The sequence below is a fragment of the Perca flavescens genome, chromosome 4 (assembly GCF_004354835.1).
Source record: "Perca flavescens isolate YP-PL-M2 chromosome 4, PFLA_1.0, whole genome shotgun sequence".
Lineage (NCBI taxonomy): Eukaryota > Metazoa > Chordata > Actinopteri > Perciformes > Percidae > Perca > Perca flavescens.
Window position 1 is genome coordinate 11,432,145 of NC_041334.1, and position 137,279 is coordinate 11,569,423.

General features: G+C 40.0%; 1 protein-coding gene across 1 annotated transcript; it reads left to right on the forward strand.

Moving 5' to 3' along the window:
• The first annotated feature begins 28,360 nt into the window (after positions 1-28,360).
• Positions 28,361-121,522, forward strand: grip2b (glutamate receptor interacting protein 2b). Its single transcript, XM_028575012.1, has 24 exons — positions 28,361-28,543; positions 49,476-49,612; positions 51,039-51,184; positions 55,119-55,205; positions 56,346-56,421; positions 67,071-67,216; positions 67,627-67,774; positions 69,668-69,837; positions 79,541-79,693; positions 80,961-81,113; positions 81,216-81,402; positions 92,089-92,234; positions 96,651-96,731; positions 99,682-99,745; positions 100,586-100,731; positions 104,961-105,105; positions 110,192-110,331; positions 111,224-111,418; positions 114,042-114,198; positions 116,594-116,708; positions 116,960-117,173; positions 117,729-117,937; positions 119,232-119,378; positions 120,767-121,522. Exons 1-24 carry the CDS (start codon positions 28,361-28,363, stop codon positions 120,932-120,934), a joined length of 3,513 nt encoding a protein of 1,170 aa, XP_028430813.1. The 3' UTR covers positions 120,935-121,522.
• Positions 121,523-137,279: the final 15,757 nt, after the last annotated feature.

Genomic DNA, 137,279 nt, shown 5'->3' on the forward strand with positions numbered 1-137,279 from the left:
TCACGGTACTTACCCATAATCCTCGGAGTGTGGATTCATTTGCACTTGAAACCAACAGAACGAGGGAGATAGAGGGAAGTAGGAAAAAGGAGAGCAAGAAAGAGGAGAGGAAAGGAGACAGAGATAAGATTAGAAAAACTCTGACCATGTGCAACATAAAATGTGATCTCAAATATCTGTGTGTGTGTGTGTCTGGAGGAGCAAGCTGACATGACTCATTTTCCTGACTGCTTATTTTGCCTCTGCTCCTTCCACCTCTGCCTCATTCTCTTTTCATTCCCTCTCTCCATCTTTTCTTTTTGCTCTTTCGGAGCCTTAAGGAAATCTCTCACAGGGATGCCCAAATACACACTCAGTAATGCAGTACACGGATGCACGCACATTCAAAAACACTTGGCTAACCCACTAACGCACACATACTGCATGTGCACACTCACACCTCCCACTTAATCACACGCAGGCACATAGATTCATGCATAAAACAGTCATTGAAATGGTAGCTGGGATGCACACACACACACACACACACACACACACACACACACACACACACACACTATATTCACTCCCACGCACAAACGAATGCACAAGCTAATCTCTCTCAGCACACAGGCTTTAAGAGTTTTTTTTTTCTGTCTCAATAGACCAGCAGTGACTTTCCATCCACCTCTGGCAAATTTACTTTCTGTGTGTGTGAGAGAGAGAGAGAAAATGTGTGTGTAAGCACGTCAGATATGCATGTATTTACTATGTGTGTGTGTGATGTGAATCTGTGTTAAGTTTGATGATTTTAGTCAGTGGGACACATAAAGAACCTAAAGCAACTACCTTACTGAGCAGAGACAAAAGGATGGAGAGAGTAAGAGATGGAAAAGAAAAGAAATACAAGAAGGATGAGATTGCTGGAGGAGAAAAAAAAAGAGAGTGAGCGAGGATTTTAGAAGTGGAGAGTGAGAAACTGTTGGTATGAAGGAGAGAAGGTTAATTTGTGAACAACGATGCAGCCAGAACAATAAGTTCCTGTGTGCAGTGAATGTTGGTTATATGTATACAGTACATGCATTTATATGTTGTTGGTGTGGGGCAAAAACCTTGTATGTCCAAAACCGTTGTTGTTCAGGAAATTGAAAAAAATGCTAATTTAAAAACTTTTTATTGATCTATTTTTCTCAGACAGTCAGACAAATACACCTCGTCAGTATTCAAATGTTCGTAAAACCGACAGACAGACGTAAAGAGTGCAAACCAGAAGCATTGATTTATGGAGACAAATTAAAATGGGGAAATATGGAGATTAAAGGTTTCTGCCTGGCAGCAACAGTATGATAGATCTCCATTCATGTGTGCAGATTAGATTAGTAGATTAGTTTGTGTGTGTGTGTGTGTGTGTGTGTGTGTGTGTGTGTTAAAGAGAGATAGACTACCGTTCTGTCTTTGTTCCATCTATTGCTTCCTTCCAGTAGTTGCTCTGTGTTCAGTGGAAAACAGACATTGAGTTCTTCTTGGCTCGCTTTCACTTTTATTTGTACGTTTTGGTTCTCCTTCAGTATTTTTAATTGTGTTTCTGTGGGTTTGTCCTGAGTTTGGTTCCAGTACAGGACTTTTATTTCTTGTCATTTTCCTCCTTGAACTCTTTAATAAAGGAAATATTGCCAAAAAGTCCTCTTCAAAACAGTGACTCACACCAATTTTGAAAGCCGTGAGAGCCTCTGAGCACTTGTCCAGCCAAACAACAACTAGTCCAAGAAAAGAACAAAATTGGGTTTGTTATCTCTGTGACTTCAGGCTTGCCTGACAGCCTGTGCACAGCAAAACTTCACTGTGCAGTTTCATATGATTTTCTTTTGCATACAAACACAGAAATAGTTGGAACCCAAATATATATTTAGAATTCCTTGGCAGATCATATTAGAGTTTACTGTTCAGCTTGTAGACATGGTGGTTTTCTGCCAGAGTCTACAACTGTTACCCTGGTGTATTATGTACTGTATGGTCGATATCAAAAGTGCATCTTCTGATTGTCTCCTTGAATATTTGTGCCAAAGATTTTACAAAAACGGAACATAACAACTCATGTCTTTCAAAATGAAAAAGCTCATCTGTGATTTGTCATGTTTCATTGAGACTCAAATACTCAGTGTTTGCTTATGTGACAAGATATTCATCACAGAGTAGTTCTGACTTCAAAATAATGAAAAAAAACGACGAGAGATGAGAGAGTTCATCTTGTTTTTTTGTGTAGTTGATGCTTCAAATGTGGCAGATTAAAGTGTGTCTAAACACACTGATGTATTTCCAGCAGCCTGATTCGCCAACTGTTCATTGGGTCTTTCTCACCTCCCTTAAACTGCATCCCCGGCTCCTCCACTTGCCTTCCTTCCTCACGTCTTAGTCAGTCCCACTGAGGAATGACACGTACTTTCCTCTGTGCGTCAGATAAGCATCCCTGTTTACACGTACATGGTTATTTTTACAAACTGAGACATTTCCCTTCGTTTGTACCCTTCGTTTACACGCAAACGGAGAATTTGCCTCTGAAACAGAGTCTTTCTAAAAAGTCCGGCCAGAGTGGAGATTTTAGAAATCTTCGTTTGCACGTTTGCATGGAAACTGAGACAAACGGAGGTTTAGGCAGCCGAGAGAGAGAAAGAGGAAGTGATTCGTTGCGGCGTTGCTATTTTTGGGATTCTGATTGGCTAACGTGGGCTTGAGCTTCCTCTTTACACTGCCACCTACAGGTTTGGCATTATATTTATATTTATATATATATATATATATATATATATATATATATATATATATATATATATATGGGTACATGTAAACAAACACTTTTCTGAAAACTGACAGCAGTGCACAATGTTATTTTTGAAAACGGAGAGGTTGAAATGTCTGTTTATGAAAATAGCCGGCCACGTGTAAACGTAGCCTTGGACAAATTTGTCCGCTGTATGGGCGGAGTTAGCAACGGCTTTCAGATGCACGGCTTCCAGGAAGGCTGCTCTCGTACGTCCTCGCTCATAGCTCATCAGAGATCCATCCTCAATCTTGTCCAACCTCAAAGACCATCACAGGCTCCTGTTTCCTTCCAAAATACACTTAAAACCTCTGAAAAGATACACATGTGCTGCTGCTTTACACAGATGGATGTAAGGTTGTAGCCAATTGCATTTAAAAATGTATACTGTACCATTGTATCGTCTCAGACATACCAGGAAAAACATTCTGAGGAATAATCACCTTCCAGCGTTTAAAATAAAGTTGGTGGTGTTCAGTTTGAGATGCAGCATGGACTATAATTAGTTCTTTTATGAGCCAATGAACTAAAGATGAAGAAAAACGTTGCATGTATTTTTAGTTATCAACCTCAGATCTTGATACCCTCCTTCACTGTGTACTGTCTGCAAGAAGCCATGACAAGAAGTAGCTTCTCTGTTTTCTGTGTTTTTCGACTCACATCTTCCGGCACTGATAGCTGGATGAAAGTTTTGGCATCACAGTAGCTGGCGGTTGTTTACACCATGCTGTAGAATGGCTAAATAAATGATAACGATGAACTAAATCTAGATGTGATGTCAATCATTGGTCGATTATTGGTGGTTGGATGTTCTGAAACCCCACAGTATAAGCAGAGCAGGGAAGGGAAAAGGTTTTTTTTGTACTGTAAAATCATCTTGGTGATGAGAATTATTTGTGGAAAACATGCTGACTTTGTATCTGAGTATTAGTATATGTGTAAGTGAATTCAGAGGGTTTCTGAGTCACTTCACTGTAGTCAGATAGTTCTTGGATACAGCATGCATCAGTTTCTGTCTTATAGTACGTAGGCTATTGGCATGTATTTCTACCTGACACATTTGACATTAAAGCATGCCTTACAGTATTTTCACATTATGAAAATTGGACTGCACACTTAAAGGTCCCATATTATGCTCAATTTTAGTTCCATACTTGTATTTTGGGTTTCTACTAGAACATATTTACATGCTTTAATGTTAAAAAAAACAAAAAAAAACTGTATTCACCCTTAGTCTGAAACGATCAATTTTAGCGTCTGTCTCTTTAAAGGTGCCCTGCCACACGTATTTCATTACTTTGTGGTAATGTCTGAAGTTCTACCATGGACTCTGTAACATTTTTTGTGGAAAAAATGCCTTGGTTACCTTGTTTCAAGTCATTCTAGCGTGGTATAGAAAGGCTACAGGAAAACTCAGCTCGATTTCTGCCAGTTCTCATTAATATTCAACAAGCTAAGCTGTTTGAATCTGAACAGCTAGCCAATGAGAGCCTGGCTGTCAGAATCCTTTACCCAGCCCAACTGGGCGAGCTAATGAATAGTAATGAGCTCAGGCAATATGATGTCAGACTGACCAGCTTTTGTAATTGGCCTGATTTCTCTGCTTATTTTTTTCAGTGGCTAGAGCTGACAGAGGAGGTAGCAGTTCATTTTCACATTCACAACATAACACAAACACATACGGACCTAACATATTTCAAAAAATGCAAGTAAAAAACGGTTTTGTATGGCAGGGCACCTTTAAGGCCCAATCAACAAAAAAACACAGTCTGCTCTAATTGGTCAGCATCTGCGCTCTCAGAGTCTCTGCACCGTCATTGCAGGCGGGGAATGACTGTAACGGCACTTTCTACCTATGTATATAGTATAGTTGTGGCATCACAACTCTACTGTTCTCGCTGAGGTGTAGCAACTCCAACTAAACGGTGAGCTAAACTCTCTCTATTCATGAACATGAAGAAATCCTGAGTTCTTCTTATGCAGATTTATTTTCTTCACATTGTGCTGAATCCATACACATGAGATGAGTGATGAGAGACGAGAGAGTGAATCTAGGAAACAAACAGCAAAATACTATAATTAGCTAAGCCACCTAGCTTACATGAACATTACTTTTACAGCAAAAAATCAATATGCTTCGAAGTTAACAAGGATTATATACATACAAGCGATGCTTCTGCTGGGGAGTCAACGGACATGATGCATTTTCTCTGGCGCAATGACTGTCTGCATTTCTAATGCGTTTTCTAACGTGGTGAATTCTAACGTGGTGAATTCTAACCTGATGTCCTACTTCCGGTTTTAGCGCAGTAAACAAACGTCAAAATAAGAGTCTGCATGAACTACTTCCTGTTTTAGCTCAGTAAACAAATGTCAAAATAAGAGCATGAAACTGAAAGTATGCCAAGTTAAATGCATAAAAATTCAACTTAAATGCCTGAAGGGCAAAACAACAACATACAGAGGTCCTGACGTTTAAAGGCACAGTTTCTGAATACGGGCTATGTGCATTTCTCAGTGGATTAAACGTTAGGATACTGTACTTTCACAGTTTTTATGTAGCACCTTGACCTGCATTATAATAATAAATACACGAAAATCTCACTTTTTACAATATGAGACCTTTAACTACTCAAAAGCGGAAAAGCTGTTTGCACGGTTGCGTGAGTTGCTGGCAGCGACTGATTTGTAGCTAGACGAGACTGAGCAATGTGACTCAGAACCTCTGCTGATGTAAAGATGTGGGGTTGAGCTGTTTCGGATGAATCTAGGTCAGGCAGCGCAGGGTGAGCAACCTTCATGATGTATTGACCATGAGGGAGAGAGAGAGAGAGAGAGTAATAACTAGGGTTATTCATGTCTCTGCCCCCTCACCCAGCCAGCAGACAGATTAGTGTGTGTGTGTGTGTGTGTGTGTGTGTGTGTGTGTGTGTGTGTGTGACTGTTTGTGTAAGCACGTCAGATATGCATGTATTTACTATGTGTGTGTGTGATGTGAATCTGTGTTAAGTTTGATGATTTTAGACAGTGGGACACAAAGAACCTAAAGCAACTACCTTACTGAGCCGAGACAAAGGGATGGAGAGAGTAAGAGATGGAAAAGAAAAGAAATACAAGGAGGATGAGATTGCTGGAGGAGAAAAAAAAAGGAGAGTGAGCAAGGATTTTAGAAGTGGAGAGTGAGAAACTGTTGGTATGAAGGAGAGGTTAATTTGTGAACAATGATGCAGCCAAAACAATAAGTTCCTATGTGCAGTGAATGTTGTATATATGTATATATCATAGGCTACTGAACAGCAAGATGGCGCCTGTGTTTGGTTTGGCCGCTGCTGCATCACATCTGTGTCAACATTCCGTGTCTGTACTCGTCTTATTTGTTGTCATATTAGCCCTATCGTCTAACGATTGCATCTCTGCTACTCGGACTTAAGATCGACGATCGTTATTGGACATCAGAGTGTCTATGGAAGGACTCTTTGAAAGCTGGGAAAGTTTCCGACAAACTTTTCCGCCCCCCCCCTCGTGTGTCCTCCCTCCTCACCTGAGTACCGGCTCCTGTTTACATCCAGGAGCCCTGGTAATCCCAAGAATAGACCGCGGAGACGGGGCTGCAGAGCTGGAGCTCAGGTCAAGAACAGGCGAACTTTCTGGACGGGGGTTCTCTGGCCTTGTTGCGGAGAACGGTCCCGGTGGTTGTGGCAGGTTTCCCCCCAGGAAGCTGGTGGAATTAGGCCTACTCCCCAGCCGCAGTACCCACGGATGTTTCTGCCCGTTGGACGGGTGCCTCCTCTGTCCCAGCGATGTGCTGGTGGGAACGTGGACCTGCCCAGACTGCCGATACAGATTGTTCCTGTGCTGTCTGACCAGAGACTGACCGCTCGCCGCAGCTGGAGATCACGTGACCGCGTCGGCTGTTTACGTTACAATCAGCTGTTGAGGATGCCGGTCTGCCATCATCATTACGGCTTGCCTTGCTCAATGCTCGTTCCATTTCTAATAAAACTTTGATTCTCAACGAGCTAGTGAGAATATGGATTTTATGTTCCTTACAGAAACGTGGCAAAAGGAAAATGAGTTTGTTCATTTAACTGAGCTCTGTCCTGTTGGCTGCTCTGTTACTGGGACGCCCTGCATGGCACGCCATGGAGGTGGGCTTGCTGCTATGCATCGTGACAGATTCATATGTAGAGCCATAAACTCTGAAAGTTTTTCCTCTTTTGAATCACAAATGCTCAAAGTAGGTTCTTTTAACACTTTTTATAGTGTGTTGATCTATCGCAGGGGTGGCCAACCAGTTTAGCATAAAGAGCCACAAAAAAACACGCACCATAGCAAAAAGCCACACAACACATGCACGTCCACATTACAACAGCAACAGTGACTCAGTGGGAAACCTGACAGTCTTTGTTATCCACAATCCTTTTTAGGTCTGGTTGTACATTGTGGAACAATGCTTCATTTGTCACTAGAGGGGCTTTCAAACAATCAACAGTAAAAGGGTTAATGAGGAAGGTGATCTGTGGCTGCTTTTTTTCCTCAGGTTGCAGAATCTGTCCATTAAAAAAACTCTGCTGCATTATTTTTTATTATTTTTATTGGCAAATGCATTATTCAAATAAATATATATATATATATATATATATATATATATATTTTTTTTTTTTTTTACTTATCTGAAATGTTTCAAAAGTAAAAAAAAAAAAAAAAAAGATCCACCAATAACACAGCCCCCAGCCACACAGTAAGAGCCTCAAAGGAGCAGGCAAAGAGCCACATACGGCTCAAGAGCCACAGGTTCGCCACCCCTGATCTATTGCCCTCCCGGCCCGGCAAACGTCTTTCTTACTGATTTTAATGACTTCCTATCGTCTATCATCAAACTGCAAAAGGTCTTAATTATTGGAGACTTTAACCTGCATATTGATGATTCTACATGTAACACAGCTGCTGATCTCCTTTCTATCACAGACTCTTTTAATTGTACTCAACACGTTACTGGACCTACACACATTAAGGGTCACACCCTGGACCTTGTCTTCTCTCTTGGTCTAGATATAGCAAATGCACGTGTGGAAGATGTTCTTGTGAGTGATCATAGTTTTTTTGAGTTTAACTTTCCTCTTGATCCTCCATCCCTGAGAATTAGGGCCCAAAGGCGGATTATGAATCATGATGCTGCTGAGAAGTTCTCTGCCTTGTTCGACCCATGTTCTCTGATGGGATTCAGTGATGCAGATGTTTTTATCCAGTCTTTTAATACTCAGTGTTTAACAATTTTAGATAAAATAGCACCAGTTAAATCAAGCATTATCCCTCATAAAAAATCCTGTCCTTGGATTGATGAAACAATTCAAAGTTTTAGAAGAAATTGTAGAAAAGTTGAACGTCTCTGGAAAACTACTAAACTTGTGGTTCATAGGATTCACCTTAAGGAACTAAGGGTTACTTTAAACGAGATGCTGAGAAAGGCCAGAACTTGTTTCTTTTCTCAGCTTATATCCTCAAATAAGCACAACCCCAGAATTTTATTTGACACCATTAATGCTTTAGTGTCTCCTTCTGGCCCACAAGCAAGTGTGTCTTCTAAATCGGACTGTGATGAATTCCTCTACTTCTTTGTGAATAAGATTAGAGATGTTAGGACCAACATCTTACCATCACTTCCTCAGAACTCTGCATGTGACTTGTCTCCCGCTCATTTTTGGTCCACTTTTAAACCTGTGACAGTGCATGACATCAATGACATCATTTCTCTGCTACAGACTTTGAAACCCTCATCTTGTCCTATGGATATTGCCCCTACTGTGCTATTTGTACAAGATTTGACTCCATTGGGCCCTGCATTGTTGAGATGCTAAATACTTCACTTTTAACTGGTGTCGTTCCTAGTTTTTCTAAACATACTGTTGTTAAGCCTGTACTTAAAAAGCCCACGTTGGATCCACGTCAACCTAAGAACTACAGGCCAATATCAAAACTACCTTTCATGTCAAAAATTTTAGAAAAAGTTGTAGCAGAGGAACTCACCCTTTTCTTAGAGAAGCACGAGCTGTTTGATAAATTCCAGTCTGGTTTCCGTAAAAGGCATTCTACGGAAACTGCACTTCTAAAAATCTCTAGTGATATTATGATGTCAGCTGATTCAAAGGATTTTACAGTTTTGGTCCTATTGGATCTTTCTTCTGCGTTTGACACTATCGATCATACCATTTTGATAAATAGACTTCGTGATCTGGTTGGGATGTCTGGATGTTTTAAAATGGTTCTCATCCTACCTTTCTGGTAGACGTTTTAGTGTTCATGTTAATCAGATATTGTCTGAAACTGCAGAGTTGTTGTGTGGGGTACCTCAGGGGTCTGTCTTGGGACCTATTCTTTTCCTCTTGTATATATTTCCTTTAGGACAGATAATTAGTCAATTTAGTGACATATCGTACCATCTCTATGCGGATGATATCCAACTTTACTGTTCTTTTAAGGAAACTGAGTTCTCCAAACTGTCATCTTTAATAAACTGTCTAGTATCAAACAGTGGTTACGTGACAACTTTCTGCTTTTGAACTCAGAAAAAACAGAAACTCTAATTATTGCCCCTGAAAGTCGTATCCCTGAGATAAAGCATCATATTGGGGACTTAGGCTTGTCTGTCCAGCCGAGTCTCAGGAGCGTAGGTGTGGTTTTTGACTCAGCTATGTCGTTGGATCGCCACTCTAAATTATTAGTTAGGAACTGTTTCTTCCAACTGAGAAATATCTCTAAGTTAAGACCACTTATCACTAAGGATGAATTAGAGATGATCATTCATGCTTTCATTTCTTCACGCTTAGATTACTGTAACAGTCTTTTTACTTGTCTGAGTAAGAATCAGCTTTATCGTCTCCAGACTGTTCAGAACTCTGCTGCAAGGCTTTTAATGCACATTAACAAAAGAGCACACATCACGCCTGTTTTAGCAGCACTTCACTGGTTACCAGTCCAGTATAGAATTCAATTTAAAATTCTGGTCATTACTTTCAGAGCCTTGCACGGTCAAGTTCCTTACTACATCTCTGATTTGATACAGCTACATACCCCCACCCGTAGTCTGAGATCATTAGGTCAGATGCTATTAGTGGTTCCCCGCACTAATTTTAAAACTAGAGGGGATCAGTCATTCCAAGCAGTGGCTCCTAGGCTGTGGAATGACTTGCCTCTCTCGCTACGTTGTGTGGATTCTGTCGAATCTTTTAAAAAGCAGCTGAAGACTCTGCTGTTCAAGCAGGCTTTTACTTAGTCAATGGGTTTTTTATGGTTGTTTGTTACATTTTCTATTTGTCTTTCAATGTGCTCGTATTGTGACTTCTTGTGTTGAATTGCATTTCATTGTGAAGCACTTTGTGATTTTTATCTGTGAAAGGTGCTATACAAATAAATTTTACTTACTTACTTACTTACTATACAGTACATGCATTTATATGTTGTTGGTGTGGGGCAAAAACCTTGTATGTCCAAAACCGTTGTTGTTCAGGAAATTGAAAAAAATGCTAATTTAAAAACTTTTTATTGATCTATTTTTCTCAGACAGAGTCAGACAAATACACCTTGTCAGTGTTCAAATGTTCGTAAAACCAACAGACAGATGTAAAGCGTGCAAACCAAAAGCATTGATTTATGGAGACAAATTAAAATGGGGAAATATGGAGATTAAAGGTTTCTGCCTGGCAGCGACGGTATGATAGATCTCCATTTATCTTTTAAACAGTTGTTTTAAAGTACTTGTTTCTAACAGGTATTTTGCAACCCTGTCTACTAAAAATCGTGTTCATTTCAAATTAATTTTCATTGCCACATACATGGCAAGGAAAATGAATTGTAGGAAACATTACAGCCCGAGGAATCGTTTATAATGAACCTGCAAAGTGTTGCTAAAAATATCTCTGTGTGGCAACTAAAGCACGATTCACATTGTTATGGTTCTGTTTATGTAACTCAAAGGAGGTGGTTAAGATTTGGGAAAGTTTGAGGTCTTGAATAAGATTTTAAAACACTTAATTTTTAGTAGCCTAAATCAGAGGTTTTGAAGCTTGACGTCTTCTCTGAATTTAAGAAATACCTTATCCTGGAGATGAAAGTGGCACATCATAAATGAAATCAAATATATATTTTGGTGGCTTGTATTGTAAGGTATTTAGTCAATGGAGCGTGTGATGTGTTTGAAGCTGCTGTGGATAAAAGTGTGAGCAAAATGTATATTCAAATGTGGAGAGAAGCTGGAGGAGTGGGATGTCTTGAAGCAGTCTATCCTCTTGCTCTCTCCCTTTCTCTCTCTCTCTCTCTTGCTCTCTCTATCTAATCTCCACACACTCTTTTCATATCTGTACACACAATATATCTTACTCTGATGCTTTCAACACTCGCTCCCTTCTTTTGTGTCCTTTTTCTCTCAATCTATCTCTGTCTCCAGCTTATACTTCTTACCCTCCTCTCTCTCCCTTTCTTTAAATACATTTCAATAAATACACGTTTAGGGTTAGGTATAATTTTTTTTTTTTTCGATACCGGTGCTAAGCAGTATCGGTTCAGGCACTGTGCCTTAAGCGTTTACCAGTAAATTGCCGTTAAACGACAAAAACAACCACCAGATGGGAAAAGGGTATTTTACAATAACCTTGAATGCACCACAAGGCTTAGGCTACCAGTTTTAAGTCTGTGTTGTTTTTCCAACAGCGGCAGACTGTTAAGTCCCGGTGTTGGAATCCATCTTCTCCAATCTTCTTCTGTTGTCTGTAACGTCCGTATCGGAGCATCAGAGAGAAGTGCGGGCATTTCAGTGGCATCGAAATGAGGCACCGAAATCCGCGTTGCTATTCGGTCCGGTAGATACCAGTCGTTTAGGCACCGGTGCCGTATTGGCACCGGGTTTTCTGTATCCAACCCTATACAGTTCTCTATTGGCATGACCTTTCTGTAATTAAGTGCAGTCTTTGTTACTGAATTGGTGAACTCTTTTTTTACAATAATACGTTTGCTCTTGTTTATGGAATGTCATTGTTTTCAGATTTTTCTAGTCACAATAATTTTACTTTTTTCCCCAATTGCTTCCAGTAAAAACTTTCAAGGCAATCTGCTACCTTCAACCTTTTGGCAGAGCGTTTAGTTTGCTGCCCAGCGTTGCACAATGGATTTATCAACTCTTAATGGACAGGACAATGTCAAGATGGGCAACGATATAGAAAACTTCCTGACAGGATGTTGGAGGAACCAATCAGCTTGCTTGACACACATGTTCGCACTGAGCATTGTTGATTTGGGAGGTGTTGTGAATAACTGTAGGTTACTTATAGCACCCTTCTCTGCATAGGTTTGCATAGATGTTAATGTGTAGCCGTCAGGCCCCCAGGAAGTGTGCCAGGCATTGAAGCAATTTAAACAGCGTTGGAACAGTTGGAACTCCTGGGCTGCCACGTGATGCCCTCTGGCCCAAAGACGCGTCTGTAAATCAGTGGATAGATTTTTTTGGCCGTCACAACCTCCGTGAAATGATTTGTTTCACTATCCGAATTTAATCCATTCGGTCCGATAACACTTCTAGAAGTCTAGAACAGCTGCATGATTAAATCATTTAATCCTCATTAAAGTTAGCGGAGCGCTAAAGCAGAAGTAGCCGGCTCGGCCAGTGGAGGTATATTGCGTCTGTTCTATGGGCCGCACGGTGAGGAAGTAGCACCTATCAACCGCGTAATTTCTGGCTCCCTGATGGCTCCCTGATGGCTTCCTGCGCCACTGAGCAACTCTCATAGGAATGAAGGGGGCTCTGTCTCATACGCTGTATCCAACTCTTAATCTACATCCATGGTATCCCTTCAGAAGCAGGCTTTGCTTCCCAACACTGTGGAAGTATAGCAATAGTGTAGTCTCGCTTTGCCAGACCTTCCTTCACAGCGCTGCGGAGGAGGATCTGGCTATTCCACACAACATTCCGGGATGGGAGAAAAACGTCCTCTGGTTTATTGGCAACTCTCTAAACTAGCCTCGGGAAGGAACTTGTTTTGATGGAACATGTTTATGTTCAAACGTTGTTTTAGTCGTGCAACAGAAAACTCAGATTGGACAGATAGTCTAGCTAGCTGTCTGGATTTACCCTGCAGAGATCTGAGGAGCAGTTAAATAGGGCTGCTCCCTCTTAGTCGATTAGACGACTAATCGGTCGTTTTGGTCTTAGTCAATTTCGATTTCTTTACCCAATTAGTCATGTTTGATGCTTTTTTCATGCTGAATGACTTATTTCCAAGAAACCTACGAGCAGATCTCTGGTAAACACAAGAATTAAAGTGGTGCTTTTGCATGACTCTTCGCGGAGAAACTCAGATTTACAGATCTGTCGATTAAATCAACGAATCGATTAGTCGATATAATTGAACGAGTGTTAGTCGACTAAGAATTTCTTCAATCGAGCACAGCCCTACAGTTAACCATAGTCCTCATAAATCCACCGGAGTTTAGAATGCCAACACAAAGAAAGCGAAGGTAACGGACATCCGGTCGAAATGAGGGACATCCGGCGGATCTTCTGGCGGCGTCTGAACAATCCCGGAAACGAAACGTTATATCGATATAGACCAGCAACAGGGAGACAAACAGGAACAGAGGTGTAAAACAGTGCTGCCATTTAAATGTTTGAAATAAACATGGATAACCAGGCCCTAACAACTCTCTTCCTCTGCTTTCAAAAATACACACACACAAAACACACGTTCTCTCTCTCGTCCATATCCTTTTATTTCTTTGCCTGTCACTTTCCACATAAACTCTCGGCATCAATTAATTTTCCTTTCAATTTTTTTTTGATTCTCCCCTCACACACTCTTACACACTTTCTCTCTCCTAAGCTCATCCTACTCTCTCTCTCTCTCTCTCTCTCTCTCTCTCTCTCTCTCTCGGGGGTTGAGCGGTCGTAACGTAAGCGCCAGTCATCTCTTATCATCGCCACTGTGTTCCCTGAGCGCTCAGCAGTCCGCATCTCTTCCTGTCTCTCCTCGTCCCTCTGTCTCCCTCTTCTCTCTGAGTGTCACTGCTCTCTCTTTCTCCTCTGTGGATGTTACGCTGATAAGGAAAGCTTGATGTCTGCGGTCATGTTTTGCGGTTTGAAGAGGGACGTTGGGGCAAACACTGTTGGTGAGTGCGGAACCCATGAGGGGAAATTCCTTCACTGATTAGATTCTAGATTGAGTCATTTATTGCTGTTAAGCTCCCACTGTAGTAGTCATTCAAACATTGCATGCAGGTCCAGTGGCATGGGTGTGCTGCTGATGAAGTTTAGGTTTAGTAGGTGCTGTTCCTTCCTTCGTTCAGCTTCCGTTTTGTATTTGTTCATTATGTCTTTTGCTTTTCCTCCCCTTCCCCAGAAGTGTCAGTGGATTTCCAAAATAACATTTCTTTATACAGGTAGAGAGGTTCTTTCTTGGAAAAGACTTGGATTTAAGCTTATGCTTATGTGTGAAATCAGTCTTACTGTGGATGGAAAACTGCGGGATGCTCTTTAATAGTGGAAGTCATCATACTGATGTTCTTACATTTGCTGTGATTGAGAGCAACATTTGTGGGAAGTTCTTAGCTAGGGATCATGAAGGGTGGTGTTACTAAAAAGGAGGACATTTCTTAATCGTGATGCTGTTATCTTTCTTTATACCAGCATGAGAAACATGTTGGAGAAAACCCAAGCAGCCAATCACACGTTTTGTGGATTTACGCACATAGCCTTTTTAGTTAGGCTAAGTGTTTTACAATGACGCACTCCTGATGCACTATTACAACATGAATCCATGTCTTTTCATGTCTACACAGAGAGGGAGTTATGGGTAAAATGTGGTTGCGGTGCACATGCACAACTCCGAAATCTCAAACGACTTCTCAAGTGATTCCACCAGTTTTACCGGCGGATAAACGCGGACATCCGTGTACTCCTGTTATTCATCTGCATGTATGGCAGGACAGAAAACTAACCAGCTAACGCTAGCGTTAGCTAGCTAGCTTGGTTACATTTTTCAAAACTAATATACAGTAGTCTTGCAATGTGTGACCCTGCAAGATCCCCAGTCTTTACACACTATGACAGTCTTAGACGTTAGATGTGAGATGGTGTCAGACTTTAGTCTTTTCAATGTCTGTTCAGAGTCTTCTAGTGTATTGTAGGTGTTAGTTGATGCAATTCCAGTCAAGAAGTGGAAAGGGATTTGTTATTTATTCATAAAAGTCATACTCAAAACCCATCCAGGTAAAGAAAAGAAAACAGCCGTGTAAACTTATCCTAACGAGTGCATGTTGACTTACATGCAGCTCGGATGTTTCCATCTTAAAGGGGACATATCATGAATAAGTCCCTTTTTCAGTGTTTGTGTACATACATTTGGGTATCTGGAGTGCCAACCAACCCAAAATCTGTGAAATCATACAACCCAGTCAGATATTTTTGGGCTGCCTGGATCCGAAAACATGGGATTCAACAAGTCATTCAGATTTCCCCTTAGGATATACCGCAGAGGGTGAATACAGGAATATTCAGACGAAAATAACGTTTTTTGAACATTAAAGCATGTGAATGTTCGAGTAGAAACCAAAAATGCAAGTTTGAACCTAAACAATACGGTAGCATGATACGTCCCCTTTAAGCTATTTGCACCCGAGATGCCTTGTGGTTGTTGTGTGATTTATTTATTTTTTTCTCAGGGTAAAATCAACTACAATTCTGTGTTCAAATGCAAAGGAAATTCATGACATACATTGCGTTTTCATTTCTGTTGATCTGTTTGGATTGCTGCATGGCAAGACTTTAGTTTGGGCCCTGTTGAACTTCCATATATGAAATGCCTCCAGTTACCTCCACTGCTTATGCATTGGAATAAAGAAGAACACTTTATTTATTCCACTTCACATTATATTTATTTTAGTATTCGTAGTAATGAAGTTGACATGGGCTCCATCTTTCATTAGCATACTTGGCACTGCCAAGTGCTTTAGCTGTAATAATGATTTGCTTGTTGTTTCATTGTGTATTTGATTTACAATATCTTTGTAGTTTTTTCAGCTTACTTTCCAAAAAAATGCTTTATTTCTTTATTGCAATGTTCTTCCATTGCACATTTTTATACTTCTTATACAATTGAAATGAATAGCTAACAGATATTGGCTTCAAAAGAGGGTATTGGGATTAGGTTGGGGGACGAGTTCTTCATTGTAAATCTTGGGCAAGATTGAGATAATATTTTCTTTTACAGATTCTATCTTTGGGGTAGATCCTATTCCATTTGTGTATGTGAGCTCTGATTGTGAAGGTTGATTTTTCCATGTCTAAAGTTTGTTCTATAATTGATAGCCATGCATTTAGTTGTGGTGGATTTGGCTTTTTCCATATGCATCACACACAATATGTTAAAAAAGATGCATGTCCACTGATTGTATCTTTCCAATTAGAAAAAATATGGTTTAGGATTTTCTCAAACTCTTCCAAGAGGTTGAAAAGACCCTAAAGGCTGACTTTCCAAAACCTCAAAATATTTTTTTCCAGCTCTGTTAGCACAAACAAAGCTCATCCCCACTGGTCAATGTCGTCTTGAACTAGTCTGCTCACCTCGATGGTCCAGACTCCAAACTAGCAAATACAACAGCAGCCCACAGCTGGTTTTATTCTTTTCCTTTATAACTTACTGTACTAGTAGAGTAAGAGAGATGCACCGGGGGTATTAATAATGTGAGCGCCATCCTATTTCATGCACCAATGAGCATAGTGGGAGCTATATTCTCTTTAATGGCCTCAGAGACTAACTAAGCCGATAGCTGTGCTGGAAATGTGCTAAAAACTCAGGAAGCTGCTTTTCTTTCTTTGAGTTTTATGGAGATAGAGACGCTATAGAGGTCTCATATTTCACTGTATGCTTTGTTAAACTACTGCTTGGCTACATCCTCAAGAGGGATTAATTGGAAAAGTCAAGCAGTTAGAAGGAAAGGTTTGGAGAACAGCAGGTCAAGACACATTTTAGATGATTTCGTCAAAAAATTAAGAAAGGTCCAAGGCACTTGTCCTCCAAAAAGTTAAAAAGCCTTTATTTATATATCATATTGAAATTGTTAGTACATTAAAAATAGAGCTGGTAGCAACCCACGTGCTGCTATGCGTAAAATAAATAATAGAGGCAACTAAGTGTTTAATCAACTAATCATTTCAGCTGGACTTGAAGGCCGTTATATTGTTGGGTAGTTTCATTTATAATAAAACATTGTATTATATAAACTACTTAATTTGTAAAGTAACTAGTAACTAAAGCTGTCAGATGAATGTAGTAGTACAATATTTCACTCTGAAATGTAGCGGAGTAGAAGTAGAAAGTGGCCTGAAAGGAAAAGACTCAAGTGAAGTACAAGTACAGCGCTTGAGTAAATGTACTTAGATACATTCCACCACTGATTATAATGAGAGTGACGTGTACTGAGAAATACACATTTCTCTGTGTCTTTCAATTGCTCTCCAGTTCCTCCCTCTGTCATTTACATGTTGAGGCATTAAGAACGTTCTTACTCCAAGCGGCTTACAAGCAGCGCGCAGGTACATCATATCATGGCAGAGCATAGGCCTACGGCAGCTGACGGGGACCAAACCATCTGACTTATTAATGATGGGGCCGTCTCTCGCACCGCAAAACCCACTTATTTCTCATTTTCATCTCTTCACCTGTCTGCTTTGGCCGGCCCCTCCAATGAACATGTCAGCAGAGTTAACGTGGCATCCAAGTGTTGGCAGAATGAAACTTTATCTTCAAAGGAGTTTTTGATGTGTGTATTTCTTTCTACCCACCACCTGCCAAGCTGTTTTCTCCTCATGCCTGCTTCTCTTCAGCTGTGAGATCTTTCCTTTTAAAGAAACAACAACTTTGTTTGTCTTGTTTTTTAGTGACATATCGTGTGTCTACGGTAGTTGAAAAGCAAAAGGTATGCACCAAACACAAGACCCTTTTTTTTTTTATTGGATGGCAACTACCAGGCAGGCTATGTCAGTGTGCAGTCAGTTTTTTTTTTTTTTTTTTTTTTTTCAGGCTTTTGGTTTCGGTGTGCTTTTACAGCAAACTTAGCTAAAGCTTTTTTAGAGTTTGTGGTGATTGTGGATAGCAGAACCTTTCACCAAGACGTCATCTCCACGACTCGCACATTACCCTAACCGGCCGTTGAACCGGCTTTTGTAGCTCGTTGAGGTGTCAACGTTTGCTGTATGTATGTATGTACATTTTTGAGGCCGTGTACAGACAAAAAAACAGATCTCCCCAGTGGACAGTAAAGATTAAGGGCCCTATCTTGCACTCAGCGCAATCGCCTTTGTACACCGACGCATGTATCATTCCTATTTTGCACCTGACGCACAGACTTTTCTCTCCACAGACGCACGTCGGTAAATTAGGGAATGTATTTGCGCTCCCGGGGGCGGTTCAGCGAAAAGAGGAGGCGTGTTCAGGCGCAAACGTTCCCTGGTGCTATTTTGCAGTTTCAGAAAACAATTCTGTCACAGACCAGGAAAAACCTGGTCTAAAGTCAGTGGCGCGTTATTCAGATGCTATTTTAGGGGCGCATGTTGGAAAATAAAAGCCTCACGAAAAACATCCCCTTCTATTAAGTGGGATCAACACAGGGTGGTGCAAAAAATAAATTCAACCAAACAATAACCAAAGTGTGAGGGGAAACTGTGATGGCGCGGCGGAGGCTGTGTGCGACGCAGGGCTTATGGTGCGTTCTTTTTGTCTTGTAATCGCGACTAGTAGCTCGAGTGTGACGTCACATCCATGTCGGAAAACGAGTAACCGCGGGTTGTTGCGTTCTTTTTGTCACACAATACTACGAGTCGGAGAAAAGATGGATTTTTGTAACATTTCTAGTAACATTTAGGATTCTATTCACCCAGTTATTGACATATTACACAAATATATTTCACAGTTTGATACATGAAAATTACGTTTTGATTAACGTTAGGCTACTGCTCTGCTTTCTGCTCAAGACTCGGCTTAAAGCCATTGTTGTCATATAGCAACCGAGCGTCTCTCGCCAATTTTAGCTGCACAAGCTACAAAATAACTAATTAGGCGGTATTTAACTCTTAATAAGACTGTAGCGACATGCCTATAGGTAGCAGTATACAGCGCTATGTGTACCACTTCTTCATATGGTTACAACAAAGACAAAAGTGCTTAAAATTGTAGAAAACCACAATGTTTACTACGTGTGATGCACGACGTAGCCAACTTTGAAAGTGAACTCGGGGTCCTCTGAGTTCAGACGACTTGACGAGTCGTATATACGACCTCGGTGGCGTTCTTTCTGCAACTTCCGGTTCGTAACTCCGGAAAACAACTCGTAAATCTTGACTTCGGTGGACAAAAAGAACGCACCATAATGCTCCAGCAGGAGTGTCCTGGCCGCTGCGGTCATGTTGCGTGCGCTATGGTGCGCTGTGCTGACTTCATGCCCAATGTCCCGCTGTCTGGCTGATGGGAGAAAGGGCTCACCGCACGCGTCGGCGAAATGCCTCTCCTCTATCTTCAACAGTTAAAGCATGCGACCGAAGTTCCCACTGTGGGTCAAACTTACATGCTGTGACCCCCCCCACCCCCCGAGGAGCGGCGGGCGCGTTTAATCGCGTATCCAACGTTTAGTTGCCGTTGAAAGGGCTTTGCGTTAACTTGTTTTTAATCGCGCTCATTTTGACAGCCCTAGTAGTTACACCAACATTATGAAATGCTATACAGGGCTCTTTTTAAGACATTAATTTGCTTTATAAATCAGGTATAAATATCGTCGCTGTCGGGCAGGAACCCTGTCTCCAAATTTCCTCATGTTAATTTTTTTCATAAATTAAATGCTATTGGTCAGCCTTTAAGTCTGTCTCCGGGTTTAACTAATACTTAAACAGTGATGAGGCAATTTCATCCGACTTTGGCAAAGGTAAACTCCGCAATATACTGTTTTCACGTTAGCATTTTTTTGAATTTAATTTCCTGAAAACCAATGGTTTGGGACATACAAGGTTTTCGCCCGACAGCGATGGTATGCTGAATTGAGCTGGAACTCTTGTGTCACGCCAAAATGGAGACTTAAGTGTCCACTGAAGACGATGCCTCCGTTTTCCTCCTCCGATGTGTGAGCACTTTGAGTCATCGGTGTTTGAAAGTTTTACACGTATAAAGTTTAGGGCTTTGAGAGAAACGAGGAAAAGAGAGGAAGCGGAAGAAGAGGGAGAGAAAAAAACAGGCGATCATTAGAGCTAAAGCGCTGGTGACACCCATGTTTACCCCTCCCTCCTCTGTGCCCTTGCCCACCCCCCGACCACATCCATACAGGCTGCAATTAACCACAACAGAGAAGCCATTAACCGGCCTAATTACTGCTTGTTCCTTCCACAGCCGCTCTATATGTGTGGGTGAGAAATACTTTTGTGTATGTTTGTGTGTGCGTGTGTTGGTGGAAAAGGATACAATTTGTGCATGGGGTGACAGAGTTTGTTTGCATAATTGTGTGTGTGTGTGTGTGTGCATGTGTGTGTGTTTGTGTGTGTGTGTGCATGCCTGTGCTGTACATGTATAAAATGTGTGCTCAGCGGGTTTGGGGTGGGGGATGAGGGGGCTGATACGGCTCATTTTTGTGGTATTGTTTCTTTTCTCTCATCTCTCTATCTCTTATGGCCCCCCGTATATGCGTGTGTGTGTGTGTTTGTGTTTGTGTGTGTGTGTTTGTTAACCACAGTCGCAGTGTGTGCCAGCGTTGTCGCGAACAATAGCTAATTACACATCTTCACTGCCTTTAGCATCATAATGACCGCAATCAGACTTTGGCATTCAGTAACTGTGTGTGTGTGTGTGTGTGTGTGTGTGTGTGTGTGTGTGTGTGTCATCATGCACATTGTTTAATGATTCTGAGCGTTTTCTGATCCGCCACTGTTTTTAAAGACAAGCAAAAAATGTAAGTTTTAGGGTGTTAACACATGCATTGTAAATGATATATTATTATTGTCAGCAAAGTAGATAACAGCTCGAAAATGCTATTTCTGGGAGTTACTAATACTTCTGGTTTGGAAATGTCATGGATAATTGTGATATTATAAATCCTTGTCATCCCGTGGAAAGACCAAAACCAACAATGTCTCTAAATATTTTAAACTGGGTCACAAATATATATCTTTATGTTTTGAAAAAAAGGCTTAGTCATATCCTTAATAAGCTGGGCACTCTAGTTTTTAGCAAACTTATTGCTCTAACAGAAATAAATAGTGCACTTATTTTGTTTGGGACTATTATCAGTCACACAATAAGCTAGTAATTAATTTCAGTAACAGGACTGTGTAAATGTAAATGGCCTGCATTTATATTTTGCTTTTCTAGTCTTAACAACTCCTGAAGGCTCTTTTACATAGTACAGGACCATTCACACACACATTCACACACTGGTGGATCAGATAAACATTCACACACATTTACACACACATGGCGCAGCAGATGGTGCAGCATCGGGAGCAATTCGGGGTTCAGTGTGTTGCCCAAGGGGATCGAACCCCGACCTTCCGATTGGTAGACAACTGCTCTAAGAGCCCCGGTGTGTGTGGGATTGAGTCAGTGTGTGTGTGTTTGTGTGTGTTCATGGTAATGAAGGAACATGTTGGTCACTGATGTGTTTTAAATAGTTTTTGAACAACAGTGGAGCGCTATGGCACAGAGGAATGTCATTGATCTGTTGACGTTAGTCTCTGTGATCTGTCTATTGGATCCACAAGAAACAATGGCAAATTTTTGGGGGGGGCTTTTCCCTTTGTTTAGACAGTGGATGGACATGAAAGGGGGAGAGAGATGGGGGATGACATGCAGCAAAGGGCAGCAGGTCGGATTTGAACCCGTACCGCTGCAGGACTCAGCCAACATGGGGTGAACACTCTTACTGGGTGAGCTAGAGGCCGCCCCAAAACAATGGTAAATTTATTTACTTGACAATTTACTCGACTCAACATCACTGTCGGAAATTGTTGTGTTTTAGATCCAGTTCGAATGTGAGTCGATGCAAAATGAGCACAAAAAGTTAGCCATGTCATGCAAAAACTTTGGTGAAAGTAGTGCTGGATAATACGCATAATTTGATGCCTTTTCTGAGAAAATAGTGTTTGGATTTAGAATAAGAGGGTTTTTCACGCATGTTGTGCTGCCAATCTTTCTGTATCGCAGCTGTGAATGAACAGGTGCATCGGCCTTTATCTGAACTCTTCAGCAGCGCGCTGGTTCATTTGTATCGGGACGCCTACCTGGATGCTTGCTGAATAGTTGGTTGATTATAATGGTGTGTCGGCTTAAATGCCTCATTCAAAAAAAAACGAAATAGGCTGAGGGCATTACTCTGTTCGATTCAACTCCTTTCAATAGCATCTTGCGTTTTCTTTCATGTACCCAGATTACACATGGCTGAGAATTGGTACTTTTATTTTTTTCAACAGCAGCCTGCTTCACTTTTAATACAGACGTTGGCACCTGGCAGCTGCCCAATACAAACACGGCACACTCCTGTAGTTTCAGCTCGGTCAAGTGTATTATCCATATTAACTCAGACAACAAAACATCATAAATAGGCAGCATTGTTATGTTAATATGTACTATTGTGCACAGTGCAGTACCTCCTGGACATTCATTTTGTTGCAGCCTTGCAAACACATTGTTGTAGATTTTCATTAAGTGTTTTCTGTTTTCACAATATAACTAATTTAAATTTCTTGGGTCATATTAAAGCTAGTCAAAATTGTAGTTCGCCGACAGATAGGCTTGTCACAATTATTAAATCACTGTCTAATCGCAATTTGTTTTACATAATTGCTATTTCTTTGTTAAACCAGAATGACTGTTGGTGGTCATTGCCAGTTTTATGTTCATTTAAGAAAGAAATTCAATGTTTTATGATAATGAAGAGGCGTGGTACTTGTGTTATTACATTATCTGGGTCACATAGTGATATAACAAGAAGATGTATTCTGGGATTCATTCAAAACTTTAATTTGTTTGCAAAAGTAATAAATGAATAAATATTTTTAAATTGGCATGAAAGAGACAATTATGTTGTTCAATCACAATTATTTCTGAGACAATTAATTGTACGGCAAAATCTGGAATTGTTACAGCTCTACTCACAGATGAAACACACTTTGAAATTCTCAGACGGTCGTGGCCTTATTTTTTTTATCAGTTTACACTAAAATTCATTTTATGATTTGTAGCAGCTCCACTCCAAAAAATAGTAAGAAAAGTACACAAAAAGTTAGACAACAACTACAAAAGATAAAGAGATTCATGATATCCCTTGATCCAGATCTTAATTGGCAGTACACTGACTTTGGTTTAGCAACAGGATAGACTGATGTATAAAAGAGTTCTTAAGCCTGTTTTCTCTAAATAAAGGGTCTCTAAATTGCCTGTTAGAAGACAAAAGTTGGTATTCAGAGTTTAAAACATACATGGAGTCAGAGGAGATGCTGTAAGCTTCAGGCTGAGCATGCTCTTCTTGTGGGTTGTTTTAAAATCCCTACACTTTCCTAGGATATGGGAATAAAATATTGGAATTCTTATTTTTAGTAGTTCCCCTTTAAATAGCTTTACAACCATAACAGCTTAGATACCCTAAAAAACTGTGACACACATTCTAACTGTGGTCTTAAAGATTTATTTTACCACATTTCATAAAACTGGGCTGTCTAACAAACAATCTCATATGTAACAGAACAGTTAAACAGTAAGATGAAATATGTTTCTGGAAACATTTTAGGTGAGAAATTTGAGTTTTTTCAGCCTTCTGTTTTTGTAATTCCGGGAACAATATGGCACTCACTTCTTGTTCACAAACTATTGTATTTCAGCCAAATGTTTCTGAAAATATTTTAGGCAAGAAATAGGCAATACAGTAACAAAATCTTGGTTCATATTTAATCAGCACTGTCTAGTTTTACAGTTTCATCTGAGTTCAAACTGAGTTCGAGAAACGGAGAGAGGGCCGGCTGTCTTTCTCAATCTGCTTCTATTCCTTTATTTGGATCCCCATTAGCTGCTAACAGTCAGAGCATGTCCATAAAAATACCAAACATACAATTTTACATACAATTAACACAAGACATACAGTGCAAGTAAAAGAATATCACCATGCGTCATGATTTGTAAATAAGTGTCAAAAGGAATTCCGACAATTATAGTCCATCATAGTTAGATTAGTCTCGCATTGCCAGACCTTCCTCCACAGCTCTGCGGAGGAGGGTCTGGCTAGTCCACACAGCATTCTGGGAAGGGAGAAAAACATGCTCTGGTTTAATGGCATTTCTCTCTATGTTCACTGTACCGTGGATGGCACACTATGTTGCTGTGGCGTCGCTGTAACGTTGCTGTAACCTCCACTCATAAACGTTTTTATAACTTTAAAGCATTAAATCCTACAAATATACAGCCATGCGACACAACAATTGAAAGCTTAGCCTCTCATGATTCAATTACACCCACACACATAAGATGATTTATAGCAGTTATACTACTGTTATAAAGTTAAACCAATCACAATCGTCTTGGGAGGCACTAAGCGCCGAGCGGAGCAACGGTGCCTCTGAAAAATAGCCTCAGAAAAGGAACTTGTTTATGTGGAACTACGTTCAAAAGTTGTTTTAGTTAAAACTCAGATTGGACAGATAGTCTAGCTAGCTGTCTGGATTTACCCTGCATAGACCATTGTCCTCATAAATCTTAGTTTAGAATGCCAACACAAAGAAAGCAGAAGGTGACGGACATTCCGGCAGAACAAGAGCAATCCCGGACGTTGAATGTCGTGGATATTAGACTATAGTAAGATTAAATAATGTTTACTTATTGTTGAAATGTTTTTTAAGTAGTCTTTTTAAACTGGCTTTACTGGGTACCTCTACTATGATAGCTGGCAAGCTAGTCCATTCTATGCTCGTTGTGTCTGTATGCAGAAGTACAGTCTGTAGTTCCAGCAACAGGCCCGAGGGCCAGCTGAATGTACTGCTGGCCAGTGAGTAGGGAGATCTGGGCACTGGTGAGATGAAAGAGAGAGAATGAGAGAAGTTTACCGTAGTTCATTTACACATACTACCAACATTATTATGATACAAAGTTGGTTGAATATTGACTGGTTGAAAAGTATAACCACAGGATAATATGAGAAAGAAACTGAGAGATTGAAAATATCTTCAAACAAACATGTTACACAGACTCGGTTCGTCTAAAGCCTCAGGGCGCCTCAGTCGAAGAAAACAAACAACCATCGGAGGTTTCGACACCTTGAAAGCATTTTGCACACCAGGATTCCTGGTCTTTTTAACCTTTCTGTTGCATTCACTAAATGGTAACATCTGTTGCATTATGAGCATGACAGTTTTAACAGACTGACAGTTTTTATAAGTGGCTAATATAATATTTTGAAAGTTTTTTTTGGTCATGTCGCACCACTTATTTTAATTACAAAACACATTATGTAGAATGTTAATATTGTTTTTACATTTCAGATGCAGAATATTTTCTTTTTCAACAGTTGAGTTTCTCTATCGACTCAATTTTTTTTGACAAAGTTAAACAATTTTAAGCAGGTTGGGGATATTAATGTGCGGTTTTGCTGAACTTTGTCATGAATTTCAGCAGATTTTTGTTTTTTAAGACCATGAAGGTGGCTCCAAATGGGTGGTATGCAAATGCTATATTGCTTTTTTTAAAGACTGCATTTACATTGTCAGTGGGTCTTACTGTCATTTTAGTATGATAATTAGAGAGCATAATAGGCTGGGAAGACAGTATTGTGTGAATTTAGACAAAAGTAAAAGTTTTTCTTTTTGAGTTGTATGTCTACTGCAATTACATGGGAAAATTGACTGCATTTACATACTGTGAATTTCTTTTTAAGTTTATGTGTATGGTCATTTTCAGCCTTTATTTGGATAGGGCAGATGAAGACATTAAAGGGGAGAGAGAGTGGGAATAACATGCAGCAAAGGGCCGCAGGTCGGAGTCGAACCCAGGCCCACTGCGTCGAGGAGTAAACCTCTATATATGGGCGCCGCTCTACCAACTGAACTATCCGGGTGCCTGTGAATATTTGTTTTTTTTAATCGAGAATTGTTTTTGAATCGAATCTTGAGCCTAAAAATCTATATTGAATCAAACCGTGACATTTTCTGAATCGTGCACCCCTATTCTTTTGTTTCAGCACCACTGTTCAATTTTGTATCAATACATCAGTTTTAGAAAACATTCTGACCCCAATCACTTTGCACTTTAATTATTACAGTTAATTCTCAGGATGTTGTGCTTTCTGTGCTGTCATGTGTGTCCTTCTTTTGTCTTTTGTGCTTTTGTGTCCTTGTGTCTCAGGACGCTGTCCTGATCTTTTATGTTGATTTTATTTTACTGTATTTAACTTGAGAATGTTTTTATGTTATATATTGTCTGTGTTGTGAAGCAATGGATGTGGCACTGTGTCCAAGACAAATTTTCCCTCGGGGACAATAAAGTGTATTCTATTCTATTTTAATCTCCAAACCTCAGCCATAAAATTAATTTCAGGCACCCTTACTCTGTATGGGTGGGAATCACAAGACGCCCCACCACCAAACTATATTATCACAATACAATATTATCACAATATATTATCACGATGCGATATTATCACGGTACGATATTATCGCGATGCAATATTATCACGATACAATATTATCACAATACTTATGTCACGGTACAATATTATCACAATGCAATATTATCAAAATACTTATGTCACGGTACGATATTATCACAATACGTTATTATCACGATACAATATTATCATGGTAGGATATTATCACGATACTTATGTCACAGTACGATATTATCCCCATAAGATATTATCACCATGCGGTATTATCCCGATACTTATGTCACAGTATGATATTATTGTGATTTTTAACGTATTGCGATACTCTGCGATATATATTGCAATTGATTACCTTTTTTCCAACTTCAAATTATATCCCCATCTAAAATTATACATTTCTGTTTGTCCATCTCAGTTCATCTTTCCATGTCACAGACTGAAAAAGCAGTTTTTTTGCATTATCATGTGCAATTTATATAAAAATGTATCGTTACTTGCCGTCTGTTTATAGATACAGTATTGCCAAGGAAAATATTGAGATACTATGCTGAAGCGATTTGTCCCTCACCCCTTTTTACTCTGAAGAGTCTACTACTGCTACAATGACTACTGTACATTGCAGTCATTACACACTGCTCGTCCTATTTCATCTTCCCATAAACACAAACGCAGACACATACACACACACCCACGCACACAAATACAAATCTAATGGTTTTACTTAGTCTTGTGTGTGTGTGTGTGTGTGTGTGTGTGTGTGTCACATTCAACCTAGTGAGGTGAAACTTTAATCATAACGCAGGTCCGACCAGCACATCTACATGCCTGCCGCGTACAGGGAAATAACTTTAGAGTTCTGTATGTGTGTTTGCATTTCTGTTCATGTGTGTATGCCTGTATGTGAACTGTTACTGTTATGTCTCTATATGACAATACTTATTCGTGAGAATTTGAATGTGCTGTAAACTTGTAAAATACCCTACATGCTGTTTGGGTGCGCTTGTAGGCAACATGAATGAATTGGGTTACGTGTCTGCTTCTACATTTGCTCTGCATATTATATGCGACACTTTCTGTGCATGCAATGAGTCTGTGTGCTCATCTGAAAAATAATCACTACCTAGTAGAGTCGGCAGTCCTCATGGATAATGTATGTATGTTCACCACAGCTGTGACTACAGGAGCGCCCTCTGGATTAGCTATACAAGTGTGTGTTTGTGAGGATGAGAGAGACAGATAAAGAGAAACATAGATTGTGTGTTTGTGTAATTATGTGATATCGCCAGAGTATCTGTCAGAGCGTGCTCATATGTGTCTTTTGTGTTTTGTCCGTGTGAAATGTGTGTGTGTGTGTGTGTGTGTGTGTGTGTGTGTGTCTCGCTCTCTCTCTCTATGTGTCTCTGTCTCTTTCTCTATCTATCTCTCTTTCTGTGTCTGTCTGTGTCTGTCTGGCCCATTGCCTGTCTAGTATGTATCCGTTGTTCTTGAGGCAAAATTTGAAATAACCTGATGCATTTGTATGTCAGTGTTTCCGCGGCGCGTGTGTGTGTGTGTATGTGTCATCACACACACACACACACACACACACACACACACACACACACACCTGTGTGTCGTGGTAGCTAGACATGGAGTTGAAGATGATACATTGGTTGCAGCTAGCTAGCTGTTTCCCCCTTGCTTCCATTGGTTGTGCTAAGCTAAGCTAAACGTCACGAGCGACAGTGATAGTGAACGTGCAGATGTACGTCCCAGATGTATTCACACCAAATGTGACCCTGATGACTCCCGCGTGACTGCTACTGTATGTAACTCAGAGTAAGCATTGATGTGGCACATCTGAAGACACCCAGACATTTAAGTTAAAACACTGGCCACTTCAACCTTACATGTTCCCGGATGATTGACATTTGCAGAAACATTTTGCTGGGCAGTTTGGGCAATGAGAACGTGAAACTGCTGGAGGATTGTGAGGCGGCAGTGAGGACGTTTGTGTACTACAGCAAACGCATCTCTTTCAACCTCGGCTGTCGTCAGTACAGCCTCATCCTTGGCAGCCTGCACCGAGGACAAAGAGATTGTGTGTGTGATTACACTGTTTACGTAGTGTGTGTGTGTGTGTGTGTGTGTGTGTGTGTGTGTGTGTGTGTGTGTGTGTGTGTAAAGGTTTTGTGAAAGCTTGAGGGAATCCTGAAAGATACAACAGAGCAGTGTCTGTTAGTATTCCCTTCATGCATGCGTGCACACACAGGCAGATACACTCACATGAATGTACACACTCACACACTCACAGGCCTAGCAGGTGTTTCTGTATAAAGCTGGATGTTTTTAATCTGAGCGGTGGAAGGTTTCACTTACGACCCTGTAAAACAAGCAGAAGATAGCAGTTTGTACTTCAGCTTCTATAGGTGTGTGCAATTTGTCAATAGATACATTTAAGTTCTGTAACAAATATATCAGGTATGGGACATTTTAACGTACTGCCTGCTGAACTACCGCTGCATGGCTCCGTTTCCTACGGGGAGGAATTATTATGGCTGTGTGTTCTTCTTGGTAACAAATAAACATGCCATCCCCCAGCAGTGGTCTTCACTGGTCCAGAATTGTGAACCTAAGCTGAAATAAATCTGAGGTGAAGACAGACCAGAACCTAAACTGAACTAAAGTCGATGGGCTCTTGAAAACCTTTTTCCTATTTAGCATTTGCTTTACTCCAATATTACAGCAGCGTTACAGTTATCTAATGGCATCTTCTTTTGTCTCAGTTCCTCTTACTGTAATGGGAAACCTCCTTACGCCGATTTTGGGTCTTTCATACTACTCGCTACCGTGCTGCCGCGGTCGGACACCGAGAGACACTCACCAAGTGTCGGGATTTGACGAGTTGGGGAGTGAAAACGGGTTGTTAAAACCGGCAGTTAAAAGTCACCAGCAAGCAAATGTTAATATTCCTGGAATTATATGCACATTATGGTCTGAAAACAAAAAAACCTTCAGCTACGCGTCTTCGACTACAATTTCAATGACAACAAAAGCATTACTGCTGTGGCTGAATGATAAATCTGAATCTTTGAAAAAATGTTGTACAAAAATGAGTCAGGTCTTTATGATGACGCCCATCCTTTACTCTGTCACCCTGTCTTGCATGTGCTTAAGTAATTACCGTCTCTGTTTGAAAAGATGCTCACGCTGTAAGCATTATGCCAGCACTTCTAACGCGGGAGGGGAGGGAAGGGGGGGGGGAGAGATCGGGCCTGACGCCTCCTCTATAACTCAACCTGTTCAGTAAGCTGACAGCGCCAGCACTCATTAGCCTAATCACCTTCAAATTATTCACCGGGAGACGCTAATTTATCAGGCAGAGTTGGACAACAGAGAGAGAAAAGGCAGACGGAAAAAAAAAGGCCATAAAGAGAAAATGTGTTAAGAGTGAAGCTGATCTGAATATCCATTCAAAAAGAACAGATCATGTGCTCTGCTTCCACAAGCCTGTTGTGACAAACATATTTGCAGTGCGCTGCCACCACAGCCACCAGAACTATGGCACAGGAAATGTTTGGGTTTGGAAGGACAAGAGCTGAGGGATTCATACCGCTGGGGGGGGAGAAAGTTGTGACTAAAACAGTTTGTCTTACATCCAGTCACAGAAACCGAGATGGCCAAGTTGCCTAAAGCGTTCTTTATGTCTTACTGTGTGTGTGCAAGTTACTGTTTATATAACCGTGCGTGTAGGACTTACTTTAGTCGATTTAGTGTGTTTTGTTGCCTGTGCACATGCAGGTGTACATTTGGTGCCGAAATCCTTTTGGGTATGCATCAGTCTGTGCCGCCAGAGGCTGTGCGTGCGTGCGTGCGTGTTAGTTTGTGTGCATGTGTTCCTGTTTGTGTGTGTGTGTGTGTTGATGAGCAGCCTCTGGGGCCCATTATGCCTGTGACAGCCCCACAGCACGGAAGCAGCCAGCCAGATAACTTATGAAAGCAGTTTAAAGCAAAATTGAATTCACAACTTATAAATTATTAAAGTCATTACACCTCTGCGAAGATCGCTAAACTCCGAAACACAACAACAATGGCCTCCTTGCCACTGTTACTTCTGGGAAGAGAACTGATTTCTGAGCATTACCGGTGGGGAAGTGCTGCATATTTCAGATGTGTTAGATGGCAGGGAAATGTGTCACATATGGGCTCGTCTGAGAGAAAAAACTTTATATATACGGAGGCTGTTGGAAGGCTGGAAACTACTTGTTGTATGGTAGGAAACTACTCTACTTAGTGATGTTGTTGGACTGTTGCATGTAATTACATCGTCTGCATGTGAGAAATAATTCAAAAGGTATTCATAAAGAATATATTATTATAGAATATATATATATATATATAAACTTCTGCACAACAATTTGTATGATATCCTACAAAACGGCAACCCCCGGCCAGTCGGATGACATGTCCACTTTTCTGATAAGTTTGGTTTGGTTTGGAGTTATTTCATGCTATAAAAACAGAGCGAAACGTCACGATTGACAACTGTGAATGACTCGTGATTGGTCGGGCGGGCAGGGCTTTAAATGAACTTTTTTTGATCACCAGCCAACAAGCCAATCAGATTTCCCACTAGCCACGTTTGTGTACGTAATTTCAGCTCCTCTGGTTTGTTTTCTGCCGTCAAGTTGGTATTCCGTGTTTCAGCGTAGCTCGTAAATCGATACCACACACGCTAGGCACGTAGCCAACGGTCGTATGACACGTCACAACATAGGTGTTCATGGGAAATGCAGGATTAGTTTTACAAGCAGTATGCTGCCAGATACAGATTAGGTTTCCAAGCCAAGCACACACAAAACCGCCCAAATTACTTGGAAATGGAAATCAGACCAATCTGGAAACACTGACTTGTTGTATTGGTTCAAACGGGCTCCACCGCCCGATCACTACTGCACTGACTCTGGCTCCAATATTACAAGATGGAGCCGCCCGTATCCAGAATATTTTGGCTTCACACACACACACACACACATACACACATACACGCACACACACACACACACACACACATGTTCAGCTACCCTGCCTGTGTTTGGATTGAGGCAGGAAACCCGTAGTCACAGGTTAATTTAGCAAGTGATTTAGGATTTAAGTATAGAAAAATGAAAATCACTAGCTTGGTGAAAGTATCACAAAATATTACCTATATGCAGGAGCTTACGTCAATAGCTAAAAAACACAAACTAATTACTGCAGTTTTTTTGACAAAATTGAAATTGAGACTTGAAGGCAGTCTTGCGAAACAGAGTGGAAATGTAATTTAAAGAAGAATTAAAAGCACAACTAAGGAGATAAAGGATTTTGCAGGACACATTTTTGGATTTGAAAGTCCTTTCCAACTGCTTAACTCTGTTGATGGTAGTAAGCTGGTTTAAAATGCTGCTTCAGGTGCTGGAAAGCATTAGAAATACATATTTATTCTGCAAGTTTAGCAGAGCCATTTCTCTTTAAGCTGCAGCGTAATTGTCCCCTGATTATATTGCAACTAAATGACACTTCTGGAGTAGGGTTTGACAGTAGTTGAAAATTGGCTTATTATATGAATTGTTAAACTTCTCCCACCCCTGTGACGAAGCAGCGGTTGTAAAGTAGGACACATCCTCTCCCCTCAGAGCCACAACAACAACAGCGTCACAGCTGCTGTCAAACTGACTTATAGAGTCTGGGTTAGCAAAATACTTAATGTCCTATGTGTTTCATAGATGAGACCTTAGAGTATGTCATTTGCAATCCAAAAGTGCTCAAATTAAATACTCATAACTCCTTCATAACTAAAACTATGAACGCTTAAACACATTGTAAGAAAGATGTTCAAAGATTACAGTGATTCTTCACTCAAAATCTATTGTGTATCAGCCTGCACTTCTGGAGAAAAGGAAAGCCAAAGCAGCAGTTTAGAGCTACAGTACAGTACAATTCTCATTGTATCTGTGATTTCGGACGAAAACGTATGCACAATGCATATGATTTCTTAGAAAACTACGGCGACCACCGGTGTGATGAAAGGACTTAAGACGGTTAAGTTTAGTGATCTTTTCAGTTAAATTTAGCCGAGGAAAATGTTACGGTGAGCCTGGTACAGACCACTGTGAGGTCCCTGTCGTTTCAGGAGCCGTTGCATTTAAGTTTAGGCACCAAAACGCACCCTAGGGATACTTTGGAGTACTGCAGGGGGTCATTTTTATTTTTTTATTTCAAAATATCAGTCATGCATGATTCCTAAAATAATTTTACTATGGTAATGAATGGATTTTGTGATGGATTCTGAACATTTGAAACATTTCTAAGCATTAAAAATGTTTCAGTTACAAGGTTCTTGTTTAGCCTAGTAAATCAGACACTGCCGGTGCAGCGCTGCATGGTACCTCTTTGTATAAGCTTTTCATTTCAACCAAAAATGCTTCATGCTGGGGTGCTTGGCTGAATTTTTTTTTTCAAAAGATGTACATTATTGAAAAAGGTTTGAGAACCACAGCTGAAGATGGTGCCGACTGTTGGTGTTTTTTGCCAGTGGGTGGTAGTAGCCCCTTCCACACAGACTTTTAAAGGCGGGAATCTTGTGCCGTCATTTCGCCTCCCCGAGTTGGTCCGTTTTTGTAGCCGCCAGCACAGGTAGCAATGGAGCCGAATCGACGTCTGTGCAAAAGGGACAGCATGCAGGGCGGGACTACACACAGACACAGACTAGATGTAGTGGAGGATAAGCCCCACTATGTAGGGGTGTTATTAGTATAGTTCTGCTCTGAACGACTGGGAGAGTACAAGATCTGGGTCTGTACGTCCCAGCGCAATTGGCCCCAGTACCTAATTCAGTAAGTATGTTGTTACCTATCTGGCTGATCTCCCTAATCAACGTGGAGCAATGAAAGTATGGTAGGATGGGCTTCAGGACTTATATCTCTAACACGGTGAGCACCTGAAGTGTGATGTGCTCCTAAACCAAACTTAAGGTCTGCACAATCTCCCCCCCCCTGTATCCTATACCTGGCTAGATAGGTGGGATGCCCCTACTCCAGAGCAATGTAAAACAAATATAATTTACAATTTACAATAACAACTTGGTAGATATCGCAACAAATTATTTATTGATTAACCTTTTTAACTGTCGTGATCAAATTCGACCAGTTTCAACTCTGCTATTGCAGAAATTACTACCCAAAAAAAATAAAATTACATGAAACCAAATAAGGTTCAATGTGACAATGTGTAAGGCGGTCGCTCTTCAACTCACGAAAACTCCCCTTTAGAGCTTAACTGGCCGCTGAGTAAGATTTGACAACGCTCCTTTCCCGGCTCTAACCTTTCGCCACCAGGGCCACACGGAAGGCGGCTGACATCAAACGACTCCGTTGCTACTGCTAATAGCTTCGCCGACCTTTATTCAGCTGAGGCAGTGTGTCCTAGTTGACGCGAACCAATTCGGCCCTTACTTAAGGCTTAGTAGGCCTAACCCCAACTTGTTGTCGGTCCCTCACACGATAGTTTGGTTCTTTTTTATTCCGTTCAAGCGAGAATGGGGATCTCCAGTAAACTTTGGCGTACCTTTCTTTTCGCTCTCCACTTCACACACCCTTGCTTCCTGTTTTTTACCCCACCCCCCTCACACCGGATAGGCTATCTTGACCTTAACGCTCTACTCCTGATAGGTTGATACACCGGTCACAAGTGATGTGGGGCATTAACTATCTGAACCATTACATAGACGCCGATGCTGTTGTGTTAAGCCCAGTTCAGACCAAAAGATTTGCGAATTGAAACTTGCAACTACTTGCAGTCTGCAGCATTCTAAAACCTGCCACTTCACACCAATGAGACGAGACGTGTGTATCATCTCAATAGCAACGACTCTTGGCATTTCTTTAAACCAATCATAATCGTAATTGTAATGCACAAATTGTGTAATTTGTGCGAAACGTAGGCTATTGGGGTTGTGCAATATGTCAGTACATTGTGTAATTTGAGCAATATGTAGGCTATTGGGGTTGGGCAATATGTTAGCTGTGCAATATCGTACTGTGTGTGGGGCTGTGCCACACTTATTGTGGAGAATACAGCTGACGGGGTTGTTCAGTGGGAAGTGCCAATGAAAGGAGTAGTTAATGTGCTTACTATATGTATATGGAAGTATGTTTGTGTTGCATGAGAGTATGTGTTGAGAGATACTTGTTTTTTGTGTTTTCTTTCTGTATTTTGGGTTGTTTTTTTTTGTATTTGATGTTGTCTTTTCTGTATTGTGTGTTGTCTTTGTAACGCTGCAGAATGGACAGAGTCCAAAACAAATTTCCCTTCGGGGACAATAACGTATATCTTATCTTATCCTAACTTATCTGAATCCCCAGCCTCTGTTTTTCTTCCTTTGGATGTTCCTCTGAGCCTCTCCATAATGACCTTGTTTGATTAATTTATTATTGATGTGCTGGTTGGTTGGTTGGTTGGTTGATTGATTGATTGATTGATTGATTGATTGATTGATTGATGAATGCGAAGTACCTTTTGCAGTTAATTCAGCAGTTTAAAAGTTTAGTTTTAAACACCTGTGGAGATTCAAGGAGAACTGAATTTATAACCTATCAAATATTAAAATTCTCACACGTCTCTGCCACAAAGTCTCTGCCAGAGACCATTAAACAGAACATCTGTTTCCCCCTGTGACATTTAACAATGATGGCGTCGGTTTCACTGACTAACCTCATCAACACTTTGCAAATGGCCTGACTGTGTGTGATTGCACCGATGGTGTGTTTTCCAATGTGTCAAACTATATCTACGAGAACTAGTTACCTGGAAAATCTATCTTACGTGTAATGTTCTTACAAGGTTGAGTACAAAGTGGAAGCAAAATGTGCACTTATGATAGTGCTAAGTAGATTATGGGGACGTTTACAAGAACGAACATAGCACGTTTGTGGAATTCTTGTAAATGTTAAACTTGTCGGGGAGGAAACATCCCTGACATAGCATTTAGAGAGCATGGTGCAGCTCTTTAGGCAGGGAGACTGCATCTGTCCAATGGGAAAGGAAACTTGGATCGTGGATCTCTTATAAAAAAATGTAAAATAATTAACAGTTGTATAATTGCAGTCACATCTCTACATTGTCTACATTGCCAGCTTTTGTCTGACTCAGTGGTGCACTTTGTCAGCCTCACGGGTGCTCATGCGATACACTTTGCTAACATGCCAGACAAGTGCAAATTCCGTGGCACTGTATGACACTTTTCGGGCTAACCAAAGTCGTTTGGGTCCATCCTCTGGGGATTTATGTATTGGCAACCCATAATTTACCATCTATTGAAGGCTTGTGGGATACACTAATTTATATTGGCATGAAATGGAGAGAACAGACTCATTTTCATCTAGTATCTTAAGGAACAAAATCCACAAAAAGCCAGCATACGCTTTACTTTGCACGGCAGCTGGATTTTCGCCATATCACAACATCACGCAAGAATCACGGGATCACGGGAACACGAAAATCCATCTTGTCAGGCATCAAGTAATGCATGTGTGTCCAAACAGCAGCGACTTGGACCAATTAGCTGAATCAAAAAAGAATTGAAGTATTTTGATACATCTAGCTTCATTGTGTGTCCCTGTTCTCTCTAGATGACGGACCATATGGAAAAACTAAGGATATCTCTGGACCAGAACAGACCATGGCCTCGAGAAGACACAGTATACCAGGTACATGCAACCTCTATCTATCTATCTATATATCTCTGTCTGTCTGTCTGTCTGTCGTATATATCTTTCTATCTTATCTATCCATCTATCTATCTATGTCTGTCTGTCTGTCTGTTGTATCTATCTAGCTATCTATCTTGTCTATCTTATCCATCTTATCTGTCTTATTTATTTGTCTGTCTGTCGTATCTAACTTTCTATCTATCTATCTATCTATCTATCTATATATATATCCGTTTATCTTATCTATCTTGTCTATGTTATTCATCTTATCTGTGTTATTTATTTGTCTGTCTATCTATCTTGTCTATTTTATCCATCTTATCTGTCTTATTTATTTGTCTTTCTATCTATCTATCTATCTATCTATCTATCTACCTATCTATCTTATCCATCTTATCTGTCTTAATTATCTATCTTATATTATCTATCTATATATCTAGTTTGTCTGTCGTATCTATCTTTCTAGATTTTCTATCTATCTATCTATCTATCTATCTATGTATCTATGTCTGTCTGTCTTATCTATCTAGCTTGTCTATCTTATCCATCTTATCCGTCTTATTTATTTGTCTCTGTCGTATCTATCTTTCTATCTATTGATCGATCTATCTAATTTGTCTGTCTGTTGTATCTATCTTTCTATCTATCCATCTATTCTGTCTGTCTGTCTGTCTGTCGTATCTATATTTCTATCTATCGATCGATCTATCTAGTTTATCTGTCTGTCGTATCTATCTTTCTATCTTATCTATCCATGTATCTATCTATTTATCTATCCATCTATTCTGTCTGTCTGTCTGTCTGTCGTATCTATATTTCTATCTCTCTATCTATCTTATCTATCTATCTATCTTGTCTGTCTTATTTGTCTATCTATCTATCTATCTATCTATCAATCTATGTCTGTCTGTCTGTCTGTATGACTTCTATATCTATCTATCTTGTCTATCTTATCCATTGTATCTGTCTTATTTATTTGTCTATCTATCTGTCTATCTATCTATCTATCTATCTATCTATCTATCTATCTATCTATCTATCTATCTTATCCATGTTATCTGTCTTATTTATGTGTCCATCTATCTATCTATCTATCTATCTTATCCATCTTATCTGTCTTATTTATGTGTCCATCTATCTATCTATCTATCTATCTATCTATCTATGTCTGTCTGTCTGTCTGTCTGTCTTCTCTATCTATCTATCTTGTCTATCTTATCCATCTTATCTGTCTTATTTGTCTGTCTGTCTGTCTGTCTGTCTGTCTGTCTGTCTATCCATCCATCTATCATCTATCATCATAAGGAACTATTATCATAATTTGTCTAAGACAAATGCCTAAAGCAGATTTTTGCTAGGACAGCAAGCAGCTTCCTGTGTTCCAAACTGGATGCTTTTGACTCTAATTCACTAGCAGATTTTGATGTACTTTGTGTTTGAATGGCAGGGTGAGCTGGTGATTGAAGAAACAGTATGCATTTACTGTAACAACAAGGTCCCAGGTGGTTAAAGGTGGATAAAACCTGTTTACTCTGAAAGTGTCCCTGAGTGCGAACTGTCCTACAAAACTTGAATTTTTGTAAAGGAACCCCCATTTATTCTCCTTTCTGAAAACAATGTATCAAACAGTAAATGGTATCTGTACCAGTAAGAGCAAAATAAAACTCTAACCACTGAAACCATAAGATTGCCATACACTCTCATCCAGTACAACCGTCTTCCTCGTCCCAACTGATGTGACATTGGTTTGATGTCCTCCTACATTGAGTCAAACCCCAACATCACATTAAGGAGGACATTATATTACATCAAAAAAAATTAAGGAATTCAAATTTTTCCATAATGATTCTTTTATGCCAACTATGTCAAGCACACAAGCAGAAGCATGGCTGAAAGTGAGCTAAAACTGCAATCTCAAAAACTTGTGAATCTACTTGCAAAAAAATGTAATGATAATGATGTAATATATATTTAAGACATTAAAGAATTGTGTAAAATATTTTAGATATAAGCATAGTGTTCCATGATAAAATTGTCTTCTTTTTTGAAATTACACTTTGGTTTCATTTGCTTCATTGTTTGTTACAATTCATTTGTAACATTAATTTCTTCCATTCATCAAATTACCCATGTTAGTTAATCTCCTGCATCAGTTGCTGCTTTCTCATCACCTCGACCAAATCCCTCTTTTTACTGTCCCATCCTATCCGTCTGACTCGGTCTATTTCTTCTATTTTCTATTTATTTGATGCTTTTCCTTCTCTCCTTTTTTTTTTATTTTCATGCCGTAATGAGTTACATAACTCAGCTCCATGCTCGGTTCCAGCGTCACCTTGCTTCAGGTATACATTTACAAGTATTTGTCTCATTCACCTTCCATAGCCACATTGTCCATCTGTTTCCTTGTTATTATTTGAGTACAACCTGTGTGTGTGTGTGTGTGTGTGTGTGTGTGTGTGTGTGTGTGTGTGTGTGTGTGTGTGTAGTAGAGATGGATAATATTTGCAATTTTTTCCATTTGCCTAATCATTATAAGATGTAAAATAGCTTTCCTCAGTTCTCTGTTTAGATGATAGAATTCATTTCCTGAGTTTCTCTGTGGGTGTACAAACTGTGTGTGTGTGTGTGTGTGTGTGTGTGTGTGTGTGTGTGTGTGTGTACTTGTGTGTGGGTTTGTGAGAATATGTGTGTTGTAATATCCACCAGAGGTAACTGCGGTGTGAAGCACCTCACTGATCTCAGTGTCGCCTCAGGGATTTACCTTATCTAGCCATCTATCACACCAAAGCTTCATCTCACCTGTGTGTGTGTGTGCGCGCGTGCGTGTGTGTGTGCGCGTGTTTGTGTGTGCGCGCGTGCGTGTGTGCATTTGTGTGAAATGGAAGATATTGAGACAGCTATTTATCTGCAGGACTCACTCAATGGCTCCTGCGCCTGTTTGTGCATGTGTAGATGATGATGACATAAATACAGACAACTTTTCTATCAGCACAGCTCAAAGGTTATATTGTACCTATTACATTACTACCTTTCTCATTTTACCTACCAATGTTCTCCTGTCTGCTTTGGACTTAAACACACATGTTTCACTCATAAACCCAGACATTTTTAAACTTGCTGTGTGCTAATACCATTACATATGTATCTACACACTGCACACTAGCTATTGCTATATTCTATTACTTATATGATATTGCACCGATGGTGGCTTATGTGAATGGGTGAAAGAGAGGCTAATTATTAAGCACTTTGTCCGGTAAGGTAGAAAGGTGCTATATAAATGCAGTAAATTTTACCATTTACCATTGGATGAGTGCCCGGCAACCTTTCAAACAACAATACTGGAAACCAAGCAATCGTCCCGTTCTAACAGGCACACGCTCTACACGGGCAATACACTACTTAACATAATAAGTACTGTAAACCTTATCTTTAAAGCAGCTATGACCAATATTTAACAATAACAATGTTGACCTTTATATTGTTGGTTAGTTAAATTTATAATAAAACATCAGATTTTATTAAACTACATGTGTTTTGTGTGCAAAAATCTTAATTTGTAAAGTAACTAAAGCTGTCAGATGAATGTAGTGGAGTAAAAAGTACAATATTTCTCTCTGAAATGTAGCGGAGTAGAAGTAGAAAGTGGCATGAACGGAAAAGACTCAAGTAAAGTACCTCACATTTGTACTTAAGTAGAGTTCTTGAATAAATGTACTTATAACATTCCACCACTGGAACCTACAGAGAATTACCCCCTGTATTTGCAGCTCCCCTCGGCTTTACCGAGCTTTAGTTTCAGCTCGTTGTTTAGCTGTCTTTCCCGTAAATGTCTGTTCTGATTCACACTCATCGCATAATTGCCCTTTTAGGCTGCACAAAGCAGCTGTTTTCTCAGTGAAAAAGCTCTAAAGACCGCTGTTCACAACCTGTTCGGCACCAAACAGCAGGCAGACGCAGTTTGAGACTAGCTGGTAAACATAGTGGAGCATTTAGCAGCTAAAGAGCCAGATAATTCCCTCAGGACCAAAGACAGGGCTAAAATAGTGTGAATACTAGACTTAACATCCATCGGGTGGCCAGAAACATGACTCCAATTGAAAGCTAATGTGGCTGTGTTACTGCTGGATGTGTTAATAAGCATCTGCTGGATGTGTTAATAAGCAACTGCTGGCTCACCATATCAACTTAAAACGTGATAATTTGTCAATGCTATAAGTCAATGCATTATAGTATATAAAAGAAAAAGCTCTCATGGTCTCTCTTACACTAAATGTCTATATCAGTCTGCTATCATATGCAGAAGGAGCACTGTCGACAAAAGTAAGAAAAGATGCATTTCCATTGTGTATTATTGCTAGCAGTTGGGTGTTCAGTGCCTCCCTCAAAGGCCGGTTGATGATTTGGACCCAACCGGATTATGTTTTACATGTAATCGTGCGCACAGTCGAGGAGAAACTAGTCTTTCTTCTTGAACTTTTTCACTTTAAAGCAGCAGAAGAGTCAAGGTGAAGTGAACTCTGCAGCTCTGCAGAATCATTCCCAAGTCAGCCCATTAAGTTGTTTACCTCACGAAGCCTTGACTCAGTCAGAGAATAGCTGAGCAGCTGCAATTATCCGTGGTTAGAAAAGAGGTTACATGTATTTTTTTTATATTTCAATGCTTTTGTGTTTATACAGTAGTTTAAGTGTTTGGGGAATATAACACTGCATAGTTTACTGTCCTCCTGTTGGAATAAGTCGGAGTGGTCCACCGTTCCTTGATCCTCGTTTCCACAGTCCACAGAGAGAATCCCCTCCAGTGGGTTCGGGGGAGAGTTGTAGTTTTACACAGGCTGTTTCAAAGTTTTTCAATAGTCTTGGTTTCAATCGGGAGTCTTGAAAGCTTGTATTATTAATGGTGTTAGGGAAGAACCCGGGAGCAGCTTGTGAAGAAGGTTCGGGACTCTTTCATGACTTACACAGAAGCATTTAATGAATTCTCGATCAAGGAGATATATTTTTAAGCAGTACATTTTAACCACAATGTAGTTTGGTGTAGTGCCATCTCAAATTCTGAACTTTCTGTCCTCCTGAAGGTTTATTTAAACTCTGGCTGTACCAGTGTTCGGAATTCGTAGGGTACACATTCAATTATTGGCAAATTATAAAAATATGTTTTATCAATATTAATGAAGTTATGAATATGTGTATTCATAACTCTACCAAAATGACAAGTCTTGTCTCCAGAGGTCAGTTTAATCTGAGGCCTTTTTGGTTACAAATCAGATTTAACACAACTGCTGGTTCCAACACCAGTAAGAGCAAAATAAAACTCTAACCACTAAAACCATCAGATTTTAGTGGTGTAGTGCCATCCCAAATTCTGAACTTTCTGTCCTCATGAAGGTTTATTTAAACTCAGGCTGTACATATGTGATTTAGAGAATACCAAATAAGGTCATTCTTCACTCATTTATTCCTTGGTGAAGATGCTATTGGATCATTTACAACAACTATGCTTACCTTGTAACAAGTCACATACATTGTAGGTACCCCAGATCGCATGCAGCATTCAACTGTGACTGTCCAGTGTTTCTATGTGTGCATCACTACTGCAGTTTCTGTGCGTATGAATGTTAGGTGTGTGCGTGTGAATGTAATGCTGTGTTCCATTTACTTTCGAAGTCGGAGCTGACAATGACGTCACACTTGAGTTGCCTGCGTTCCAGTACAAGCTGAAATTAAAGTGCCCATATTATGAAAAAAATCACTTTTTATGGGATTTGGGGTGTTATTTTGTGTCTCTGGTGCTTCCAACATACATGCTGTTTGGAGTGAGATACGGGTTTCTAAATGTGTCCTGCCTTCAGTCTCCGGGTGAGCTGCAAAATCTGCACGGCTTTCTACGTCACTAGCCAAAACGTGGGGCCTAGGGAGCTAACCGTTAGCATGCTAGCTCGTTCTCATTGGCAAAACACTGCTACAACACACACAAATTCACCCTAATCTACAAAATAAATTGTATAGAACTACTTACATGTCCTGTTCTGCAGGTATTCCACGCAAAGTTGGAAGTGCGCCCTCGTTTGGAAGAAGTCTCCCGGCTAATCCTGTCTTGTACAGGCCGAAGTTGGAGAAAACAGCTATAGCTAGCTCATGTAATCCTTACCTAGCTACTGCGCATGTGCGTCTGACAACAAAGATCTTACAGAAGTTGAGAGGTCTCACTCTGTAGCTAAAACAGAGACCTGACACAGGGTGAAAATAGGCTGTGCAGTACAACAAAAATATATATATTTTTTTCATTGAACCATGTAAACCTATTTTGATACAATCTCAAATTGCAATTATGAACCTGAAAATGAGCATAACATGGCCACTTTAAGGAAAAACTCAGCTGCGGGACAACTCATTTCACATACGAGGAAAAAAGGTTCGGGGAGACTCTGATGACTTACACAGAAGCATTTAATGAATTCTCAATTGAGGAGACAATTAAGGTAGACAGATTTACGGTTTAACCACGATGTGTCATCATGCAGTGTTGTCCCCAACTCTCTGACGTTCCTGTCTTCCTGAAGGTGTATTTAAACTCATGCTGGAGGCGTTACGTTTTAGCTGAACCTTCAATGTAAAGAAAGATATTGCAGGCGCCTAAAACACAGATGCTAAAGCCTAGTTCCTGAGCACAGTCAGAATGTGTTATGTGTTTACTTCCTCCATGACCTTGGCAGGACGAGGCAGCACTGTTTTACCATACTGCTGTTATGTCTACCGTTTTCTTTGGAGACACAGAGTTGAAATACTACTCTGCCTGGAAAGGTAGCATGAGTTTGTAAGCTGGAAATTCCACCGCAGGAATAACTGTGGGGTTTGCTCAAGGGGGTAAGCGAGCATCTGGCAAGCGTAGCTCCTATGGCGCCATTTTGATGCTAACAAGCAGTCAACCCCTGTTAGTATCCCATTGACTGCCATTCATTTTGACGTCCCTTAGACAGCGAATAACTTTACATCTGAAGCGTTTAAAGACTCTATTTTTCCATTGTTTATTTCTAAAGAAAAATGACAATGTATAAAAGGCTCCATTACCTTGTATCTCACGTTATGGCTCCGTAGTAGACGTTTTTGTAAAAATAATAAAAACAAATCATTTGTTATGAACGATTGTGTCATAACCACGTGACTTACTGTCGCACAGTAGAGGAATTACCGTATAGTACAGGAGAAGCTCGCAGGCAGTTTCGACTTACATTAGCTGTTTAAGTTTAATTACTAATGTTAACTAGCATGTTAGTTAGCAACAATTAGCCTGTGCCTATGTTATCTCCTTACATATACCTACGCTCTCCGTCTCTGTAAGATTGGGAATGATTAAGATTTCTCTTGGCACAGCTACCAGAAGACTTCCAACTTTCAGACAGGTTGCTCACGTCACACTTACGTCGTCTCTGTTGGAGGCTGCGCAGTAACGCTCGGCGCTCACCGGAAAAGTGCTTCTAATATCCTTAACTGGTCTCCGTCCAGAGCAATGGGATCTGTTGGTCCATTCTATATATACTGTCTTTGCATGTTTGGGTTTGAACATCAAACCAATTTAAACAATAGTCAAGGACAACACAAGTAAACACAAAAGCCATTTGTTGAAGGTGTTTATCATTAAAGCAGTTGAAACCATCATGGCCATTGAAAAAGACTGTAAACCTAATTTCCCTTGGCAACAACTGCAAAACACCGCAGAAACATGTCCCCTGGAGGAAGATATCTTTAACATTGACATTGAGGGTTTTCGAGCATGAACGGCCTTTTTAGGTCATACCACAACATCTCAATGATTCAGGTCAAACTTTGCTAGGCCCCTTCATTTTGTTTTTTCCAGCCATTCGGTGGTGGACTTGCTGGTGTGTTTAGGGTCACTGTTTTATACTATACGAACAGATGGTCGGACATTCTCCTTCAGGATCTCCAAAGCAGAATTCATAGTTCCTTTTTCGGCAAGTCTTCCAGGTCCTGAAGCAGCAAAACAGCCCCAGACCATCAAAACCACCATATTTTACAGTTGGTATAATGTTCTTTTTATGAAATGCAGTGTTCCGTACGCCAGATATACTTGGACACACACCTTCCAAAGAGACTTTTGTCTCCATTCGGTCCACAGAATGTTGTCCCAAAAGTCTTGGGGATCATCAAGATGTGTTCTGGAGAAATTGAGACGAGCTTTGATGTTCTTTTTGCTCAGCAGTGGTTTTCTCCTTGGAACTCTGCCATGCAGGCCATTTTTGCCCAGTCTTTTCCTGATGGTGGAGGCATGAACGCTGACCTTAAAGGCAAAGGCCTGCAGTTCTTTGGACGTTGTTGTGGGGTCTTTTGTGACCTCTTGGATGAGTCGTCGCTGCGCTCTTGGGTGATTTTGGGCGGCCGGCCACTCCTGGGAAACCACTGTTCCATGTCTTCGCCATTTGTGGATAATGGCTCTCACTGTGGAGCTGGATTCCCCTTTGGAAATGGATTACTTTCTTTCTCAATTGTTCCTGATAGTAAACTGTGTCAAGCAGCTCCTATTGCTGTATAGGCCTGGGTGCTAGGCTAGATGAGGCCTCATCTTTGAATTTCCAGGTGATTTGATTGTGAACAGGTGTGGCAATAATCAGGCCTGGGTGTGGCTAGAGAAATTGAACTCAGGTGTGGACAACCACAGTTATAGTATGTTTTAACAAGGGGGGCAATCACTTTTTCACACAGGGCCATGATGGTTTGGATTTTTTTTCTCCTTTAATAATAAACACCTTCATTTACAAATTGCATTTTGTGTTTACTTGTGTTGTCCTTGACTTTTGTTTAAATTGGTTTGATGTTCCGAAACACTTAAGTGTGACACACATGCAAAGGAACAGGAAATGAGGAAGGGGGCAAACACTTTTTCACACCACTGTATATACTGTCTATGGGTTTGCTCTACCCAGTTTAGCCATTGTTAGCAATAGCAGTTGATAACGCATTAGACTGTATTTCTGGCATACAAACACCGCAGAAACATGTCCCCAGATATAACATGACATGACTGTAGCTGTGTTGGAAACTGCTCCCTCGTCCACTCACTCACTGTTTTATACTATATAGGGAACGACCAAACAAGAGTTCGGACACTCGCTGAAAACACATCGTTGCGTGACTTGCGCCAGGAGATGCGCCCATTGTTTGTGTGGTGGCGGCATGTAAACAAACCGAAACAAAAATACTTCCAATACATCCCTGAAACAAAGCGAGCACCCAGGAGGATAGTAAAATGCTGTATATATATCTCGCATGTTAGATTTCCACTGTTTAGAAATGAAAGTCCGCTCCATTTTTCCTTTTCAGTTTTCAGTGGGGCTCCTGCTTTTTCTTCTCCTCCGGGCAAACACGGCCGTGTTGCAGTGTGGTATAGGGTAGTAAAATGTAGGGTACATTGTATGTACACTCAAATTAGCAGTGTGGGTCTTTTATAATGGACTATATAGTGAATGATATTAACCGCAGATAATTCAAATACCACTGCAAAATAGCGAACACACTATATAGCTTGTTATGGTTTCAGCACTTTGCCTTGTGTTTTGCGCTATTTCTGTTGCTTCCTTGTAGTTTCTGTATGTTGTATGTATGTTTTTGTTGGTTATTCTGTATTGTGTAGGTCTTGGTTAATTCCTGTGTTCTCTGTTCTCCCTTGTGTTGTGTCAAGTTGATGCGTTTAGTTGATTTCATGTTTTCTGTCTGTTTTTCTGGTTTCCTGTTTTATTTTGATAGTCTGGTTTTCTGTCTTGTCTTGTCCAGTTTACTTCCTGTGTTTTCCCTCCTTTGTTGATTGTCCTGCCCCACCCTGATGGGTTTCACCTGTTGTCTCAACTGTCCCTGATTTACTCATCACCTCATATATTTAGCCACTGTGTTCCCTTTGTCTCTTGTTAGATTGTCTTGTGTTCTTCCCTTCGACTTGTGTTTTGCTCCCTCGTGTCTTGTGTTCCTGCCAGTATTTTTACCCGTCGGTTTATGCGTTACTTTGTGAGTTTTCCAGTCTGTGTACTGCCGTTTTTTGTTATATTAAATTCCTGAGTTCAAACCGTCTTCTGCCTGCCTACCTCCACCTGCATTTGGGTCCTCTACCTTCCACTCATCACAACATAGTGCACTATTTCCATGATAGGGAACGATTTCGAACACAGCTTGTGTGTAAAACTGGTTCATTGAGACACAACTCGGAAATTCTGACTTGCAAATTGTAATGGAATGCACCATGAGTATTTGTTGTGTGTTAGCTTGGTGGGATGGCTGCGATGGAGGCAGCACTGTCTTATCACGCAGCTGCTACGTATCCCGTCATCTATTGAGACAAAGAGTTGAACTACTACTCTGTCTGAGACAGGTTAATACTTATTGCTGTTATGTTGGACACTGACCTGAATGAGACCTGGGGTACCAATGCCTCAACTTACACAGCATGAGTTTGTAAGCTGGGAATTCCACCACAAATGGTGTCAAAGGAAAGTGTGTCAGATATGTATTTCTTTGTAAGTGTTGCAAGGTCTCTAAAACGTGACACTGTGTAACTGGTTACAGTAATAAGACACCTGCATGTATATAACAATGAAAGTCAATTATTATGACACCTGTTATGAACAATAATACTTCGTCTTATTTACATTTCCACTAACCTGATTGCAGTCGGTCTGAGGAGCCCATGTTTTTGACTGCAATCCAGTCATTTAATTTTCATTTAATTTAATTTTCATTTTATTGTTTCTTTTTACAGGGACAATGCACAATTAAGAGTAATTGCACCAGAGTTAGCTAATAGCTAGTTTACTGTCCCTGGGCATTCTTTTTGTATTGTATTGTTTTGCATGTCAGTAATGGCCATTCAGAATATTCAATCCACACAAAACTAAATTTGAGACTTCCTTTGTCTACCTTACATTAATTTTGGGGGTTGGTGTGAACAGTGGCGTTTTTTGGCACGGGCGGGGTGGCATTTTTCGTGACTCATGGGGGGCATCATCATGATTTTGCACCAAGGAAAGCCAGAAAGGTCAGGTTTTAGTTTGTGTTTTCTGTTCTTATATCTGATTGTATATATATTGTATGTATGTGTATATATATATATATATATATATATATATATATATATATATGTATATATATATATATATGTATATACTGTGTATATTATTATAACAACATAAGGGAAAATAAGAGAAAATTTCTCAATTACACAAATTCTTCATTAGTTCATTTGAAAAGTACACTTAAGAAAATGCAGTTATTTAACTATTGCAATTACAACAGATTGTGCACTTTTTAAGGTGCACAATCTCTACCTCCAACATTGCCAAAAGACAATGAACACAATTCTGCAAAAAATATGACAGTATAAGTTAGCTGAACTTAAATAAATATATATATATAGATATAGAAGGGGGTCTTGCCCTGGGTGTAATTCAATGTAGAACTGCCCCTGAGTGTGAATTCAATCTGAATTAACCGATTGAAATTGAATCTAAATGGACAGTCAGGTTTTTGTAAGTTAGGTTTTTAATGGGATTTAGTGTAATGTTGTCTACAGTAAATGCCTATAAAGATTTGTTAATGTTGTATTGGTTTGCAACAGTGAAACACAAAAGATGTAAATACAATAGGGTTGCAGGAAGCGGTCAGTAAATTAAGGCACATTCTGTTCTTAAAAGTACGTCACTTTTTATAATAATGGACATTAGTTACATTCAAGCCAATGCCAAATGAGTTGCTACAAAGCTAAATGCCAAATGATTTGCTACAAAGCTAATTAAGACTATCAGCTCCACACAACTCTCTCTGAATTTCTCAGTATGGCAATGTTCACTAATTGGTGTAGTCTGGAAACTTTTGCACGCAGATGACAATTGACGATGACCTCTTCTGAAATGTCCATGTTTTTTTAATCCTCCGTAGCTACAAGTAACTGCGTGGAGGAGGGGTGGGGGTGCTGCGCGATCACAGAAGGCTTGCTTCAACGACAGTGTTGTATTTTCTCAGAATTCCTCCAGGGTGGCGACAGAAACAACACACTATAGCTTTATTGTTACGATTCAGCACTGTTGTTACTCTCTGCTCCTCACCACGGGGCTTCTCAGGTGCTGCGAGCAAATCACTCCGCCCAAGTGGCAGTGCTTCGCCTTCTGAGAATATAGTTCCCAGACAGTATGTATACGGTTAGAAGATGGTGTGTCTCATGTGACCTTGTTATTTGTACATGCTGTGACTATACAAATCACAACATGTAAATAGGAACATGTTGGTGTTATTTTGTCACTTATTGGGAGCAGCAGGCTACATGGAGCCGGTCACCTCCAGGATCTGGGCTAAGCTAGGCTAGCGGTGGGTGCGTCAGACAGTTATGACACGCAAGGAGATGAGAAGGGTATGTATGGACTTATCTAACATCTGGGCGTTACGGTGAATAAGCTCAAGTCCCAATAAGTCGGTGTGTTCCTTTAAACATTAATATGAAAAAAACAATAAATACAGAAAAAGAAAAATATACATAGAAAATAATTGTTGCGTAACAAAAAAGAGGCTGAATGGGTTGAGTGCAGAATTTCCAAAGACTGTGAACACAAACCAAACCAAATGAGAAATAAAACAATGTAGCAATTTATACCCGGGGTCGCACCGAGTTTACTGAACCATAGGCGTGAAAGCGCCCGAAGGACCTCGCGGGAAAAAACAAATCTCTGAACTACGATCAATAACCTGCCGTCTATAAATTTGAACCTGTATTGTTTTGTCTTTTCAAAACAAGTCATTAAAAAACAGTTTTAAAACACCTAGTTTACTCTCAAGACAGTTTGCTGGTACTGATGACGTGCTTTCACCTTTCAAGGCCTTTCCCTCCCTGCCAGGGACTTTTCAAGTGCAATGAAGGCCGAGGCTTTGTTAGTTCTCATTAACTGATGCTTATCTTATCTTGACATTTACACTTCAGTCATTTCAGCTGACTCTCCTCTATTGAGCTGACAGGGGATCAGTGTCTCACTCAAGGACACACAGCAGCAGACATCTTTTGATTCATCTTTCTTGTAACTCGGCTTGCCTTTAATCCAGGAATCAGAATGGACAGAGGGCAGCCACTAACCACTTTCCATCTCTCTGCTGTATTTGTGTGTATGTCTGTGTGCACATCCGTGTGTGTGTGTGTTTGGTTACATCCTTCTCTTTCCCTATTGTGTGTGTGTTTATGTGTGTGTGTGTGTTTGTGTGTGTATTTGTCTTTTATGTGTATGTGTGTTTTTGGTTAGAAGCTCTGCGGGGGGGTGACCATGGTGGAGCTGGTGAAGAAAGAAGGCAGCACACTGGGCCTCACCATCTCAGGAGGAACCGACAAGGATGGGAAGCCGCGGGTATCGAACCTACGGCCTGGAGGACTGGCGGCCAGGTGGGTGCAACACCAGTAACAAAGAACAACGCATTCGCTCATATGAGATTTTGTACGAAACGTTAAGCACAATTAGTACGATGTCCTACAAAATGACGGCGACCGCCGGCTGGTCCTGTGACAGTTACGTTTAGCAGTCTTTACGGTTACATTTAGCCGAGAAAACGTTACTGGGAGCTGGTACTGTTCAACGCAATGTGCTGGCAGTTTCTACGGCCGTGGCTGTTGAGTTTAGCCCACAAAACTTGACTGTGAGCCGGCCCCCGGGCACCGAGCACCGAGAGGTGACGTTGCTTGCAGTTTATCCGACAACAGGTAGACGTTAGGTTTAGGCAACAAAATGAGTAGTTAAGTTCTGAAAAAAAGATTGTGGTTTAAATTAAAACACCGGCCCCCTTATGTAGTACTCCAGCGACATGAACACCCGTTTCCTGGGTAGAAGTCTTGTGTTTTCCCCTTGACTTCTTCCAGGAAGCAAACGCCGCTCCCCCGCTTGAAAGCCCTGTGTTTTAGGACATAACTTAACTGTATATGTGTATGGCCTTAGTGACTACCTCTCCTAAAGGCCAGATAGCCTATCATCAGTGGGGATATATATTTGCTAATAATATGTTGGATTCATGTTAGGACTTTTTCATTTTGAAAAAAACTTTTGAAAATTAACAATAATTTGGAGGCCCCCCTGCTTTGATTCTGAGGACCCCCTAGGGGTCCCGGACCCCCGTTGAAGATCCCTGATTTAAACAATCACACATTATTTCTCGAGCGACGCTACCATGCCAGCGGCCACCGAGACTTTGCTCCGTCTGTCTCTAACTTTAGCGGGCGCTGGTTTAACCAAGGAAACGCGAGTGACCGCAGTCTATTTCTGTGAGAGAAACACTGCAAGCTGCTTTAGTTTGCTGCTCTGCCACACCACAGATTGCAAAACACACCTGACTTCAGGAGACACTTGGCTCAGACTTGCTACACATACAGTAGTTGGTGCAGTTTCAGGTCGGATCACGTTCTCACCACAAACAAACAAGCTCCAGAGTTTGTTTGAAAGCGTATTGAGACCAACTCATCAAGGAGGATTGTTTAGTCTGCTTTTTGGGCGCATCCGAGTGCCATTGCTGCATTCTCACCTGCCCAAATGAACCGCACCAAGGGGGAAAACCAACTCTAGTGCGATTTTACCGAACTTGTGAAAACTCGTGTGAAAGCGCCCCTAAACAGCAGCGGTCAATACAGCAACAAAAACATGGGATCCATATGAAGTACAGTGCATTACTTTCTGTAGCTATATGTACGAATGGTTCATTAAGACTTTCAGACTTTCTTGATAATCTGTAATAAAACAACTCACATAATGCTCAGGAGTGAAAACTACACATTTTCTAAACAATGTACCATTTAAATCCAGTATGATTTCCCTCTTGTGCAGGAGTGACCAGCTAAATGTCGGTGACTACATCAAGTCAGTAAACGGTATCAACCTGACCAAACTGCGGCATGAGGAGATCATCAGCTTACTGAAGAACGTAGGAGAGAGAGTTCTGCTGGAGGTGGAGTATGAACTGCCCCCTACAGGTATGTGCATATTAGTTTGGCTCCATACACATACATTCACATGGCTTTTATGGTCATAAAGTAATAGCTTTAGTGACGTTGAGTTTGACGTTAGCATAGTGTGAGAAACGCAACCATACCTGCAAACAGCAAGGTCGATATTACATTTCTGGAATTAGAGAAATGTTAAAGGTGCTGTACTCGAAATTCAGAGCATTTATATAGCAGCATGTCAAGATATATGGAGTAATAGCATCATTAGCAGAGAATTAATTCACACTCCCTCTGTGTGTGCTCTAATCTGAGCTTTTCTGTACTTTGTTTTAATAGCCGGTCTGGCCATGTGTGCATGGTATTGCATGTGGCCGTGAAAAACGTATTGTCACACATACATACGTTCCAGGATAGGAGAAAAAAAGCTTGGGGTTGTTTGCATTTCTTTAAACCAATCACAATGGTTTTGGGCAGCGCTAAGCTCCAGACACAGTGACACAGCTCTGCAAAATAGTCTCGGGAAGGAACTTGTTTTGTTGGAACATGTGTACGTGCAAAAGTTGTTTTAGTCGTGCAAAAGAAACGCCACATACAATATTAAATTAAGTTAACTGTTCACACAATACAGTAACGTGAGCTATTTAAATTAGCTGATACATAGTAAAACCTCATTTGCTCTCACCATTGTACCGCTGTGTGTATTTTGTCCACAGCAATCCCACCAATCGGTCCCAAAATGTCTCAGTTAGAGAATAAAATGCCGTAAACATATTCTTTGTAAATCTTTACAATTATTCCCCTAAAGAACCAAGCAGGCCTGCCTTGTTGCACAATTCAAATTTTCTTCAAAATTTGCCATTTGTTGTTTCCTGAAGAGAACAGAGTTAGATATCGGCAACACACAGAGGGTGGAAGGCGAGAGGGAGGAGGGGTGGGGTGGAAGGTGAGGGACATCCTGCGGAACATCCCCAGAACATCCCACGGAGCGTCTGCCGGTGCGGTGTCGTTGATCCAGACTAGGGTAGTTTAGGCTGAGGCAACTAAATCACTTGGTTGAGGTTAGAGAGAGTTGGTGGTTACAGCGTTGAACGTCGGCACTTAATGCAAATAGTGAGATTCAGAATTGTCCACTGTGAATTAGAGATGCTCCGATACTGCCTAAAACGCTGGTATCGGGAAGTACTGGAGTTAATGCACCGATCCGATACCACGTAATAAAGCCCTAAAGAAAATCTATGTTAAAATAGATTATTTATGTTCTTTTTCTGTTATAACTGACTGTCAAAGTGGACAATAAAAGAAAGTTCTGTGGCGTTCATGGTTTGTGTTTGTTCATGTTTCACAAAGATAGAAATAATATCACATCCATACAGGGATAGTAGTATACAGTTGTTAAAACATAATAAAATATATGACACACTGGTATCGGATCGGTACTCGGTATCGGGCAATACACAAGTTCAGGTATCGGAATCGGTATCGGGAAGCAAAAAATGGTATCGGGCCATCTCTACTGTGAATGTGTTTCCTATGATACTGAGCTGGAAAAGCACAGCCTCCTCATTCATTTCAATGAGACCACTCTTGGTACAGCATGGGTCCTTGTTCATATAGGGCAAAAGAAAAACAGGGTTGTCAGATGCAAGACAATTGTAAGGATAAAATGATTTGTCGCTTTGACTTTCCAGTCAAAGTATGATAAGTCTTTAAACTCTTGGATCTATTGCTCAAACTATCTCACTGTATCCCTGGTACCTGCAGCAACACACCCACACCAACACCACTTACCTTAGTTAAAGCTGTGCCATTTTCTGCCTGAATGCATGTTAAATCAAAGAGTACACACACACACACACACATATGTGTGTGTGTGTGTGTACTCTTGTGTACTGTATATAAGTATACTTTTTGATATATGTATATATACTCTTGAAATCAGGCAGACAATGGCACAGCTTTAACTACAGTATATATATATATATATATATATATATATATATATATATATACACATACATACAGTGCAGGCCAAAAGTTTGTACACACCTTCTCATTCAATGAGTTTCTTTTATTTTCATGACTATTTACATTGTAGATTCTCACTGATGGCATCAAAACTATGAATGAACACATGTGGAATTATGTACTTAACAAAAAAATGTGAAGTAACTGACACATGTTATATTCTAGTTTCTTCAAAGTAGCCACCCTTTGCTCTGATTACTGCTTTGCACACTCTTAGCATTCTCTTGATGAGCTTCAAGAGGTAGTCACCTGAAATGGTTTTCCAACAGTCTTGAAGGAGTTCCCAGAGATGCTTAGCACTTGTTGGCCCTTTTGCCTTCACTCTGCGGTCCAGCTCACCCCAAACCATCTTGATTGCGTTCAGGTCCGGTAACTGTGGAGGCCAGGTCATCTGGCGCAGCACTCCATCACTCTTCTTCTTGGTCAAATAGCCCTTACACAGCCTGGAGGTGTGTTTGGGGTCATTGTCCTGTTGAAAAATAAATGATGGTCCAACTAAATGCAAACCGGATGGGATGGCATGTCGCTGCAGGATGCTGTGGTAGCCATGCTGGTTCAGTATGCCTTCAATTTTGAATAAATCCCCAACAGGGTCACCAGCAAAGCACCCCCACACCATCACACCTCCTCCTCCATGCTTCACGGTGGGAACCAGGCACGTAGAATCCATCCGTTCACCTTTTCTGCGTCGCACAAAGACACAGCGGTTGGAACCAAAGATCTCAAAGTAGGACTCATCAGACCAAAGCACAGATTTCCACTGGTCTAATGTCCATTCCTTGTGTTTCTTGGCCCAAACAAATCTCTTCTGCTTGTTGCCTCTCCTTAGCAGTGGTTTCCTAGCAGCTATTTGACCATGAAGGCCTGATTTGGGCAGTCTCCTCTTAACAGTTGTTCTAGAGATGTGTCTGCTGCTAGAACTCTGTGTGGCATTCATCTGGTCTCGAATCTGAGCTGCTGTTAACTTGTGATTTCTGAGGCTGGTGACTCGGATGAACTTATCCTCAGCAGCAGAGGTGACTCTTGGTCTTCCTTTCCTGGGGCGGTCCTCATGTGAGCCAGTTTCGTTGTAGCACTTTATGGTTTTTTGTTTTTTAAGTAATGATGGCCACTCGTTTCTCTTTACTTAGCTGATTGGTTCTTGCCATAATATGAATTCTAACAGTTGTCCAATAGGGCTGTCGGCTGTGTATCAACCTGACTTCTGCAAACACAACTGATGGTCCCAACCCCATTAATAAGGGAAAAAAATTCAAGGCACACCTGTGAAGTGAAAACTATTCAGGGGACTACCTCATGAAGCTCATTGAGAGAACACCAAGGGTTTGCAGTGCTATCAAAAAGGCAAAGGGTGGCTACTTTGAAGAATCTAAAATATAAGACATGTTTTCAGTTATTTCACACTTTTTTGTTAAGTACATCATTCCATATGTGTTCATTCATAGTTTTTATGCCTTCAGTGAGAATCTACAATGTAAATAGTCATGAAAATATAGAAAACTCATTGAATGAGAAGGTGTGTCCAAACTTTTGGCCTGTACTATATATATATATATATATATATATATATATATATATATATATATATATATATATATCAGTAAAGGAGATCCTAGGCATTCAGGAGCAATTTAAAGTAAAAACATTTGTTGTAGTGTTGTAATAGTATGGCATTATCTCATTATTTTAGTCCTCCTTTTTATTTGGTGTATTAGATGTTTATGCTCTATTAGCATGATGTAAAATGTATTGTAAGCGGAAAAAACTTGTACAAATCCTTATTATGGAGCAGAAATAGTTAACAGCTGCAGCATAAATTCTTTCACTAAAATGAATAAATTACCTCTCTCTCTCTCTCTCTCTCTGCCTCTCTCTCTCTCTCTCGCTCTCTCTCTCTCGCTCTCTCTCTCTCGCTCTCTCTCCCTCCCTCTCAAAGCACCAGACAGCACCTCAGGGGTTATATCAAAGACAATCGACATCTGTTTGCACAAAGAGGGGAACAGCTTTGGTTTCGTCATGAGAGGTAACCATCAGTAAAAGATTGTGTGTTTAGGGAATTATATGATTGACATTGGCAACATGATGGAATGCTGTTACTCAATGAAAAGACGTCCCTGCCTTATTGCAACATGTATTTCATTAGAAAAAGAAAAGAAAATGAGGCTGGAAAAGTTGATGTCGCTCGGCTAACATGGCACACCTAAACGACCAATGGTTAACCGGAAGGCTACGGTGGTTTATCTGTTTTTTTTTTTCCCCATTAAAGCTGCAGTAGGTGCAAAGCAAACAAATTAGAGTGAGACCTCTTCCTGCAGCTCTCCCCTCTCTGTCTGCATGTGTAGAGCAGCCAATAGAAACGCTCTCTATCTCTAAAATGACCTGTGATTGGCCAAAGTCTCCCGTTATTTTAGGAAACAAAAAATAAAGTTGAAGCAGTTAACATTAGTAAAAGATCACCTTCATGGTTAAGTTGTTCTGAAATTTAACGTCTAAATCTGACTCACTGGCCTCAGATGTCAGGGTTTTCTTAAAGGAGAGTTTTCAGAACAATCCCATTCAGTTGGAAACAGTGTTACAGTACAATGGATACAGTGACATCATTTTGACCAACATACAAAAGGAAAAAAATGACTTACTGTATAATCTAGAAAATAGCGTTCTGCAAAATTGAATCAATTTCAGTATTCTATACGTCAAATCGTATATATTCACAACATTCTTTACTTAAGTGACTCCATTTGTTAAACAACAAAAGTAATAAAATTTTTTGAAACTGTAGAGGTTTTTTCCCCAGAATCCTCTGACTTCTCTGTTTAGTCTTTGTATCTTTATTTATGTATCTATATTTTTATGTAATGTATTGTTTGTGTTTTTATTTTATTCATTTTGTATCTTTTTTTTATTCATAATATATGTCTGTAACAAATAGTCTCGATTTAGTCTTGAAGTGCTGTTGTTGTTTAGCTGATGCTTTGCACGATGCCTTTTGTCAATAAAAATAAATAACTAAAGAAATAAACTCCTTACTGTGATAGATTATATGAGGCGAGTTTCTGTAGTTGTTTTACTGAAGGGAAATAAAGAAAGAGAGTGGAGGTTTCTAGACGTATGAGTCCAGTGTTTATTGGGATTGGCTTTAACCTTCAGTATACTCTTCTTGCAGGCGGTATCCACGAGGACTGGCACAAGTCCCGCCCCCTAGTGGTCACCTACGTCAGGCCGGGAGGTCCTGCAGACAGGTAGCACTGACTGCACACCCATGCAACCATAAACCCACATATGCTGATAAGATGCCAGATCGGATCCGTTGGACGTGTCGACTTTGAAGGACGTGCCTCGTGGCCCCCCTTATTCTGCCTCTGATTGGCTCCCCGTGGTATTCTTACCCTAAAGCCGCCTACACATGATAAGCGTTTTGCTCTGTGCGCAACACTAGGTAGGGCGCAGAGCGAAGCACAGGTATTCGTCATCATGGGTGGCAAGGAAGCTATTGCTAGGCAACGACAGCTGACAGCTGTTATCTCGTTGGTTGCGCTTTTGAAAGGTCAGCGGCAACTGGGTCAAAGTTGAAATAATTTGAACTCTGAGCGCAGCGCAAAGAGGCAAATCTGGGCGGTGAGCGGCGCCAGGGGTAGCGCAGCGCATAGTCGGGCGCCAACGCTCTCCCAGTAGGATATCAATGGAACAGCCAGCGCAAAGCGGTTTTGCCGCCTATCATGTGTAGGCGGTTTAACCCTAACCAATCCCCACTGCCCATGCCTAAACCTAACTACGTTCACCAGTGTAGCAGATCCGATTTCAGAGGCAGGATCTAACATATTGTACATGCAGCCTCATGTGCATAAATGTAAAATCTCACACAAAGCCACATGCATACTCCAGAATAGAAAAAAACACACACACACACACACACACACACACACACACACACACAGTTGTAGTGAGACATAGCCGAGCAAACACACGTACTGTACACATACGCAGTAAGGGCCAGAGAGAGGCGGGGTCAAGTATGTGTTTTTCGTGGGGTGAAAAAAAAGTGATGTCTAAACAAACTTTATCGTTCTTAATGGTCAGGTACACACAGTACAATGTAGTGACATTTTATTTCTGCAGTTTGAACCGTCCTAAGTATAAGGAGCAGTGGACAGCTCATAGCATCCAGGGGGAGCAACTTGGGGTTCAGTTTCTTGCTCAGGGTCACTTTGACATGTGACCAGAGGAGCCTGGGATCAAACCGCCAACTGTGGGGTTATGGGGCGACCACTCTACCTCCGAGCTACACGCCAGGAAACACAAAAGCCAGACGAGCGCTAAACTCTATTGAGTTTCAACTAACAGAGGAACAGCCAGTTCCAATTTCAATTTCACAGTTTTGTTTTCATTTGCACAGTAAGGACACATGTTTCCCTGTACAATGAAATTCTTCCTTTGCTGTCCACAGAATGCCAAGCAATGTAAAATCTACAATTTATACTACAAATATAATATAAATTATACTAATATATAATAAATACTAAGAAAATACAAGATTTTTAAAAAGCGGCATGTGAAAAATAAAGCAACAATAATAATAATACTAAACAGTGCAAATGTAAACAGTGCAAGTTATGCATGTGCAAACTAGTCAGGAGTCTGGGAGATTTGCCAGTGCCTTCATGCAAATAAAGCCAAAGGATATTGGTGACATTTCCTTTAACCGTCAGTGGTATGTTGACAGTTGTGTGTTACTCATAGCTGCAGCAGCATGAATCACCTCATATCCCTGTAAAGTTGTCATCATGTGTCTTCATGTTTAAGTAATAATCCATGACAATTTCATATAAATGTCAGCTTTGTGACTGTTAAACTGATGTAACGCAGCAGTGATTCAACCTTCTGTAGCTCTAGTGCATGAATTCCTAAACATTTTCAAAAACGATGCCTTTTACATTTCTATTTGTGTAGATAAGCCTGCAGTGATATTAACAGACAGAGAACAGACAGAGAAAAGAGTGACTGAAATTCGGACCACATTTTCTCAGACGATGACACCCTTAAAATACCATCAATTTAGCTCCAATGCTGGAACACAAGTGGTGGACACACATTTTCCAAAGCAGGGCTGGGAGAATCTATACAATAGCTATACTATCTAACAAATTGTTATATTTACTGCTATTATATTTTAATACGTCAGTACGATGCTTTCCACTTCATGTTTGCTGATTTGTTTGTCCTAATTAACTGCTCTGGCCAGTTAAAGGTCCCATGATGTGCTGTCCCCTAATACTGTATCTGAAGTCTCTTTCCCGAAATTCAGCCTTGGTGCAGAATTACAGACACTAAAGCCAGTGCCACAATGAGCTTTCCATAGGATGTGCCATTTCTGTGTCTGGAGCTTTAAATGCTAATGAGGAGGAGAGAGGGGGAGCAAGGTGGCGGGTGGGGGTGTGGCCTTGACCAACTTTGCTCGTTTGAAAGCCATGATGTCTCTCTTTCTCATGGGTGGGCCAAATTCTCTGGGCGGGCAAAGCAGAGAAAGGGGAGGTAACCTTGCTCTTTATGACCTCATAGGGAGCACGATTCCAGATCGGCCCATCTGAGCTTTCATTTTCTCAAAGGCAGAGCAGGATACCCAGGGCTCGGTTTACACCTGTTGCCATTTATAGTCACTGGGGAGGCCATATAACCTGACTCCGCCAGATGGATTGCTTCATATTTGCTCGGCATATCCATCTGGGAATTTCCGTTGGAGAACTTTTGGGAAGGGGCGAAAATACTGGTTAGCGGATTGGATGAACCATCTGTCTATCACCTATGTTGGTGATAGACGGGCCAAATCAACCAATCAGATCCACGAAGCGTATGAAAAATACAACCACAAGCCAGGCTACCCCTGCTGCTGCATGCAAAGCATAGCTCGTTAGCTCAGCAAGCAAGCAACATGTCGGTAAAAGATATTTGCCGTTTGTGTAACGAGAATTTAGGAATAAAAGACACCATTTCAGGTTCCCGGACCGCTGTCTGAAAATACTGGTTAGCTGATTGGATAAACCATCTGTCAATCACCACCTAACTCACCTCAAAACCAACGCTGATTGGCCCGGTCGTTTGCGAGCGGCTCCAAATTTTCTCTATCTCAAGATGCCAGACTGATCTGCGAGTGGAAAACTGGAGCTCGCGAGATCAGGACGGTCTCACAAGGCTAGGGGCCATAGGCAGGCTGGGGAAACGCATATTAATGTTAAAAATACCTCATAAAGTGAAATTTTCATGCCATGGGACCTTTAAAAGAAATGTTATTGTTAATTTTCAGGTGTGAGTATTGTGCTGAATTGGGGCTAACAGCCAATAAAGTAAATGCATAGTAGTTTTTACTTACTTACTACAGAATCACTTTTGCTAAGGTACACAAAAATATATTACCTTATAATTACCTATATACCTTAAAGCCCATTCATTGCGGAGTAAAGAAAATGTTCGCCCATAAGCTACAAAAAAATAGGCAAACTTTCTCCTTAGTTACCAGCTAATGCTTGTGGTTGCTAGCTAGCTTGGTTGGCAGAACGTAAAGTTTAAGATGAAAACATGGACAAAGTGGTCCCCTAATACTGTATCTGAAGTCTCTTTTATATAGACCTTAGTGGTCCCCTAATACTGTATCTGAAGTCTCTTTTGTAGACCTTAGTGGTCCCCTAATACTGTATCTGAAGTCTCTTTTATATAGACCTTAGTGGTCCCCTAATACTGTATCTGAAGTCTCTTTTATATAGGCCTTAGTGGTCCCCTAATACTGTATCTGAAGTCTCTTTTATATAGACCTTAGTGGTCCCCTAATACTGTGTCTGAAGTCTCTTTCACCTTTCTCCAAGGTGGAGGGTGGAGGTGTGGCCTTGACCAACTGCCACTTTGCTCATTTGTAGGGAGGTAACCTTGCTCCTTATGACCTCATAAGGAGAAGATTCCAGATCGGCCCATCTGAGCTTTCATTTTCTCAAAGGCAGAGCAGGATACCCAGGGCTCAGTTTACAGCTATCACCATTTCAAGCCACTGGGGGACCATAGGCAGGCTGGGGGAACTCATATTAATGTTAAAAAACTTCATAAAGTGAAATTTTCATGCCATGGGACCTTTAAAAGTAGTGGTTGAGGCCATAAACTCATTATGAAAATGTTTACTAAGGTAAAGTGAGGAGTAGGGTCATTTTCCCATAGACTTCTATAGAAACAGACTTCTTTTTGGAGCCAGTGGAGTCACCCCCTGCTGGAAATTAGATAGAATATAAGTGTGAGTCTCTTCCGCGTTGGCTTCACTTTTTAGACCCGTAAGCTTTGTCCATTAACTTTTATAGTCTATGCTCATTGCTTCAATAAGGATACATCTACTTATCACTACACCTAGGGGGGGGGGGGTAGTCACACAACCTCTCCTACACAGAAACACAGCGAGAAATAAGTAATCTCTACAACACAATTAATATTTAACAGAAACATAGATACAAATTTTACATCTTTTGTCAGCTATTAAAAAAAAAGGATTCCAGGTGGTGGGCCCCCCTCATGAAGTTAGATAGTTGGTCTCTTCCACTTCCTGTTTGAGGAGTATGGGAGGCCATCTTAACTAGTTGCACATGTTTGCCCAAGAGAAGACTCAACATGAACCTGTGACAAAAAACAAGGTACATCTTTGTTTCTTTAGCAGAGTGTTAGCTAAAATGCCTGCAGTCAAATAAAAAATCTGTGACATAAATGCAATAAATAATGCGGTATGAAAAGGAATAACTGCGTCATGTCATAACTTGAAATGTGTTTGTAAAACCAGCTGTCACTGTTCTAGTGTTGCCATCACAAATAAAGTTTCTGTCACGAGATTGTCAGTAATTTGATAAATATAGATTGTTGTCCAGCCCTATTGTGTAGCTTGGGTTCTCCTGAGGCTGATTGACATATTAACTGCATATTAATTTGCACATGAACTAATGTACATAAATATGCGTACAACACTTTGGCTCATGTAGACTAACTGGAGATTTCCACTGAATGCAGAACGTCTGCGGACCGCAGCCGTTCCGCAGTTAGGGAAAATACAGTCACGGACTTTAATGGAAACCTAATGACTCCACCGCCGTTCCGGAGCGGATCCACAGATGTTCCGCAACCGGTGGAAATTGGTGGTAAATTAGGTGGTGTTTCTATATTAAACAAGCAGGACCACGAGCAAAATGTTACTGAACCAAAAATATGCGCCAATACCTTCTCCAAGAGTCATTTAACCCCAACCTTCAACATAAGTCTTCTTAAAGTCATAACTTTGGATGTGTGGCAAACATTTGTACTGCTGTGTAAAGCCCGTTGAGATCATGAAATGATCGATAACCATAACATTCGGAGTACGTAATTGCTTTGTCAATTTAATCTCATGCTGGTCTAACTTTGATGCAACTTGTACGATGCAGTTTAATTGTTAGGTGTTTTGAAGAAATGCTGTTACAAAGTACCATAGCAGTGACTGCTTAGCACCAAACTGGAGGCAAATATTTCTTTTATATAAACCACCTAAAGAATTAGATTAACTTCACCAAACAGAATAAAACGCATACAAATGACAAATTCAAGGGAAAGTGTGATGAAAGGAAAATGGATCAAATGCTAACACAAAAGAAGTATGAAAATGATGTGAATTATATGCTACTGTATGATCTTCACATTAACCAGATCTCAGGCAAACTGAACACACATGGGAGAGTTTAGAGCAGGCTGCTCCCCACCATCTTTAAAAAAATATATATATGGGAGGATATTTCTGCAGAATGCTTATCCCCTTCAAAAAGTTCAACAGACTTGGATAATCTGAGCACTCAAGCTGTTCTGGAGGCTTGTGGTGGAACGACACCTTGCTCCAAGACACTTTGTTTTTTTCCTTTGATTGTCATCCATCTGTATTGCCATTACGTAAATGTCACTGCTTAGAAAGTCCCATTTTGGACCGCATACTTTACTTAGCTGTTTCTACAATGACACTCCAGAAAATATACAATAGGAAGATATTTAAAAAAACTGCATGATACTAAGCAGTTGTATGTATCTGCAAAATAAATGAACGCTTGGTGGAGATATTTATCGCATCTTTAGGTCTTGTGAAAGGACTGTTTCATTGGGAGCCAACATATATTTGTCCAAATTGATTGCAGTTCAACCCAAACTATTGGTTTTGCATTATCCAGGGCCTAACTCTAGTTCATCCTTCACAAGTTCACACACAGTAACTACGTTTACATGCAAATATTATTCTGGTTTTGGCCCTTATTCCGAAATAGACGATATTCCAACTAAGCTGTTTATGTGGCTAATTTTTTTCAAAGTTTTCCGCTGGTGGCGTACTTGTTGGACCGTGTGAACGCAACCTCCCTCTTTCATTTCTTCAACCACCTTCTTGAAAACGTTGCCATGTGCCATGTTTGCACATATCCGAAGACCTGTTGGTATCTAAGTCTTTCATAATGTTTAAAAGTGACCAGAAATGTGGTCTTTTGTTTTGGGCATGCATCTCTCATGCTGCCTTTCAAGCTGTTGGCTAGTTGGTTAGTGTACAACAACCAATATACCAAAACCAAATAGCAATGCACAGAGCTGATCGCAAGCCGTAAAAATGGATGAGTCTGAAACGGGCCAGAAACTGCCGCAAACTGTGGTAAAACCCCTGACTGAGACACATTCCGAATGCGCTATGTCCAAAGAATTCTTTTAAAACCAGAATAATACCGGCATATGCAACGTTTCTTTTCCTGAAAATGCTAAATTTGGCAAAAGGCCTTATTTGGAATATCCAAACGGAATATGCTGTTAACATGACTCGTATCAAATTCCGAATATTGTCATATTCAGAATAATAGTGGAATATTAGTGTGCATGTAAACATGCTCAGCGACAGAATTGGACATCACAGCAATTCAATTTTAGCTTACTATTAGGTTATTTTGCTCCGAAACTCATTTAACTCCATTCCAAAGTAAACCATCTTCAAAATGTGGGTCAGTCTAGGGGAGACGAATTAGATATTCATGCTGCTTTATATCCCATTTATATGCCAATTGGAGAAAACTTAATCCAGAGCACCATGCAGTCCCAAGAGTGCCTCCATTTAAGCATTACCCAGTGGGAATTAAAGCGCCACCTCTGAAAGTTAGAGCCATGCTTTTACTGCATCATCATATGAACAGAAAACAAATGACAGAGAGCCTGCAGGCTCTTAAAACAGGCTGTGAAGTCCTTAAGACTTCAACCAGCAACTTAAACTAAAATGAACCGTCCCCTCTTGAAATAACAGCTGAGGGTGAAATTCCTTTTTAATATTTTTAAGAACCTTAAAAACTGGTTTAACTTGGATGACAGCAGACATCAGATGTTGGCATTTGTCCATCAGAATCTGAGCGTAACAAAAGATTTAACAGGTTGGCTAAAGAGTTTGGCCTGCAGCTTTTTTGTTGAGGGGAAAAACGGCTCTATTGCTGTTGAAAAGGTAGATCCAAAGGGAAACCTTTCTCTTTCAGTTTTGTCATAATTTTATTTACTTAAAAACGTTTTAGTGGCTGTCAATCGATTTAAATATTTTATTTCTGCACAGTTTTCCATAGTTAACTTGTGATTAATTGCAAATTAATCGTACAATTTGTATCTGTTCTAAATGAACTGAAAGTTAAAAAATGTCAAGGTTTTTAATGTTCTTATCAACATGGTAGCGGACAAGTACGCTTGCTTTTGGTTCTCTGCATCAGCCGAGTGCTTTGCCAGCAAGTGAGACTGGACGTCCTCCGGTGGTAACTCAGTTCACATCGACAGTACATGGAAATAACTTTTACTCTTGTGGAGATAACCATCTGGAAGGGCTCTGAAACTGAACGTGCCATTCCAAAGACCCTTTTCTTTATCCATTACTGCTCAAGGAGCTTTGTTTCTGCTAGCCTAGTCTCGCGTTGCCAGACCTTCCTCCACAGTGCTGCGGAGGAGGGTCTGGCTAGACCACACAGCATTCCAGAGGGGAGAAAAACGTGCTCTGCTTTAGTGACACTTCTTTATACCAATCACAGTCGTGTTGGGCAGGCGGAGCCACGATGCCGCTGCAAAATAGCCTCAGGAAGGAACTTGTTTTGGTGGAACGTGTGTACGTTCAAAGGTTGTTTTAGTTGTGCAACAGAAAACTCAGATTGGACAGATAGTCTAGCTAGCTGTCTGGTTTTACTCTGCAGAGATCTGAGGAGCAGTTAACCATAGTCCTCATGAATCCACTGGAGTTTGGAACGCCAACACAAAGAAAGAGGAAGGTGACGGACGTCCAGCCGAAATGAAAGACATCCGGTGGAATTTCCGGCAGGACCTGACCAATAACGGAAATGAAACGTCGCCGATCTAGACCGCTGCTAGCCATTGTCAGTACCCGATCCGTTCCACCTGCACAATCCGTTCTGCGCATGCGCAAGATGTTCACGCATGCGCTGTGGTACGATGATTTACGACACTACCCAATCTGTTCCCACACTAGCCTCCAGCTAACGTTAGTTTAGCTAATAGCTAAGTTGGCGGACCGCTAGGTGATTATAGCGGTCTGCCGTTAGCCTCCACCGGGAAGCTAAGGTTAGTTTAGCTAACGGTTAATTTGGCTAACCACTAGCTGATGTAGTGGTCTGCCGTTAGCCTCCACAGTTAAGCTAACGTTAGTTTAGCTAACAGCTAATTCGGCTAACCGCTAGCTGAGACAGCTTGTAAACTTTAAAAGACCCTCAAAATAAAACTTGAAAATAAACGTTAACATATATAACAACTGTTACGTCAGTTCTACTTTACTTGTGCTCATTTAAAATACAATCATTCAATACTTGTCTTTGTTATTACTGTAAAGTCTTAATTTAGCTGTAGCCTGCTTTTCCTATTATGTTTGACTTAACGTTATTTTTAGACTGAATCAAGCTGTCCGTTCTGCCTGCACAATCCGTTCTGCGCATGCGTTATTTTAGACTGGCTGTCGGCTAGCAGTTAGCCGAATTAGCTGTTAGCTATTCCGGTGGAGGCTAGCCATATATCTATGGGAGGCTAGCGTGGAACCGATTGGGCAGGTTGTAAAACCGTATTATCATCTGCGCATACGTCATGGCATACGTGAACATCTTGCACATGCGCAGAACGGATCGTGCCGGTGGAACGGATCGGGTACTGACAGCCATCAACAATGTTACTGCTGCATCGCTTCCTGGTTACCCAAACTACCCAAACTATTGGCCCGAGGCCCAAATCACAGAACGTGCATCAACAAAAATTTGTGGGGTTAACCATTGTGTTGTCTTCCCGTCAAATGTGCAACTTTGCTTTTCTGTGTAAAAGTTTTAACTTTTTTCAATGTTTTGGTCGTCTTTTTGGACACTTTTCCCGATGTTTGAAATGTTGTGACGTTTAAGGCACTTTTTTCCAAGTTTTTTCGGCACTTTTTCTGACGTTCTTTTATCAGTTTTTTTTCCAAGTGCTATAAAATTGACTAAAACACCCAAATTCAATGAAAGTAGTGAGCTGATCATTTAACTTACTTGTGAATAGTGTTGTACGGAACCATCACAATTTTTTCCTTTGACAATTTGGTTGAAAGAAACCCACATTTCTGATATAGAAAAATTTTGAAAACGGGTCAAATTTGACCCGAGGACAACAGGAGGGTTAAAAGGAATTTGGGTCAGCTCACTATCGCATTGACTTTGACAGCCCTAAAACTTATATTTGACTTTTATATTTCTTGTGAATCTTTCTTTCTAAGATGCGTCTTTCATATAACCTCATTCCAGCCTTAATGAAGCCTTTTGGTCTCAGCCTAGTCTGCATCATGTTGTTTAAAAGCTTCAGGGCTCTTGGCATCATACATTACAACTTCTGGCTGGTATGATGACAGCTCGGTATTACTCACACTCTGGCTTCATGCATAAAGCATCTTTCAGCTCTTTAATGCAGCACTTTGCATGAAAAAAATCAAAACGCTGCATACCCATTATTTGATAATGGGTTTTTGTCAACCATGCAGGGAATATTTTTGAAATTACCATAGTTTAAATTAAGCCAAAATGTTCAATCTTGATATTTTGAATACTGTGAAGCAGAGCAGTATCATCATAGTGCTGTTTCCACTGGGTTTGTCCTCCATTTGAACTCCAGGAGAAATAATACCGTAAGTTTCAGACTGATGAGAGGAGAGAAAAGAGGAGGACGAGATCAGAAAGATGGACACTAGTGGGAGTAGGAGTAGAAAGAAGCTTGGACCAAGTTGGACAGCCAGGAAGTAAGAAATAAGAGAGATGTGAAAAGGAAAAAAGATTTTCAGAAGTAAGGATTGGTGAACAAATCAAAAAAAGCTGGGAGAGAAGCTTTCTCAGAAAGGGAAAAAGGGGCAATATAAAGAGGATGTCACAGTGGAAGGGCAGACAATAAGAAAATAGTTGGAAATTTTTTTATAGCTTGATCATTTGTTTGTCATGATGGCATGTCATTCTTTCACACAGGATATATTTAGTCATATTCTCGAACAATGGTCATTACCCAGTCATACAAATAAAACACATTTGAACTTGAGATATTGAAGGTAGGACTAAAAAAGGAGTAGGACAACAGATTGGTGCATTAAGACTTCTATGAGAAGTTAAAGGGGGGAATGTGGAAGAAAGGAAGCAGGAGAAATGCAAAGCATTAGACTCTTGACATACAGAGTTTGATTGTTCCCTCTGAGGTGGTTTGTCTCAATATTAATTGAATTCCATTTTTTGGCTGTGTTTCTGAATTATTGTATTTTCAAATCTCTTCTATAATCACTATCATCTGATGTCATCTGTGTGTGTGTGTGTGTGTGTGTGTGTGTGTGTGTGTGTGTGTTCAGAGAAGGGACACTGCGTTCCGGGGACCGTCTCCTCAGTGTGGATGGCGTGCCGCTGCACAACACCAACCACAGCGACGCGCTCAGTGTGTTGGCTCAGTGTGGCCAGGAAGCCCTGTTCCAGATAGAGTATGACGTCACCATCATGGGTGAGAGACCACACTTACACACACACACACACACACATCACAAGTATTAAAGCTTGGGGCATAATACACTTTACTAAAATGGCATTGAAATTTAAAATTGGATGTGTTTTGTGGATGTGTTGGCGTTTTCTGCCACCTCAGGCTAAGTGCTGCCTTTTCTTTCAATGTGAAACTGAAATTGAACTCACCTAGAATGCATTGCAAAGAATCATCACAACTCATAGCTGTCGCTTTAAAGGGCATGTGTACCTCAAGCTCGTCTGCTAGGCTCACGATGTTGGTGACACAGACGTTGAAAGGTACTCTGCTACACTGTGTACAACTGTTGTTCTTTCATATCACCGGAGCATCTGATCACACCAACGAGCAAAATGATTGAAAATGAAAACAATTGCTTTTCCCCCAATCAGACACCGTGACAAACGCCTCCGGCCCGCTTTTAGTGGAAATTGCCAAGGCGCCCGGAGCAACGCTGGGTATCACGCTGACATCGGCCAATCATCGGAACAAGCAGGTCATTGTCATCGACCGGGTTAAACCTGGCAGCGTGGTGGACAGGTACACACATACTCTATATGTTTGCATACATGCAATCATGCAGTTTGACCATGTGCTATCTGGAGGACACTAACAATTGGGCGGGGGGGGGGACGACAAAGGGAAAGGCGGAAGCAGTTCAAGACAAATCAAATTATTTATTGTTAAACTAACTGCTATTTCTCAAAAAGGTATACTAAAAATCGAAGGTTGAACAAACGGATGAATTCAATTCACATGAATTCGTCAGCTGTATGGGCGGAGTTAGCAACTCCTTCAGCTGCACGGCTTCCTGGAAGGCTGCTCTCGTGTTTCCTCGGCTATAGCTCCTCGGTGCTCGGTCCTCTGGGCAGAAATAAGAGCCTTGAGCCGGCCTTCACCGAAGGAGGGACGGAACGACTTGTTGTTCAGTCGAGGACCTACAGTAGGAGTCGAGGAGCTATCAAATAAGGGACATGGGATGTACCTCATGATTCGCTCTCTAAAATATCTCTTAACTGTGCCCTCCGGCTGACAAACTTCAGATGAAAGAAGCTCTGAGTTGATAAGTGCTTAAAGGTCCCATGGCATAAACATTTCACTTTGTGAGGTTTTTTAACATTAATATGAGCTTTGCTCAGGACGTGCCACTTCTGTGTCTGTACCTTTAAATGCTATTGAGGAGGAGAGAGCCATGATAGCTCTCTTTCTCACGGGCGGGCCAAATTCACTGGGCGGGCAAAGCAGAGAAAGGGGAGGTAACCTTTCCCCTTATGACGTCATAAAGGGAAGATTCCAGATCGGCCCATCTGAGCTTTTATTTTCTCAAAGGCAGAGCAGGATACCCAGGGCTCGGTTTACACCCTCACCATTTCTAGCCACTGGGGGACCATAGGCAACGCATATTAATTTTAAAACCTCATAAAGTGAAATGTTCATGCCATGGGACCTTTAAAGAACCTCCGTCTTCATGTCCCCCTCTCCCACTTCTGTAACACTTAGGTTACAGAAATGCAACGGTTGCATATTTATGCAATCTCTCTCTCTCTCGCTCTCTCTCAAAGACACTCGCAGATGCACACACTTAAGCTGTGTCTAGGCCTACGTCTAACTTACACAGACAGCAGGAGACAGGGTATTTCCCCGAGCCTGACTCTAGCTCTAAAATATACATGAAGCACTTGAACGTTGTGTCAGTGTCGAAACAAGCTCTAAATTAATCCCACTCAACTGAACAGGTCGACTGCGCAGGTCCACGTTCTGTCATTGTTCATTCTCGCATGGTTGGAAATTCATTTTAATTTTAAATTGAAAAGAGCAGAGACACCAGGTTGACCATGCCGATCTGAGCCAATCAGGCTAACGTGTAGCCTAGTACTGGCAAATTGGAAATCAGCAATAGCTATAAAGACTGTGATGCTGTACATTGGAGATTTGTTGCACACACGTCATAGCATCTGTCCCTTTTCAAATAAACCTGAAAAAAAAACACATGGTTTTCAAACAGAACAAAAACATGGCAAAGTATGTCGGAAAATATGTGGTAAGCTTCCTTCCTTATTTTCCGAGTCAATACTGTATCAATACATGGATGCCAAAGTATCAATCTTTTATTATATAAATTGCACTTGAGAATTTAACGTTTTGGCTTTCTATTTTTAATTAATTAAAATTACTAAATACAATTGAAGTGTGATGAACAAAAAGAGACATATACAGTATATGTTTAGATAAAACCGATGTTGATAAAGTTTTCCTTTGGGGACATTATTTTATGTGGGAAAAAAGTTAATTAATTGCTACGTGTCGCAGAATATCACATGTTTAAAATCGCAATAATATTGTATTGTGACATACGTATGGTGATATTATCATAGTGTGGGGCCTCTGCGGATTCCCACCGCTATTACTTTACCTGTCTCTGTGTTTTACCAGATGTGGAGCATTGCATGCTGGGGATCACCTGCTGTCCATAGATGGGACATCGACAGAACACTGTACAGTCCTGGAGGCAACACAGCTATTAGCGAGCACAACAGAACTGGTGAAATTAGAAATACTCCCCTCCCATCAAACAAGGCTAACTGGGAAACAGCACGACACAGGTGAGTGCACCAGCTGCACCAGTGTATCTATGTATGTACAAAGTCATTGACTGTAAATATTAACAGTCTATAGCTGTTTTGGAAACCGTTCCCTGTCACGTAAATAGTGTATAGTGTGTTTGCCATTTTGTAGTGGTGTTCGAATTCTTCCCGGTTCATTTCATTCACTATATAGTCCACTATAAAATACTAGGGGTGTAAGAAAAAATGTATACACTTGAGTATCGCAATATTTTTTGCAATACTGTATTGATTTTCAAAAATGCAATATCAATTTTTTTTTAATACATTATTTTATTATTATTATTTATTTATTTATTTTTTTGAATATTCATGTAAGACAGTGGTTCACATTTATGTTGTGTTGAAACCCCCTACCGGTAGATGGCCATGCTGAGACGCACCACTAGTGTCCTTGCCTAACAGTGCCTGACTTTTTACTAGAAGCTAACAACGTAGCTATGGCTGAACTTTGGTCTACTTTAGCATATAAAAATGTGCTCACTAAGAACCTGTGAACCACAATCCCAAACTGGCAGTTTGATTTTCTGTGTACTGAAAACTTAATGTGTACTGAAAACTTTAACTTCTATGCACTTCATGTCTTTTTTTAAATTTTTCTAAAATTATACTATAAAAAATCCCAATATATCACCATAGGCACAGTATCAAAATATATTGCAATATATTGTATCGTGATACGTATCGTATCGCCAGATTCTTGCCAATACACAGCCCTGTAAATTCCCACAATGCACTGCTAATTTGAGTGTACAAACGATGTACCCTACCTTTTAGTCCCGTATACCACAACGCAACGCGGCTGCGTTTTCGCGGAGGAGGAGAAGATGAAGCAGAAATCAACTCGAAAACTGAAAAGGAAAAATGGAGTGAACTTTTGTTTCTAAACAGTGGAAATGTAACTTGCAACATACATACAACATGTTACTATCCTCCTGGGTGCTCGGTTTGTTTCAGAGACGTATTAAAAGGGTTTTGTTTCGGTTTGTTTTAATGATGCTGGGCACACACACATAACAGCTGCATCTACCGACTCAACGATGTGTTTTCAGTCTAGTGTCCAAAATCTGGTTTGGTCGTTCTCTACATAGTTCACTATTTAATAAACACTAAATAGGAAATAGTGAGTGAGTGAATGAGGGAACACTTTCGACCACAGTGTATTTTTTGTTAAAAAAAACTACATTGTTTATATATCTATGTTTTTCCATTTTAACTGAATTTACAGTGTGAAAACATGAAAAAGACTTTGCGACTTCATTGGTTTTACACGCACAGTACAGCTTTCCTGATGAAACTTACAGCATGTAAAGGTTTACATCAGGTCACTTTAAATCTAGCATTGCCAGCTCTAATCTCCACAGCGCTGTGGAGTGAGGTCTAGCTACACCACAGATACATTCTGGAATAGGAGAAAAAAAAACACTCTGGGTTGTTTGCATTTCTTTACACCAATCGTAATCGTCTTGGGCGGCGCTAAGCTCCCAACGCAGCGACAGTGGCTCGGTAAAATAGTCTCGGGAAGAAACTTGTTTTGGTGGAACATTTGCACCCCGCGAAAGAAAACCCTACATACAATATGAAATGTAGTTAACTGTTCACACAATACAGTAACGTGAGCTATTTAAATTAGCTGGATACATGGTTAAACCTCATTTGCTAACTAAGATACTCATAGCTTCTGCAACAGCACGCTGGCTTCCTTTGCACCTTCATCGTAATCCCTCATTTTACAGATTTTACATCCGTCTATTCGAAAAGTCTAATCGAGATAATAAGCTTGCTCTAATAATGTAAATTGCTGTACGACTGGTTAAACCACAATGACAAAGGATAAAGGAAAGGAAACTGTCATTTAGGGCCCTATTTTCGATCTAAGCGCACGGCGGGAAGTGCCTGGTGCAGGTGCGTTTAGGGCGTGTCCAAATCCACTTTTGCTAGTTTGACGGTGGATAAAAGGGTCCGCGCGCCGGGGGCATGGTTCAAAAGGGTTGTACTTAGTGTCTTCATTAATTCATAGGTGTGTTTTGGGCGTAACATGCAATAAACCAATCAGAGTGTCATCTCCCATTCCCTTTGAAAGCCAGGCGCGTTTGGACCTCGGCGCATTGCTATTATGATGGCACATTTGCACCGTAATATTTTTATTTGTAATCTTTTGCATGTTTGTGTGCTGCTGCGCTTCCCTGTGTGTGTGTGTGTGTGTGTGTGTGTGTGTGTGTGTGTGTGTGTGTGTGTGTGTGTGTGTGTGTGTAACAAGCATAGTGTGGGCGCGATGTGCACGAGCCTAGGCGCGTTTGACTAATGTGCTGTTAAAATAACAATGAAATGCTGCGCTGTTGACTTTAGACCAGGTTTTTGTTGGTAAATGGCGCGATCACTTCCCGCTGCCTCAAGATAGCAATACGCCAAGAATTCACCTGAACACACCTCCGTGTAAGACCAGCACGCCCATGGGCGCAGGTGCATTTGCTATTTAAACGAGGCGGGCGCTGGACGGGAAATTGACAACTGCGTCGGTCTTAAACTAGCAAAGACACTTGGGTTGGGCTTTGCGCTGCACCGGGTGCAAGATAGAGCCCTAATAGTTAAATCCAATTTATTTCTCAGCTTGGACAGCAATTTGTCTCTAAGTGACTTTTAAAAATGTACTTTACAGTTATTTTTTGTCTGGAGTTTTTACCGTTTTTACCGCTACAGTAAGCAAAGTTTTACACTGTGATGCAGTGTAAAACTTTGCTTACTGTAGCGGTAGACCCCTAAAACCAAATAACCTGCATGTGACAAAAAGGAATTCTAAAGTGAAGGGTTATTCTAGGATTGTTTCCTAAGTGGAGGAGACTTCCATTTTGCGCTGTGGTTGCCAGGTGTTTGACAGTAAGCAGAGCAGCGTAATGCACTCCTGACGTCAATACATTAATTTATTATTATTTATCCTGCAGTTTTTAGAATGTCTGGACTGTTGTCAACCAGATGGTGTGTGTTCAGTTATGTGGCCAAATTCAAATTAATTTGGTTGTTTTTCTTTTGCACCTTGTCTACACGGCAGCTGTTAACACTGCCTGATAATGTTTTGGTGAATACATTTACAATACACACTGATACTAAAGTGATTAAGAAGTCAGTGTGTGTGTGTGTGTGTGTGTGTGTGTGTGTGTGTGTAGGAGAGAGAGAAAGAGAGCATGTGGCTTCAGGTATATGCATGTGTGTTGGGGGTGGGAATCATTATCACACATTATACTAATAGTAAAGTGAATTTCTAGAGCACATTTAAACTCAGTTTAAGCTGACCAACGTGCTGTACAAAAAGCACCAATGTTATGTATAAAAGAAAATTGGAATGTAAAAATAACAGTAAAAAAGAAAGTGGAAAGAAAACACAAAAAGAACATCCTCTAACGACGACAACAAGCTGCAATTCACAAATACAGATTTCTATTATAGACATAACAGATTCAGGGATTAGTGGGCTATAAAAGCTAGTGAGTAAAAAAGTGTGTTCAGCCTAGACTTAAATACAGAATTGGAGGGAGCATACAGGAGAGATTTGTCATCAGATCTAAGAGATCTCGGTGCTAAGTGCTTTGAATAAGATCCATAATATAAGATGGTGCTGACCATTAAAAGCCTTTGAAGGCAATCAGCAGGGTCTTTAACTGGATTCTGAAGTCAGTCCCTCCAGAAAAACGCGATTATGCGATCCCATAATTCAATGCATAATCAGCCAACGTCTGCATATTCATCTGATTTCCGCGCAAAATATGCGGGGCTTGCATGATTGCATAATCCCCGCATTTTTGTTGCGATAAAGTCACATATATCTTAGTAGAAAGTTGACTTCACACAAGAGCAGCCATTTTCCCCTGTTGCTATGGGAATGTTATGAAGTGACGTAATTATGTCATCAAATCACTTTTTTTTTCTCTTTTTCATCAAACCGCAGTTTTTGCAAGTTCCCGCAATATAAGCAAGTTCCCGCAATTTCATTGCATTAATATCCCGCATATTCCATCGCATTTTTTAAGAAAACGTGCTTTTTTTAAAATTTTTGCCCGCAACAATCACAAAAAAACTCCGCTTTTTTCTGGAAGGACTGTGAAGTGCACAGGGAGCCAGCGAAGAGAGGCTAGCATTGGGGTGTTGTGCTCACATTTTGTAGTAGCAGTCAACATCATCGCAGCTGCATTTTGGACCATCTTTAGATCGATACTCTGCTAATAACTCTTTTAATAGCTGTATTTGTGTGTGTGTGTGTGTGTGTGTGTGTGTGTGTGTGTGTGTGTGTGTGTGTGTGTGTGTGTGTGTGTGTGTGTGTGTGTGTTACTGTGAGGTCTTCAAGTTAATGAGTATAATCATCTCTTGATGACATTGAAGCTGTTGGCTTTCATTTTGATTTTCACAGCCAGACCGAGAATACCATACAGGCACGGCTTGAGTAGTGTAGTGTGTGTGTGTGTGTGTGTGTGTGTGTGTGTGTGTGTGTGTGTGTGTCACTAAAAATATCTGGTTTGTAGCCACCAACATCCAAATTTTTCTTTGTATTCTATCCGCAGATAGTTAGCCAGTTTCTTATTAACCTGTTCAAATCTAATTTAGTCTTTTCAGTCACTGAAGACTGAAATGACAGGTCTGCTAAGAAGTTGTTGGTAAAGGGTACTTTAGTTTTTTGTTGATATTGATCTGCGGAAAAAAACCTTTGATCGTTTTGGACAGACTTAGTAGTGTTAAAGCACGATACAGCAGCTGCACAAACTTTAATGAATTTTGCCCCAGATGTTAACATTCCGTGGTGCTCACCAGGCACGCCTGGTTATGTTTTAAAATAGGGAAGCAAACTTGGAGAAATACATAATTGGCGTGGGGGAGAGATATATGGCCAAGACAATAGATAGTTACAGTTTTAAATGTACCTGTAAATCACTTCTTCCTCAGCATCATTCTCCGTCATATTGGACAAACAGGGAAACGGAATTAGGGCCGAGTAACAATGTTTTTGCCCCAATTAAGTCGCCCTATGCACATTTACCAGATCAGAGAGGTAAAAAAAAAACTGGCACCAATCAAGTGATTTTCTAACCGCCTTCCTCTCTCGCAGAACACTGACGGAGGAATATTTCGACTATTATAGCAACTTGGTGCTTAATTAGTTGAAGGAGTGTTTCTTCACTCGTGGCCAAGTGACAGCTTTTCATCGGCGGGATGAAGAGTGGCAGTGGATTTACAGGGGAAACGCTGCTCATCCCAGGTTAATGCTGAGGGGTTTAAGTACAGTATGACAAGTTTACACACACATGCAATGACACACACGCTGTAGAAACGCGCGCCGGTACGCGGCGTGTACTCAGCTTCACTCACATGTGAACCTGTGATTAAGCTGCCAGTATTGTAGCGGTTTACGTCAGACAAATGTGTGTATTTTAAGCTGCAGTGGGTGGAATGCAACAAAAACACCAGAATTTGATATAGAAGTGACAACTCTTCCTGCAGCTCTCCCACTCCCCCCCCCCCCCCCCCCCCCCCTCTCTCTCGCACGTGCAATGCACGCGCAGAACAGCCAATAGGAACGCTCTCTCTGTCTCTCTGAAATGACCTGTGATTGGCCAAAGTCTGATGCCACGGGCTAGCTTCCCTGAAGCCTGAAAACCGCGCCAAGAGGAGTCGCGGAAGTCTAGTTTTCTCATGACCACTTGAATTACAATATGCTGAAAGATTATTATGACATTTTTGCCCAACGACACCAAAAGTTAAGTGCCTAGCACAGTTTTAATTTACTCTTTTTTTTTCTCCCTTCATTAACAACCACGAACACACACTCATCTTACCTTTTTTTAACCCAGGTTGGTTGGAAAAAACTTTAACCTGATGAGAGACTCAAGAGAGGTTAAGAAGGAGCGAGATAAAAAAGAAAAGAGAAGAGAAATTGTAGACTGAAATAGACTAAACTCTCTGCCACGGCTCTTTGTATAGCATTTCGGTGGGGCCAGTAGTTTCATCTCAGCATGACAACGGCACAAAGAGAGAAAGTTGAAAGGAGGAGTGGCGGATGAATGAGAAGTGAGTGACGGGGAGTGTTCAAGTCATTACACCTCTCCTGCATGCTATCAGACGTTGCATACACCTACACCTCCCCTTCTCCTCCATTCCTGTTTTGTTTAGTCTCCTTCCTATTTTCTCCTCTATTTGTTTTATTGTCTTTGTTTCTGTCTCTCCTCCCTCTCTTCTCATCTTGCCCCCGTTTTTATCTATTCTTGTCTCATATTTCCCATTTCCCTTTTTTTTTCCTGCCTACTCTTCTATTTCATTCTAATATAGGTTGAAGTGACAAAAAACAATAAAGGTATTTTAAGGAAGTACTAGAATCTGCAAGTTAACCGACCACGCACACACACACACACACACACACACGCACACGCACACGCACACAAACTCGAAAGGTCGCAATCTCGCATCTCCTTCATTTTTCTTCGCAGCAAAATTCATTCTTTCCTCCCTCTAATCATGATTGTGACTGCCTTTGTGTGTGTGTGTCTGTGTGTGTGTGTGTGTGTGTGTGTGAGGAAGTGAGCACAGCTCATTAGGATACTGATGGCCTTGCAGGAGACCTTGCGGCCAGCCTGCCACTGCTTTATTAATAGACACTCTCATTAAAGGTTTTTTGTGTGTGTGTGTGTGTGTGTGTGTGTGTGTGTGTGTGTGTGAGTGACTTTGATTGCGTTGCACTCTGTGTTACTGCAGCATGGATTACTGTTGTTGAGTCTGGACATAAGTCCGCTGCACCTTGTGTGTATTTATGTATCTTCTCTTATGTATGACAGGTGTGTAAGTGAGCATATAAGTGTGTATTTGCAGTGTCTTTTTGTGTGTGGCCTGCCTGTGTGCATCTATCTGTGACTGTAGCCTCTTCCTGTCAGCAGATCTGTCTCTCTCCAGTGTGTTGTCGCTGGACTTAATGACTTTATTTTCACTCGGAGGGGATGAGAGTGAGACAGACCTTTCTCAGATCTCACACTGAGACTCCTGCTCCTCAAACCTCCCGCCCACCGAGCGATTTAGATAAGGATGTCTCGCATGTCGAGGAAATAAAAGCTCTGCTGGATGGACGTGGCAGCACAGGGCAGCTTAGGATCAACTTCAGAGTTGAGATGAGTGTGTGTGTGGTGAGGAATTACACATGAAGCCGTGTAGGTTGTCAGACTTTAGCCTTGATTGTATGCTGATGCTGTCAGTGGGAGTTACCCCAGAAGAGGTTCCCCCCGACATCTGAGGAAACGTGACTTTTTAACAGGTGGCACAGTCCACCAGCATTTCTGTTATTTTTATATTTTTTTTATCAGGCTTGCATTTTGTAGCCACTGTCTTCTTAGTTACCTTTAACGTTATAATAACCGTGATAATAACCTTATGAGATCATAAGGAGCAAGGATTCTCATTCTCTCACCCAGAGAATTTGGCCCACCCATGAGAGAGAGACATCATGGCTTTCAAACGAGCAAAGTGGCAGTTGGTCAAGGCCACACCCCCACCCTCCACCTTGCCCCCCCCTCTCCTCCTCAATAGCTATAGACACATAAATGGCACATCCTAAGGAAAGCTCATTGTGGGACTGGCTCTAGTGGCTGTAATTCTGCACCAAGGCTGAATTTCGGGAAAGAGACTTCAGATACAGTATTAGGGGACCACTAAGGTCTATATAAAAGAGACTTCAGATACAGTATTAGGGGACCACTAAGGTCTATAAAAGAGACTTCAGATACAGTATTAGGGGACCACTAAGGCCTATATAAAAGAGACTTCAGGTACAGTATTAGGGGACCACTAAGGTCTATATAAAAGACACTTCAGATACAGTATTAGGGGACCACTAAGGTCTATAAAAGAGACTTCAGATACAGTATTAGGGGACCACTAAGGCCTATATAAAAGAGACTTCAGGTACAGTATTAGGGGACCACTAAGGCCTATATAAAAGAGACTTCAGATACAGTATTAGGGGACCACTAAGGTCTATATAAAAGACACTTCAGGTACAGTATTAGGGGACCACTAAGGTCTATATAAAAGAGACTTCAGATACAGTATTAGGGGACCACTAAGGTCTATATAAAAGAGACTTCAGATACAGTATTAGGGGACCACTAAGGTCTATATAAAAGAGACTTCAGATACAGTATTAGGGGACCACTAAGGTCTATATAAAAGAGACTTCAGATACAGTATTAGGGGACCACTAAGGTCTATATAAAAGAGACTTCAGATACAGTATTAGGGGACCACTAAGGTCTATAAAAGAGACTTCAGATACAGTATTAGGGGACCACTAAGGCCTATATAAAAGAGACTTCAGGTACAGTATTAGGGGACCACTAAGGTCTATATAAAAGACACTTCAGATACAGTATTAGGGGACCACTAAGGTCTATAAAAGAGACTTCAGATACAGTATTAGGGGACCACTAAGGCCTATATAAAAGAGACTTCAGGTACAGTATTAGGGGACCACTAAGGCCTATATAAAAGAGACTTCAGATACAGTATTAGGGGACCACTAAGGTCTATATAAAAGACACTTCAGGTACAGTATTAGGGGACCACTAAGGTCTATATAAAAGAGACTTCAGATACAGTATTAGGGGACCACTAAGGTCTATATAAAAGCATCCAAAGAGCACCATTTCATGGGACCTTTAAGGCTAAAGTTAGACGTGTTAACACATGGTTAGGGTTAGAGAAATCTTCTAGGGAATTCATGTAAGTCCAAACACTGTCCTGTCAAGTGTCACGGCATAACCCACCCTGGGGAAACTTGATTCATCTCGTTACGTCTAGGATTAAAACAGAACTTGGTATTACTCTTGCATTTGAAAACTGGAAAAGCTAACCGCTTAGCCGGCCGACTGCATGTAAGGGTTAGAGGCCTACCTGGCGTTCTTCGGCTCGGCGTGTCATCAGCTTCGACACTGGCCGGCCCGCTACTCTCCCCCCTGTCAGTCGGTGCAGCGTCAAACAGCGTTGACACTAAGTTGACAGTTAATTCTTTTGACAGTCAAAATGCGGACACAACATTAACACAAACTCAAATTCAAAACAACTTTATTTATCCCCATAGGGCAATTCTGTTTTTAGCCTACCAGTCGTATCAACAAGACAAGACAACACTTAATCAGGCATACAGACAAACAGAGAAACACTGTCAATGACATCATATTGCATAAATGGACATTAAAATCAAGCAAGAAATACACATACGCAGGCCACGATACTGACTAAGCAGCAACCAACTCTCAAGATAGTAGCATATTAAATAAATAATAATAATACTTAAGTAAATACTAAATAAGTAATGATACAAAGGTTTTGAATGCCTAGCGCATGTTTAGTTGCCGCTGTCAACAATATTTAAGAATTTAATGGCCGAGGGAATAAAAGAATTGGCATATCTGTTAGTAATTGGCATATCTGTTAGTGCAATCTGTCCGTGGGCAAACGTCACGACAAGTCGGAAAACACAACCGGCTTCAGCAGTCTCTCACTGAGCTGTTGCACCGCAACGTGTCTGCTTCACTTCCGCTTGTCAGCCCTGTGACACAGATAAGCCACACCCACCCCAACCCGGCGGCCAATAGAAACCAACAGGTGGATTATGACGTGACGCAATTAACACAATGATTTTTGTGCGTTCCAGTGAAGGTTCAGAAGTCGGACCACCCCCACTCCTGGGACCCCTGTGTGAACTACTGTCACCCTTCAAACTCCACCCTCTGCAACACAAGCGCCACCCTCAACAAGTCGTGGACCGCCTCGAATAACAACACCATCAACCTGGACTACTGCAAGTGTAAGAACACAAACAATACAACTGTGTCTATCAGACTTTCTTTTACTTCCTGTTTATCTATTTGGTCTTTAATTTGGTCTTAACAAAAATATAGTAATGGAGGATTGGCGGCAATCAGAGAAGTTCGTACATTTTCCTGCTACTTTGTGAAACAGGGTAAGCCTAGCGAATGGGGCTTCTCGGCTAAAGACTAGGGCTGTCCCGAATATATTGCGCTTTTAAGGTTTCAAAGCTTTGGTGGGAAGTATGCGAATACATTCGTAGCTTCTTATGTATAATTTAAGAGACCTAGCAATCACACTCTATCAAGGCTACGCTGTTTCTTACAGGTTTTTTTTTAGATGATTTGCTTAATTTGGTATATCTGGCAGTCAACTTTTTGGTTGTCATCTTCACAAATTGTGAAATTATTCCAGACGCTTGACTTGACTTTTTAAAATATTTGCGTCACGACAGTTGCAGTCGAGTTAGCCTCGTGTGGACAAACTTTCTGTTTTGGTAGTGGTAACGTTAGGGATGAAGTGATGTGTGGTCCGTCTGAGAATAACCAGTTATAATTAATGTTGATGCACAAATGAATGATGTGGGATTACTATTCCTTATTGCATCGGCTGTTTGGGATTTTTTTGGGTAATTGCATACATAATAATGATAAAAGTAAAATTACCATGGAAAGTAACAAAGCTTCAGAGCATTTGGGTCAGCCATACTACACGACACATACTTACATTATCCCAAAGGTTTACATGTATCCACTTTGCTACAATGGCCACTGAACAGTACTGTATTAATTGCTTTACATTATATTGAAATACTTGACGGAAGCCCTTAAAGGTGCAGTAGGAACTTTCTGTCATATTTGCTGAAACTGACCCTATGTTCCAGTAGAACTACATGAAGCAGGTCATTAAAAAAAAAAATCCAGCTCCTGTGGCACCACCTACAGCCTGTAGTGGGATTTGCAAAAAACCACCGCTCCCTGTGAAGATCCTCCAATCAGGGCCGTGGGGGGTGTCTAACTGAGTGTCACTCACTGCTCATGCACACGCATTCATTCTCCCTTGTGGGGGGAGGGGCTTAGGAGACCATATGGGCTCTAGCAGAAAGGGGAGGAGGGACTGAGAAGTTGTCGATGTTCAAATTCTTTGGCTAAATCCTGGATCTTCGCAATCCTACCTACAGCTCCTTTAAGGTTCCTACAGTGCACTGAACAACTCGTTTACTGTTTTAGGTATAGTCACCTTCTTTTCTCTCTCCTTTGTTGCAGCTCTGGTATCTGCCAGTTTCTCTCCCGGCTCTACCACTACATCTGGCCCCAGTAGCCAGAGCTCCAGCACCCTGCCCAGGCCTACAGTTCCCATGAGCCCACGTAATTCGCTGCTCAAACGACGGCAGAGAAAGAAAGAGCACAAAAGCTCCTGTAAGCTCCATATCTCTCTCTGTCTTGACTATTATATCATTCCTCTGAAGGGAAATGTGTAATCAAAAAATCCATGTTTTATTTGTCTGTGTATGTTTAAAGTGTCCCTGGCGTCCAGTTCGGTGGGTCCGGGTGGTCAAGTGGTCCATGTAGAGACCAGTGAGGTCGTCCTAACAGGCGACCCACTCAACGGCTTCGGTGTCCAGCTGCAGGGAGGCATATTCGCCACCGAGACGTTGTCCGCACCCCCGCTTATCCGATTCATAGAGCCCGACAGCTCGGCAGAGAGGTGAGATGTTCGCACATGAATAATTGAATGTGTCTGCTCTGTGACGTAAAGCCGTTTAGACACAAAAAAAGTTAGTCAAGTGAACAAACAGTCAAGTGAAGTCAATTTTACTTATACAGTCCAATATCAAAAATCACCAATTTGCCTCCGAGAGCTTTACAATCTGTACAGCATACGACGGGATAAAGACAAACTCTTTGACGGCGAAAAATGGAAGAAACGCCCTTCGTGTGTAGTTCATCGGCCTCTGCCTGTCTATGGCTAGCTCGTTTTTGGTGTCAAAGTGTCTCCCATCCTTCCTTTAACCCATTTAACATCAATAATTAATCCCTATCCGGACGTATAACAGGCACTACAGCATCACAAACCTATCACATGCTCAACAACAAACTTAAGCAAATGCGCAGTTATGTGTATTGTTGTGTGTGTGTGTGTGTGTGTGTGTGTGTGTGTGTGTGTGTGTGTGTGTGTGCGTGGGTGTGTGTGTGTGTGTGTGCTTTACTAAGCTTTGTGTTTATGTCATTGTTAAGGCTTGTGTGTGTGTGCGAGACTGATGTTGGCGTGTATTAAAAGCTCTGCTTGGCTCTGTGTGATGTGTGGGTGTATGAACCTTTTTAAGCATTTAATGTATGTACATGAGTGTAGGTGGGGCTTTACAAGTATTAGAGTGCAAAAGTGTGTGTGTGTGTGTGTGTATTTGCAATTTCTTTCCATTTCCCTGGTCATTATAAGATGTAAAATAGCTTTTCTCAGTTCTTTGTTTAGATGATCGAATTCATTTTCGGAGTTTCTCTGCGGGGTGTGCAAATCTTCTCACGTGTATTCTGTATTCCCTGAGCATCAAAATGAAATGGTAAATACAACTTTATGAATCCCAACACGGTGAGGTCTGCGTTTTTATATTTTTTTGGGATGGATTCAGTTCATAAGAATTCATCGGCATCAAACTACATTTATAAAAGTGTGTGTGTGTGTGTGTTCGCAATCTGTCTTTTGTTGCACTTTAGTTCAACCATAGGCTATATGTTCATTTAAGTCTTTCTGTGTAAGTTCTCAATTGTGTATGCGATGTGTGTGTGTGTGTGTGTGTGTGTGTGTACTGTTTGATGTTCCCGTCATATTAACAGCCTCTGTAAGTGCGGGGTGTGTTTCGGCACCCACAGGCCACACTCCCTTCTCCATTAGCGCCCACGCTAAGAACACTAATTAGCTAGCTTCCCCTTGCTCACGCTGGAGGAATCGATAAGTACCCTCCTTCCTGCTTGACAGGATGAATCTAAATTAACCCCTTTTCACACCACCCTGAATTACCCTTTAAACAATTTATAGTCTTTAAAAGCGTAAGTCTTGTGCAGTGGTGACCAGCAAGGGCATCCTCCTTTAACGTTTTCACCTGTAATTATCCAGCGTTAGTGCTGCTGAAAGTTGTTACTATAAATGTTATTTAGTATTTTACTTTTAAATTAATTTTAAGTATTTATATTGGAATAGTCCTCAGAAAACTCCTACTAAAGTCTGATTTACTGTTTACTAGTCTGATAGACCTTCCCTCACAGCGCTGTGGAGGAGGGTCTGGCTAGTCCGCACAACATTCCTGGATGGAAGAAAAGCGTGCTCTGGTTTATTGGCATTTCTTTAAACCAATCACAATCGCCTTGGACGGTGCTGAGTCCTGGATGGAGCAACGGCGCCTCTGCAAAATAGCCTCGGGAAGGAACTTTTGGTGGAACTGTGTACATTCAAAGGTTGTTTTAGTCGTGCAACAGAAAACTCAGATTGGACAGATAGTCTAGCTAGCTGTCTGGATTTACCCTGCAGAGATCTGAGGAGCAGTTAACCATAGTCCTCAGAAATCCACCAGTGTTTAGAATGTCAACACAAAGAAAGAGGAAGGTAATGGACATCCAACAAAATTTCCAGCAACACCTGAACAATCCCGGAAGTGGAACATTGTCTATATAGACAAGTGTGTGTGTGTGTGTGTGTGTGTGGGGGAGTGTGGGGAGTGTGGAGTGTGTGGTAAAGAGAATGAGAAAGTGACAGGGATTGGATTCGGAGCGAGTACTGACTCTAGAGTCATAGTGAGAGAAACAAAGTGTCTTCCTTGTGCTTTCTGACCACGGTCCGAAATCCATAGCAGGAAACGTTAACCCTGTCCTTGATTGCATGTTGTTTATTGAGATGGAGAACCAGGAAATGAGTAGGGGGAAATGCAAGGCTACCATGCCACAGTCAGAGCGACGTGTTGTTTTTGAGAGGTGCCCTTCAGGCTACGGCATAGGGTCTGGCATAGGGTCTGTGTCTCCACGTACCTACGTACGTACCCAGGGCATCTATTTAACGCAGAAGCATGAATTGGCCTTTAGCCAGCAGTTAGCCACTTCAACTGTCAGTAGTTGCTGTGTAAGCCAAAAAAACCCAGGTGGCATCTGTGAGGCATCTGCAAGCGAGGTGGAGCCCATTGTAACGCCATATTCACATTCCACTTTTACTGTAAAACTATCAGCATTGCTATACAAAATCTTGACTGAAAATGTACAGTGAACAATTAAATAAGGGTGTAAAGAACAAAACAAAAGTAACTTTTGGACTAGAAAGGCGAGAAATAGTTCAGTATACGTTTAGCATTATCAAACAGCAGTATAGATATTTCTCGAAATAGCTGAAACTTAATGTACTATTTTAATTTGATTGACTTCACTGTCCACCTGAGTGGAAACGTGGGTTTGGACTGCTGCCGAATTCCGAATACACACAAAAACATTAACGATTAAGAAATGGATGCTTCAACGAGTATATAATGTTTCTCCAAGCAATACACAGCTAAAGTGCCAGGTTTTTTAAGGAAGTCTGGTGACAGCGCAGGAACTGCTGCTGTAGCCATACCTACGCTCATGTGTAGTCATTCAGGGATGCTGAACTGAGGGAGTAGCGTGAGGCGGGACACACAGCCACATCCTTATCCTGACCTAAGCCTCTGTGTAAACTGTGTCAGACTTACAGTACTGATGATGCACAATACTGAGTTCTCTCTGCAACAGCAAAGTAGTACAATATAACCAGTAATCAAACCAATACATTATATACAGATATAGTATAGTTAGATGTACCATTGTACAAACTACAGGCTGGATTATGAAAACTACTCACTAAGAACCAGATCTGATATCAACACCTTGCAGGACAAAGATGAATGAAAAGCAAAAGGAAGGAATTAAGAGCAAAAAAATTAAGATGAGAGGGTAAAAAATTTGAATTGAAAAACGAAAAGAATGGGAAAACGAGAACAGGAAAGAAGTGCAAAGAACCAAACTGTACGCGAGAGAGAGAGAGAGTCTTGGCACGCCATTTAATACTCAGTCGATCATAATAAAGTTCTCTGGTCACCCACTCATGGCTTAATAGAGGAGAAATAAACTGTCTGTGTGTGTGTGTGTGTGTGTGTGTGACAAATGAAAACCCTAAGTGTCCTGCAAATCCAAAGGGCAGTAAGGTGAGGCCTAGTTAAAGTGAAATCTCTTCATCTTCATTTTGTCCTGTCAGAAGTCTCCTCGGGGCAGAAAGGGATCATGACTGTAATCATTCAGTAGAACTTAATAACATGGCTCCGATTTTATTTCAGTGCACTAAGTCTAAGTCAGTCTTGACTTTTGGCCCTTAAGCCATACCAGAAAAAAAGTTACTACAATTAGAATCACATTGTCCACTCTTCCCCATTCATTTATCTTGGCACTAGAGTTTCTCGCAGAGAAAAGTGTGGAGGGTCCTGTTGGTGTATGCAGCATAGGTTTACATCACTGTGGGCCAGTCAGCTCAGCGTGACCTATGTTCCACCTAGTGGTGGAAGAAGTATTAAGATCCTTTACTTAAGTAAAAGTACTAATACAACACAGTTACAGGTAAACATCCTGCATTGACAATGTCAACTAAATTGTCTCAACATTTGTAACATAAGTTATATTTTATAGTTTTTTGTGCAAAAATCTAAATTTGTAAAGTAACGGGCGCCTGGGTAGCTCACCTGGTAGAGCGTGCGCCCATATATAGAGTATGGACATCAATGTGAGGTTTTCGAGTCTCATAATTTATAGGGATCATCAACCTGTCAGGGACTAAGGATGGAAATTAGCCTTTGGCTATAATCCTGTATATTTACTGTACATTCTTTGAAATCTTCATTAATATACACTGTCCCTCATCGAAATAAATAAACTTCAAACTCCTCTTGCTCGATGGTGTTTTAAGCCCCCAACGTCGACTTCAAGGCACCTAACCCTAAAGCTGCAGACACACCGACCAGACGGCCGACCCTCAGCACAAAAGCCAGTTGGACTGATCAGTCTCCCCAAGTTGATCAAAAAAGTGCCTCGGAACACACCGAAGAGACAAGACGTAATACGTATCCATAACAGCAGACGGCGCTAATCTGTATTGCAGCCATAGACTGTTAATATTAATGGACAGAGCATGTTTGACGTCACCCACTGGTTTGTGGAGAGCTGATATGAGTCGTCGAGTTTGCGTTTATGGGCGCAGCCATCGTGGTTGCGGATGTGACGTTTTTAGACGAGGAGGAGGAGTGAGGGAGGAGCCGTAGACAGTTGGGCGGTATCTGACTGTATTTTTTATTTTTTTTTGTGTTAGCAACGCTGCTTACACCCTTCGTTATGTTACACACGTTCACTGGCAATCTGGATGCAACTTCTGCTGAAAGCTAGCATACATAATTCAAGGTAAGATTTAGCTTTGCTAGGTTTTAAATATATCTTTGTCCCATAGTCATATAAGAGGAGTCACATTGTAAAGTAAATGTATCTGATGTTACCATGTAAATTGTCTATAACGTTAGCTAGCCACTTATGGTAAAACATGCTAACGTTCATTTTCTGCAAATTGAAGTTTAGCTACGTTTTCCTAATTTAAACGTAGTGTCAGCGAAATGCAAAACGGTGATTTTCAATGCTTATCATTATCTAACGCTAACTATTAGCAAATGTCTAACCAAGTTTCTTAGAACGTTTGGCTAACTGTAATAACCATAAAGCACCGATAGTCTTGCTACTGTTAGCAAGTATCATCAGTCTATGGTTGGCGAATTTAGCCTTTACATGCTTTTAAGAGCTAACGTTAACAGAAATAAGATCATTTAACTGACTTAAAGTTACACTAAAGAACAATAGACTGTTGTTAATTCATCTGTATTCTCCTAGATAATTAATGAAGTACAGTTACATGCTAGTGTGCATATATATTTAACTATGAGGGGCTCAAATGGAAATTGATGACTCTTTTTCTTTCTTTCAGAAATAGTAGTGTGGAGAGCCATGATGGCATGTGCACCCAACCCAATTCACCAGAATTAAGTAATAGTTACTTTTATTTTTCCACTGTGCATTACATACAACCAACAGACTGTCACACTATGCTCACTGTAATTGTAAAGGCAGCTTTTATTTCTTTACCCAGGCATTTGGACTTGACTGAACAGTGCTGCACAAGTGCTTTACGCTTTATATGTTAAGCTATATTTTTATATTGTGGTTTGTAATGTCAACCACTTCTACTGTAATTAACAGTGTGGCACTAGTGATTCAACTACCTCTTTTTATTATGCCGAATTCACTTGTGACAGTGAAGTTTGCCTTTACCTTGACCCACAGCAGTGATTTATGTGTGGAATTTACACTGGATTGTAAAAGGTGAACTACATTATTTAATTCATCACTTTAAACATAATGTTAAAAATATTGCCAGTGTTTGTTGTTTATGTAGTTTTTGAAGTTAATGCATATTTCAATGTGAAATAAAGGTCTTTCTAAAGCTACATTTGTTGTTTTTCTGAAGTAACTATAGGAACATACAGTATTGTAGTCATACAAGACATTGGTAATTTGATAGAATTTGTAATTGATTAAAAGTGTCTATTTGGGCTTTAATCAACATAAATGATTTCTTAAATGTTACCATACTTACTTGAAAGTTGACAAAGGATCAGCAAAATGTAGTTTGTGCTTTTCTTGTGTGTCTTTATGTACTTGTCAATTTTAATCACCATGAAAACACTTCACCAAAATCCTTTTAGATTAATTTATATATTTGAATATATTTGACAAGTGTTTAGTAGGTAATTGAAAATGCACTAGGTGCTGTTTAATCTGTGTAGGGTTAATGTAAATTCATTATAACAAAATTATGATGACAAATTGCAAAGAAAAAATAAACAACTTATTCAATGTAATAATTAAATCAATGTACCTTATATTTACTGCACTGACATTTTTAAAATATGAAAACTAAAAACCATACAAGGACATGCAATGTCAATATCTAATTCTATTCTAGTTTAATCCTATACATAAAATATCTCAATTATATGCCTAATACATATTTCTAAAGTGCTAACTTTTAGGTATAAAATGGTGAACAGAACCCAAATGCAGACAGAACGCAGAGCCAGGAGTGTGAATTAACAGGTTTTATTTAAAGTATCGAGTCCAGGTTTCTGAGGGGAGAAAAGCACGTCAAAGTTTCCAGGATGGAGAACGGGTCAGTGCTTTCTGGGAAGGAGCGGGTCCGTCAGAGGAAGATAGTAGGCCGGCTAGTGGTGGGGTCCAGTGGTGGTGGCTGTCTGCTCCGGTGGATGGCAGGAGTGAACCGGTAGCAGGAGTCAGGTTCCAATGGCAGCTGAGGCACAAGAGAAAGGATAACGACAGGCAAATGTTTATAATAGACAAACATGTAGTTAAGGCATGGTAGATCACAATGAATTTTATTAATATATGCACTTGTACATTAATCTATGCTTCACTTGAGGACATGCAGTATTAAGTAAACATACTCCTACATGTCAAATTTATCTTAGACAATGTGTATTGTATGCAACACTTTTAATGATATGTACATTTTGGTAATAAACAGCACTTGTAAATATAGATTGTAACATTATGTGACTCATCTTAAAACAGACTAATGTGCTGACAGAAGGTCTTCAGATAGATTAGCAGACACAACTACAGTAAGTGGAAGAAAGACATCAGTGTAACAGCATCAACGCATATTCTGGCCCACTGCCCCGCCCAGAGACCTCCGTCTCCGAGTCTACGCGTTGCCCCCGCAGCTTTGTCCGAGGGTGAGGGTGACGGTGATGCTGTGTGGGTGCCGCCGCGGCGGGGATGATATTATGTGCCTGTCCTTCGGGCACCTTCGGGTAACGTTGCCCAACTCTCGGGCAGGAACATATATTTCAGTATATACAAGTAAAAACTCAGTAGAAACTCAGATGTGAGGGGGTAATTTCTAAATCACACGCAGTCCCAAAAGTATTCTAATCTGTGCGAATATAGGGTTTAATATGACTTTGCACCCTAGCATTAGCTATACTAGGCTTTTATTTTAAGCTAACATTGTAAATATAGATTGTAACATTATGTGACTCATCTTAAAACAGACTAATGTGCTGACAGAAGGTCTTCAGTGTTAGCTTGCGGGTTAGGGAGGCATGCGCATCGATTAACAATAACACAACATATGGTTAAAAATAGATCTCCGGCGAGACCGTTATGCCTACTGTATACGACTGTAACGTTAAATATATATTTGAATCCGTTTATACGGTCTGCATAATGTTAGCCCGCTAGCTTGGTTAGCAAGGTGCAATCTAGCTAGCAAACTGATATTAATTGGGATGCTAACGTTGGCTAACGAAAAAGTATTAAAAAAAATTAACGTTACTTACCAGAAAAACTGAACTGCCGACTCCTTTGAGTGTCTTGTCGTCCAACCGAACGCTGAACAAGATATTATTAGGCGACCAAAGTGTCACAGTCACTACGAAGAAAGCTGGTCAAACTCCAAAATAAAGTTGACGTGCCTTGATTGACAGACCGCGAACTGTCATCACATCATAGCCACGCCCTAAAACACCCTCTGCTTTATCGCCGATTTTAAAATCATCGAGACCATAATTCAAAAAATGAACATCATTCTGTGTTGCAGAAGACGTAAAACTAGCGATTGAGACCATAAACTCATTATGAAGATGTTTACTGAGGTAATAAATCAAGTGAGAAGTGGGTCACTTTCTCATAGACTTCTACAAAAACCGACCTCCTTTTGCAACTGCACGTGTCGCCCCCTGCTGGAATTCAGACAGAATGCACGTTTAAGGCACTTCCGCATTTGCAGCACTTTGCGAAACCGGATGGGCTGTCCACTCATAATATACAGTCTATGATTGCAGCCCAAAAATGAACACCGGCAGCTGATTGGACAAACGCGTCACGTGGGTCTGGTTTCTCCGGAAATTCAAAGACAGACTGTCATGGCGGCTTGTTAAGAATACGATTTCATATTGTACTAAAATAGTTCACCGAAATGTGTTTCTGAAAACATTTAAAGCGAGAAATAGGCCATGCAGTTGCTGAATCTTCATAATTTCAGATCGACAAAGGTCAGTTTAAAAGATTTTTGTCAGATTTTTAGAGACTCTAGTCATGCTCATTCCACTCCCTGTTTCCAGGTTAGCACTCTACCAATCAGATGGGTCATTTGAGTCTGACTGCCGGCATTACCCGCCCCGCCGATTATACATACAGTGGTATGCAAAAGTTTGGGCACCCCTGTAAATTTTCATGATTTTCCTTTATAAATCATTGGTTGTCTGGATAAGAAATTTCAGTTAAATCAAATCAATAAATCGGCCAAAATGGAGGTCGACAGCCCCTCGGACGGACGACGGCACGGGACAACACCAAACAGACTCAAGCCAATTATCGGCTTGGTGTGTCAGCGCCTTAACCTTAACCCTTACCCTTTCCCTAACCATTGCCTAATCCTAGTGCCTTCCAGGCAGCCCTGCCTGGAAGACGACGTTGGGGGCTTAAAACACCAAACACCTCTCAGCTTCATACTAGAAACAAGGAAATGAATTTGCCAACGTTGGTGTGTTACGTCAACTTGTTCACACTCCAGCTCGGTCACTGGCTCTCAGCGTCACATACAGACACAGTGATCTGGTGCGATTGCAACATCGGGAATTCCTGGAGGGACTGACTACTAAACTGGACTTGAAATGCAGTTACATTTCCAGTATGAGGAGCTTCGCTTTCAAAATTGCTTGCATTCACAGGCCAACCTCTAAAAAGACAGAATGACTCCTTCGTGATACACCTCTATTTTGCCAAGGAAAGCTATTTACAGTACATGATTAATTACTTTAATTGTCAGCGCTAATGTGCTTTACTTTTCTTGCAGAACTGATTTATGTAGCGTGGAGCCAGCTTTGGGGGTGTCTGAAATCTTTAATATACAGGAGCTAAAAAGAATGTGATATGTAATACAAAGTCTGAAGCTGCTTCTGGTGTAATCTCTCTAAAAAGGAATTAAAGGGGGAAAAAAAAAACATTCCAGGTAGGGGGATACTGACGATTAGTGCTTGTTGTGCCCTTGTGGGAGCATTTTAACCCTGGGGATAATCATATCTCAACAGGGGGCAGAAAATAGCTACAAAAACATGTTTTATTTCAGGATGTTTTTGGAAACGTTCATCTCGCTCTGCTTTGAAGAACAATTATGGGCCGTTCAGACTGAAATGACTGAAGAACCTCCGAGCGTTCCTTATTGAACCCCTCTATTAATGGCTTCATAAACATGAAAATACCACATTTGACTAAACCTCTGCATTTCCCAAGGTCTATTTAATAGATTTTAGAATTTGTTTTTGTTGGGGGGTATCAGGGTTAGGGTGAAAACAAAAAGTTGTTTTACAAGACGCTTTAGATGATGAACCCAAAGTACTCTTGTCTATGGCGAGCCTAAACCAAACCAGAACTTCCAGGTTCCGTTCCAGAAGTAAGCAAACTTTGAGATTTATAACACAAACTTCTATAACCCTGCTCTGAAATGTAAGCAACACGTCCCACAAGTCCAAGAGCATCGCCACATCATTTAGACATGCAGAGCTTACAAATAAAACGTTAGAGATATATAAAAGGTATTAAAAGACAGCGTTGGTGGACATCATGGCAGCACGCTGCTGCTCTGGTAGAACAGCATGGTAGCTGTAGTTTTTTTAAAAGCACTACTTTTGCCTGAAAGTCATTTTCCACTGGGTGCGTTCTCTGCTGCGTTCCGGTCTTGTTCCGTCCTCCGCCACGCGCCATACCACACCGGGAGGGTCTCAGAAGTGGAGCGTCTAGCTGCCCGACTCGCAGATTATATTGTCTCAACAAGTACTTTACAGAACAATCACGTGTTTATTAAGCTAGTATCTACCTTCCAGTCCAAGCACTCCTCCAGTCATTAAACTCCATGCCTTCACTTCTGGTTTTGTCGGATCTGTGGTGTCTATTATGTTTTTCCACCTCCAAGAAGAATCTCCCGTAGTGCTGTAAAGGAGATATCTTTTGGTAAATTGACTGGATAATCTCGATGTTTCACTTCCTGCCCGGCTGTGTTAACAACGTTCGGCTCGCGTGAAAAAATCGACTTTAGCAGAGCGGAGAGCAGCTTCACGCACGCTTCTGGGACGCGCCGCGTGGAATATCAAGCATTGAATATCAGGCGCCTCCGGAACGCAGCTCAGACGCACCCGGTGGAAAATACCGGTAAGATGTAGTGATATTTAGAAGGTGAAAATAACAAATGTTTCCAATCATTCTGACATCACCATGGTAACTCCTGTTGTAGGTGTGGCCTGCTGCAGGTTGGAGACCGCCTCCTGTCAATCAATGGAATCCCCACAGAAGACGGAACACTAGAGGAGGCCAATCAGCTTCTCCGAGACGCGGCGCTGACCAATAAGGTCACATTGGAGATAGAATTCGATGTAGCAGGTTTGTAAAAGTTAACAAAAGGTTTGCCACATTGTCAGAGTTCTGTCTGTTGTATCATTAAACCATGATATAGGCGGTGTTACCTCTTTGCCAGATTTGTGCTAGAATTAGCTGTCTTGCTACTCGGCATTGTTGCAGTGTGTCTTTATTAGAGCTCATGCTACTATAGTAAATTGTTAGCCTGGTTGACATCAGACCCTTCTCAGTTGTAACTGAGAGTGGGTCTGGGCAAGGTTCATGCGCAGCGCATTTCCAAAGGGACGTTACCAACGGACGCCACTCAAATGCCTCTGGGCGCAATTGGATAGTCCTTCAGCCAATCAGGACCAACGAGCCGGGTGACGTAGCGGCGACAGCGGCATCAACGGGTTGCTGCCGAAGCGGTGGCCGTCATGTTGAATGTAAACAAAAAGCTGCTTGCCGTCGCTGCGCTATCGCCCTTGTGTAAAGCCCGCCTCAGCGGTTGTGATTGGTGCCTCGATTTGGAAAAAAATTGAAAATGGGCTCTTGGGCAGACTGACTTGCAGAGCAAACCTCAAATTTGCCGGAAGTTTGTCAGGGTTTTCCCGGGCTAGTAAATTGTGTCAGACACCTGAAATGATGTCCTCATCTGTGAGGGTTTGAACCGCTTTTCGAAAGAGTGTAATTAAAGAGCACAGAGCAACTGCGCATTCTTTATTAGCAAGCATTTAGTCTTTTTGTTGTACAAATGGACACATTTTCACAGATAGCATGAACTGCTCAAACTCAGCCGCTGAGAGCTTTTGTCTCAGTGCAGATGGGAGCAGACAGAATAATTACAGCTTTCCACTGCAGGGCATGGCCCCATCTACACATGCTTTTAACCCCATGAAAATGTAACAACCACACTTATACCGTACAAGTTTAAAGCTGTGTTTTACTCTGCTTCGTTCCGATTTCTATGTTGAAGAAAAGTCATCCAATTGCATTCATATGTTGCTAAACTCACACATTGAAAAGGGTCAATCTAGCTTTTGGGGAAAGGGGAAATTGAAAGAGTATTCAGTTTGTTTTGAAGTCATTCTGCTGATGTCTAACATTAATTGTATTTATTTAGTTTAATTTCTGGGTAGGATCTGTAGGATGAAGCAGTCTGCTGCTTTTCATTACTTTAACTTTTTCCCTTTTGGATGATCACTCCGAGAGAAAACTTGCTTGGCCTTGTTGTTTTGTTAAGATTACTCATAGGAGCCCTGTGGAGTTTCCTGGTAAACAAACAGTCAGTGTTACTCACCCAAACGCATTGTGTGTATCCTTGAGCTCTGCTACTGTAAGAAAAAAAAACATTTTGGACATTTCTGTTAATCCAAAAACGGAAAAATGTTACAGACATTTCTGTTAATCCAAAAACGAAATAAATCTCTGAACTTAAAGTATCTCCTCTATGGGGCGGCCTCTAGCTCACCCAGTAAGAGCGTGCGACCCATGTAGGCTAAGTCCTTTGCAGTGGCCCGGGTTTGAGTCCGACCTGTGGCCCTTTGCTGCGGGTCATCCACTATCTCTTTCCCACCTTTCCTGTCTATCCACTGTCACTATGAAATAAAGGGAAAAGCCCCCTCAATGCAGAAAAATCCTCACATTTTAGAAACTGGAAACGATCCGAACAGTTCTGTCAACCAACTAAGTGATTAATGGTCTCATCATTTCAGCTGGACTTGTAGGCCGTTATATTGTTGGGTAGTTTAAATTAAATAAAACATCATATTTTATGAACTGGTGTGCAAACTTTGTGTGCAAAAATCTTAACTTGTGAAGTAACTAGTAACTAAAGCTGTCAGATTAATGTAGTGGAGTAAAAAGTACAATATTTCTCTCTGAAATGTAGCAGAGTAGTGGCCGGGTTAGCTCAGTTGGTAGAGCAGGCGCCCATATATAGAGGTTTACTCCTCAACGCAGCGGCCGTGGGTTTGACTCTGACCTGCGGCCCTTTGCTGCATGTCATTCCCCCTCTCGCTCCACTTTCATGTCTTCATCTGTCCTATGGAAATAAAGGCCTAAAATGCCCCCAAAAAATTATCTTTAAAAAAAAATTAAAATGTAGCGGAGTAGAAGTAGAAAGTGGAATGATAAGAAAAGTCTCAAGTAAAGTACAACTAAAGTACAGTACCTCAAATGTGTACTTAAGTACAGTACAGTACTTTGGTAAATGTACTTAGTTACACTAAAGTGTAACGAAAGTAAGAAGAGCCTGGCTTAACCCCAACAGCTCCAGCTGCTAGGTGTGAATGTGTAATGTGATTTGATCCGGGCTTTCCTGCTAAAGACACAGTGAAACATTAAAGTAATTTTTTTGTACCTTAAAATAATGTTTCCAAAATCGTTTCAGTGGTTCATCAACTCGGCTATAACCGCACTATGCAAGTTTGCCAGATCGGGTAGCGGATCTGTAGTTTGAATGAGTACGGTAATGGACAATCCGGTTCCAACCTGTAGGGGGACCGAAGATGAAAAGTGCTTTGGTGTTGCTTTAAATATGGCGTCAGTGAAACTGCCCTGAATAAATACCAAGGGGGTAAGCGAGCATCCGAAAAGCGTACCTCCTATGGGGAGGTTCATAGGCTAACAAGCCATCACCTTCTGCTAGCATTCCATTGATTGCCGTTCATTTTGACGTCACTTTGACAGCGAAAATCCTTACATCTGAAGCGTTTAAAGACTCTATTTGTCCATTGTTTATTTCTAAAGAAACACAACAATGTATAAAAGGCTCCATTACCTTGTATCTCACGTTATGGCCCTGTAGCACACGTTTTTTATAAAAGTAGGCTAACAATAAATTACCGTATAGTCAGGAGAAGCTCGCAGGCAATCGGGGGGGACGTGGAGGCATACAGTGAAAATGACAAAATAATTAATCATACGCTCATGGACAGATTCCTACTCACGCTCTCCATCTCTGCAAGATTGGGAATGATTGAGATTTCTCTCACCAGCTACCAGAAGACTTCCAACTTTCAGACCCTTGCTCACGTCACATCTACGTCTTCAAGCTCAGTTGGAGGCTGCGCAGTAACGCTCAGCCATCACCGGAATAGTGCTTCTAATGTCCTTCACTGGTCTCCATGGAAGCCTATGGCGTCGCTTTGTCCATTTCTTTCACTGTCTATGATAAATACAGGCCAATCTTGGCATGTTACCACTATAGATCAGTGGAATAGACATCATTAGCAGGGCTGTGTATGATGTCACTGTGCTTCCTTGTGCACTTGCATTCTTAGAAAAACAGCTTAATTTAAAAAAAAAAATAAAATAAAATGAGAAAGCAGGACTCAAAGGAGCCTCCCCAAATGGGAGGAGCCTCCAGTAATGCCATGCGATTACCGAACAGCCAATTTTAGACATGGCTCTTCAGAATGAGCCATGTGCACTACAAACATAATTTGCTAAAACTGTTTCCCAGGGATGTAGTTTAGAAAGCAGTATACATACATCATTTAAATTGAACCCCCTCGAAAACGAGATGCTTCATCTCAAGGGGTTATCCGCTTAACAATTTCAATTTCAATAAACACCAAGAGGCAGAAGGATTTCAGTCATAGGAAATGACTGTGGTACACTTAGACTCACAATTGAATTTATTTTGGTTGAAGAAGTTATTTTGGGTGTGGTTTCATCCATTTAATGAAACAGTATGATAAACTGGTAAAGACAGAGACTTGATTTAAGCTCTGTAGCTCTCTGCACTTACCACTGTTTTGGTATTGCCTTTCTTAATGTTGCATCATTTAGTTTACATGGCAAGTAATTATGAAATTAGCATTCATCCCACAAACAAAGAGACATTAGAATGATTTCTTACCCTACCATTAACCCCATACGTTGATGCAGTCAATTACCAAGCATATTTAAGACTATTCCTCTTTCGCCGTCTTTCAAATTAAGTTAGACAGCTCTGAATGGAATATACTCATCGTCCACTTTTTCTAGCTGTGAGGAACAATACTGTTCATGAAATGAATGGTGCACATGGATGGATGGACAGCTAATGAAGTTGGTTTTCACGTGTGCAGCATCAGAGAATGATTAGAGCGTCTCAGTGAGGATGCTGAAGTGAGAAGCTGATCTATATGTATAATATAATATAATATAATATAATATAATAATAGCTTGTTGGGAAGTCTTAAGTGGTTTCTCTGCTCACAACTTGCACTCATCATGTTAATGCCTGGGTGGTGGTGTTGTGCTGCTGGAATTAGTATTATGACTCATGCAGGCAAACTGTGAGGATTTGTAGTTGCTGTTTACCCCAGAGAAGAGCCATTCAGAGTAGCATGAGAGCAAGAGCCAAATGCCTAAGTAATTACAAATGTTACGCGGGATGAAAAGACTTTAATTGTTGCTTGTTTTTTTTGTTTTTTAATAACTATGGCCTATCTGCATGTGTTTGTCTTACAGAGTCAGTGGTGCCTAGTAGTGGTACGTTCCACGTCAAACTGCCGAAGAAAAGAGGAGTGGAGCTGGGGCTCACCATCAGTGGTAGGACACACACACACACACACACACACACACACACACACTGTTGTTCATATAATACATTTTTTGTTTCAAACTGTTTAAATGTCACGAGACCACCCTGCAATTCTCACACAAGCATACACATGTATCTTTCGTGGTAACTGTAGGCTGCAGGAAAGCTCAGCTGTAAACATTACCACTGTTTATAAAAGGGTATATATACCAGGCCTCACACTCTGTTTGCCTGACTAGCCTCATACTTTATGACCAAAAGTATTTGGACATACTGTCAAATTTGTGATCTTTTAGTCTGAGGCAGTTTTTTTTTTTTTGGTCTAGGCCCCCCAACGCGTTCTCATGAGGTATGATGTCGTATCAAAACTTATGCAAACCAATTCATATGATATCCTACGGAATTAGGCGACATTTTTTTACTGTGAGCCGGGTACATGTTACTGTGGGAGGTTACAAAAGGTGAGTGTCTTACGGCGACGACAGTTATGTTTAGGCACCAAAACGACTAGTTAAAATTAGAAAAAAAGATTGTGGTTGGGGTTAAAACACCGGTCCCTTTAAGTAATACTCCCGGGACACAAACACCCGTTTCCTGGGTGAAAGTCTTGTGATTTATCCGGGACACAAACTTCACTCCCCCGCCTGAAAGCCCTGTGTTTTATGGCCCACCCATTCACCCCGACCTCCTCGCTACGCAGATCCCCGCGCTCTTATACAGCGGCAGTCAATGTGTTGCATACAGTTATAAATATTTAGCATACATACGAATTACAGTGCATTTTTTTTCGTAGCTATATGTACCAATGGTTCATGAGAAAAGCCTGAGGCCACTTAGTTGCAGTTAAGGCAAATCTTAATAGATAATGTTAATAAAAAATATATTTCTAGATACACATATACAATACTGTGCTTCCAACTTTGTGGCAGGCCTTTTCCTGATTTTTAAACAAGGACAGATGCTTTAAGAAATAGTTTTCGCAGTTTGGAGTGGAAGAGTTTGAGTGGCCTGCACAGAGCCCTGACCTTAACCCCTTTAGAGTCAGGCCTTAATGTCCAACATCAGTGCTCTACCTCACTAACACTCCTCAGGCTAGATAGGAGCAAATCCCTGCAGCCAGGTTCCAAAACCTTGTGAGAAGTCTGTAATGTTCATGGTGCATATACAATTTTGCAGTATGTTAAACGTTATTTGGTTCAGCTACCAAAATGTCACACTTTTGGCGGAAAAATCAATGTATTTTAAACATATTGAATGCAGTCTTCAATGCTTCCAGTGAAGGACTTTATTATGATGATTGATGAAGTTATTAAATACATAATTCACTGTAAAGCTTTAGTGCTTCTGTCCCACATTCAATGCTAGTATTATTCTTAATAAAACTGTTAGTCTGGAATGTGTGTGTACTTTAGTGTTCCAATGGTAGTGGGAGCTCAGTGACAGATACTGTAGACTGTTGAACTCACACATTTTAAATATTTGGAGTAAAGATAATGAGATAATGCATTAGTTGATTATAGTTTGCGGTATTGTTCTGATTCTGCAAAGTTATTAACATGTACAATGCCTCCAAGATGAAGTGGTGAGGAAGTACAAAGTAACAAAATGAAAATACTTAAGTAAAGTACAAGAACCTCAAAGTGTTTTACCAGTACAAGTGTGTTAAACTCATTATAAAGGCTTTCAATAAAGCCATATGTGTCATTTTAAAAGACAAATATCATCCCAACTTTGTGTGTGTGTGTGTGTGTGTGTGTGTGTGTGTGTGTGTGTGTGTGTGTGTGTGTGTGTGTGTGTGTGTGTGTGTGTGTGCAAGTTTTCAGCTTCACTTTATAATGCATCTGCATGACTAACAGTGTCTGAGCCAGAGAATGGTGCAATGGTGCCATCTTCTGAATGCTTCACAGCTGACAATGAGAAGGCTTAAGCACATTATCTCATTTGCCAAATTTACCAGCCAAATTAAACAATGTTTTTTTTTTGTTGTTGTTATTTTTTTTCTGATAGTGTAAAAAGCCCTATTCGCACAGGACTAGTACTACCTGGAGACATTGGTGGAAGAAATATTCACATCCCAAATACCACACTGTAAAAAATACTCTGTTACAAATAAATGGCCTGCATTGAAAATGTTACTTAGGTAAAGTTATGTTGGTATCATCAGGAAAATGTTCTAAAAGTATTAAAAGTAAAAGTACTCAATGCAGAAAATTATTTCTAAATCACATGAGGTGCCCTGGTAATATTAGTCCCGTGCGAACAGGGCGTACAGCCTCCCTCAGTCTCAGTGTCTGTCTCAGTATTTGATTTGTGATGGGTGCAACTAAATTTTAGTAACAGATTTTAACTTCCTTTCATTCTAGAAAAACAATATAACATTTGATAATGTAATACACGCTATTTTCACCAATGTTATTTACGTAGCGACTCCTGGAACAAATTAAAGTACTTTCTTAAAATCAACTCAGTTGTCAGCCTGTTGGACAATTTAGAAATCTGGTTTTAAACCTGCAAACTTCTACAAATTTTCTTTTCTTTTGCATCCCTATTATCCTAATTTATGCATCAAATCTGTTTCCAATTCTGAATGTTTTATTGTCTTTCTATGTTCCTTATGATTGTACTTTCTGTGTTGTTGTCTTTGTAATCTGACTCGATGACATCGATAAGAATAAATAAAGGTTGAATGAATGAATGAATGTAGCACAATTTATTGTTGATGTTATATGCACTTACATACTTTGTTGTTTTGGACATATATTCCTCTTTCTGTTATTTCTTTCTTTGTTTTCATGTATTTATGTACTTTTTTTTTGTTTCCTTTTGAACTGCATTCAGAGTGGAGGGCTAAGAAAGAATTGCATCGTACAGGGCAACTTGTTTTTAACTGTGCATATGACAATGAACAATTTGACTTGTTGCTGCTGCTGATCAGTGTGATGTCATCTCCCTCCACAGCCAGTAAGAAGCCAGAAGAGCCGCTCATCATTTCTGACATCAAGAAGGGCAGCATGGCCCACAGGTATCTTACAGTCTATTAGATTATTTATTGGGTCTAATAGGTTTTGTTCTCATCCCTCAATTTCTATCTCTTTTAATAATTTTATGTAATTTAAAATTATTAAAAGAGTTCAGCTCTGTCTTCCTGTATATGGCATGTACAGTATATATGTACATACTGTATGTATTTTATTTATTAGGGCTGGGACGATATGCTTTTGTCCCGATTCATATCTTTCACCGCACATGTGTGCCGATCTGATTTGTATTGCAATTTTCATTTATTGCGATTCTAGAAGTATTGCGATTCGATAGTATTGAGTATTGTGATTTTCTTTTCCTTCTTTAACAAAAACAAAAGTTGAATAATACACTTCTAGAGACAATATATCATGAGACCTTTCTAAAATCTCATTGTTTTCTAAGAAAAATGCACATCAGTCAGACGACATGACACATGTATTTATTTCATTTTGTAAAGAAGTACTGTACATAACATGGCTTTTCAGGATTTTTTGCTTTCAGTCAGAAAATGGATCCAATGTAGTCATACGGCGGTACCATATAAACAGAAAGTATTTAGGTGAATCACTGGTAAAAAAAAAATTATAAAAAAATATTCACTCTTGGGAAAAGAATGGATTTTAAAAATTGTCAGGGTAAAAAGTCATGATACATATGATTTTCGATTCTTTTTCCCACCCCTATTATTTAGTAACTTTTCACACTCTATTCTCAGTATACTTACAAGTGCCGCTCTGTGAGTACAGTTTGACAGAAATGTGACAGAGGATGCTGTAGGACAACCTTGACAGAAGTGATGGTACGTGGTTCCACCTTTGTGTGTCTGTCTCTCCTTCAGAACAGGAACACTGGAGCCCGGTGATAAGCTGTTGGCCATCGACAACATCCGACTGGAGAACTGCTCAAAGGAGGATGCCGAGCAGATCCTGCAGCAGTGTGAGGAACTGGTCAAACTAAAGATACGCAAAGACGAAGACAACTCAGGTACGTGTGTGGATATGGATACGCTGAGTCAGTCTATGCTGGTTCAGTAAACATGATAATGTCAAGTCAACTTTATTTGTCAGTTCTGCAATATGTGACAGACATACAGGGCAATTGAAAATACATTTCTCTCCGACCCACGGTGCAATAAGGACACATACAACAAATATAATATAAAAGATAAGAAATATATACAAATAAGATTAAAAAAAAAGATAAGTACATATATATAACTTAAAAAAAGATAAGTAATATGTACAATACAGTAATGAATTCTTAATGGTGCAAATGTAAGGCAAAATCAAACAGAAAACTAAAGTAAGATATTGAAATGTGCAATGTAAAGGAAGAGTCTTCTTTTATGTAAAGTGGCCAGTGCAGATCCTGATGGGGGAGGGGGAGGGGTGGGTTCAGAGTCCAGCGTTCTTGGGGGCAGAGGGGAGGAGGGGCGAGGGAGAGAGAGGAGAGGTTGTTGAGCACAACGAAGACTTTTCAGTCAGAAACTTAGTTTTCTGATGTGTTTGTTATGAAATAATGTTCATCAGCTCAGCAGGCGTCAGTTTTGACCCTAAGGCCGTGGGAGATCGTTGTCTACATGATCCTGGCGATCCAAAACAAAATCCATAACAGCTAGAGCACAGATCTTCAACAGGGGGTCTGTGACCCCCTTGGGGCTCCTTAGAGTCACTGCACGGGGGCCACCACATTATTGTTTAATACTTTATTGAAAGTTTATTTCCCTCAAAGTTAAAATATGTTTGAAAATATACATTAAGATGAATCCCACATATTATTAGCAAAGATAAATCAGCCTGTTTGTAAAAAACAACAAATACCTCAACAACATTGATGATAGGCTTACTGGCCTATAGGTAAGGTAGCCAGCCACTATGGTAGCCATCCACAGATACAGTTAAGCTAATGGATTCACTGTGCCTTCCACATGCATGTTTGACATGCAAACGTGATGATATATGAATAAGTAAATCATATCTTAGGGCACCATAAACGGTATGCGTATAGGGTTTAGGCCGCCCTACACGTTATTGTAGACCCATTTTATAATGCAACTTAATATGTGTAGTAGTGGGTCCGTGCTCGTCTCTCTTTCAGGTGAGGGGTCCTTGGCCTAAGAAGCCTTGAAGACCCCTGAGCTAGAGCATTGCTTCTTTTTTGCAGCAGAAAGCTGAAACTTCTGTCTTTCGTGTGAGTGTGACGCACGCTCGTGATGACGTCATCACGCTACGTGATGTCCGGTGCAAAACCGCGTGACTCCATTTCTATTGCAGATGAAACTACCAAAACGCCATTACACTCTGCTCATATAAATCTGCATAAATAACAAAAAAAATGCACAGTACATAGTTCACATGACTTATGTGAGTGTTAAGAACTATTTTGTTCATGTTTCTACATTTAGAAATCTCTTGGATCATTATGTTTTGTGTGTTTATTTAGAAAACTTTGATGAAGAAATATAAGATAATATTTATGAGACATTTCTTTCATTTATTGACTTACCTTGCAGCTTAGGTTGTACTTATTTTAGGGATATGACGCATTTGAAGATACTCTAAGAAATGACATCACAATTAGCACAAAACACCAGTGTACTGTAGGCACTGGCGGCCCATTTCTACTAGAGTCTAAAGGGGTAAAGGAGATGCACTAACAGTCTTTGACCACCAGGTGGTGGTGCTTTCCACAACTCATGGACTCCTGCTCAAGCTCTAAAATGATCGTCTGAAGATGCTTCTTTATTACTGATCCTAGTGAGGAAACAGAGACTATTGGAAAAGTGAGCGATTTAATCCAGGGTGAAACAAAAGTTATATTTCAACAAATCACGAAGAACAAATAACGAAATATCTGGGATGTAGCAAGAAAATGTGTAGGAAAGTGATATCCTGCTGGTGTAGTGGTCTAATGTGTACACCATACATTTTAATCCAGAACCCCTGTGCTTCGTCGCTTAGGGCCTTTTCACACCTCAAAGTCTGAACCAAGTCGCAGACCAAGGTTCATGTTTTTGTTACATTGTATACATTTCATACGGTTAGTTTTGGATTCACACTGCAGTTATGCAAGTGCACTAAAGCAGAGATCTTCAACAGGGGTCCGGGACCCCTAGGGGGTCCTCAGAGTTGCTGCAGGGGGGGGTCACCAAATTATTGTTTGATAGTTGATAGTAAGACATACCATATTAACATGAATCCAACATATCATTATCTTTTTATTATTTGCACAACATTGATGATAGGTTTACTGGCCTATATGTAAGGTAGCACATCCACAGATACAGTTACATTTTAGGATTGACTGTTCCACATTTTAACATTAAAGCTATAGTGCGTAGTTTCTGTCGCCCCCCATGAGGAATTCTAAGAAATGACAACAACACTGTCGGCGCGACCACATGATACAAGCCTTAAGTGATCGTGCACCGCCCCCACCCCTATGCAGTTGCTAGTAGCCAAGGAGGACACAGAGGATTTAAAAAAAACATGATGGTCTCTTCAGAAGAGGTCATTATCTTCACTCAAGTTTCTGGGCGGGAACGTCACCGGACGACACAATCTTCTGAACACAGCCATACTGAGACATAAAGAGAGAGAGTTATGTGGAGCTGATCTTAATTAGCTTTGTATTAACTCATTTGGCAATGGCTTGAATGTAACGGACGTACATTAATATCAAAAAGTTACGCACTAAAGCTTTAAAACATATAATTATTTGAATAGCTTAGTATTGTATGCACCATAAAAAAGGTATATCTGAAGGCCCCAGGTCACCCTACATGTTATTGTAGGCCCAGTTTAATATGCAACTCAATTTTCTACATCATATGTACTGTAGTAGGGGGTCCCTGCTCCCTTTTTTTTTTTTTTTTTTTTTTTTTTCAGCTGAGGGGTCCTTGGTCTAACAAACGTTAAAGACCCCTGCACTAAAGAACTATAATGACATAACTCATAATTTGTTTCCCCGTGCTACCGTGGCTCTTTTTGTTTTGTTGCATTCTTGATAAGCAAGACACGGGAACTGTTAAATTCTTCACTGTTACTAGATATAACAATGATGACCCGGACCAGGACGGAATATTAACCGTTCATTACAGCATGTCTTTAGTTTTATACAATACAAGTTATAAATAGGCTACAGTACATGTTTTGAAATAAATAAATAAAACAACCACATCAGCATGGCTAACACCAACACCGGAAGCTAAAGGTACCCACAATCCATCAGGTGTATCTCACTACGTAATACGGAATAGCCTAAAATACAAAACAGGAACTTTCCTTTTTTTAGTGGTTCTGAGGAGCTGCAGCATTTATATAGAGACAAACTGAAACCTACACTGTGCATTTACTAACGCTTAACAAGTAAAATGCTAATTTATTCTCTGCTCCGATAGCCGACAGCTGTCTGCTCTGAGCTCATCCACCGTCACTCTCTCTCTCACGTACACACTAAGCACTGAGCTATTCCTTAAGGAGCTTCCCCGGTCTGATAAAACCAGGTAGTCTGCCAGAACGTCGTATTTGGTCCAAAAGTCTGTACCATTCAAAAAATGCTTTCACACTCGAAACGAACCGAACAATGGTTCAGTTTGATCCGGACCCAGACCACCTCTTCTCGTCTGACTAAATTAGTCACGTGTTACCGATCTGACCACCACCATCTTGGATTTGTGTGATTTGACCAGTTCATTACATGAACACATCCGGATTGTTGCAGGAGATGTCACCCTGTTCCACTGTGTGTTCTGATGTGATGTAAAACACACACACACACACACACACACACACAAACAAACACAGGGAAGGATTGTGTAATCACGCTAGAGTAAATTATGACTCAGAGCATGCACACAGACAGACACATGCATGGGGTAAAACGCAGAGATTATGTGTTAATGCTACATCATGACTAGGCAGTCTTCTCCCTGGTTACCATGGAAACTGTGTCTTTCTCATCAGTGCTGTCTTGAGAAGAGTTTTGACCTACTTGTGGAATCATATATTTTGTGTGTGTGTGTGTGCATTTCACATGAACAGGGAACGTGATGCAGTACATGATGCACTAGATAGTTTGAGCAACATACTATGGCAGTTTGATCAATCCATTGGAGATGAAATATTAAAATAACACGTGCGTGTCTGTGTGTGTGTGTGTGTGTGTGTGTGTGTGTGTGTGTGTGTGTGTGTGTGTGCATGCGTGTGTATCAGATGAGCAGGAGACGTCAGGCAGCATCATCTACACAGTGGAGCTGAAGCGGTACGGAGGCCCTCTGGGTATCACCATCTCAGGCACCGAGGAGCCTTTTGACCCCATCACTATATCCGGCCTAACAAAGAGAGGCCTTGCCGAGAGGTACATGCTCGCACGCACGCACGCACACACACACACACACACACACACACACATTGTCTTTTCTTGGAAATCTAGGCTACAAGTTTCAGTTTTGAAGCATTAGGAAAGGCATTGCAGCTGGAGATGTTTGATTGTTCAGTTTTCATATTTTAAGATTGTGCTTCAGCACCAGTCTAGCATCATACAAATGTGGCAAAAACATTAAATGGAAGACTGAAATACTACCAGGAACACTAAAAGTGCTGCTGTAAACTGTTAATATTTTACTCCAAAAACGCAATTTCAGTAGCGGTGACGAGTCATCATTCACTGACAGCCTGAGCATGCACAACATGAAAAAACTTACCTGCAGCTCCACTGGTGGATTTACAAGAGGTATTACATAACACTTGTTGTTTTCTACTGACAGCCAAAAGGAACACTTTGTCCAACACGTGATTCCTAAAAACCCTCAGGAGTCCCACCTTTTCACCTTATCATCTTTCACAGTGTCTCATTAGGTGGGGAAGGGGTCAGGACAAGGTCAGAACCAGAATCAGCCTTTTGTTGGCCAAGTTAGCGTGTACACAAACAAGAAATTATATATTTTAGGGATGGAACGGCATGGAAAAAAGCCTTGCGTCATGGTAAAACCTCAGTTTCAGATGAGGGGCAGAGTGCAGGTGCCAGTCAGTCTCCGTCCGCTGTATGAGAGCATTACTGATTTAGTGTTACCTGACAATGTCATAACAAGTGGTGAATAAAGCGGCGACTGTGTGCAGTCGCTTTGCAACACATAGCAGCAATTCTTCCAATATGATGACGCATTTGCGAAGACATCACACCGGGTGATAGCCGGCAGGAAAGAGCAGTGGTGGAAGAAGTATTCAGATCCTTTACTAATGCCGAAAAATCCTCACATTGTAGAAACCATGTAAAAATTCTTGATTATGCAGCATGTTTTCTTAAAAAATGCGATGGAATATGCAGGATATTTAAGCAATTTTATGTGATGAAATTGCGGGAACTTGCAAAAATTTCGGTTTGATGAAAAAGAGAAAAAAAAGTGATTCCCCCAACACCCTGCTTTTCCATGATGTGCACGTCACGTAATTACGTCACGTAATAACGTTCCCATGGCAACAGGGGAAAATGGCTGCTCTTGTGTGAAGTAAACGCAACATTTTTCAACTTTCTGCTAAGATATATGGGACGTTTTTGCAACGAAAATGCGGGGATTATGAAATCATGCAAGCCCCGCATATTTTGTGCGGAAATCGGCAATTTATGCGGCGAAAGTGCGCCGTATTTGAAAAAATGCGGCCCCCGCATAAATATGCAGACTTTGGCTGATTATGCATTGAATTATGCAATCGCATAATTGCGTTTTTCTGGAGGGACTGAGAAACGATCCAAACTGTTCTGTAAATAAACTAAGTGTTTAATGGTTTAACAATGGTGTTTAATCATTTCAGCTGGACTTGTAGCCCGTTATATTGTCGGGTAGTTTCATTTATGATAAAACATTGTATATTATAACTACATGTGTTTTGTGTGCAAAAATCTTGTAAAGTAACTAGTAACTAAAGCTGTAAGATGAATGTAGTGGAGTAAAAAGAACATTATTTCTCTCTGAAATGTAGCGGAGCAGAAGTAGAAAGTGGCACAGACAGAAAAGACTTAAGTACAAGTAACTCAAATATGTACTTAAGTACAGTATTTGAGTGAATGTACTTTTCCACCACTGGGAAAGAGCAACCTCTCCCTGCAGTGGTTAAACAGCCTATTCATGCAGAACTTATGTTTCACTCTATGTTGATGACCTTAGTCTATAATGTGGCCATAATTTGTATTCATATACAAATAACAAAGCCAAATTTTGAAAAAAATCTATTCCTCTAATACAGATTTGACAGTGAAGAGCTGTTTATGTTCCTTATGTTCTTAGCCAGAATTTTGTTAAAGAAAACACACTTTGTTTTGCAAAATAATGAAATAAAAAGCATTAAGGAGGTGGCAGTAGCTCAGTCCATAGGGAGTTGGTTTTGGAACCGGAGGGTCGCTGGTTCAAGGACCGAGGTATGGAGTGTGGACTGGTAGCTGGAGAGGTGCCAGTTTACCTCCTGTGCACTGCCAAGGTGCTCTTGAGCAAGGCACTGAACCCCCAACTGCTCGGAGCGCAGTCCAGCAGTCGCAGCCCCCTCTCTTCATTAGTGCATGTATAGGACCTGAGCATGTGTAGGACGTGCCAGTGTAATGTGTTCTAACAAACAATAAAAAGCACAAATTATTAAGTAACATTTTCAATGCAGGACTTTTATTTGAAACAGAGTATTTTTCCAGTGTGGTATTGGTACTTTTACTTAAGTACAGGATCTGAATACTTCTTCCTTCACTGGAAATTGAATAATTATTTTTCTTGTATGCTCAAGGTCCATAGCAAGATGAAAGCAAAAAGATCATTCAGGACTTTGTGTTATCATGGCAACACATGTAGAAAATTAAACCCTACTGAGGCAGATGAAGGTACCACTCTGTTGTTGCCTTATTTAGTCCTCCCGAGCAGTCGGGGTAAAACCTTATTAGGATAAATAATAGAGGTATTCCCCACCAGCAGCTGAGTGAGCAGCAGGTGACATGTGACACCGAGTGATGACCGATGGGATAATAAGAAACATGATGCGGTGCAGAGATGGGATGGCAGCTAGTTTCCACAGCAACAAGACTGAACAGCGGTTGACATAATAGTGTTCCTGAGTCATAATCATCCACTGGCGATTTCAGGTTATATGCAGCCCACCACACATTTATTTCAAAATAAAATGTCAGCTGGCTCACACGTTATTGCACCAAAACACACCCAGGGAGGCGGCTTACTACTAATCCTGCTACACTTCCACACACACACACACACACACACACACACTCTCTCACAAACTGTGACCCCGTTTCTTGGAGTTTGTGATGCAATTGTTCTATGTCCTGTCCTGTCGTCGATAACACACTTTGCCTCAGACCTGTTGGCTAAAAGCACTCTATAAAACGTGGCTCAGCTTGACACAGAATAAAGAAAGTGCAGGAATTCAGATGTTTAACATCTCTGCATCTGTTTGGCTCATGGAAAATGTTCCCACTGACCCAGTTTTTCTTTGAGCCATTCGAGTGCGTTGATTTTGTTAAAATCAGCTCAGGTAAATAGAAAACTAAAGAGATAAAATCTAGAACACCTTGTCTTTTTAAAAAAACATCACACAAATTTCTCTGGCTTCAATCACTTGTGTGTAGGTTTAAAGCATGTGCATGTGATATATTGGTCCATGAGCATGTTCGAGATAAGAGATTTAAATGAACTACTGTATATCTTTATCAAAGTAGGCCGCAAGATAAAAGACTGTTTCACATTTTAATGCCAGGTCTCATACAGTGGTCCGTGATAGTGGGATTGAAGGGAACCAGTGTTATTCATTCCAGAGTCACTTTGTTGTGACCTTAGACATGTGGTTGTGTTTTAACAGTAAGACTTTTGAATTCAATTCCCAAACCCAATTCTGATCTGCAAATAATGACTGTGCGGCGCTAAAGCCTAATGTTTCAGCATCTAGTTTGTGTCCAATGCGCTTCGCTACATATTACATTTGTATACAGCTAATTTGCACTTGCAAATGTGTTTTGTAGGAGTATATATATAGTATAAGATTAGGGATAGATTGGGGTCTTGATTTCAATATTGAAAACATTTTTGACATTCAGAATCACTAAAACAAGCAAGCAGGTCTGCCTTGTTGCACCATCCAAATTTTCTTTGAAACTTGCCATTTTCAGCGTGTAGCTCGCTAGCTGGAAGTTTGCTGTTGTTTCTTGTCGCAAAGGGATTTTGAGAACGGCAACACACAGAGGGCCCTATTTTAACGATCTAAGCGCACGGCGTGAAGCACCTGGTGCAGGTGCGTTTAGGGCGGGTATGAATCCATTTTTGCTAGTTTGACGGCGAAAAAAAGGGCGTTTTTGGGCGTAACATGAAATAAACCAATCAGAGTGTCATCTCCCATTCCCTTTAAAAGCCAGGTGTGTTTGTACCTTGGCGCATTACTATTATGATGGCGGATTTGCTAAGCAGGAAGGAGAGATTTTCAGGAGAGGAAACTGATCTGCTCGTGCGTGAAGTGACAGCACGCGAGAAGATCATAACATAATACTATTTCACATTGTAATATTTTTATTTTTAATCTTCTGCATGTTTGTGTGCTGCTGCGGCTCCCTGTGTGTGTGTGTGTAAAAAACATAGTGTGGGCGCGATGTGCACGAGCCTAGGCGCATTTTACTAATGCTTAAATTTTACAGTTTACTAATTGTTAAAATAACAATGAAATGCTGCGCTATTGACTTTAGACCAGGTTTTTGTTGGTCAACGGCGTGATCACTGCCTCAAGATAGCAATATGCCAATAATTCACCTGAACACACCTCCCTGTAAGACCAGCGCGCCCATGGGCGCAAAGATGGGCGAAGGTGAATTTGCTATTTAAACGACGCGGGCGCTGGACAGGAAATTGACAACTGCGTCGGTCTTAAACTAGCAAAGACACTTGCGTCGGGCTTTGCGCTGCTCTGTGCCGGGTGCAAGATAGGAGCGGAAGGTCTGACGCGTGTTGTCAGGCTCTATACTAGAAATGTACTTCCGTTGATCCAGACTCCAGTGACCTTTGATCATATTATCCAATGTAATCTCGTGAACGGGTTTGTATGATATCATATGAAAAGTATGTGTCTTAATTTCAATCTTAATTTGGGAGAAATTTGAAAAAAATTCCCTTAAGGCGTTTCTGAGATATCACATTCATGAGAATGGGACAAATGGACAACCTGTAAGAAATGTACTAATGGTGTACTACTTTTTCCCTTTAGAGCTGATATAAACTGGGATTTTCAATCCATTTAACTGTTCCATGTCTTATTTTAACCTGATCTCTCTTTGTAATAGTTTTCTCTGTTCATTCATAGTACTAAATTGTGCATTACGTGTGTCCTCTTACCTATGTGTGTGTGTGTGTGTGTCTGTGTGTGTGTGTCTGTGTGTATGAATGTGTTATGTGTTCATGTGTGTCCAGGACAGGGGCTATTCATGTAGGTGATCGGATCCTGGCTATCAACAGCGTCAGTTTAAAAGGCAAACCCCTGAGTGAAGCGATCCACCTGCTGCAGATGGCTGGGGAGACGGTCACCCTCAAGATAAAGAAACAGCTTGATAGTAAGTATGAAAACTGTTAATGGTGACATCCATCAACTTGGTCATGATGAAACAAAGTGCTATTTATTGTTGGTAAATTCTGTGTTCTTGATCCTCACATTTTAGAAACTGGAAACTATCCAAACCGTTCTGTCAATCAACTAAGTGTTTAATCAGCTAATCATTTCAGCTGGACTTGTAGCCCGTTATATTGTTGGGTAGTTTAATTTATAATAAAGCATCGTATTTTATAAACTACATGTGTTTTGTGTGAAAACTAGGGCTGTGCTCGATTGAAGAAATTCTTAGTCGACTAACACTCATTCAATTGTATCGACCAATCGATTAGTTGATTTAATCGACAGATCTGTAAATCTGAGTTTCTCCGCAAAGAGTCATGCAAAAGCACCACTTTAATTCTTGTGTTTAACAGAGATGTGCTTGTACGTTTCTTGGAAATAAGTCATTCAGCATGAAAAAAGCATAAAACATGACTAATCGACAAAAGAAATCTAAGTTGACTAAGACCAAAACGACCGATTAGTCGACTAATCAACTATGAGGGAGCAGCCCTAGTGAAAACATCTTAATTTGTAAAGAAACTAGTAACTAAAGCTATCAGATGAATGTAGTGGAGTAAAAAGAACAACATTTCTCTCTGAAATGTAGTGGAGTAGAAGTAGAAAGTGGCATGAAAAGAAAAGACTCAAGTAAACTACAAGTACCTTAAATTTTTACTTAAGTACAGTACCTGAGTAAATGTTCTTAGTTAAATTCCAGCACTGACCATGTGCCTCTTGTGATGACTTGCAATCAACCATGTCGTGAAAACAGGCTTATTGTCTCAAGATTTCTGTGCCATTTGATGATCATTTTATCGGACAAACCTAATTTTCAACTTTTTCTCCCCAAGATGGAGAGGAGAGGAAGGCAGCAGATGCAGAGGACACCACAGAGAATGAGCTCAGTGACCCGGAGGAGGATGATTTGACGGACAGCCAACAGACCAATAAGCTGTCAGAGCTTTACTCCACAACCATACCCAGCGTTGACTCTGCCATGGAGTCGTGGGATGGCTCAGGGATGGACGCCGGCTATGGCAGCCAGGGTAAGCTTTGGATTAAAACATGGAGATGGTGAAAGGCCAGCATGGCCATACACTGCTAAATATATTAATCCTAAATGGGTATATCCAGTGGTGGACAAACAAATTACATTTACTTGTGAGGTACTTGTACTTTACATGAGTCTTTTCCACTTTCTACTTCTACTCCGCTACATTTCAGAGAGAAATATTAACTTTTCACTCCACTACATTCATCTGACCGCTTTAGTTACTAGTTATTTCACAAAATATTAAAATGTTTGCACACAAAACACATGTATTTTTATAATGTAGATGTTTTATTATGAATTAATACCCAATGATATACAGGCCTACAAGTCCAGCTGAAATGATTAGACCATTAAACACTTAGTTGATTGACAGAACTGTTTGGATCATTTCTAAACTGTGAGTATGTTTACTTGTAATACTTTAAGTACATTTTCCTGATGATACTTACATACTTTTACTTAAGTAACATTTTCAAAGCAGGACCTTTTTCTTGTAATCGAGAATTTTTTACAGTGTTATATTAGTGCTTGGATTTGAATACTTCTTGTAGCATGCGCATGTTCCTACAAAACAAACTACAAGTATCTAAGAAAAGTTTTTTAAGAAAATGGCAGGATCAAAGAATGTGTTCTAGAAGGCTGATTCTAAAACCACTGAGATAGGTCAAAAGCTTGGTAATTGTTATAAAGATAAAGCACCAAGAACATAGCCTAGAAATCTAGATGCACCGTAGTGGCAGCAAATTTAATTTGCAGCCAGGGGGGGTCTAGGCACTCTCAGTTGGCTTGCGAACTGGAAAAAACAAACTCTGGTCAGGCCAATCACATTGTGTATAGAGCGGGTGGGCGGGAATTATGGCTGCTGCTGGGAACAGCGTTCTTCTGGAAGACTTGGAGTTAAGCTTTTCTTTGAGAAAAGAACAAAGAACGGCACTGAAATCATTCTTAAAAAAGCAAGCTGTGTTCGGAGTTTTGCCGAACGGATACGGCAAAAGTTTAATCTATCAACTAGCTCCGCTACCTTCTTCGTTGCTCTGCCTGGTTGTAGCGTTTTCCTATTATGTGCAGAGGGAATTTGAAAGACAACCGTTTTTCCCACCCCTAGGATTGAGTCCTGTCAATGGTGAGTTCCCAGACCCAACATCTTGATGCGGGTCTGGCTTGTCAGGCTACCAAGAACACTTTAAGAAAAATAAGAATTTAACAACAATAAATAGCACTTTGTTTCATCATGACCAAGTTGATGGATGTCACCATTAACAGTTTTCATACTTACTATCAAGCTGTTTCTTTATCTTGAGGGTGACCGTCTCCCCAGCCATCTGCAGCAGGTGGATCGCTTCACTCAGGGGTTTGCCTTTTAAACTGACGCTGTTGATAGCCAGGATCCGATCACCTACATGAATAGCCCCTGTCCTGGACACACATGAACACATAACACACACACAGACGCACACACACACAAACACACATAGGTAAGAGGACACACGTAATGCACAATTTAGTACTATAAATGAACAGAGAAAACTATTACAAAGAGAGATCAGGTTGAAATAAGACATGGAACAGTTAAATGGATGGACATGATTACTTGAAAATCCCAGTTTATATCAGCTCTAAAGGGAAAAAGTAGTACACCCATAGCACATTTCTTACAGGTTGTCCCATGTACTATTAAAGTGTTTATTTAAAATATGTCTCAATAATCCTATAATGGATGGGCCGTGTAAGCAGCCGGACACGAAAATAAACCATTTATTCATTCATACATACTTTAACTTAAGTAACATTTTCAATGCTGGATTTTTACACTGCGGTATAAGCATTTTTACTTGCTGTCATAAAGATCTTTACACAAGTACAGGGGGACAAGGGAACAGAAAACTGTAAGCCAACACAAACACAGACTAAAATGAATAAAACGTCCACGCTAAATGGAAGGGGGATGGAATTTAATGTCGGCTACTGGCGTAAAACCACATTGTGCGATGTAAAGTTATTTTATGAATGGAATAGACATATTACATACCTGAGGGCCAATTCAGGGACATTTTTGAATCATTTACAATCCCGTAATTGTCTCCATCTCTTGAAAGCCCGACCGAAGTCGTCTGTCACTTTCCCTTTTAACTTTCAGTAGTTCTTCGTTTATTTCCTTCTTTTCTGTGATGGCCCGGCCCCAGTATCAGCCACAACTACAGCAGATGACTTTTAAAATAACATTAAAATACAATTAGGTCTATATAAAGAAATATCCTGCTACTTTTTACCTGGCTGGATACTCACTTTTCCGGTGTTACACCAAAATCTGTGACCCGTCAGAATGTGTTACTGTAGCTACCTGCTGTAAATCATTTTGGGACTTTGCGGGGGAAATCAGACCCGGGCAGAGGCATTAATAAAAACTATATAAAACTAGTGTTCTTTTCACTGTTAGTCTCATTTGCTGTTACAGGTCATTTATGATCATCGGATGGAACATTACACAGTTTCAGAAACGTGTTAAAGTTACACAAGTAAAGGATCTGAATACTTCTTTTACCACTGGTTATATCCATTGTATATTGGTGATCTGTAAATGAGCACTTAATCTAGTTCCTCCTCTGGTCCTGCAGGTACATACAGCCACCAGGCAGCTGGTATCGCCCTGCACCCCCATGAGTGGCGTAGTGCCAAGCAGCAGCGCAGCACCACGCCTCCTCCTGGACGCCGGAAGAACTACCCATTCAGTGACGGAGGATTCAGTGAGGACGACTGGGACAAACCACCTGGGTAGGACTGAACTTGGTGTTATCTTTTTAACTAGCAGTCTTGTATCCTTTATACTTTTTCTGGCCATTTTTGAAAACATGCTTTAGACCGAATCACCGTGATGTTGCATCAACACAAAAATCCCTTCTGGGGCTGATAAATGGCATTTTATTTAAAGTGCTCATATTATGCTCATTTTCAGGTTCATAATTGTATTTAAAGGTTATATCAGAATAGGTTTACATGGTTTAATTTTCAAAAATCACCATATTTTTGTTGTACTGCACATTGCTGCAGCTCCTCTTTTCACCCTGTGTGTTGAGCTCTCTGTTTTAGCTACAAAGTGAGACATCTCACTTCTGTACCATCTTTGTTGGGAGTCGCACATGCGCAGTAGCTAGGTAAGGACTACTAGCCAGTCAGAAGCAGAGTATGAGGGCGTGCCATGCTAGCAGCTAGGCGAGCATTATAACGTGTGTTACAAAGTGACGTTCGTATGTCACAGAAGTAAAGGCTGGACTACAACAGAGCTGTTTGGAGCAGTTTGTGAACAGTGTTTTCTGTTGGAGATGGTAAGTCCCTTTGGGGTGGACTTTGAGCTTTTTCACTTTGTAAACCTATAACGTGCACAAAAAAGATATATAACACAATAAAGGTGAGGGAAAAAGCCAAATAGTGTAATATGAGCACTTTAAATTGAATTTTATGATGAAATCGGCAAAGTTGTTTTCATTTCTGTTGTCATTTACAGCTGTAACTGTAAAGTTTAAAGATATACTTCATTGTTTAACATGGAGGTCCGACCTAATTTCGACATCTCTGCTGTGTTAATTTCCTGTCCTGTTGCTTTGGTAGTAGTTTATATCCACGACGTTCCACTTCCAGGATTGTTCAGGTGCCGCCGGAAATTCCGCCGGATGTCTTTCATTTCGGCCGGATGTCGTTCTGCTTTCTGTGTGTTGTAATTCTAAACTCCGTTGGATTTCTGAGGACTATGGTTAACTGCTCCTCAGATCTCTGCAGGGTAAATCCAGACAGCTAGCTAGACTATCTGTCCAATCTGAGTTTTCTCTCGCGCGACTAAAACAACTTTTAAATGTACACGTTCCACCAAAACAAGTTCCTTCCAGAGGCTATTTTGCAGCGGCACTGTTATTCCGTGCGGGGCTTGGCGCCGCCCATGACGATTGTGATGGTTTAAAGAAATGGCAATAAACCAGAGCATGTTATTGTCCTATCCCGGTTTGCTATGTGGACCAACCAGACCCTCCTCCGCAGCACTGTGGACGATGGCATGGCAAAGCGAGACTACTTTGCTAGCGTCTTTGATAAACCAAATCCAGCGTTACGAACAGCGACATCTCACTGCCAGTCGGACTGACTGCTGGTTTGGGTGGCGTCGTGACCAAGAGATGTTCAATTTATAATCATCTAAATCAGAGGGAAACAATTTGTTTAATCTTTACATTTAAGAAGAAGAATAAACTGGAGTTTTGCTAAATTACACATGGTTAAGTTTTGATACGCAATTAGTCAGTCGATTAGAGTCTAATCAATTGACTAATTGCGTATCTTCATAACTCAGGTGTCTAAATTATACACCCCAGTGTTTTAGGTTTAAAATAAAAAGTTACATTTGATTCTCTGGTTGCTTGTGTTCCAGTATCAGCACCAAGAGTTTGTGAGGAAGTGGAAATGTCAGTGTGGAGGTTGCCAGTGAGCATGACCGAGTGGTATCTGTGCGTTTGTGTCTCTGTATGCATAGTCATAAGTCAGGAGGTTAAGCCTTGTTAGGATAGCAACATTCACTGGGCTTATATAACACTATAATGGGGAGTGGAGAGGAAGGCTGAGGTGTGTGTGTGTGTGTGTGTGTGTGTGTGTGTGTGTGTGTGTGTGTGTGTGTGTGTGTGTGTGTGTGTGTGTGTGTGTGTGTGTGTGTGTGTGTGTGTGTGTGTGTGTGTGTGTGTGTGTGTGTGTGTGTGTGTGTGTGTGTGTGTGTTGCACAGTGGAAGTGAATTAATCAGGTCAGTCGAGGACACTCAGTTTTAAAAGATTACTCATGTTGGATTTAACCAGAACAAATAGCCTTGCCCCGTACTGACACTGCTCTGTCTTCACACCGGCTTTGTTGATAATGCTTTATTGATTTCTGCATTTAATGTGCTCAATTATGCAGTGCACTTTTGTTCACATTACAATGCAGGAGTCATTGTCAGGTCACGGTACTCTTTCAGTGTAATTTTAAGTGTTGTAGAGAAAAAAACACAATTTGCATAATATAGTAGTCATGCAGATTGACCAAGATAGAAGTGTTTGTCCAAACCTATCTTTGTCTTGTCTTGTTTGGTGTGTGTGTGTGTGTGTGTGTGTGTGTGTGTGTGTGTGTGTGGGTGCGTGTGCGTGCGTGCAACAGATTTATCGGCCAACCACCAGACGGTATTCTGTTGGATCCAGATGACAGTTTCTGGTGTCAGGCGCTTGAGGATCTGGAGACATGCGGCCAATCAGAACTACTCAGAGAGATAGAGGTCAGTTAGCATGCAAGCATCCACCTACACTGCAACTTAAACTGCAGTCCATCGAAAAAACAAAACAATGTTACAACAAACAAATGGCTTGTTGGATACTATGGCATCAAGCATGGATTTAAACCTTACCCATTTTTATTACTCATCAAACATCGCAAGGCCTTGATGTACCGTAAGCTACCATCGGTATCACTCACAAAGTAGCAGTTTCAGCTGATGTTTAAGGTTTTTTTGTGTTCTGGTTTGTGCAGGCATCCATTATGACAGGAACAGCCATCAGTCTGGGTGTAGACGGCATCAACAAGCCTCCAGCTGAGCCCATACTGAGCCACAGCAGGATGATCCCGTTGCGGAGAAATTCTCTCCTGCACCAGGGAAACCTGCACCACCAGGGTACGCACCTCCACCAGGGCGCCCATCTGCACGAGGAGGGCCACCTGCATGAAGAGGCCCAACTCCACCAAGGTAGTCCCACAGCAGATGTGACAGAGTAGTTCATAATATAGGACTGACAAAAGAAAGAAAAAAAATATAACTCCAAAATCTAATACTAATTCTTTCAAATTAACTGAAGAAATGTTTATGTACAAGCATGCTGCTGTGTAAAAGTAGTATTTGTTGAGTGAAAAGGCTTAGGGCGGTAACTAAAGCTTATACGTGCCTATCCTCTGTTCTTATCGATTAAATCTACCCACCTCGAAGGAAAAAAGTATTCAAATTTGTAACCCAAAATGTATATTGGCATTGTTCCATCATTTTACCCCAACAATAGAAATACATCTCCTTTTAATCTCTTTGTTTGCTTTTTCAAAAGTAAACCTAAAAATACCTCTGAAATCATATTTACTTTCAGGTATTGAAAAAAAAAAAACTGTTTGACAAAGTATGGAAGTGACTTTGAATTAGCCATGAACGTTATCTGCATTATTTTATAATAAACATATAAGTGCTGTTCACTGCATTCGGTCTTGTAGAAATAGTTTTAATCTAATTTGTAACTAACCCTTTCATTCCACCCAGACGCCCACCTGTTCCAGGAGGCCCATTTCAACCACGAGGCCCACCTGCACCAGGGTTCCCACATCCACCAAGACAACCATTCCCCTCTCCTGCACCACGAGCCCAAGCCGAAGGCCTCGCTGCGAGTGTCCGAGAGGACATGGGAGTCTCGTCGGATCAAAGAGGAGATGCAGGGGATTCTGTCCCCAACGCCTTTGGAGCTGCACAAAGTGAGTTCAAACCTCCGTCTCAAGACTGTCTGGATTTATTTCTTAATTTTTCTTTTTTTATTTATGAAAAGGACAACACACCAGTGTTAGCCAGCTGGCAAATTAGATGTAGTCAAATGTAGTCCTTTGATCAGATGTTTTGAGACCAGAGCAACAGAAAGCAGCAAAATATTAGTACAGGTTGAAATGTCAATAAGACACCATAAAGACAGCTAGAGCAACAAAATAAGCCTCCTCAAGACGCCATGCAGAGTGACGGGAGGCAGCAAGACAGTAGTAAAGTTACACATCAACAGTATCCACATTCAGTACATGAAGCCATGGAAGCAACAAAACACAGCCAAGCAGCACAGATTAGAGCCATTTTCTTGACCTATGCAACCATGCAAAGCAGTAATAAGCAATGACACACACAAGAAAACACATCACTCCTGATGGAGATCTTGATAAAATATTAAAAGTCGGCATACAGGTCTAGTTCATCTAGGTTTCAGTGCAGAGCCTTAGCTCGGCCTAATGGAATAGTTTTTAGCCTTTCTGAGAAATATGCTTACTGGGCTTGGCTTTCCTGTTGAGAGATGGATAAAAAGATCGATACCATTGTCATGTCTAGCTTGACAAATCTGTCTGCCTAACACTTCTGTGCAACCTCACGAAGACGACGACATACTGAACCTTGTTTTCTTTTTTACTTTATGCTGGAAAGTACATGTCCTCACCCTGCTGTGGATTTTACTCAAAACTAAACGTGTACAGCCCATGGCCAGAATAAGAAATGCATTTACTATCCTCAGGGAGAAAATACATTAAAGTCTGCTAGATCTCTTTTACTGATGGGCTCATTGGCCATCAGCCAAAATGTTACAACCTCCGAATGGTGTCTCATTAAAAGAGCATACAATATTCATACATCATAGAATACTGCCTTTTAATTTTTTTTGTTAACACATGATTTGTAGCAACACATCTGGCCTGCAGTACCGATTGCATAAACCCTCCGACTCGCATTTATCGTTCATCATACTGGATTGTGCAGCTGCTGTTTGTTGGAGAGGCCTGTCTGCATTTAATCATGCTTCAGTAAAATACGTAGCATGGGCATGTGTCTGGGCACTTACAGACAACCTGTGCTGCATTTTCTAAATCATATGTTTTTTTTGTGGTTTTTGTGGATAGATTAATGCTTTACTCTGAGCCACAGACAGCCACTGCTTTCCGTTCACATTTAAACTTGGGTTACTCTGAACTTAGAGTTAAAAGACTCAACCGCCCGTCCTTGTGTCGTCTTGCGTAGGTAACGGTGGTAAAGGACCCAGAGATCGACGACTTTGGCTTCAGCGTGTCCGACGGCTTCTTGGAGAAAGGAGTTTACGTCAACATGATCAGACCTGACGGACCAGCTGACCGAGCCGGGCTCAAACCCTACGACAGGATCCTGCAGGTAAGGATAACCTCGATTTTCCACTGGGCAAGTCTGTGCTGCGTTCCGGTTTTGTTTCCCGTGCCATACCACACCGGGAACGTCTCAGAACAGGAGTGTCTTGCCTGCCCGACTCACAGATGTAATTGTCTCTACAAGTACTTTTCAGAACAATCGTGTGTTTCTTAAGCTACCTTCCACTCCAAGCACTCCTGTAAACTCCATGCCTTTTCTGGTTTTGTCTTGATAAAAAAGATCTGTGGTGTCTATTACGTTTTTCCACTTCCAAGATGAATCTCTCGTTGTCCGTGGTGTTGTAGAGGAGACATAAACGTTTCACTTTCTGCCCGGCTGTCCGAACGGCCCGCAGCTCGCGTGAAAATAGACCCAGCGCGTAGCTTTAGCGGCGCGGAGAGCCGCTTCACGCACGCTTCTGGGAGTGGGGGGGGGGGGCGCCGCGCCTTCGGAACACAACGCAGATGCGCCCGGTGGAAAATAGATATGGGATCTGATTTAATGTCTGAGGGTGATAACAGCCATATGTGGGCCACAGTTTGGACCTCAAAGCCCTTTCATACTTAGTCCCAATGTTATGACAAGGCAGCAGGACAAGGTTAATGGGTTGAAACAGTGGGGTGTTCTTGACAGGTGAAATTAGTCAGCCTCTATCTAACTTTCAGTTGCTGATGGCCAAAAGCCACCAAAATGTCAGTCATCTTCAACTGCAGTAAAGGCCTGGCAGAGCATCACCGGGAAAGCTACCATGAATCTGGTCATATCTGTTGGTCTGACTCTTCTACAAAAGGATTTAGTACCAAATAATAAATATGATGGGATTAGTTACTTCTACATTTCTAAAAATGTCTAAAATAGGGGACTGTATAAAAATTGTGGATGCAAACACCCTCAAATGAATGCTCAAATTCACCATTTTAACCATGTTGTTTTGTTTTAACTTCAATGAAAAGGATGTCAGAGCAAACACAGCTTCATCACGTTACTACTTACTAGAGCTGCACAATATATCGTTTTTTTATCGTCATTGCGATATCAACTAAACATATCGCGAAAGGCTGCGACGTATCGAAAGCCAGATTTTTTTTGTGTTGGTTGAAAGAAAATATCAGCAGAAACCTTAAAAAAAAATCTAAATCTAACTTTTTTTTTAATGGTGCCTTTTACATTCAATTCAATGTTCAATTTCTTCAATAAAAGAATGTTGGAAATGATTTCCTTTCATTTATTTCAAACTCAGTAGTGCAGCCCTACCACTTACAGACAAGCGATTAAAATAAGTCCCAAGTTACAACGAGGAATTCTCCTTCAACCTTAAGCAATAGTTGGCCTCAGTGTTTGTTAGCACCATTTACCAAAGCAGCTATTTCCTGCGTGTCTCTGACTGTGTCCAGGTGAACCACGTGAGGACGCGGGACTTTGACTGCTGCCTGGCGGTGCCTCTGATCACAGAGGCTGGGGACAGACTGGAGCTGGTCATCAGTCGCAACCCACTGGCAAACGACGACGACGACGACACAGAGGACAATAACAACACTTTAGACCACCCGCTGGACCTGTAACACAGACAAAAAGACAGAGGGAATGCATGTGTGTGTGTATGTCTACCGATGTATCTGTCAGTCAAACTCAGGCAGATGACATACTCTAACTGGTGATGAGGCGCAAAGTTATATCTACTGGAACTGGCCCAAACGCACAACACACACAAACGCACGTCACCGGCTTTTGCAACAATTCTACTTAAACACAGAGACTCCTTGAGGCACACACACACACTTGCATGTTTACACATTCACCCCTTCCCATTCACACTGGGTTGAACTGCTGTCATACAGTATAATTCACGATGAAAGCACTGGCACCGTGCAGAGAAACCACCAGAGACGCTCTCCTGAAGGCTGGCTTTGAGTCCTCGCAGTGTTGTTCCAACGTGAACCACTTACTTGGCCCTGTAACCAGCCCATAACTGATTCTGACTCTTTAAATATTGTTTTTACTTAAAACAAATGAATAAAACCCTGCAATTTGGGTTAGGTAATTTCAGCTGTTTTTAATGCCAGGCCACAGGTTTATAGAAATGTCTAGTGCTAATGTTGCCAGAGGGATCTGCCTTATTACACAATATTGTAAGTGATTCTAGTAAAAAAAAAAAGTAGAACCTTATTGATAAAAGAGAGGAACTGCCTTGCTCAGTTTGCAGATTCCATTTGTTATAAGAAAGGCCCTCAACACTCACTAGACGATGGGACCAACAGTTTATAAAGGAATTGTGTCGGACTGTGGTTGTATGCATAAAGGGGGACTTCTATGTTGGATACGTCTGCACATTTATTGCAGACGTTATTATTACTGCACAGTTATTAGTGAATTAGCACAGATTATAGTGGAATTTGTGCCATCATTACACGTTCAAGACGGGGATGTTATCACAACTGCCAAACTGTTTTTTTTTTCTCCAATCATCAAAGAAAAGAGAAACGAGGGAAGGATTGCTTTCCTTTCGCGTCTTGAAAGGATTGATAAGCAAAGGCAACTTTTGCTGCAACCCAGTTGGACAGCTGTGCTCGTGGAGATGCCTCAGAGTAAACTGTGATGCCAACAGAAAAAACAATTTTCCTGCAGCCTTCTGAGAGATTACTGACCCTTTTCCAGTTTTTATTTGGGTTGTGGTTTTTATTTGCAAATTGCTGGGAGAGTTCCCAGTCGGTCTCTAGAGTTGACATAGAGCACTGGGTTCATCTCACCTCAGCTCATTGCTGGCCTACAAAGTTGAAGAGCAGTAGCTAAATAGCAGGGCTCATGATGATGGTTGACGTTCACAATAATCAGAAATAACATATGTATGCCGTTAAAAGGTGCTGTGCAAAGTACCACGTATATTTTGCAACCGTAGTATAAATAATACAAAAAATAAGGTGAAGGAGCCTGTCACAACATCCAAACTGTATTTTACACTGTGAGCCACTGCAGCAGCTTTTTAGGATAATTGCTTTACACAAAACAGAAATAAAGCAATGTTCCTCAACAACAAACAAAGCTACAGGAGAGCCTGTGAGTTCAAACAAATGGTAGATTAAATGAAAGGCCTGTGGGAACATATTTATCCAACATGGTTTATCTTCACAGTAAACAGACAAAAGGGTCAATTTGTAATTTCCACTGGTATGAATCAAAATTCGCCCGGGGAGTTAATACTTAAGTCCCGTGCTGACTCGGCATAACTAAAGAGCCAGACATACACTGACACATGACACTCTTTTTGCAAGATGTGGTTTAGTATTAATGCTTAACACTCCTTGTTCTCATAATTTAAGGCTCCACCATATTGCTGCTCATTTATGGATTGTAATATATACAAGCATAGCGAAGCATGTTTGGCGGTGTTAGGTGTATATTATTCTTTGACTTGATTCATAAATAGGTAGCTAGCTCCACATATGCTGCCTACTGTATGTCAAGAAGAAAAGTGTGAACAAAAGTCAAAAACAAGCAACACCGTCTTTGCTACAGGAAGCAACAGGGTTCACAAGCAATACAGTCGTAAAGCAGGTTGTCTCATTGGAACTACAGCTGCAGCTAAAAGTTACATAGTGTTGCTTTAAGTTGCAAAAACAAAACTCCAAGTATCAACAGCACCACTGTTTAGGAATAGATGCTACTAATCAGTCCACCACACAGTCTCGTTTATAACCAGCTATGGCAACAATTTTGACAACTGACGTTTAAAATGCTCCACATAGACCCTTCAAATGATGTCGACCGTATATATAAAGTGTTACTGCTGTTTGGCTTTGTAGGGAAGACTGGCCCTTTTGCGGCACTGAGGTCATAAAAAAATTGAACAGCATCGTCTGCAAACATAGAAATTTAATTTGTCAGGATGCTGAGGGTAGCAGGCTGTTCAGAATAGGAACAGGTCACACACAGACACACACACACTCTCTCAGAACAGGGCCAGCATGCACAGATAACATAAGGACATGAAACAATGCAGTTTGTGTTTGACTTGACGTTTGTTCATGTTTCTGTGTGTTTGGCTGTGTTGTATTGCATCTCTGTTTCTAATGTGCATGTACATGAGTGTGCCAGTGCATTTCTATCTTTGTGGGTGTATCTGAAAGGGTGCATATACATGCTGTTACCCACTCGATGGCCAACTGAAACTGCTCAATTCTCATACTAGCTTTGGCTGAACTTTCGAATGCATTTTGCACAAAAGCTGTGGCCTATCTCTTCCAAACCATAGGTTTATGTAGTGCCCACCACGTTTAATTACTTAAACTTTGCTTCTGAGAAATAATGTTTTATCTGTTTATCTGGTGGAGGGCTCTTAATATTAAATGATAATACCCATGAGATTTGGCTGCCATTGCTTTGGAGACAAAGCCAGTCACAGGTGCTAATTAGAGCTGTAGGGAATTCAAAATACTTTATCAGTGCACTTGAAAACAAAATACTGTGTCGTAGTTGCTGATATCATCCAAAATTGTGAGAATTCAAAAGTGAATTGATTCTAGCTGCAGATTGTATTTTTAATCCTCTAAACAGCATAATCTTTAGCTTCCAACAGCAGTGCAAGAAACAGATTTTTAATCTGTGGTTGAATGTTTGCACTATAATGCACCAATGGGACCTTTAAATCAAAGAACCAGATATGTCATGCTAAGTAGTAGTAGTAGTACTATATAATAAAAATAATGATATAAAAATGTATGAAAAAATATATATAAGCAAAGAAACAAGAAAATGTATCACATTTGTGACCCTCAAAAAGTGTGCCAACTGTCAGTGCGCTTAAAATAGCTCCACTCACTTTAAAACTCTGTCTAACTACAAAAATACCCCCAAGCCAAACTCAAAGAAATCTGAACCTTTCATTTATTGACTTCTCTTTTAACCCTCCCACCTCTCCTCACTGCCTAGTTTTGGTCGGTTTGGCAACAGGAAAGATTCCTTCCACTTCCTGTCTTCATGATTTTCTCTTATCCCTGACAAAACTTTCTTTGCCCTTATTTTCTGTGCATTAACAGAAATGCGATTGGCTGTCGCTCCCCTCCAACTGCACACGGCTGTGTGTATGTGCATTTGCCAGAGATAAATTATATACATGTGTAAAGTGTATATGGGTTTCCTGGGATATAACATTTCATACATGTGTGTTCCTGTGTGTATGTAAGTAAGTAAGCACAATAGAGAGAACTAATACTGTGTGAGTGTATGAAATAAAAAGAAACACAGGAATACTACATGTGAGAATGCGTGTGAGTGTGTGAAAGAGAGGAAACAGAATAGCCTTTGTGCTCTGAGGGATTGGAAAATGTTTCAACAGGAACAATCACAACCTCTGTTCTCTCTCTTTCACTGTTCGCATGTCTCCCACTCTTTCTTCATTTTGTTACATAATACAGTAAGAATCCAGTTGCCCCCTTTGAGAACACCCGTGTGTGTGTGTGTGTGTGTGTGTGTGTGTGTGTGTGTGTGTGTGTGTGGTGGTGGTGGTGGGGGGCTATCGGTATGTGTGCCTCTGTGTGTATTATATAATTTTGTTTACATGTACGTATCCAAGGATGTCAGGTTTTTTTTTCCTTTTAAGCATATATGAGCTTTTGAGCATGCATTTGTGTGTGTGTGTGTGTGTGTGTGTGTGTGTGTGTGTGTGTGTCAGTCAGTCAGTCAGAGAGAGAGACTGAGAGCTAGGTGGTGTACATTTCATTGTACAGTGGTGATATTTTTCAGGGTTGTGGGCCGTTCCAAAACCCTGATGAGAGTGAAAACAGTATAAACTCAGTTTTTGTGAGCGAGCCGGAGGAAGTCAACTTTTTTCAAAAATAACAAAAAAATGGACATTTACTTCTCTCCGAGCATTTACTACAAAAAAAAAGAAGCACACTGTTGAATACCATGCACTGTAAGCATTTTCATGTACAATGGAACAAACTTGTCTGAGTGTTTTTTACCCAATGTCAAGTGGCCAAAAAAAAAAAAAAAAAAGTTTTGTATAGCAACAAAGGAAAAAAAGACAAAATGCTGAGAAAAGCCTTCCAAATTGTTCTGTTGGTTTTTATGTATGTACGTACGGTATGTGTGGTCATCCATACTCCCTATGCATTTCTGGGTCAAAGGTCAGTTTAAAGCCCAATCCGGAATCGTAACAAAAGTCCCACGGAGGAGTGAAGTTTATAAGAAAATATATAAAACTGTATCACAGTTATATGATTGTTACGATGTAAAAAAATGACACATTTACAGATAAGCTGTTGGAAATGTGAAAATGACAAAACATTCAATCACTGCGACAATGTAGGACTGCTTTGGCAATCATTTAAAATTAATTATACAGATTATTGAGTCACTCATTTTTGAATTTTTGGGGGAGAAATGTCACAATGTCAGTCTGAAGATTTGCCCCTGAACCTGTTAATAGATGTCATTACATTGACACATTGTTATATAATCTGACATTTATTACAGTACCAAATCAGCTGCAGTACATGCCCGCCTCCTTAAACACACACTGACACACAATAGATTGTGTTTTTATGGTTCATCTTAACCGAACCTTCAACAGAACCCAGTTTCTGGACAAGAGGATGCTAGTTCAAATCCCTTTGCCAGGACGGAAGCCAGGCTGGGGGAGAAGACGGATTTAGCAGCAGGGTCATAACTGTGTGTTTCTTGAACAAGTTCCTGTTGGAGTTCGTGCACGTGTTGGAGTTATTACTGAATTTTTTGTTATTGTGCAATGGAAGACAGTCATTCTTTCAGTGTTTGAATTTGGAGACACGTTGAAGAAAAAAAAAGATCACTGCTTACTGTTTCTGTCAAGTCGCAGCTTTCTGTTTGTACTGTTTGAGGAAAAAGTAGACTTTCAGTTTGGTTTTTTTACCATGCAGCGGCAGTGCATACTGGAGGTTCTCAGCTGCTAGCTAACAGTTGCAACAGCTGATTTAATGTAGCTGTGCACAGCTTTACGTAACAGAGTTCAGACATGGTTTTTGTATTTGACTAGCTGATTATTTAATTAGATTTAGCATGTTTTCAAAAAAAAAAAAACTATCTATTCAATTAACCATTAGAAAACTATAGCTAACAATTATTAATGGTTAGCTAAATATTCGCTTATTGCCTGATGATATTATAGGATTATTTCCCATTATCGTTTTCAAAGCTGTGCTAGGCAATTTATTTTGGGCATCGTTGGGCATAAATTCCCTAATAATCTTTCAGCATATTGTAATTCAAGTGGAATGAGAGAAATTTTAACATCTGCATCTCCTCCTGGCTCGGTTTTCAGGCTTAAGAAAAGCTAGCCCGTGACGGTAGGGAAACAGAGAGGGGAGAGAAAAAGCTGCAGGAAGAGGTCTCACTCTACTTTAAATTATTGCTGTCTACTAATGATAAACACTTTAAAAAAAAATCATATATCCTTTCAAGAAGTTTCCTCTGGCTATGGGACTGAGACAACGGTTAACATGCTAACTATAGTTTGTTGTCAGCTAACCATTAGCATTCTGCCCAGAGAGCTAAAGTTATGTAGCTTACCATGTTGCCATTACTCTAAACATGAATGCCAACTTCTTCACTGGACCTCCAGCCCTCTGTGGCTGTGACTATACTGAGGGAAAATAAGATAATGTTACTTAATTTCCAAACTAGCACATTTCAGTGTCTTATGTTGTTCACGAGTGTTTCTTCAATCTTTGCCACACATTTCTGATAAATTCTGAGTTATTGGAGTCACGCAAGCCTATGACATTTGTATTTGTTTTATGACTTTATTTTAACATAAAAAAATTTCAAAAAAGATGCGTTGACAAGTGGCATCAAAGCGTGTTGCGATTCTGGATTGGGCCATTAATAATGTTTGCGTTGATATTGTGTATTTTTTTCAAATTGTGTAAAGTTCTATTCTATGTAATATAGTATTTTTCTATGACAATATTACTCTCCCGAAACACGGGAGGAAAACAAAACAGAAATGATCCAAGGGAAAATAAAATGTATGACTTGTTGTTGTCGGGTTTTTTTTCTTCATTTTCTATGAAACAAAGAGTGTACTGCTATACTTCTCTTTTCGAGAAGAACAAGAGAAAAGATCAGAAGCAAGAACAATAAAATGTCTAATTTTATGTTGGGTGGCTGGTCTGTCCTTATTTTGGTGCATCTTTGTGATCGTAACGTAAGCCAAATACTTCAGTGCTAGTACTGCACAGTCATATGTGTGACCGATTAAGTGACGGCGGGACAGTTTTAAATTGCATGAATACGTTTTCCATCCAGAGTTCAGGAACTTGCACAAGAACACATTTTACATTTAAAGGAACTGGGTTTTAATCTTTGTTGCTGGCCCAAAGCACCACTGTACATTCTTCTTTTGCTGACTTAATTATCCCCTAGAGTCTACTGTTACATAACAGGTCTCACACAAACACAATCACACACACACACACACAAGCACAGCAACACATGGAAAAGTAGTTAAAGACCCTATGGCGCACTACATTATATGTACATTACACACACAAACTCACAAGTATGCACACTCCCACCTAACAGTTCTAGTAATGTGCTTGCAAACCAACCCCCATAATGAAAGAGGAAAGGCCGTCTCTGGACTGTATCACAGGTCTTTATCACGCTTTTCCACTTCCACCAGGAGTGGAGGAAAGTAACTGCAGCTGGAGAAAGACCTGAAGACCAGCTAAAACATACAAAGACTGGACAAACCACACCTAATGACTGACTTCCACCATAAAACACTGATTTAATTTTTTTTATTTTTGTTGTCTTGGAAGCCAGAAAGAAGCACTAGAGACAGCATACTGGGCAACAGGTAAAGCACCATTAGAGTTGCATCACTGAGCAACAGGCAAACACAGGTTATTGTGTATTACTGTACCAAAACAGAAACAGACATCAGAAGAGTTTGAAAAGTGAGATTGTCGGTCTGATCATCACTCGCAAAGCATAATGTGTATCCACACTTTAATTTACTCAAAAACAGTACTAAGAATATTTTTAGGGAATATTTTACTTGAGTATTTGCATATGTCTACTCTACCACATTTTAGAGATGAAAATACTTTTCACTCAACTGCTTTTAAGTGGCGGCTGTAAATACTGAAGCTTATACATACAAATACTATGACTTTTTGTAATTTTCGTTGACGTACTACATATAGTGTTACTTTTTTCGAGATACTAATGACTTTTTTGTACATACTATACTGTAACTTTGTTTGACATACTATACTATGACTTTTTTCGACATTAAACTATGATTTTACAACATACTATACAATTACTTTTTTATCACTTTTTTCAAAATATTATAGTATAACTTTTTTATCACTTATTTTGACACAATATACTATGACATATTTCAACATACTATACTGTGACTTTTTCATCAATTTTTTAGACATACTATACTATGACTTTTTTTGACACACTGTACTATGACGTATTTCGACATACTATACAATGACTTTTTTGTCACTTTTTACGACAGACTATACAATTACTTTTTCCAAAACGATTTTCGACATACTATACTATGACTTTTTTATCACTTTTTTCAACCTACTATACTATAACTTCTTTCGACATACTCTAATATGACGTATTTCGACATACTATACTATGACATTTTAATCACTTATTTCGACATACTATACTATGACTTTTGTTGACACACTATACTATCACTTTTTTCGGCATACTATACTTTCATACATACATACATACATACATACATACGGTATTTCAACATACTATACTATGACTTTTTTATCACTTTTGTTGATAGTATAGTATGTCAAAACAATTGATTAAAAAGCCATAGTATAGTACGTCGAAAACAGTCATAGTATAGTATGTCGAAAAAAGTCATATTATAGTATGTCAAACAGTCATAGCATGTCGAAAAAAGTGATAAAACAGTCATAGTATAGTATGTCGAAAAAATTGCTAAGTGATAGTATAGTATGTTGAAAACAGTCATAGTATAGCATGTCGAAAAAGGTGATAAAAAGTCATAGTATAGTATGTCAAACAGTCATAGTATAACATGTCAAAAAAAGTGAATAAAAAGTCATAGTATAGTATGTCGAAAACAGTCATAGTGTAGTTTGTCAAAAAAGTGATAAAACAGTCATAGTATAGTATGTCGAAAGAATTGATAAAAAAGTCATAGTATAGTATGTTGAAATCAGTCATAGTATAGTATGTCGAAAAAAGTTATAGTATAGTATGTCAAACAGTCATAGTATAGCATGTCGAAAAAAAGTGATAAAACTGTCATAGCATAGTATGTCGAAAACAGTCATAGTACAGAATGTCGAAAAATGTGATAAAACAGTCATAGTATAGTATGTCGAACACAGTCATTGTATAGTATGTCGAAAAAAGTGATAAGACAGTCATAGTATAGTATGTCGAAAACAGTCATAGTATAGTATGTCGAAAGAATTGATAAAAAGTCATATTATAGTGTCAAACAGATATAGTATAGCATGTCGAAAAAAGTGATAAAACAGTCATAGTATGGTATGTCAAACAGTCATAGTATAGCATGTCAAAAAAAGTGATTAAAAAGTCATACTATAGTATGTCGAAAACAGTCATAGTATAGTATGTCGAAAGAATTGATAAAAAGTCATAGTATAGTATGTTGAAATCAGTCATAGTATAGTATGTCGAAAAAAGTCATAGTATAGTATGTCAAACAGTCATAATATAGCATGTCGAAAAAAGTGATAAAATAGTAGGGTTGGGTATCGTTTGTTTTTTTTTCGATTCCGGTGCTAAATCGATACTTTTAAAACGGTGCCGGTGCCTAAACGGTGCCTGAACCGGTACTTTTCAATAAAGTTAAAAAAAAAGGGTAGTAAACAACAGTCAGTGACTTGTTTAGTGCTAAGGCCATGGTCAAAATTAAAGATTTAATAATAAAGTAATAACTTTAACAATAACAATAACTTATTTCACCAGTAAATTGCTGTTGAACCCCAGATGGGAAAAGGGTATTTTACAATTACTGTCAATGCACCACGAGGCTACCAGTTTTAAGTGAATCTGTGTTGTTTAATTCCAACAATGGCAGCTGCAAGTGAACGCACCGTCTGTGTTGTTTAATTCCGACAACGGCAGCTGCAAGTGAACGCACCGTCTGTGTTGTTTAATTCCGACCATATAAACATACTGTATATCTATGAATTGCGACAACGGCAGCTGCTGCGCAGCAGAGCAGACTGTTACATCCCGCTGTTGAAGTCCTCCACAGTGAAATACAGTCACACTTTACACTGTTTAACATTAGCTGTCAGCATTTTAACCGTAATTAATCCAGCTGCTAGCTAAAGGTAGGCTAACGTTACATGCTGTCAGGTGTAGTGTAAAGTCAGGCACCGAAATGAGGCACCGAAACTTTCGTTCTTATTCGGTCTTCTTACTACCGTTTATGTCGGCACCGGTTCCCTATTGGCACCGAGTTTCGGTACCCAACCCTATAAAACAGTCATAGTATCGTATGTTGAAAACAGTCATAGTACAGCATGTCGAAAAATGTGATATAACAGTCATAGTATAGTATGTCGAACACAGTCATTGTATAGTATGTCGAAAAAAGTGATAAAACAGTCATAGTATAGTATGTCGGAAAAAGTCATAGTATAGCATGTCGAAAAAGGTGATAAAACAGTCATAGTATAGTATGTCGAAATAAATGCTGAGTCATAGTATAGTATGGCGAAAACAGTCATATTATAGCATGTCGAAAAAGGTGATAAAACAGTCATAGTATAGTATGTTGAAATCAGTCATAGTATAGTATGTCAAACAGTCATAGTACAGCATGTCGAAAAAGGTGATAAAACAGTCATAGTATAGTATGTCGAACACAGTCATTGTATAGTATGTCGATAAAAGTGATAAAACAGTCATAGTATAGTATGTCGAAAACAGTCATAGTATAGTATGTCGAAAGAATTGATAAAAAGTCATAGTATAGTATGTCGAAAAAAGTCATATTATAGTACGTCAAACAGATATAGTATAGCATGTCAAAAAAGTGATTAAAAAGTCATAGTATAGCATGTCGAAAACAGTCATAGTATAGTATGTCGAAAACAGTCATAGTATAGTATGTCAAACAGCCATAGTATAGCATGTCAACAAAAGTGATTAAAAAGACATAGTAGAGTATGTAGTATGTCGAAAGTATTGATAAAAAGTCATAGTATAGTATGTCGAAAATAGTCATATTATAGCATGGCGAAAAAGGTGATAAAACAGTCATAGTATAGTATGTCGAAAGAATTGATAAAAAGTCATAGTATAGTATGTTGAAATCAGTCATAGTATAGTATGTCGAAAAAAGTCATAGGATATTATGTCGAAAGAATTGATAAAAAGTCATAGTATATTATGTCGAAAACAGTCATAGTATAGTATGTCAAACAGTCAAAGTATAGCATATAGAAAAAAGTGATAAAACAGTCACAGTATAGTATGTCGAAAACAGTCATATTATAGCATGTCGAAAAAGGTGATAAAACTGTCATAGTATAGTATGTCGAATGTATGTTGAAATCAGTCATAGTATAGTATGACAAACAGTCATAGAATAGCATGTCGAAAAAACTGATGAAACAGTCATAGTATAGTATTTTGAAAACAGTCATAGTATAGGATGTCGAAAAAGGTGATAAAAAATCATAGTATATTATGTCGAAAACAGTCATAGTATAGCATGTTGAAACAATTGATTAAAAAGTCATAGTATAGTATGTCGAAAACAGTCATAGTATAGTATGTTGAAAAAAGTCATATTATAGTATGTCAAACAGTCATAGCATGTCGAAAAAAGTGATAAAAAAGTCATAGTATAGTATGTCGAAAAAATTGCTAAGTGATAGTATAGTATGTCGAAAAAGGTGATAAAACAGTCATTGTATAGTATGTTGAAAAAAATGATAAAAAGTCATAGAATAGTATGTCAAACAGTCATAGTATAACATGTCAAAAAAAGTGAATAAAAAGTCATAGTATAGTATGTCGAAAACAGTCATAGTGTAGTTTGTCAAAAAAGTGATAAAACAGTCATAGTATAGTATGTCAAACAGTCTTAGTATAGCATGTCGAAAAAAGTGATAAAACAGTCATAGTATAGAATGTCGAAAGAATTGATAAAAAAGTCATAGTATAGTATGTTGAAATCAGTCATAGTATAGTATGTCAAACAGTCATAGTATAGCATGTCGAAAAAAGTGATAGAACTGTCATAGTATAGTATGTCGAACACAGTCATTGTATAGTATGTAGATAAAAGTGATAAAACAGTCATAGTATAGTATGTCGAAAACAGTCATAGTATAGTATGTCGAAAGAATTGATAAAAAGTCATAGTATAGTATGTCGGAAAAAGTCATATTATAGTACGTCAAACAGATATAGTATAGCATGTCGAAAAAAGTGATAAAACAGTCATAGTATAGTATGTCGAAAACAGTCATAGTATAGTATGTCGAAAAAAATGATAAAACAGTCATAGTATAGTATGTTGAAAACAGTCATAGTATAGTATGTAGAAAGAATTGATAAAAAGTCATAGTCAAACAGTCATAGTATAGCATGTCGAAAAAAGTGATAAATCAGTCATAGTATAGTATGACGAAAAAGGTGATAAAAAATCATAGTATAGTATGTTGAAAACAGTCATAGTATAGAATGTAAAACATTCATAGTATAGTATGTCGATAAAAGTGATAAAAAGTCATAGTATAGTATGTCAAAAAAAGTCATATTATAGTATATCAAACAAATAAACAACAAAAAACAAAAAAGTGATTAAAAAGTCAAAGTATAGTATGTCGAAAGAATTGATAAAAAGTCATAGTATTGTATTTTGAAAACAGTCATAGTATAGTATGTCGAAAAAAGTGATAAATCAGTCATAGTATAGTATGTTAAACAGTCATAGTATAGCATGTCGAAAAAAGTGATAAAACAGTCATAGTATAGTATGTCGAAAAAAATGATAAAACAGTCATAGTATAGTATGTCGAAAACAGTCATAGTATAGTATGTCGAAAGAATTGATAAAAAGTCATAGTCAAACAGTCATAGTATAGCATGTCGAAAAAAGTGATAAAACTGTAATAGTATATTATGTCGAAAAAATTGCTAAGTCAAAGTATAGTATATCGAAAAAAGTCATAGTACAGCATGTCGAAAAAAGTCATAGTATAGTCTGTCAAACAGTCATAGTATAGCATGTCGAAAAAAGTGATAAATCAGTTATAGTATAGTATGTCGAAAAAGGTGATAAAAAATCATAGTATAGTATGTCGATAAAAGTGATAAAACAGTCATAGTATAGTATGTCGAAAACAGTCATGGTATAGCATGTCGAAAAAAGTGATAAAACAGTCATAGTGTAGTATGTCGAAAACAGTCATAGTATAGTATGTCGAAAAAAATGATAAAACAGTCATAGTATAGTATGTCGAAAACAGTCATAGTATAGTATGTCGAAAGAATTGATAAAAAGTCATAGTATAGTATGTCGAAAAAAGTCATATTATAGTATGTCAAACAGATATAGTATAGCATGTCGAAAAAAGTGATAAAACAGTCATAGTATAGTATGTCGAAAACAGTCATAGTATAGTATGTCGAAAGAATTGATAAAAAGTCATAGTATAGTATGTCGAAAACAGTCATAGTATAGTATGTCGAAAAAAATCATAAAACAGTCATAGTATAGTATGTTGAAAACAGTCATAGTATAGTATGTCGAAAAAAGTGATAAAAAATCATAGTATAGTATGTCGAAAACAGTCATAGTATAGTATGTCGAAAGAATTGATAAAAAGTCATAGTATAGTATGTCAAACAGTCATAGTATAGCATGTCAAAAAAAGTGATTAAAAAGTCATACTATAGTATGTTGAAAACATTCAAAGTATAGTATGTCAAAAGAATTGATAAAAAGTCATAGTATTGTATTTTGAAAACAGTCATAGTATAGTATGTCAAACAGTGATAGTATAGCATGTCGATAAAAGTGATTAAAAAGTCATAATATAGTATGTCGAAAACAGTCATAGTATAGTATGTTGAAAGAATTGATAAAATGTCATAGTATTGTATGTTGAAAACAGTCATAGTATAGTACGTAAAACAGTCATAGTATAGTATGTCGATAAAAGTGATGAAACAGTCATAGTATAGTATGTCGAAAACAGTCATAGTATAGTATGTCGAGAGAATTGATAAAAAGTCATAGTATAGTATGTCAAAGAAAGTCATATTATAATATATCAAACAGTCATAGTATAGCATGTCAAAAAAAGTGATTAAAAAGTCATAATATAGTATGTCGAAAAAGGTGATAAAAAGTCATAGTATAGTATGTTGATAAAGTGATAAAAAAGTCATAGTATAATATGTCGAAAACAGTCATAGTATAGTATGTCGAAAGAATTGATAAAAAGTCATAGTATAGTATGTCAAAAAAAGTCATATTATAGTATGTCAAACAGTCATAGTATAGCATGTCGAAAAAAGTGATAAAACAGTCATTGTATAGTATGTCGAAAACAGTCATAGTATAGTATGTTGAAAAAATTGATAAAAAGTCATAGTCAAACAGTCATAGTATAGCATGTCGAAAAAAGTGATAAATCAGTCATAATATAGTATGACGAAAAAGGTGATAAAAACTCATAGTATAGTATGTTGAAAACAGTCATAGTATAGAATGTAAAACAGTCATAGTATAGCATGTCGAAAAAAAGGGATGAATCAGTCATATTATAGCATGTCGAACAAGGTGATAAAAAGTCATAGTATAGTATGTCGATAAATTGATAAAACAGTCATAGTATAGTATGTCGAAAGAATTGATAAAAAGTCATGGTATAGTATGTCAAAAAAAGTCATATTATAGTATGTCAAACAGTCATAGTATAGCATGTCGAAAAAAGTGATAAATCAGTCATAGTATAGTATGACGAAAAAGTTGATAAAAAATCATAGTATAGTATGTAAAACAGTCATAGTATAGTATGTCGAAAGAATTGATAAAACGTCATAGTATAGTATGTCAAAGAAAGTCATATTATAGTATATCAAACAGTCATAGTATAGCATGTCAAAAAAAGTGATTAAAAAGTCATACTATAGTATGTCGAAAACAGTCATCGTATATCATGTCGAAAAAAATGATAAAACAGTCATAGTATAGTATGTCGAAAACAGTCATAGTATATCATGTCAAAAAAAGTGATTAAAAAAGTCATAGTATAGTATGTCGAAAGAATTGATAGTATAGTATGTCAAACAGTCATAGTATAGCATGTCGACAAAGGTGATAAAACAGTCATAGTATAGTATGTTGAAAACAGTCATAGTATAGTATGTCGAACACAGTCATTGTATAGTATGTCGAAAAAAGTGATAAAACAGTCATAGTATAGTATGTCGAAAACAGTCATATAGTATGTCAAACAATCATAGTATAGTATGTCGAAAACAGTCATAGTAATGTAGGTCGAATGAATTGATAAAAAGTCATAGTATAGTATGTCAAAAAAAGTCATATTATAGTATGTCAAACAGTCATAGTATAGCATGTCAAAAAAAGTGATTAAAAAGTCATACTATAGTATGTCGAAAACAGTCATCGTATATCATGTCGAAAAAAATGATAAAACAGTCATAGTATAGTATGTCGAAAACAGTCATAGTATAGTATGTCGAAAGAATTGATAAAAACTCATAGACAAACAGTCATAGTATAGCATGTCGAAAAAAGTGATAAATCAGTCATAGTATAGTATGTTGAAAACAGTCATAGTATAGAATGTAAAACATTCATAGTATAGTATGTCGATGAAAGTAATAAAACAGTCATAGTATAGTATGTCGAAAACAGTCATAGTATAGTATGTCGAAAGAATTGATAAAAAGTCATAGTATAGTATGGCAAAAAAAGTCATATTATAGTATATCAAACAGTCATAGTATAGCATGTCAAAAAAAGTGATTAAAAAGTCATACTATAGTATGTTGAAAACAGTCAAAGTATAGTATGTCGAAAGGATTGATAAAAAGTCATAGTATTGTATTTTGAAAACAGTCATAGTATAGTATGTCAAACAGTCATAGTATAGCATGTCGAAAAAAGTGATTAATCAGTCATAGTATAGTATGTCGAAAGAATTGATAAAAAGTCATAGTATTGTATGTTGACAACAGTCACAGTATAGTATGTCAAACAGTCATAGTATAGTATGTCGATAAAAGTGATGAAACAGTCATAGTATAGTATGTCGAAAACAGTCATAGTATAGTATGTCAAACAGTCATAGTATAGCATGTCGAAAAAAAGGGATGAATCAGTCATATTATAGCATGTCGAAAAAGGTGATAAAAAGTCATAGTATAGTATGTCGATAAAGTGATAAAACAGTCGTAGTATAGTATGTCGAAAACAGTAATAGTATAGTATGTCGAAAGAATTGATAAAAAGTCATAGTATAGTATGTCAAAAAAAGTCATATTATAGTATGTCAAACAGTCATAGTATAACATGTCGAAAAAAGTGATGAATCAGTCATAGTATAGTATGACGAAAAAGGTGATAAAAAATCATAGTATAGTATGTAAAACAGATATAGTATAGTATGTCGATAAAAGTGATAAAAAGTCATAGTATAGTATGTCGAAAACAGTCATAGTATAGTATGTCAAACAGTCATAGTATAGCATGTCAAAAAAAGTGATTAAAAAGTTATACTATAGTATGTTGAAAACAGTCATAGTATAGTATGTCGAAAGAATTGATAAAAAGTCATAGTATTGTATTTTGAAAACAGTCATAGTATAGTATGTCAAACA

Excerpts from the sequence above, each read along its gene's own strand:
- grip2b (XM_028575012.1), top strand. The coding sequence starts at position 28,361 with ATGATTGACATTTGCAGAAACATTTTGCTGGGCAGTTTGGGCAATGAG. Across the intron at positions 110,332-111,223 it reads GATAAAGAAACAGCTTGATA|ATGGAGAGGAGAGGAAGGCA; the intron begins GTAAGTATGAAA and ends TTTCTCCCCAAG. Across the intron at positions 117,938-119,231 it reads CGCCTTTGGAGCTGCACAAA|GTAACGGTGGTAAAGGACCC; the intron begins GTGAGTTCAAAC and ends CGTCTTGCGTAG.